We start from the raw sequence: 118,760 nt of genomic DNA, 5'->3' as shown, positions 1-118,760 counted from the left end.
TCCCTTTCATCCTGTGGTGATGCTCTTGTGAGAATCAAATGGATTGATTCAGAAACTTTAAAGCCCTATGTAAATATGAAGTCTTTCATAACAGGTTTAAAAAAAAATTTAACTGATTTTATTTTTAAGCAGTTTCAGGTTCATAGAAAAATTGAACAGAAAGTACAGAGTTCCCACAGAAGCCCTCAACTGCCTCTGCAGTTTCCACTTTTATAAATACTTGCATTCGTCTGTTACAATTGATAAGCCAACATTAGTACATTACTATGAGCTAAACCCATAGTTTAAGTTAGGGCTCACTCTTTGTACATTCCACAGGCTTTGACAAATGCTTAGTGACATTTATCCAGTGCTGCACAGAATGTTTCACTGCCCTACAAGTCCCCTGCGCACCCCCATTCATCTCCTATCTCCCCACAGCCCCAGCAACCACTGATCTTTCACTGTCTCTCTAGCTTTGCCTTTCCAGATGTCATAGAGTTGGACTCATATGGCGTGTAGCCTTTCAGATTGGCTTTTTTCACTTAGTATTGTATTTAAAGTTGCTCTACGTCTTTTCATTGATAGCTCTTTTTTATTGTTGAAAAATATTCCATTATAGATGTATTCCCAGCTGGCATTTTTTTAAAAATGAAAGCCCAAAGACTGCATTGTATGAGAGTTAATTAAATATCAAGAGCTCCAGGAAAGAGAGAAAGAAGGTGCAAAGGGCAGCTTGGTGTGGGGGTAGGGTGGGCAGAGAAGTGATACATCATCTCCTGGTTTCCATGCAGATGGCATGTGTTGGAGGAGGCAGGGATTTAAGGGCTGGATGTAAACATAAGAACCATGATATTTCCCTTCTTCTGCCTCCTGGAAACACAGCTCAACTGCTAGCAACTTGGTCCCCTAAGTGTAGGGCCTAAAGTGTAAGCCCAAGCACAGTACCTGGGCGTGGTGCTGATAGCAGACTAAGGGGAAAGAAAAGCTCAAGTCTTGTATCTCACACGCCACAGCACTCCTAGCTATACGGATGACACACAGGCGTTTGCAGTAAATGCTTGAAGGAACAGTAGAGGAAACACAGTTGATCCCAGACTTGGGAACCAGGGGAAAGTGCAAGGAAGAGGCAGAAAGATCCAGGCATTAATGATCTGTGATAAAGCTCTGGAAATACTACCGCCAAGCCCAAGATCCCCTTTACAAACTGCTGAGCACCGCAGAGCGACCGTGTGCATCAGCTTCAAGTCAAGACATCCCTAAGATCTCTGACAATAAAGAAAATAGCAGCCTCCTGCCAGCCAGTACACCCAGAGGAAAATAGTAACTTGTGTGCCTTGTGGAGCACCGATTCTCCTTCTACAGCCGGATCTTCAGCGCCACCTAGTGGTGGTCCGTTCAGGCTGGCTGCGCTACCAAAGCAACGGACTAGGGAAAACTTCATGCCCTGGCTTAAAACTGGAAGGATTAAAGCATCCTTCTTAAGGTTCAAGATAAGAGACTATGTGGAAATCATGCATAAATTGAGAGCTTTAGACTTAACGTCAGAGAATCTTAAGTCACAGAACTTAATCTCAGCAATTACATGCACAATTAGTAGCAGGGTTTTGGATTTGTGCTTATCTCCCTGCAGCTTGGGGTACTGAGCAATTTTGGACAGTGAGGCTGAGATCAAGAGTTAAAGTTGCGCAGAGAAGTACAGAACTGAGAAGTGGAAGAGAGGATCTGATCCAGCCCCTGCCCCCAGGCAGGGGAAGTGCTGTTTCCTTTTCCCACTCTAGCCACCCATCTTTTCTCTTACTCTTTTCCACCTTTTCCTTGTTTGTTCCCCAGCTTCATTTAGAAACAGCTGACTCATAGTCTGGTAGCCCATTTTAACCCATCCATCCTAGCGTACAGCGGGTTTCAAAGTTACCACTCACACCTATTCTGGTTTCCTCAGGGCTTATCAGTTTGATGTTAGCAAAACAATCAGATCAAATTAATATTCACTGTATTATCAGGGCTTCATGCTTCAGGAGCATTTGTAATTGGAATAAATAATTCTGTAACTGGAAAGTTTCAATTAGCTTTGAAGAGACTTGGAGAAAAGAGTTGATCAATCTAAGCTGAATATTTAAAAAATATATTTCTATATATTCTATATGTTAGAAATAAATAATTTGATATTGAAATTTAAAAAGTATCATTTACAAGAGTACTAAAAACATGAAAAAATAAAGATACATTTAACAAAATGTGTCCAAGACATGTATAGTATGGTATACAATTGCTGTTGTTCAGTTGCTAAGTCATGTCAGACTCTTTGTGACCCCATGGACTGCAGCACGCCAGGCTTCCCTGTCCTTCACTATCTCCCTGAGTTTGCTCAGACTCATGTCCATTGAGTCAGTTATGCCATCCAACCATCTCATCCTCTGTTGTCCCCTTCTCTTGCCCCCAATCTTTCCCAGCGTCAGGGTCTTTTCCAGTGAGTCGGCTCATCACATCAGGTGGTCAAAGTATTGTAGCTTCAACTTCAACATCAGTCCTTCCAATGAATATTCAGGATTGGTTTCCTTTAGGATTGACTGGTTAGATCTCTTTGCTGTTCAAGGGACTCTCAAGAGTCTTCTCTAGCACCAGAGTTCCAAAGTATCAATTCTTTGGTGCTCAGCCTTCTTTATGGTCCACCTCTCATATCTGTACATGACTACTGGAAAGACCATAGCTTTGACTATAGGAACCTTTTTTGGCAAAGTGATGCTTCTACTTTTTTAATACGCTGTCTAGGTTTGTCATAGCTTTTCTTCCAAAGAGCCATGTCTTTTAATTTCATGGCTGCAGTCACCGTCCACAGTGATTTTGCTGCCTAAAAGGACGGTATGGGTATTCTGTAGGAAAAATAGTAACATTGTCACTGTTCTCATAGAATTTAGAATATCAAGTGGGGGAGGAGCCTGGCACTAATACAATTGTAAAACACTCAAATTATGATGAATTCCTTGAAGGACAAAGGAGCTCTGGGTGAGTGTAACGGGAGGAACCTAATTTAAATGAATGACCCGGGAAGGTGTCTGCGGTGAAGTGACACTTAGTCAAGAGGAGGAAGATGAGTGAATCAGGTGATAATGTGCCAGCCTCAGTGAAGACCTTGAAGTTGGAAAGATCTTGGTACGTTCTGATAGAGAAAAATAATGATGAGTGAATATTTATTTATTTATTTTATTATGGGTGAATTTTAAAAGATTAATATAAATATGAAACCACAGAAAATTCCTGGGAAATAAATACAGGTCAATTTCTGGTTATTTGATAGAGGGTTCTCAAGACTATGACTGAGATTCAACTGTATGTCATACAAGGGGTTTTTTGTGGTTTGTTTGTTTATGTGTATTCATTTATTTGGCTGCATCCGGTCTTAGCTGTGGTGCTCGGGATCTTCTGTCTTCGTTGTGGCATGTGGGATCTTTAGCTGTGGCATGTAAAGTCTTGGTTGCTGCACATGAGATCTAGTTCCCTGACCCAGGATCGAACCAGGGCTCCCTGCATCAGGAGCTTGGAGTCTTAGTCACTGGACCACCAGGAACATCCCAAACTTCTTGTTGCAGAATATTTAGAATTGGGTTCCTCTGGGAAAACTGGGTTTTGCAAAACAGTATTGGAGGCCTTGCTTAAAGTAATCAGTGTGAACCCTATCTTCATCCCCTGCTGTGTGTGTGTATGTGTGTGTATTAGTTGCTCAGTCGTGTCCGCCTCTGCGACCCCATGGACTGTAGCCTGCCAGGCCCCTCTGTCCATGGGATTTTCCAGGCAAGAATACTGGAGTGAGTCGCCATTGCCTTTTCCCTGTTACTCCTATATTAAACAAGCAACTGGAAAGTGCCAGCCAGGGCCCAGATGTTGTCAGGAGGAGGACATGTCCGAGGACAAGGAGACGCATTCACAAGAGACGTCACATTCAGGAAAAGACAGGGCCTGTACAGATCATGGATGAGTATGGGCGTGGCAGAGGGCGCTGTAAAATCCATTTTAAATGTGGAATACAGTCTCTCTCCTAGGAACCTGCTGGTTTCTTGAAAGGCCTCATTTACATGTTTCCAATCTGTTAGTTACTACTAACAGTGGATATTAAAGGTCACAACAGAAGAGATTTTAAGCCTAAATACCAGGAGAACTCCACCTCATGCTTTCCTTAGAGGAAACAGAGTAGTCTAAAGAATCCGTGTGCCTAAAACACATACATAAACCCAAGCGAATGTTGAAAGAATCTGTACATAATTTTCTATAATAGAAATTCTGGCGGAGGAGCATCTATTCCCACAAGCAGATTCCATCTGAGAGGCTTCATATAAGACTATTCATGGTAATAAATTTTCTAACTTTTAACTCTACTTTCATATTAATGACTCTGTAGCCAATGAGTATGGCCCAGGTCCAGGAGAATGGTTAGAGAATGATTTGATTTTTTTAAAGTATTTGTTTAAATATTTTGGCTGTGCCAGGTCTTAGTTGCCACATGAGGGATCTTTAGTTGCAGCATTCAAACTCTTAGCTGTGGCATGTGGGATCTGGTTCCCTGACCAGGGATCGAACCCGGACCCCTTGCATTGGGAGTGTGGAGTTTTAGCCACTGAACAACCAGGTTAGGCCCCTGGAGAATGATTTTAGGAACAATAAAAGGTTAAACATACCAACTGATGTCAACTAGCTCCTTTCTCCCATCTATTTTCATCTGTTTTCCCCTTAAAATTTCAACATTATCTTTTTAGAAATGTCCTCACTGTGTCTGCTACTCACCGAGATCTGATGACTTGCACTTTATCAGGTCAGTGCTCTTGGCTTCAAGGAACAGAATACGCTGACTCTGACATAGACAATAACGGAATTTATTATTTCACATTATAGGATGTCCAAGTTTAAGCAAACTCCAGGCATAGTCCAACCATTTGCCTCAATGATGCCACCAAGCACCCAAGTTCTTTCCGTCTCTTCCTGCTCACCCTCTGTGAGCTGGCTTTGCCTGGGGCTGGCTCCCTTCATGGCCGAACAATAGTTGTAGCAACTTTAGGTATTATGTACACATATGACCCTGTCTGGGGTTTCCCAGGTGGTGCTGGTGGTAAAGAATCCGCCTGCCAATGCAGGAGACATAAGAGATGTGGGTTTGATCCCTGGGTTGGGAAGGTCCCCTCAAGGAGGGCATGGCAACCCACTCTAGTATTCTTGCCTGGAGAATCCCATGCACAGAGGAGCCTGGCAGGCTATGGCCCATAGGGTTGCAAAGAGTCAGACACGACTGACGAGACTAAGTGCACAGGCACATGCATGATCCTATCTATGGGGAAAAGTGGGACGAACCGTCCCTTTCATTTTTGTAAACAGCATTGCTGTGGTGTAATTCACACGTCATACCATTCTTTTATCTAAAGTTTATAGTATATTCATAAAATTGTGCAACTATCACCACAACCAATTCTAGAACAGTTCATCCCTACCCCCAAAAGACATCTCATACCCACTAACAGTCATTTTCTATTTCTCCCTAATCCTAATCCCATCTCCAACCCTAGCCTCAGTTCAGTTCAGTAGCTCAGTTGTGTCCGACTCTTTGCGACCCCATGAACCACAGCACAACAGGCCTCCCTGTCCATCACCAACTCCCAGAGTCCACCCAAACCCATGTCCATCAAGTCGAGGATGCCATCCAACCATCTCATCCTCTGTCGTCCCCTTCTCCTGCCCTCAATCTTTCCCAGCATCAGGGTCTTTTCCAATGAGTTAGCTCTTTGCATCAGGTGGCCAAAGTGTTGGAGTTTCAGCCTCAACATCAGTCCTTCCAATGAACACCCAGGACTGATCTCCTTTAGGATGGACTGGTTGGATCTCCTTGCAGTCCAAGGGACTCTCAAGAGTCTTCTCCAACACCACAGTTCAAAAGCATCAATGCTTCAGCGCTCAGCATTTTTTATAGTCCAACTCTCACATCCATACATGACCACTGGAAAAACCATACCCTTGACTAGACAGACCCTAGCCTCAGGCAAACTCTAATCCACTTTCTATCTCTATGTATTTGCCAATTCTGATTGTTTTATACAAGTAAAACCATACAATATGTGGTCTTCTGCCACTGGCTTATTTCACTTAGCATAATATTTTTAAGGGTCATCACCATGTCTTTCTTGAGTGTCTTCTTTTAAGGAGAATGAAGCCTTTCCTGAGATCTCTCAGCAGAGTCCTTAGACTCTCTGGTCTAAATTGAATTACACAATCGATTTCTAATCGAAGCACTAACAATGGAAGAGGAATTACGATGAGTATTTTGAAGTGATGTAAACCAACTCCCAGCCACAGGGATGGAGTTATATAGTTACCTGCAAAGTTGTCATAGGCTGGCAGGGACTGTGAATGTGAGAGGCGGATACCTGAGCAAAATTTGGTTCCTTTTAGGAAAGATGAATGGGGAAATGGATGACGGATAAAGAAAGTCTACAATGTGTTAGATAGTACAAAGTAATTCCAAATGGAGCCAAGGTCAGTGGTGAAAAAGGCCACACTTATCTTTGGTATATTTATTCTCATGGTCTTTTCTTCCTGGCTATTTGTTCTGCATCTGCAAGTTTCAGACTCTAGGACACCATGAACATCCTATTCCTGTAGGCTTGCCATGGCCACTGCCGCATGCCACTCCATACACCACCCCTGCCATACAGCCTACCGTCAGGTTTAGCTATGCTGACCAAGTACAGGGAAGTGGCAAAGGTGGGGAGAAGTAAGTGAGGTGCGGGCCACAGAGTACCCTCTCTAGGTCATCAACAGACAAAATTGCACATGTCAGCTTTGTTGTTCCAGCTTTATGTGGTTGATGTATATAACTAGGAAGGAGGTTGAAAGCATGAGAACGTGCTATATATGCACGTGTGTATATCTGTATATGTATATCTTGTCAGCGAGTAGTTAAAATGTGAAGCCACCTTAAACCTTGAGTCCTCCCCCTCGATTTAGTCTCATGTTTTCTCACTGTTTTCCACAGTAGGGAGCGATCCCACTGGGCACTTAAGCACTTCTTAAATCCCAGGGCATTTGTGAGTAAGCAAGGCTCTCCTGTTTCCTCTTACGCTACATCTAAAAGAGGTCCTTTCCCTCAAACATTCTTAATAACAGATTTTGTGCCAAGAGAAAGTCACCTCAGGATTGGTTTTGGACTAATGGGAAGCTAGTGGGTTTCTGGATGGTCTGTTGTGTTAGGAAAACAAGATTTTAAAAAAAAAATTGTATATTTTGTATTAAGGCGTAGTTGATTAACAATGTTGTTAGTTTCAAGTGTACAGCAAAGTGCTTCAGTTATACATATACTTGTAGCTATTCTTTTCCCACTTAGGTTGTTATAGAATATTGAGCAGAGTTCCTTGTGCTATATAGTAGGTTCTTGTTGGTCATCTATTTTAAACATGTACACACATGTACATGTTCAGGCAAAACTCCCTAACGATCTCTCCCCATGAACCCTTCCCCTTGATAACCATAACGTTGTTCTCTAAGTCTGTGTTTTGTAAATAAGTTCATTTGCATCGTTCTTTTAGATTCTGCATGTAAGAGATATTTATGTTTCTTTGTCTGACTTACTTAGTATGATGATCCCTAGCATCCATGTTGCTGCAAATGGCATTATTTCATTCTTTTTATGGCTGAGTAACATTCTATCATCTATGTGTATCACATCATCTTTATCCATTCCTCTGTCAGTGGACATTTAAATTGCTTCCATGTCTTGACTATTGTGAACAGTTCAGCCATGAACATTGGGGTGGATTATCCTTGGATTCCAATAAACTGTGGAAAATTCTGAAAGAGATTGGAATACCAGACCACCTGATCTGCCTCTTGAGAAATTTGCATGCAGGTCAGGAAGCAACAGTTAGAACTGGACATGGAACAACAGACTGGTTCCAAATAGGAAAAGGAGTACGTCAAGGCTGTATATTGTCACCCTGTTTATTTAACTTATATGCAGAGTACATCATGAGAAACGCTGGACTGGAAGAAACACAAGCTGGAATCAAGATTGCCGGGAGAAATATCAATAACCTCAGATATGCAGATGACACCACCCTTATGGTAGAAAGTGAAGAGGAACTAAAAAGCCTCTTGATGAAAGTGAAAGTGGAGAGTGAAAAAGTTGACTTAAAGCTCAACATTCAGAAAACGAAGATCATGGCATCGGGTCCCATCACTCCATGGGAAATAGATGGGGAAACAGTGGAAACAGTGTCAGACTTTATTTTTCTGGGCTCCAAAATCACTGCAGATGGTGACTGCAGCCATGAAATTAAAAGACGCTTACTCCTTGGAAGGAAAGTTATGACCAACCTAGATAGCATATTCAAAAGCAGAGACATTACTTTGCCAACAAAGGTTCATCTAGTCAAGGCTATGGTTTTTCCTGTGGTCATGTATGGATGTGAGAGTTGGACTGTGAAGAAGGCTGAGTGCCAAAGAATTGATGCTTTTGAACTGTGGTGTTGGAGAAGACTCTTGAGAGTCCCTTGGACTGCAAGGAGATCCAACCAGTCCATTCTGAAGGAGATCAGCCCTGGGATTTCTTTGGAAGGAATGATGCTAAAGCTGAAACTCCAGTACTTTGGCCACCTCATGGGAAGAGTTGACTCATTGGAAAAGACTCTGATGCTGGGAGGGATTGGGGGCAGGAGGAGAAGGGGACAACAGAGGATGAAATGACTGGATGGCATCACTGACTCAATGGACGTGAGTCTGAGTGAACTCCGGGAGTTGGTGATGGACAGGGAGGCCTGGCATGCTGCGATTCATGGGGTCGCAGAGAGTCAGACATGACTGAGCGACTGATCTGATCTGATCTGATCCTTTCAAACCGTGTTTTTCTCTGGATACATACCTGGGAGTGGGATTGCTAGATCATATGGTAGCTCTGTTTATAGTTTCTTAAATACTACAGACACTGAAACATGAGCAAGACTCTTCCAATACTAGACAGAAATATCAGACCACCTTACCTGCCCCCTGAGAAACCTGTAAACAGGTCAAGAAGCAACAGTTAGAACTGGACATGGAACATTGGACTGGCTCAAAATTGGGAAAGGAATACTTCAAGGCTGTATATTGTTATGCTGCTTATGTAACTTACATGCAGAGTGCAACATGTGAAATTCCCTGGCTGGATGAAGCACAAGCTGTAATCAAAATTGCTGGGAGAAATATCAACAACCTCAGATATGCAGGTGACACCACCCTAATGGCAGAAAGTGAAGAGGAACTGAAGAGCCTTTTGATGAATGTATAGGAGAAGAGTGAAAAAGCTGACTTAAAGTTGAAAAAACAAAGACTATGGCATCCAGTCCCATCACACCATGGCAGATAGATGGGGAAGAAATGGAAACAGTGACAGACTTTATATTTTCTTGGGCTCCAAAATCACTGTGGACAGTGACTGCAGCCATAAAATTAACAGATGCTTGCTTCTTGGAGTAAAAGCTATGAAAAACCTAGATGGTGTACTAAAAAGCAGAGACATCACTTTGCCAACAAAGGTCCGTATAGTCAAACTTACAGTTTTTGCATTAGTCGTGTATGGATGTGAGAGTTGGAACAGAAAGAAGGCTGAGTGCAGAAGAATTGATGCTTTCAAACTGTGGTGCTGGAGAAGACTCTTGAGAGTCCCTTGGACTGCAAGGAGGTCAGACAAGTCAATCCTAAAGGAAATCAACTGTGAATATTAATTGGAAGGACTGATGCTGAAGCTGAAACTCCAATACTTTGGCCACCAGATGCTAAGTGCTGACTCATTGGAAATCACCCTGATGATGGTTAAGTTTGAGGGCAGGAGGACAAAGGGGCAACAGAGGATAAGATGGTTGGATGGCATAATCAATTCAGTGGATGTGAGTTTGAGCAAACTCTGGGAGACAGTGAAGGATGGGGAAGCCTGGCGTGCTGCAGTCCAGGCAAAGAGTTGGACACAACTGAGCAAAAACGACGGCACATACTTCTAATGCTCTCAGGGAAACACAACTTCATTTTATAGGCAACTGAATTCACACTTTCAATGTGTAGTTAATTTCAATATGTTCGTGCGTGCTCAGTCATGTCTGACCCTTTGTGACCTCGGACTGTAGCTCCTGGCTCCTCCGTCCATGGGATTCTCCAGGCAAGAATACTGGAGTGGGTTGCCATTTCCTTCTCCAGGGGGTCTTCCCAACCCAGAGATCGAACTCATGTCTCCTATGTCTCCAGCATTGGCATGTGGATTCTTCACTGCTGAGTTTCCAGGGAAGCCCAGTTTCAATTTGTAACAAGTACCAAATATGGCAGCATGATGTGTGAAGGAGACACAAATCCCTATCTTTGACCATGCAGAATGTTCTCCAGGCACGAGTTGGAGGCCCAGGAAAACTCCACATGGCAACTGGGAATTGATTTTCTGCTCTTTGGGAACCTCACTCAACTGTTAGCAATCCTTAACAAAGAACGCAGCAGAAGAGTATAAGCCATGCCCTTGTCTCTGACTGTGCTCCTCCGCATAGTTCTTTGGCCTCACCTAAGGCATGAAAGTGCCGTCGAACCTCAGGGCTGGTGCCCAGCATCTAAGGGCTGTGGTAGCACACCTTTGTGTCCCTCTCTGTAACCTGAAATTCTCATCATGGCCCAGCAGAGATGTTCCAGGACTCTCCCTATGAGAGAGGACCAGTCTCCAGTCCTTGACTAATGGAATCAATACCTGCAAAAAAAAAAAAGTGGAGGGGGATGGGGCGGGGAGAAGGAAGCAGGATGAGGCAGAGGGAGTAGCTGAGCTGTGACACAGCCTGATCGCCTCAGCTGACCCTGTGAGGAGCTCTGAGGCTAGAATAACCAGTCAGTGGTCTCTTATTTGGGGTTGAATTTGACCAGAGATCAAATTGCCAACATCTGCTGGATCATCAAAAAAGCAAGAGAGTTCCAGAAAAACATCTAATTCTGCTTTATTGACTACGCCAAAGCCTTTGACTGTATGGATCACAAAAAAATGTGGAAAATTCTTCAAGAGATGGGAATACCAGACCACCTGACCTGCCTCCTGAGAAATCTGTATACAGGTCAAGAAGTAACAGTTAGAACCTGACATGGAACAGACTGGTTCCAAATCAGGGAAGGAGTACGTCAAGGCTGTATATTGTCACCCTGCTTATTTAACCTTTATGCAGAGTACATCATGAGAAGTGCTGGGCTGGATGAAGCACAAGCTAGAATCAAGATTGCCAGGAGAAATATTAATAACCTCAGATATGCAGATGACACCACCCTCAAGGCAGAAAATGAAGAAGAACTAAAGAGCTTCTTGATGAAAGTGAAAAAGGAGAGTGAAAAAGTTGGCTTAAAACTCAAATTCAGAAAAGATCATGGCATCCAGTCCCATCACTTTATGGCAAATAGATGGGGAAACAGTGGAAACAGTGACAGACTTTATTTTGGGGGCTCCAAAATCACTGCAAATGGTGAGTGCAGCCATGTAATTAAAAGACAATTGCTCCTTGGAAGAAAAGTTGTGACCAACCTAGACAGCATATTAAAAAGCAGAGACATTACTTTGTCAACAAAAGTCCATCTGGTCAAAGCTATGGTTTTTCCAGTAGTCATGTATGGATGTGAGAGTTGGACTATAAAGAAAGCCGAGCACTGAACTGTGGTTTGAACTGTGGTGTTGGAGAAGACTCTTAAGAGTCCCTTGGTCTGCAAAGAGATCCAACTAGTCCATCCTAAAGGAAATCAGTCCTGATATTTCATTGGAAGGACTGATGCTGAAGATGAACCTCCAATACTTTGGACCTGACGCGAAGAGCTGACTCATTGTAAAAGACCCTGATGCTGGGAAAGATTGAAGGCAGGAGAAGAAGGGGACAATAGAGGATGAGACGGTTGGATGGCATCACTGGCTAGATGGACAAGAGTTTGAGTAAGCTCTGGGAGTTGCTGAAGGACAGGGAAGCCTGGTGTGCTGCAGTCCATGGGGTCGCAGAGTCGGACATGACTGAGTGACTGAACTGAACTGACCAGGCTTTTCTGTTTTCTTCTAGATCATACTAAGTGCCCATCTGCAGCCTGGGCAGTGCCACACTCTCATCCAATTGTGGTGATAAGTCACAGATCACAGAGGGAGGACTCTTTTCACTGCCATGAAACTTGATACACCGTGTGCACAGATACACAGAGAGCTGACACAGCTGTCCTCCCCGGGCACTCACAGGCCAGCACACACACAAGCACATTTGACGTGGTCAGATCACACCCACTCGGGACAAGGGTGTCCCAGCCAGCCTGGATTCTGTTGGTCCTAATGACAGACATGAGTATAGAGCTCCCTGTGGATGTGTGATCCAAAACAAAGATGAAATCAGCTCTAGAACAACAGAAAAAGTGTATGTATAAAGAAAGTATACAAAGTATACATCTCCATATAGGGTATAGATATATACTTTAAGAAAAAGCTTTATTCTATATTTCTTCATTTTTTGATTGGAAACTTCTGGAAAAACTCATTTAGGCTGAACTTTTCTCACCGAGGGGAAACATTGTTCTGCTGAAGCCCTGAAGCTTAATCTGCCTGTTGGACCATGCAGCGTGAAGTTCCAAATTTTTCTAACCTGCAGGCAAGCGGTTCAGCAACTTATTTTCAAATGCAGATCTTTTAGACGGTTGGAAAAGACGAGTTGAAAATAACTGTCATACCTAAAATATCACAACATTTTACAGCTAGGCAAGATATTTTTTTAATGATGATCTAGTCTCCTAATTTACAGGTGGATGGTCTAGGAAGTTCACCCAACCCTTAATATGGCCCCTTGAGGATTAGAACTTGGCAAGTATGCTTTACTGCACCATAATCTCGTCGGCCTGTCTCATTTCTCTTAAACAGTTCATATAGGGGGGTGATAGGAAGGATGTGCGTCTTTATGCAGTAAATGGGGAAACTAGACTGCAAACTCTATGAGGGCAGGGACCATGGGGAGGGGTGATGTACAGGCGTGCAGCCCCTGTGCCTAGCGCATGCGCAACACTCTGCAACTGTTGGTTGACCAATAATGGATGGGAGAAGGAAAGAAAACATTCTTGATTGACTGGCATGGTCTCCACCCTACAGGTACTAGTCAGGGGAAGAGGTGGGAGGACAGAGAATTAGAACTGCCCTCTGGTGGTCTGCCAGTCCCCTGACGTCTCTGCCCTCTCTTACTTGCTAGGACCTATTCACTACATTGTGGATGCTTTGGAACTGTGGTGTTAGAGAAGACTCTTGAGAGTTCCTCGGGCTGCAAGGAGATCCAACCAGTCCATCCTAAAGGAAACCAGTCCTGAATATGCATTGGAAAGAGGACTGATGCTGAAACTGAAACTCCAATACCTTGGCCACCTGATATGAAGGACTGACTCATTTGGAAGAGATCCTGATGCTGGGAAAGATTGAAGGCAGGAGGAGAAGGGGATGACAGAGGATAAGATGATTGGATGGCATCACCGACTCAATGGATATCAGTCTGAGTAAGCTCCGCGTATTGGTGATGGACAGGGAGGCCTGGTGTGCCACAGTCCATGTGGTCGCAAAGAGTAGAACACGACTGAGAGACTGAACTGAACATTGTGGCCAGAGGTGTTCAAAATGCAAATTAGATCACGTCATTCCCTTGACCCTCCCGGTCTTCCCATCCTGGTGCCTATAACGTGCTCAGAGCTCCTTACTACCTTGGCCTGTCTTGCTCACCTCTCCCTCTTCACGCCTGTCACCCACTCCTTGGTTCTCTCTGCTTCACCCACACTGGTCCCTGACTTGGTAAACTGCCTCAGGCTTTACAGCTTTTGCCCTGATTGTTCCCTCCCTCAGAAAAGAAGACCTTGCTTGACCTGCTCCTTCTCGCCTTCGGGTCTCAGATTAATTGCCCCTTACTGGGAGAGGCCTAACTTAAAATGGTTCTCTCCACCCACTTTCTATCACCTGTTTTCATTTTCTTGCGTACATGTTGTTTAGTGGCTAAGTCGTGTCTCACTCTTCACGACCCCATGGACTGTATGAAGCCTGCCAGGCTCCTCTGCGCTCCACTGTCTCCCCGGGTTTGCTCAAATTCATGTCCATAATGAATGAGTGGTATATTATCACTGCCTAAAATTCTCTGATTTGGTGCCGGGCCCTAAAACAGTGTTCGCCTTTTAGGCTTCTCATAAAATATTGTTGAGCGACAGAGGGATAGGTGGTAAGGATGAATGTATGAATGAGTGAGTGAGTGAGTGAAGTAGCTCAGTGGTGTCCGACTCTGGGACCCCATGGACTGTAGCCCGCCAGGCTCCTCGGTTCCGCGGGATTCTCCAAGCAAGAATATAGGAGTGGGTTGTCATTTCTTTCTCCAGGAGATCTTCCCGACAGAAGGACTGAACCCAGGTCTCCCGCATTGTAGGCAGACGCTTTACCGTCTGAGCCACAAGGATGGAGATCAAATAAATGTTTGATCAAAACCCGAAGGCAGTCCCCTGGAGGCGGCGGCCCCTGCAGACCGCGCCCTCCCTGCGCGCCAGGAACCCGCTGCGGAACCTGAGGGCGGCGGTAGCTGTTTCCCTTCAAAGAGCGGGGGACTCTTAAGGGAGCACACAGGAAAGGCAGGGCGGCGAGCGGGACCAGCCGTGGTGAGTGCGGCGGTGCTGGCGCTGGGAGCAGGGAGCGGGTTTCGGGGACCGTGCAAGCGCTAGCGCGCTGGACTCGGGGGTGTGGGGCGGAGCCCCGGGGGCCGGGCCTAGGTGACCGCTGTCGGAACACCGCTGCGGGCGGAGGGTGTGGGAGCGAAGGCCGGGCGGAGCGGCACTGGGAGAGCTCCGAGCATTGGATGGCGGGGTTCCTGTTGCCCCTGCGGGAGGCACATCCCAGAGCTGTCGCTAACTTGTGTGACCCTTTCCTTTTCTTGGGGACGGGGGTAAGATGGGGGTGGGGGGGGGGGGGAGAAGAGAGCGATTCAGCTAACTTATTTGCAAAATAGGGCTAATGGTTTCTGGTCGGTTGATTCATTCATTCCGCCCTGCGTTACTAGGTTCTGTTTGTGAGAACCTGCTTTCTGAGGGTTCACAGTCTAAGGAAAGCCCCACCGTATGTGAGGGGCGGTGGAATACAATTGGAATTTGGGAGTTCTTAGGGGAAAAGCAAACATGCATTTCGGATGAGACGTGCAACCATTATTTCTCCAATGGTTATTATATGCCAACTTTTTTTTTTTTTAGTAAAAAAAATTTTTTTTTTTAACTGTGATTGGAGAATAAGAATTCTGTTGGGTAATTAGAAAGCATATACATTGGTAACTCATATGTTGCATATTGTGATGAGGACCTAAATAAGGAGACATTTACAAAGTCATCCACACCTGGTACAATGAATGGGAACTTTACAGCCAGATGAGTTGATCAGAGCAGGTGTATCCTCATTTTGGGGTCGCAAAGAGTCTGACACGACTGAGCCACTGAACTCAACTGATCCTCATTTTATTCGTAAAAACATAAGAGACAGGTTAAATGACTTACCCAGGCTCTCACTGCCAATAAGTGACAAGAGTAGGACTTGAATCTAAGCCGATGTTCTTTCCACTGCTCGGGGTTGCTTGCACGGTTCTGCACTAGTTTTATAACGCACAGACCCATTCATTTGTGACGCAAGGCAGTTCCAGTGGGTCATGGGTGGCCTTAAAACAGACTCTTACAACTCTTAAATTGTTCTCTAATTTCTGTCCTTGCCCTGGGTATTTTATCTGCACTCTATCTTGACCTCCTTCACACTGAGTCCCAAATCTATATCTTCTATCCAGTTTCTCCTGGCTTCTAACTGCTAAGTCCAGATACCCATTGATCATTTCCATTGGATTCCCCATGGGAATCTCAAACTCAGCATCTCCTACACCACATGTAACACCTTTCTTCATGAACCTACTCCCCAGATCCCATGATTGAAATCATTATTCAATAAATTGCCCAGGTACAAACCTGGCTTGGTGCCTCTTTTCTCACCATCTATAATCAATTGATCACGGGTGAATATGTTAGTTGCTCAGTTGTGTCCGACTCTTTTCGACCCCATGGACTGTAGCCCACCGGGGCTCCTCTGTCCATGGGATTTTTCCAGGCTAGAATACTGGAGTGGGTTTCCATTCCCTTCGCCAAGGAATCTTCCCGACCCAGGAATTGAACCCAGGTCTCCTGCACTGTAGGCAGATTCTTTACTGTGTGAGCTACCAGGGAAGCCCTAATTGATCACTCAGTGCTGCCAAATTCTATTTTCTAAAGATCTACCAAGTCCATCCCCCTTTGTTCTTTCTTTCATTTATGTTACTAGAGATTGTAATAACTTCCTGCCGCCTCTTTGTAGCTTTGAGCTCAGCTTCTTCCATCCCATTTTCCGTTTTGCTACAAAGTGATTTTTCTACAGTCCAAATGTGATCCTGCCCCTCACTTACTTTAATCCCTTCAGGGTTTTTTATTATTGTCAATATAATTTCCAAAATCTTTAGCATGGATTCAAGGTCCTGCCTGAAGTTTTTCAAACCTCCTGGACCTTCCCCATCCTTTATCTCCAAACTACTCTTTGTCAGAGTGTGGTGCTGACCTCCGTTAGAAGCAGGGGAGGACTGGTTAGTACTGAACATGATAATGCAGAAAATGGCCTTTGCGCGGGTACCCAATCGAATCTTGGAGGCAGAATTTTGGGTGAAGAAGAAAAGCATAGCGTTATTGCTTTGCCAGGCAAAGGGGGACACAGCAGGATCATGCCTTCAAAACCTGTGTGTCTCAACTCTGGGGGACTTGGTGAGGAGTTTTATAGGAATGGTTTACAGGCAGGATTGTTAATAAGGATCAGCTGTGCAGGGCCTGCGCCTCTTTAATCTGGCCTCAGGTGGGTTTCTGATGCGCTTCTATGATTCTCGAGTTTATCACACTGTGACCGTCTCTGGGATGAAGAATGCTTCCTCAAGTAATTAACATATTCTATCTGTTGGGGGTTCTAGTTCTGGGGTAGAGTGCCAAGAATCCTTCCGTTTATTGCTTGAGGCAGAACCAGGACTCTGCCCCCCAAGGCTGCACTTTTTTTTTTTTTAAATTTCTCCTCCCTTGTCTCTGTATCCCACTCCTTTCCCTGATTAGCAACTGTTTGAACCTGCCCTTTGGAACTTGGGGAAGGTCAAGAAATGGGGGGCACAGGCTTTTGTGCCCAGGAGCTCCCCAGGGTACTGGTCTGTTTCACTGACAGCCCAACTAAAATAAGTCAGAATCTCAGAGTCATGCCCAAGAATCCGCATTTTAAACAAGTTCTTTAAATTTTAACAAGATCTACACTAGAGTTTGAGAGGCCTTCTTCTCACCTTCCGTACTGACCCTGTTCCCTATCTACACCTGACGGCAGACGTGTGTTTCTCTGAACATACCTTGCTGTTATTGAGGCCTTTGTGGGCAGAAGTCTCCTTAGCTGCTGCTTTGGTGTTTCTCCTCATTGTTCAAGACCCAGGGTACATGTCATGCCTTCTGGGAAGACTTTCCCAATCATGGACCACCCTGTCACCTCCAGCCCCCATTAGGTCATTCTCGTGGCTTCTCACAGAGCCGTGACTTAGCCCTCAACAGCCTCCCCCCGTGTTACAACCATACTTTATGTAATTGTTTCGTACTTGTGGCTTTCACAGTTGCCAGCACTTGAGAATAGACTTGTGCTTCTCTGCCTAGCAGCCAGCCCAGAGCCTAGCACGTTGAATGAATGAGCGCTTTCGGGCCAGGTGGAGAGGCATCTAATTATCACATGTGCTTTCGGGTTCCTTTATGTGCCATCCTGCACTGCGGCCCTGATGGCACCGGTTTCACATGTGACTGGTGATAAGGATGTGTCTGGCCTTGAGAGGAGTTTTAACCAGTGGTGGCAGTAAAGAAAAATTAAGTAGTGACACTTGTTAAAGACTGGTAAGACAGACTTCCTCCAGGGTGGGGAGAGGCATCTGGGTGGATGTAGAAACCACTGCAGGCGGTATTGGACTGAGGGGAGGAGCTTGGACTCAACCCTGACTCCAATGAGGACAAATGGGTGTTCATAGCCAAGGAGCAGGGTGGCATCAGTGGATGGAAAATTGCTAAAGAAATGTCAGGGATAGAGGGGACTCTTACTAGGTGACCCAGTAGAATTCTTGCTGAAGGCAGACCAGGGTGATAAGATATCCAGGGTGGTCAGATTCCAATGGTGGGGATGGGAGATTTTCACTTAACTACCTTAGTAGGATTCTTGCTCAAACTGGATTCTACAAGGGCCGAGAGGGAAGCCCAAGGTAAGTCCTAGTCCAGCAGAACTCAGAGCCTGATTCAAGTTTCTGGTCAAGAAGAGAGTCCCTGTGGTTAAATGGAGTAATAAAAGAACTTGTGTGTGCTAAATCACTTCAGTCGTGTCCAACTTTTTGCAAACCCGTGAACTGTAGCCTGCCAGGCTCCTCTGCCCATGGCATTCTCCAGGCAGGAGATGCTGGAATGGGTTGCTATTCCCTCCTCCAGAGGATCTTCGTGACCCAGGGATCGAACCCACATGTTTTACGTCTGCTGCATTTGCAGGCAGGTTCGTTACCACTAGTCCTGCCAACTAGAATCAGCAAAAGCAGCTGTTCCCGAGCTGCCCCCAGCCCCATCAGCATTGGTCTATTTACCTCATGCACACATAGTTAAAAATGTTCTATCTAGAAAATAATTAAGAAAATTTAAAAAATACATTGCCATTTAAAACATAAATATCAGCCGTTATCTCACAAGAGGGAATTACTACCAAGTCTCATGTGTTTATTTCTGTGTTTTTTTTCATTTATATTTGTGTTTGAACGTAACTGGTAAATGCCAATTAAATAAGACTTAAATCCTGGCAGTTTTACTTAAAATTATATTTTTTAGTTTTTTCCACGTCAACAAAAATTCTTAGTGAAAAAAAATTTAATGTAGGTGGGGGAATAGTGTTCCTTGACCCTTGTAGGGTCCCTACCTGGGTCTGGAAATCGAATTGACAAAGACAGATTAACAGGAGCAAAGCATGCAAGTTATTTAATGAAAGTTTTACATGACATGAGAGCCTTCATAAGGAAATGGGACCCAAGGATTTGAGTAGACCATGGTGGAGGAGCGTGATAGGGTAAAGAGTATGAGGTATTGTAGCAGAGGAAAATCTTAGAGACCTGCATGTTAAAGAGTGTTTGTCGACAAAGCAAGTGCCTCTCACTGGAGGGTTTTATGATCTGTTTAAGAAACAGCAAGGTGGGGAGGTGGTCAGAGTGACTTTCCTGCTTCTGCTATTTTCCAAACCTTTTCTGAGTACGATATCCACCCTCACAACGTGCCATGTTTGGGGTAGCATGTCTTGAGCCCCATCTCATTCCACAGTTATTTATCAAATGGCTGTTAGGCACCAGATCTTATTTTGGACATGGGGATTCTGCAGTGGATCAGAGCAGTCAAAGTCCTTACTCATGGAGTTTACATTCCAGTGGGATAGTAAACTAACACATAAGGACCATCCACGTGATAAGTGCAGTGAAGAAAAACAGAAGTATATATGGTCACTTTTTTTTTTTTTTTTTGCACTTTTTTGTTTTTATTTATTTTTTTTAATTGGAGGCTACTTTACAATACTGTGGTGGTTTTTGCCATACATTGACATGACTTTGGTTTTGAGTGTGCATGCTCGGTGGCTCAGTCATGTCCGACTCCATGCATTGCAGCCCGCCAGGCTCCTCTGTCTGTGGAATTTCCCAGGCAGGCATACTGGAGTGGGTTGCCATAAGGTTATGCTAATTTACCTTCCTTATAGGAGTGTGTGAGTGTCTGTCTCATTTTATTTTGTCATCAGTGAATACGATCATTTTAGAATTTTGTTCATTTTATCGGTGAATGGTGATAGTTCTTTGTAATTTGCATGTCTTTGATTACCTTGGAAGTTGAGCATTTTTACAGTTATGTACATTTCCTCTTCATTGAGTTTTCTCTGAATGTTCTTTTATTAAGGGCCTGGTTGTTTTCTCCTATTTTGAATAATCCTTTTACATCACTAATTTGATTACCAATTTGATGATAATAAGCACTTTATATATAAAGGCTAAGCAGATACTTTTAAACAGGTATAGTGACTGTAAAAAGAAAGCAAAGACAGGACTTCTAGAATTCCTTTCCCCTTCTTTCTAAGAAAAAGTGATGAAAGAAGAAAAAGTATAGTTTGGGTGTAAAGAAGTGAAGAAAGCAAGGAAATGTAGGTGGGCAGGTAAGAGATGAAGTATCTAGGAAGGAAGAGGAGGAAGGAAAGAAGACGTGGAGAGGATGAAGGAAGGAAGATGATGAAAGCGTAGGGCCCACATGATTCCTTGGATAATTATATTTTTCTTTTCTGCCTCTACTAATCTAGCAAATCCCTAAGAGAAGATGACTGTGTTCTTTAAAACGCTTCGAAATCATTGGAAGAAAACGACAGCTGGGATCTGCCTGCTGACATGGGGAGGCCACTGGGTCTATGGCAAACACTGGTAAGCGTCTGACAGCCCCCACACCCCACCCCACCTCACGTGCAGCACAGAACAGTCCACGGGGGCCTGTGGTTAGCGTCCTGTTCAGCTGTGCTTGTCTCTAAAACGTTGTGGTATAAAAGGAAGGCAAATATTAAAACCTCAGAGACAATGGCTTCTTGTAACCAGTCCTGAGAGGTGGAAACTGTGGAACTGTTGAGACTTACACCTCAGTGGACTCAGAGTACTGCCGCCAGATCAGGACAGGGAGAGACTGAGCGCCGCCTCGAGAGAGGCAAGTGGCCGTCCAAGGAAGGGTAGAGGCTGGCGCTCACACGTCTCCTTGGGGTTTTAGTCCTCCTTTTCTCACTCTAGTCTCTCGATATGTGACGGTGGCCGTTGCCAGACACTGAGTCCGCTCCCTCCAATGTCTGGCTCGGGCTTTCCTCGTCTAACTCGTTAGCCTGGGTTCATTTAAATGAAACTAAGACTTTCCAACCTTTTGTTTGAGGAAGGGATTCCAGGGAGTCCTGGGTTTTATTACCCTTCAGGTCTGCAGGGAGAAGAAAGTGCCAAGCTTTTCTTCTGGTTTAACATGCTAATAAAATTTAAATAAACAGTTTTTAAAAATAAAAATTATACAGATTATTAAGAGACCCAGTCACACAGTAGTCTTTGGGGGATTCAGGGCTACATCTTAAATATATAGCAACCTTCTCTAAAATCCAGGTGTCCTAACTGATTGCTTTGTTAAATGGAACCCATTGAGCAGGCTTTACAATGGAAGTCTCCACATTGGAAAGCAGACTCACATTGGTCCTTTTGTGAACATCCTCAATTCACCCGTCAGAGATCATTTATGATAAACGTGGTATCTACTTTCTGCAAGTATGGAGAAGATGACCCGTTCCCACCTCCTCTTAAGTATTCTCAAGGCGGAGCATGTGAGCTCCATTAGCTAGCATATAAAGAACAGACCCAAGAATCTTAAAATTTTAATATATAAAAAGAAAGGCAGAGGAAAGGTTTTAACAAATTGTGTCTGGAGCACATAATTGGCTTTTCCTCCCTTTTCAAGCTACATTTGAGCCCTCGAGGGAAGGCTCCTTACAGCTCTAGCCTAGTTCCTACCTGGATTTCCTTTGGAGGAGCACCCAGTCCAGGCCTCAGCTGGCTCAGTGCAGGAGAATCTTCCCCTCACTGAGGGTTATGGCTGTTGCTCCTGTGGGGTGAAGGTCTGAGGAAACAACCACGTCCTCGGTTCAGGATGTCTTTAAGGTGCCATAGTTACTTCTCATACTATAGTCTTGAGACTTTTAAAAAGGCCCCATTAAGTCTCTAGCACTGAGTCAGAGGTCTTATTCTCAGTTGGATCTGAAATAGCTTGAACTGGAAGTGTAGCAGGAGCCTGAAGGCTTCATTTTGCTCTTTCTCTTCCCTTGACATTCAGGGTCACTGCTTAGAATGAGAACCTCCATTGTTCTGCATAGCTTGCTTTTCTCAAGTTCTCTCCTGCATGCTTTGGTGCTACTTAGCACCCCCGCCCCTTTAAAAATATTGTGATAAAAATCACTAGCAGAAAATTTACCACTGTGACCATTTTTAAGTGTACGCTCAGTAGCATGCAGTATGTTCATTTTGTCATACAACAAATCTCTAGAACGCTTTCATCTTGCAAAACTGAAACTCTGTGCCCATTGAACACTGTCTGTTTCCTCCTTCCAGCCCCTTGCAACCACCATTCCACTTTCTGTTTCTGTAAGTTTGACTGCTTTAGTTTATGGGGTCGCACAGAGTCGGACACAACTGAAGCGACTTAGCAGCAGCAGCAGCAGCAGCAGATACTTCATGTGAGTGGAATCATGAAGTACTTGTCTTTTGTGACTGGCTTATTTCACCTAGCATGGTGTCCTTAAGGTTCACTCATGTAGCATATGGCGGGATTCCTGTCTTTTTTAAGGCTGAATTGTATGTGTAGACCACATTTCTTATCCATTTATCTATTAATGGACATTTGGGTTGCTTCCACCTCTTGGCCGTTGTGCATAATGCTCGTACATTGGACTTGGGCATGCAGATATGGCTGCAATATCTTGTTTTCAGTTCTTTTGGATATATATCCAGAAGTGGGGTTGCTGGATTAATGGTATATCTATTTTTAATTTGTTGAGGAAGCTCCATACTGTTTTCTATAGTGGCTGTACCATTTTGCAGTCCCAGCTGCACAAGGGTCCTACTTCTCCACATCTTTATCAAGGCTTATTATTTTCTGTTTTCACGCCCCCCCCCCTCCTCCCCCATTATTGGCCATCCTAATGGGCGTGATATGGCCTTTTGTGGTTTTGATTTGCATTTCTCTAATGATCAGTGATGTTGAACATTTTTTCATGTTTGCTGGCCATTTGTTTATCTGTTTGTTTGTTTACTGGTAGTATATGAAAACATGACTGATTTTTGTATTCTGTAACTTTGCTGAATTTGTTTTCTACATATAAGATTATGTCATCTGCAAACATAATTTTATTTCTTCCTCTCCAGTTTGCATGCCTTTTATTTCTTTTTCTTGCCTAATTGCTTTGGCTAAGATTCCCAGTACTAGATGCAGTAGAAGTGGCAAGAACAGGCATCCTTGCCTTTTTCCTGATCTTTAAGGAAAAGTTTGGATCTTCACTGTCGAACATGATGTCAGCTGTGGGCTTTTAATACATGTTCTTTATTGTATTGAGGTAGTTTCCTTCTATTGTCTTTTTTAAAAAAAATCTATATATCCCCCAACTTTTCACATAACAGTCCTAACACAATTTTTTATACTAATCTAGTTTTTTTCCCTGAGAAAATCTTCCCCTGAACTCTCTTGAGTAGAAGCTACTCTTGCCTTCAAATGTGTTGGCATTCTCCTAGCTTCTCAGTACCTATTCCAAACCATTACTCTTTCATCATCATATAAAAAAATCTCTTCTCCTTTGAGGTTCATAATATCTGACTATATCATAAAACCATAAAAACCAAAACCCTCCCAGATTTCTGGGGTCTCATCTGTTGCATTAGACTCAGGCTTCAATGCCTGGCTTATCAATATCCTTTTCTCTTTAAGTCTTGTTATCTTTCTGAACGCCCTGAGTGTTTATGTGAATGACCCATCTAATAGCACCTCATCTTCCCTTTCCCTGACTTTATCTGTTCCTGTCACATTAAATCTTTGCCTCTTTCAACTCCACCCATTCTCATTGGTTGAATGCTAAACCTAATTATCACTTGTCCCTGTTCCTCTGTTGAAATATGGAACTTCAGCATCTGAATCTTTCATATCAGCCTTCTGTTATCCTGGTTTTCTTCCTTTACTCCCCTTTTTCAGTGTTATCAACCTCTTGTCCTTTGGGCCCTCCATTTCTTCCCGGTCTATCACTCATCCCTGCCTTCTTCACGTTCTTCTGTCCTTGGTTCCTCTATCCAACATATTAGACAACTTCTCAATACCAGTTTTCATATATCCTCCCTGGCTTGTTCACAATCTCACTTTCTCTCCTTCTAAGTTAAACTTTTTGAATAGATTCTGCCTCCCTATCTCCTGCCCATGCTACATCCTGTTTGGTCTTCATTAGAATTAGTCTTGCCAGTTTTATTCCTTATTCTTTTTGACTGTGCAGCTTTAGACACAGTTGATTCTTCCTGAAACTTTTTTTTCCCTTGACTTCTGACTGCCAGAGTCCTGTTTTCCTCCTACTCCTCTAGCTGCTTATTCTCAGTTTTCACTTTTCCCTTCTATTCAGACATTAGAGAAGTATTAATAGTTCTCTAGGACTCTGTCCTAAGGGCTTCCCTGGTGGCTCAGATGGTAAAGAATCTTGCCTGGAATGGAAGAGATCCGGGTTTAATCCCTGGGTTGGCAAGATGCCCTGGAGAAGGGAATGGCAACCCACTCAGTATTCTTGCTTGGAGGATTCCATGGACAGAGGGACATGGCGGGCCACAGTCCATAGAGTTGCAAAGAGTTGACCACTACTGAGTAACTTTCACACACGCACACAGGACTCTGCCCCAGGTCCTCTGCTCACTTTATACCCTCTCCTTATACAGTCTCATCTGCTTGCAGTGGCGTCACTGTCAGCTGTAGACAGACAAACCCCAGGTTCATATTTCCATAAAGACCTCCTCTTCTGAGCTCCAGACCTTTGCATGTATTCAGCTGCTTACAACTTGTCTCCTTGGATAATTCCCAGGTGCCTCCCAACTCAACAGACTAAAAGTAAAATCAAAAGCTTTCCTGGCAAGCCTGTTCTTCTCAGTGATGGGTACCACTCACCATCCATGTAGTTTCCCAAACTAAAAATTTGAACATCATTCTCCATTCATCCTTCCGCCTTATTTCCCACATTCAGGTTATGGCATTCTGAGTGATTTTGCTTCTTTTATATCGACTTTGTGCAGTTTCTTCTGTCCTTCCTCCCTGTTACCACCTTTGTCTTTACTACCATCATCTCGGGCTGGATTCTTACTAAATGCCTTCTGGCTGTTCTTGCATCTGATCTTGACTGCTTCTAATCTGTTTTGTGCTGCCAGTACCATACTGTCTTAATTACTGTAGCTTTGTAATATATTTTGAAATTAGTGTTAGCCCTTTAACTTTCCTCTTCTTTTTCAGAATTCTCTTGGCTATTCAGGGCCCCTTGAGATTCTATATGCATTTTAGGAAGTTACTGAGAGACTCAAACTTTTTGGCCAGCCCAGTTCAGGTCTTTCAGACTGCAATGTCCTATTTTTTTTTAGGGTCCCTTGGAGAGCCTCCAGGAGTGTTCCCTCCTAGAACACTCTTCCCTTCTCTTCTTCCCTAGCCAACTACTATTTCCCCAGGTCTCAAATGTTACTTCTTCCCTTTCCCCTTCAGACTAGGCAGTCTTCCTGTATTCTCTCCATAGTACTACGAACTACTGTGTAATTGTTGTTCAGTCGCTCAGTTGTCTCTCTGCAACCCCATGAACTACAACATGCCAGGACTCCCTGTCCTTCACTCTCTCCCAGAGTTTGTTCAGATTTATGTCCATTGAGTTGCTGATACTATCTAACCATCTCATCCTCTGCTGCCTTCTTCTTCTTTTGCCTTTGATCGTTCCCAGCATCAGGGTCTTTTCCAATGAGTCAGCTGTTTGCATCAAGTGGCCAAAGTATTGGTGCTTCAGCTTTATCGTCAGTACTTCAGTGAATATTCAGGGTTGATTTCCTTTAGGATTGCTTGTTGGAACTCCTTGCAGTCCAAGGGACTCTCAAGAGTGTTCTCCAGCACCACGATTCAGAAGCATCAACTCTTGGGTGCTCAGCCTTCCTGATGGTCCAGCTGTATGTATATTCACTACTACTGTCGTTTTTTGTTCTGTTCGCTTCTTCCGTCATAAGACTCTGCAGGCAGGGGCCCTGTTTGTCTTTCTCAATGTCATCCCCCCCAAGGCCAGCACATAGAAAGTACTTTACATATATTTTATTTATCGAGGAAGGAACAAGCAAAAGAAAGAAGGTCTGAGTTCTCAGAGAGCAAAATCTCAACCGTTTTGATTGGCTACTTCTGAATTCACAAGCCCAGGCTTTTGAATATCCTCCTGAAGAAAATGATACACTAAAGCCATGGTTAGGTTACTCTTCCATCTTCACCAATTTTGTTTGAAATGGTCATGAATTTCCTCAGTTTCCTGCTTTACCGTCTTTATCCTCGTTCTTAGACAACCTTAACTCCTTTTCAAAGAGAAAGAACATCAGCAGTTACCTCTGTATGCACATTTCTGTTCTTTTTGTCTCATTGTATGAAGCTGTATCCTGCCCAGGACTAGCCTCTCCAACCCTCATATGGATCCAGTTCTTCCTCCTTTGTTGGTTATCCTTTTCCTTGCTTGTACCTTTTTTTAAAAAACTAATTTGTATCGGAGTATAGTTGCTTGACAATGTTGTGTTAGTTTCTGCTGTACAGCAAAGTGAATCAGCCACAGGTATACATATATCCCCTGCTTTGTAGATTTCCTTCCCATTTAGGTCACCACAGAGCACTGAGTCAAGTTCCCTTTGCTATGCAGTAGATTCCCATTAGTTATTTTATACATAGTATCAGTAGCCCTCACGTGTCTTGAACCCCATCCTTCCTGCTTCTTGCCCCCCGTTTGTCAAACTGTTCAGAGCTGAGATGTGTCGTTTCAGCCGTGTGTTCCCATTTATTTACCACCTGCGTTCTCCCTTTTACACCGTTCTTGACAGCTTGCCTCACACTTGCATAGCTCTCCCTCTTTTTAGAATAAGCTTAGTAAAACTCGGTTTTCTATCCCATCATTTGATTGACCCTGTTCTTGACGAGGTCATTAATGCTTGTTAAATAAAGTAGATACTTTTCAGTTCGCATCTGCCACGTTTGATTCTCCTCAGTTACCTTTAGGGCATCTTTTTTTTTTCTCCCATTGTTTGATATGCCATGTGGCATGCTGGATATTAGTTCTTTCAGTTCCCATACCAGGGATTGAACCTGTGCCCCCTTGCAGTTGAACCACAGAGCCCTAACCACTGGACCGCCAGGGAGTTCCCACCTGTAGGGTGTCTTTTTGCTCTGCTTGTCCATAGATGCCGGTGTCCTATCCTCATCCCATAGACTTCTTAGGTGATCGTAACCACAGTAGAGTTTTCAGGTGGGATACTTAGATCTTGGAGTCATAGTATTTTCTAGTCCATGTCTTACTTCCCTTGACATCCTGCGTGAGGCGTGTCCCTGGAGTTGTACCAGGCAGTCGACAAGCAGAATATTCTTTCTGAAAGAGAACTCGGATCATGTCACTGTGGTACTGACAACCTGGAAATAGCTCTCCATTGCTTGGAACAAAAAGACCCAACCCCTTAGCATGACATAAAAGAGCCTTCATGATCCAGCCCTGTTGTCCTCTCCAGCTTTCTTCTGATTCCTTTTCATCCCCCGTCCATCGCACTTGCACTCAACCTCTGTGTTCTGGAAGTCTCTAGAAAAAGCCCTGTGTCTCACTCTCCCTTTGCTTGTGTTCTCCCCTCTGCCTGGAACACTTCTGCTCTTCTTCACTTTGCCAACAGCTCAAAAAATGTGTTGCCAAGCTGTGTAAAGCAGTGGTGGCATTACTGAATAAGAATAAAAGAAAGCAATGTGTGTTAAGTACCCCATGCCTGCTGGGCTGCCGGTGCTGGGCTTGTTGTTTCCATGTACTTACATGGTCTCGTGCAATCCTCAAACCAGACCTGTGGGAGAGAGAATGTTACTTCCATATATAAATTAAGATGTTGAGGCTCAGAGAAATTAATAATTTGTCTAAAATGGTCTCTCGGCCTACTGGTGAAATTGAGATTTGAACCCAAGTTAATCATGTTCTGTAATACATTCCACATGCTTTCTTTGCTGCTGACCACTTTTGAACAGCGATGCTCACTTCAGTATATAAATTCTGCTGCACTGATTAAATGACATTACCTTTTAAATGCCTTTTTTATGCAGCTTTACTAGAGTTGTTCTATTATGTTCCCGTTTCATTTTTCGTTGCTCACATGGAATCCAGCTCCTTTATTAAATAGACAGAATGCATTTATTTGCGTTTAGTAGAGATGAGGTGCAAACTGGACACGTAGCCCAGGGAACGCGGCCCTCATTTCAGAACCTTCTGGACTCTCTTGGTTGGTCCTTCATGCTCTCAGTGGTTTTCTGTGGGCCTCTGTTCATATTCTGGTCTGACTCCCCTTCTCTTGGCCTTTCACTTTTTCTCCGTGTCTCCCCCACTTTTATAAAAGTTTTATTTATTTATTACGGCTGCTCAGGGTCTTTGTTGCTTTCTGTAGTTGCTGCGAGTGGGGGCTACTTTTCATTGTGGTGTGTGGGCCTCTCATTGTGGTGGCTTCCTTGCTGCAGAGCACGGGCTCGAGGCACACAGGCTCATGGTTGCGCTGCAGCATGTGGGATCTTCCTGGACCAGGGACTGAACCCACGTTCCCTCCCTTAGCAGGCAGCTTCTTAACCACTGCATCAGGGAAGTCAGTCCCGTGCCCTGCCCCTTTAAGCTTCCTTACCTGTGTGTAATTTATAGATGAGTACATTTCTTTTTCTTCCATTTTGTGAAAATCTTTAAACGTACAGCAAACTTGAAAGCATTTTACAGTAAACATCTGCCTACCTACTTCTTGGATTCCAGACTTCACTGTATTTGCCTTGTCACGTCCCTATCCATCTGTCCATCGTCTCGATCTTTCTTTCTGAAGCATTTCCAAGTAATTTGTCAACATTGATGTACTTCTACCTGAAAACCCAACCATGTGGGTCAGTAATTAGAGTTTAGCACTTGCTTATACTGTGTTTTTCCTTTACAATGAAATTTACATACAATGAAATATACAGATTTAAGCCTGCTTTCGCTGAGTTTTGTCAGATGCAGACACCTGTGTACCCCAGACTCCTGGTAAGACAGAGTGCTGTCATCCGTCCAGGTGCTTCCCTTGTGCTCCTTCACCATCACTCCCTGTCCCCCAAACCCTGAGGCAGTCATTATTCTACTTTCTTTTTCCCACCATAGACTAATCTTTTTTTTATTTCTAGAACTTTGTATGAGAGAAATCGTATAATATAAACCGTATTCTTTTTTTGTTAAGCTTCTGCCTCTTAGCATAATATCTTTGAATTCATTCATATTGTTCATTTCTTTCCTTTTTTTTTTTTTGGCTGAGTAGTATTCTAGAAGATAAGCATTAAATATTTTATAGTTATAGAATTTTAAGTTTTTTGTTCCATAATATTTTGCATTCCTCATTTTAAAAAGCAAGCAAATCGTTATATGTGTTTGACTTTCTTTCCTTTGGAAGGAAACTGGTGTCTCCTGATATAGGATTCACATACCAGTAAGAATAATTGACTGTGTTTCATTGTTGACTTTTTGATTAAATAACGACCCTGGTTTGATAGGTGGGCTTTGCTGGTGGCTCAGCTGGTAAAGAATCCACCTGCAATGTGGGAGACCTGGGTTCAATCCCTGGGTTGGGAAGATCCCCTGGAGAAGGGAAAGGCTACCCACTCCAGTATTCTGGCCTGGAGACTTCCATGGACTGTTAATAGTCCATGGGGTTGCAAAGAGTCGACACAACTGAGCGACTTTCACTTTCATTTTTAAGGAAAAGTGTGTGTGTGTGTGTATGATAGCTTTGGAAAAAATGACATATGTTATTTTTATCCATCCGATTTTGGACTGCTGTCTTTGTCTTTGGGCACAGGTATTATTTATTTGCGGGTGTTATTTCATGTTGCTGTATTTATAGTTTTTTTATTCTCCTGTGGGAATTTCTCTCCTTTTTTTCCTCCCTTCCCCTCAGTTTCAAGGGAAAAAAAAACAAAACAAAACACCTATGATCTTCTCGTCTGCATCCTTCCCTCCAGAGCAAGTTGCAGTAGTTGACAGGAGCAGCAGAGGCTGCTTTCAGGACTCTGGAAAGAGCAATTGAAGAGGAGGAAATGACCCTCTTTGCTGGAAGTAAAGAGAATTTAAGTATTGCTCATTCCTCTTCAACTGCTCTCCCCAAGCTTTCTGGGTTCCCTAGGGGAGATTGTATTCCGGGTTGTTCAGTTCATCATGTCAGCAGTTACCTGCAATGGTCTTTCTCTCATTCGGAGCCCTTTCAGTGGCGAGGAGCCTGCTAACAGACGAGCATGAGAAAGGAGGCACCTCTAACAGTCTGACCTTGGGCTCTCTGAGCCTCAGGTTCATCTGTAAAGTGGGGATAATAACAGTGCCTCATTGGATCATTGAAGGCTTGACGTAGCTGAAAAGCTCTTAGCATAGTGCCTGATTGATATCAAGGTCCAGTACATGCTAGTAACTGACTTAATTTGATGTAATAGGTACTCACTCACTTTGGGAGTTAAAACGAATTACTGCTGGTAACTGGGCAGTGAGTGATTCGAGAGCCAGTCAGTGGGGAAGGAAGATGAGGATCGGCCAGATGGTGTAATGAGATCTCAGCCTTTTATTTATTTCACCTTTCATGTGTAACAAGACAGCTTGGAAAAGTGTAATTTCAAGAGTGACAGAACATAACCACAAAAGAGGCAGGGCATAAGTAGTTAAAAAGCCGTGAGCCGTGTCTGAACCCTTGTCCATCTGATTTGAGCTTAGATCCTTTCATCTTTGGGGACCTTGCTCATCCTGCCTCTGGTCTCTCTCTCCTCGAGATCCTGGCTGGCGAGGCTTGCCACAGCTTATCGACTCGTCCTCGTGGCTCGGCAGGTGACAGAAGCCCTGTTCTTGCTTAGTTCTGGCTCCTGGTTCTCAGCTTTGGCTCTGTGCTTCTGGCACCAGTTCGGCCACCCACCTTGGCCTGTGACCCGGGACTTCCTCCCGTTTATTTCTGGAGCATAAAGCCACTCAGCCAGACATCCTGGTATCTTCTTGGAACATTTTCAATACTATGAACACTATGCATCCCTCCACATGAGACTTGCAAAGCAGACGTGATACTGTAGCACTGGTCCTGGGCCATGTGTCCTGAAGTTTTTATTAATACTGGAATTTTTTCCATCTGAACATAGGAATGTTGATCTTGATTACGATACATTAATCTTGATTACTATAAGCATTGATAAGAGCCCACCTTTCAATTCTGTGGTCAAAACAATTGCTTAGAAGTAAAACTAAATGATGAGTTGGCCCAAGGGGTGTGTTCAGTGTCGTTCAGCTTTATTGAGAACGTAGTAGTATTAATCATGAGGATCACTAATACTTCATCAGAGCTTGTCACGTGTCAGACACTGTTCTAAGCACTTCACATTTATTAGCTCATTTTATCTTCCTAACAACTTTATGAGATGGTTGTTAATCTCAGGCTAGTGTGAGATTAATAGCCCTAGACAGATGAAGAAGCTGAGGGATAGCAAGATGAAGTAATTTGTCCAGGGTCACACAGCTAGTAAAGGCTTCCCTGGTGGCTCAGATGGTGAAGAATCCTCCTGCAATGCAGGAGGCCTGGGTTCGATCCTTGGGTTGGGAAGATCCCCTGGAGGAGGGCATGGCAACCCACTCCAGTATTCTTGCCTGGAGAATCCCCATGGGCAGAGGAGCCTGGCAGGCTACAGTCCTTAGGGTCGCAAAGAGTTGGACACAACTGAGTGACTGAGCACAACTAGTAAGTGTCAGGACCCTGATGCAAAACCAGGGCCTCCTCGTCACCCCTCACGATGGCCCCTGTGTCTTAGGTGACAACTGCAAACAGATTGTCCCAGGCCCACGCCCCACATGGCCTAAGATGATGATAGAATGTCATGCTTCAAATCGAGCTTCCCTCTGAGTCAGCTGGGTTTAGGTTCGAGCCCTTGCCTTTGTCACTTCCTGATGTGTGACTTTGGGCAAATTCTTCAGGCTTGCTAAACTTCACTTTTCCGTATCCTCATAGTATCTCACAACATTATTATGACCTTAAATGAGATCATCGCAGTTTCTGGCTCACATCAAAAAGAGCAGCACCTTTTTATTTTGGAAGAATAAGGTACTGTGTGCTGCATCTTGTTCGAGTGCTACAAAGTCAGTGTTAGGGGTGCCTAAGGGAAAAAAGGATTACGTGAACATTTTTTTTATTATGGAAATTTAAAACATATAAAAATACAAATAGTATGATGAATCTCCATATATCAGCATTCAGCTTCAACAAATATCAGCATTTTATTCATCTCATTTCCTTTGTCTCTTCCTGTTTTTTTTTTTTTTTTTTCCTGGAATATTTTTAAGTAAATTCCAGATATATCTTGTAACTATACCCATAAATACATTAGTCTGTTATTTTTAATAATTAAAGAATTTTAAAAAATCACAACACCATTAACATGGGCCTAACAAAATTAAGTACATCATGAGAAACGCTGGGCTGGAAGAAGCACAAGCTGGAATCAAGATTGCCGGGAGAAATATCAGTAACCTCAGATACGCAGATGACATCCCCTTATGGCAGAAAATGAAGAGGAGCTAAAAAGCCTCTTGATGAAAGTGAAGGAGGAGAGTAAAAAAGTTGGCTTAAAGCTCAACATTTAGAAAACCAAGATCATGGCATCTGGTCCCATCACTTCATGGCAAATAGATGGGGAAACAGTGTCAGACTTTATTTTTGGGGGCTCCAAAATCACTGCAGATGGTGACTGCAGCCATGAAATTAAAAGATGCTTACTCCTTGGAAGGAAAGTTATGACCAACCTAGATAGCATATTCAAAAGCAGAAACATTACTTTGCCAACAAAGGTCCGTCTAGTCAAGGCTATGGTTTTCCAGTGGTCATGTATGGATGTGAGAGTTGGACTGTGAAGAAAACTGAGCGCCGAAGAATTGATGCTTTTGAACTGTGGTGTTGGAGAAGACTCTTGAGAGTCCCTTGAACTGCAAGGAGATCCAACGAGTCCATCCTAAAGGAGATCAGACCTGGGTGTTCATTGGAAGGACTGATGTTGAAGCTGAAACTCCAGTACTTTGGCCACCTCATGCGAAGAGTTGACTCGTTGGAAAAGACCCTAATGCTGGGAGGGATTGGAGGCCGGAGGAGAAGGTGATGACAGAGGAGGAGATGGCTGGATGGCATCACCGACTCGATGGACAAGGGTTTGGGTAGACTTCGGGAATTGATGATGGACAGGGAAGCCTGGCATGCTGCGATTCATGGGGTCACAGAGTCGAACACAACTGAGTGAACTGAACTGAACAAAATTAAGAACTCTCTACTGTTGCTTCTGTTTAATCACTAAGTTGTGTCTGACTCTCTGTGACCCCACAGCCTGTAGCCTGCCAGGCTCCCCTGTCCATGGGATTTCCCAGGGAAGAACACTGGAGTGGGCTGCTATACCCTCGTCCAGGGGATCGTCCCAACCCAGGGATCGAACCCATGTCTCCCACATTGGCAGGCAGTTTCTTTACCACTGAGCTCCCATGGGCGGCCCCCCGACCCCGCCCCAAATCCTTTATGTCATCTAATATTCAGTCTGTGTTTACATTTTGCCTGTTGATGCCAATTTCTGCTTTATGGTTTTGTTCAATATCAAAACAAGTTCCACACAGTGCACTTGATGTCTTATCTTTTAAGCCTCATAAACTCTCACTCCCTCCTCCTCTCATAGCATTTATTTGTTTTAGAAACCAGGCCTGTCTGCATTTGCCCTGTAGAATTTTTCATCCTCTAGATTTGACAGTTGACTTACATGGTTCAGTGGTGGGCAGAGTCATATTGGAGCCTGAGGCAAAAAGAAGAATCAGTAATACGGAGTCTGTATTTAAAACTCTGATATTGTGTTCATCATGGATCTTTTAGGCTCATTTTGATTTTTTAAGCATGATGTATTAAAGTGTTTATCTCCATTCCTGTGTTTTGTGGTGTTCCCTTAAATTTTGCACCTGAGCCAAGTGGTTCCTCCCTCCCTTTGTTCCAGGCCCAGCTCTTGTTCCTCTGTCTCGCCTGTGTCTTGTACACTGGTGATTAGTTCCCTGCTGCTGCTTTTTTTTTTTTTTTTTTAAGTCTTTATTGAATTTGTCACCATATTACTTCTCTTTTTTTGTTTTGGTTTTGTGGCTGCAAGGTATGTGGGATGTTAGCTCCCCAACCAGGGGTCGAACCTGCGCCCCCTGCTTTGGAAAGCGACATCTTAACCACGAGACTGCCAGGGAAGTCCCCAGTTCCGACTTCTAGATCTTTGCTCTTCAAAGCATGAGCTGCGGTCCAGTGGAACGAGTCGCTCCTGGGAGCTTTTACAAATGCAGAATGCCAGGGTCCAGCCCAGACCTGCTGAGTCAGAACCCGCATTTTTAGCCAGATCCCCAGGGGCCCTGCCTGCGCAGTGAAGTCTGAGGAGCGCTGTTCGGAGGGTGTGATTCCAGTCAGGGTTAGTTGTTGTGGCGAGAGCGCTTCACAGACGTGTTCTGGATCTTAGTGTATCACATCAGGAAGTACGTGGTGTCTGATTGTCCTGCTTTGGGCGATGTTAAATTGATCAGTGGGTTCAGATGTGATCAGGCTGACCCATCCGTTAGAAGGCTGAGAAATCTCTTCTGAGCGTTCCTTGGAGTAACATGGTGAAGAGCGGGGCAGCTGGATGGATCTGAATGTTGGCTTACACTTACCCATCGGTGACCCTGGATAAGGTACCTCATTTCTTTGGCCTGTAAGCAAAGATGGATCATGGTTGATCCATCTCACTGGGCGTCACACAGGTTTTCTTAGGCTTGGCACAAAGCAGGCTCTCCATCAGAGGCATTGCTACTCTTCTTTCCTCATCAGAGACAGTGTTGTAGCAAAGATGTCTCAAGTGGGGCCTTGCAGAATGGATGGAATGATGTTCTGGGTGAGATTCATGACCTGAGCACAGGCAGGAAACGAAAGTGTGTGGTGTGTTCTTGGAGACTGGCAAAGAATTTGACTTCACTATAGAGTTTTTTTTTTTTTTTTTCTGTAGAACAAGGGGAAAGCCAGATGGTGGAAGGCTTTGACTCTAGGCAGTGTATAGTATTTGGAGCTCAAGGAGAGGAAGATGTCTGGAACAAAGAGGCGTTTAGGAAGTTGAATTCTGGTGCCTAGGAGGGAGAGAAACGTGTAGACTGTGGAGGTGGCGGGGCGGGGGCAGTGTTTCAGTACTTCACATAGAAGAGAGCAGAGGCCAGAGTGCTCGTGTCAGGAGGGGAACATAAAAGGGCAAATACGAAGTTGTGGCACTGTGAGCAATGACTGAGTGTGGGTGTGGGTGCCATGCCAGCAGACTTCTGTTTGGTCTGGGTTTCGCTTCTTACTGGTCACGTCAAGTTGCTTAACTTCTGAGCCTCCTTTTCTTTATTGGTGAATGGGGACAGTGAGGTCTGTTTAGCAGGTTCCCTGCAAGGATTCAATGAAATGGTGCAGAGATTTTGGCAGTCCAGTGGTTAAGACTCCGCCCTTCCAACGCAGGGGATGTGGGTTCGATCCCTGGTTAGGGAATCAAGATCGCAAATGCCCCGTGGCACGGCCAAAAGGAATTAAAAAAAAAAAGAAAAAAATGGTGTGATGCATGTCACGTGCTGCACTTTGATAAATGCTAACTAATAATTACTAGATGGTTGGTTGTTTGGTTAAAGGAGAGGAAGTTAGGAGAAATCTTTTTCAGCTTCAAGCCTAGAATAATTGACATGAGTTTGCGCAAGCTCCAGGAGATTGTAAAGGACAGGGAAGCCTGGTGTGCCGCAATCCATGGGGTCGCAAAGAGTCAGGCACAGCTGAGAGACTGAACCACAACTAGGATAACTGGTGATACAGAAAGAGGAAGGTCGCCTGGGAGAATTGGTTTAAGGAGGCTGTGTTATATATTTATATTCCTTTTTAGATGTATTGAGTTTGAGACCTTGACGGGATGTCCAGGAAGGAATGTCAGATTCCAGGGGGAAATGATGCAGGAGCCACACTTGGCTAGACCCATGCTATTTCTTTTGGTACAGATTATGGGTCCAATAATGCCTTGTGCTTTATTTCTCAGTGATTTCTGACAAAGCAGAGGTTTTACTTGGACATCCATTCAGATTAGCCTCTGACTTTGCAGTCAGTGGTCCAGAGCCTGGCTGGTTGAGCAGCAGTAGAAGGTAACGAGGCTCTTCTCCCTCATGACTTTTCCTCATTCCAGATTTTGTTGCAGTTTGAAGGAAGCAGTTTGTTTTGCTTTTTAGCCATTTGAAAGTTCCTCTCTCTCTCCCTTTCTCTGAGCACAATCTGATGCTGAAATTTGAGGTATCAGTAGGTGCTGTTTAAAGAAGTTCATTTATGGGCGATTAAATAACATGCCTTTCGGCCTATATTTGATAGAGAACAGGGAGACTTTTTTTTTTTTCAGTGCAATGAAGTTTAATTATTTCCCCGTTCCTTTTAACTCTTGTCATATTATTTAGGAAACAGGTCTCTTAAAAAAAAAGTCTATGTTGTTTATTTTACCTCCTTTCCATGTATTTTCTGTATGTTTACTGGTAGAAGGTGGAGTGGGATGGGGTGGGGGTACTGAGCTGGAATGGCAGAGATATATATTTATGTTATATTTGGTTTTAATTTTACATAATTTTTAGGGATATTTATATCAGTGGTTTCAGCTGCTCCAAGCACTGCAGAGAGAATAATCATCAGTTCAGTTCAGTCGCTCAGTCGTGTCCGACTCTTTGCAACCCCATGAATCGCAGCACGCCAGGCCTTCCTGTCCATCACCAACTCCCGGAGTTCACTCAAACTCACGTCCATCGAGTCAGTGATGCCATCCAACCATCTCATCCTCTGTCGTCCCCTTCTCCTCCTGCCCCCAATCCCTCCCAGCATCAGAGTCTTTTCCAATGAGTCAACTCTTCACATGAGGTGGCCAAAGTACTGGAGTTTCAGCTTCAGCATCATTCCTTCCAAAGAAATCCCAGGGCTGGTCTCCTTCAGAATGGACTGGTTGGATCTCCTTGCAGTCCAAGGGACTCTCAAGAGTCTTCTCCAACACCACAGTTCAAAAGCATCAATTCTTCGGCGCTCAGCCTTCTTCACAGTCCAACTCTCACATCCATACATGACCACAGGAAAAACCATAGCCTTGACTAGACGGACCTTTGTTGGCAAAGTAATGTCTCTGCTTTTGAATATGCTATCTAGGTTGGTCATAACTTTCCTTCTAAGGAGTAAGCGTCTTTTAATTTCATGGCTGCAGTCACCATCTGCAGTGATTTTGGAGCCCAAAAAAATAAAGTCTGACACTGTTTCCACTGTTTCCCCATCTATTTCCCATGAAGTGATGGGACCGGATGCCATGATCTTAGTATAGGTGATGCTAAAATGGACCCCTCTCCAGGTGGTCACTGGCAGCTCAAATACTGCCTGTCGTGGAGCAGCACAAATACTGACGACAGTAGCTGTGAGGTTGTGTGTTTACAGGTCAGAAATTTTCCAGATCTGTCCTGAATCCTGGAGCCCAAAGTAAATAACCACTTTCTGTGTGCGACTTACATAGTATACGTCATTGAGGGAAGTGAGGGAGATAGAAAGGAATTCTTCCTTCCTGTGCTTTCTTCCTAAATGTTGTTGTTTAGTCGCTACGTCGTATCCGACTCTTTGTGACCCCATGGACTGTAGCCTGCCCAGCTCCTTTGTCCACGGGATTTCCCGAGCAAGCATACTGGAGTGGGTTGCCATTTCCTCCTCCAGGGGATCTTCCCAGTCTAGAGATCGAACCCATGTTTCCTGTATTGGCAGGTGGACTCTTGACCACTGAGCCACCAGGAAAGGCCTTCTCCCTGAATACCTGTCATAATTTCCATGTCATCCGTTTTCTGTGTTTTCTCTTTCTGTGCAGATAGGTGAGAGTACCTTGTACATAGCTGACACTCCACGTGTGTGTGTGTTTGTAATTATATCCATAAATATGTAATGGTTGATAGAACAGAAAAAACTAGTATTTTGGTTGCCAACTAAAGTTAATATTATACGTGTGTGAAGGAGACTCTGTGGCACAGAATGTTTAAGTTGGCATGTTGGGTGGAAGCGGATGAATGGAAAAAGAACAGAAAGCAAAAGAAGTAAATGAACCACAAGAGAAAGTCAGAGTATTTGTGAGAATTAGGTAGGGGTAGAAATCATCCAAAAAGAGTGACTAAAGGTAGCAGCTCAAAGAATCCCTTTAGTGGCAGCCAAAGTCCACACTTGAGTGTAACCTAGCAGCCAGCTGGAGGTGGTCCTCAGACCTCAGCCTCTGTGAATGTTTGGACAGCGAAGTTGGAACAGTTGGTATTTTATGGAAAGCCGAGGCTCAAATAAGAGGGTGAAAATAGAATACTTTCATGTTCTAAGATGAGAAAAGAAGATTTAGGCTTCCTCCATGTCCATTGCTCTTGGTCAGTAGAATGAAGGAATAACCTGCAGAACACATTTCTATCTCTCTGGTCAATGGAAATTTCTACAGAACAGACCCAAATGATTCATTTATTATGTGAGCGGAGCCCTCAGGGGATGCTGTTTTTCATTAAGTCATTTCCCATCCTGAATTAGAGAGGAAATGTTCTATAGAGTAAACCTGAGAAATAAGCTACTTGAAATATTACAAGAGGTTCACCTAAGTACACAATGAAAGTGCAAGTCGCTCAGCTGTCTCCAACTCTTGGCAACCCGTGGGCTGTAGCCCACCAGGCTTCTCTGTTCATGGAATTCTCTAGGCAAGAATACTGGACTGGGTAGCCATTCCCTTCTCTGGGGGATCTTCCCAACCCAGGGATCGCACTCAGATCTCCCACATTGCAGAAAGATTCTTTACCATGTGAGCCACCAGGGAAGCCCAAGAACACTGGAATGGGTAGCCTATCCCTTCTCCAGGGGATCTTCCCAGCCCAGGAATTGAACCTGGGTCTCCTGCATTGCAGGTGGATTCTTAACCAGCTGAGCCACCAGGGAAGTACACATGAGTATAGACTGAAACGACCAGGAATGAGTAAGCTTGGAGGAAGTTGGCTTTGGAGTTCTGTATTTCAGAGAGTAAGAAAGAATAAGCCCTAGTTTACCCAGAGCTTCATGTGGCCGCTGGCCATCACTATAGACAGGGCCTTCCCACTGAGCAGAGAGATTGGGTCTTTTTCTGACTGATAAGTGTTCTTGACTTAATGAATAAAGAGTGGGGTTAGGTTTAGTTGGGCTTTTTCCTAAGCCAATTTGCAGGACATAAAGTAATCACTCTAGCAATGCATTGTGAATTGAGGTGACCATAGTGGTAGCATAGACCTGTGTGTAGTTAGACAGTGGATGGAGCTGTATTGACGGCTTTTTGTGTTATTTGGGCTTGGCCTTAGAGAACAGAGCAGAAGCAGAGTGTCAAGAGAAGAATCACCATTGTTGAGAATGAGAAGGCTTAAGTTCTAGTACTACGTTTTTGAGTAACTTCTGTCTGACAGTGGGCAGATCCCCAGACCAGAAGTTTCTCAGACTAGATGAGTTGGTTATTTTTCAGGAGCTCGAAGGAGATGGCACTGTTGAAGGAGTCCCTGTTGAAGTGAACCTTCAGAATCTCGTGGGGTTTAGGGATTGGAATTATATATGTTGTGTGTGTGTGTGTGTGTGTGTGTGTGTGTGTGTGTGTGTCTGTGCACGCGGTGTGGTATGTGTGTGTCTCTTTTCCCAGAAGAGGATCACTGCTGTAGTAAACTTGGTTACTAATGGAATGCCATGTCATTTGATTGACAGGGATCAGGCTGTGTTGGGAGAGGTTGAAAAGTATTGGACTAGATAATTTCTAAGGACTCGCCCGACCTTAAAAATGTCAGTTGTCAGGAAATGGAATTTGGGCTTGGATGACAAGGGTTCAATCCATGGGTTGGGAAGATCCTCTAGAGCAGGAAACAGCAACCCACTGCAGTATTCTTTCCTGGAAAATTTCATGGACAGAGGAGCCTGGCGGACTATAGTCCATGGGGTCACAGAGTAGGGGCTTGAACTTGAAATCAGTTTTGTGTAAAGCAGAAACTCTGTTTGCATGCCTCAAGGGGAAAGCTGGTGGTAGAAACTGCTGTACAGTTTGCCTCTAGACTATAGTGGGAAGTATTTTGAAGGGGGGGAGTAGGATGAATCAATGTAATTTTTCTCTCCATGTAGAGTTGTTAGTGAAGTAACAGCTTATCTTATTTTGCAGTCCTAAAGTAATAAATAAAACATTTATGGCTCAGAATAAATTGAGAGCATCCCATTTCCTGCAGTAGCAGGCATGTTCAAATTCTTTTAAAGCCTCAGGCAGGGTGACATCAGCAGATTTTTTTCTTCATTTTCTAATCCAGAAGCTTCTAATTTCTTTCTGTATAAGAACCCACATTTTAGTACTGAGCAGATCTTCAGGGACCCTTTTTGATATGACTACATTTTGCAGCACCTCTTTTAAATTGTGTTAAACTTCAGTGCTCTCAGGGGCATGCTGTAGTGGATGGAGTGTGGGCTTGCAATTTATATGCAGTATTTGGTTTTTTCCTGTTAGCTATGTCTTTGGTTCACATTCAGATACTTGACCCATTAGCATTCTGGAATTTCTGAGTTCCTGACTTAGCCTTTCTAGAGGGCTCTCGCTCTATGACCCTCTCCCACAAACACACACACGCCACACACCCACCCCCGTGGGTCTTCTTGATCCAGTCAAGTCTACCCACTCCAGTATTCTTGAACTTCCTTGGTAGCTCAGCTGGTAAAGAATCCACCTGCAATGTGGGAGACCTGGGTTCCATCCCTGGGTTGGGAAGAGCCCCTCGAGCAGGGAACAGCTACTCACTCCAGTATTCTGCCCTGGAGAATTCCATGGACTGTGTAATCCAGTTCAGTTGCTTCGTTGTGTCTGACTCTTTGTGACCCTATGGACTGCAGCACGGCAGGATTCCCTGTCCGTCACCAGCTCCCGGAGTTCACGCAGACTCACGTCCATCGAGTCGGTGATGCCATCCAACCATCTCATCCTCTATTGTCCCTTCTCCTCCCACCTTCAATCTTCCCCAGCATCAGGGTCTTTTCAGAAGAGTCAGTTCTTCGAGTCAGGTGACCAGAGTATTGAAGTTTCAACTTCAGCATCAGCATCAGTCCTTCCAACGAATGTTCATGACTGATTTCCTTTAGGATGGACTGGTTGGATCTCTTTGCAGTCCAAGGGACTCTCAACAGTCTTTTCCAACACCACAGTTCAAAAGCATCAACTCTTTGGCACTCAGCTTTCTTTATAGTCCAACTGTCACATCCATACATGACTACTGGAAACACCATAGCTTTGACTAGACGGACCTTTGTTGGCAAAGTAATGTCTCTACTTTTTAATATGCTGTCTGCTGCTGCTATGGAGAAGGCAATGGCACCCCACTCCAGTACTCTTGCCTGGAAAATCCCATGGACGGAGGAGCCTGGTAGGCTGCAGTCCATGGGGTCGCTAAGAGTTGACATGACTGAGCGACTTCACTTTCACTTTTCACTTTCACGCATTGGAGAAGGAAATGGCAACCCACTCCAGTGTTCTTGCCTGGAGAGTCCCAGGGGCGGGGGAGCCTGGTGGGCTGCCGTCTATGGGGTCGTGACTTCAGTCGTGTCCGACTCTGTGCGACCCCATAGACGGCAGCTCTCCAGGCTCCCCCATCCCTGTGGATTCTCCAGGCAAGAACACTGGAGTGGGTTGCCATTTCCTTCTCCAATGCGTGAAAGTGAAGTTGCTCAGTCGTGTCCGACTCTTAGCAACCCCATGGACTGCAGCCTACCAGACTCCTCCACCCATGGAATTTTCCAGGCAAGAGTACTGGAGTGGGGTGCCATTGCCTTTTCTGAATATGCTGTCTAGGTTGGTCATAACTTTTCTTCCAAGGAGCAAGTGTCTTTTAATTTCATGGCTGCAGTCACCATCTGCAGTGATTTTGGAGCCCCAAAAAATAAACTCAGCCAGTGTTTCCATTGTTTTCCCATCTATTTGCCGTGAAGTGATGGGACCGGATGCCATGATCTTAGTTTTCTGGATGCTGAGTTTTAAGCCAACTTTTTCACTCTTCTCTTTCACTTTCATTAAGAGACTCTGTAGTTCTTCTTCACTTTCTGCCGTAAAGGTGGTGTCATCTGCATATTTGAGGTTATTGATATTTCTCCTGGCAATCTTGTTTCCAGCATGTGCTTTATCTAGCCCAGCATTTCTCATGATGTACTTTGCATGTAAGTTAAATAAGCAGGGTGACAATATACAGCCTTGACGTACTCCTTTCCTGATTTGGAACCAGTCTGTCGTTCCGTGTTTGGTTCCAACTGTTGCTTCCTGACCTGCATACAGGTTTCTCAGGAGGCAGGTCAGGTGGTCTGGTATTCCCATCTCTTGAAAAATTTTCCACAGTTTGTTGTTATCCACACAGTCAAAGGCTTTGGCATAGTCAATAAAGCAGAAATAGATGTTTTTCTGGAACTCTTGCTTTTTCTATGATCCAACGGATGTTGGCAATTTGATCTCTGGTTCCTCTGCCTTTTCTAAATCCAGCTTGAACATCTGGAAGTTCATGGTTCACGTACTGTTGAAGCCTGGCTTGGAGAATTTTGAGCATTACTTTTCCAGCTTGTGAAATGAGTACAATTGTGTGGTAGTTTGAGCACACTTTGGCATTGCCTTTCTTTGGGATTGGAATGAAAACTGACCTTTTCCAGCCCTGTGGCCACTGCTGAGTTTTCCAAATTTACTGGCATGTTGAGCGCAGTATGTCTGTATTGACTGTATATGACTGTATAGTCCATGGGATCGAAGAGAGTTGGACACGACTGAGCGACTTTGACTTCATTTTTTTCACTCTTATGACTGGAGTTTCCCCTTCTCTCCTGTCCTGCCCCACAGTGAGCCCTCCTCTTGCCATTTGGTGAGCATGACCCTGAAAGAGCATCCCCTTCAAGAACACCAGATTCTCCTACAGAAAATAACTTTCAGTGTCTCCTCCAGAACAAAGTCTGCCTGAGCACAATGAGTCAATCTCTGCTGTTCAAACATTTGCCACTTATTTATTAAACAGTTATTTATTGAGTATCTTAGATTGTGTGTAAAAGTCTGTGCTCTATGCTGTGGGAAAGAAAATGGTGAATTATCCATGACTTCAGGACCACTATCATCAAAGAAGAAAGATAAGACAAGCTGCTTTGTGTGTGGTAGGGTAAGGACTTGGGTGGTGGTGTTTGGTCTTCAATTTTTTTTTTTTTCCTAAAGGGAGAGGAAAGGAAATGATCACATCCCTGGAGGGGAAAAGTGAAGTTCTAAGTTCTTGGTGTCTTTTAGGAATAACAAAGCATGCTGTTTGCCAAGAGTAGGGGCAACATTGAGAGCATGGTGGGGATATGCGCCCTATCCACCACGTTTTTCTTTTGGCTTTGAGATGAGGTACGGTGTCCGCTTCCCTGGGTCACTTGCTGTTCTCTGTCCGGGGTCCTGACGTGCAGGCACTCTCTTCCTGCTTCTGCTTTCACCTGCTCATAGGGATGAACTTCTCCCCTCTCATCCCTCCTGTTACCATGTGTGTATCTTTTTTTGGGGGGAGGAGGTCTTTGTTACTGTTCACAGTCTTCTCTAGCTGCGGGAGCAGGGGCTGCTCTCTAGTTGCCATGCGAGGGCTTCTTGTTACAGTGGCTTCAATTGTTGTGCAGCACAGACTCTAGGGCGCACAGGCTCAGTAAGTGTGGCACATGGGCTTGTCACAGCATGTGGGATCTTCCCAGACCAGGGATTGAACCCACCCCCCCTGCATTGGCAGGCAGATTCTTAATCACTAGACCCTCAGGGTGGAGAAGGAAATGGCAACCCACTCCAGTATTCTTGCCTAGAGAATCCTGTGGATGGAAGAGCCTGGTGGGCTGCTGTCCATGGGGTCACACAGAGTCGGACATGACTGAAGCGACTTAGCGTGCATGCATACATTGGAGAAGGAAATGGCAACCCACTCCAGTGTTCTTACCTGGAGAATCCCAGGGACAGGGGAGCCTGGTGGGCTGCTGTCTCTGGGGTTGCACAGAGTCGGACACAACTGAAGTGATTTAGCAGCAGCAGCAGAGCCCCAGGGATGTCCAGCCGTGTTCATCTTTAGTCAAGAACTCTGTCTGGAATTCCAGATGTGTATTTCTAGCTGTCCTCTGGATCCTCCCACCTGGTCTCTCACCGTTGTCCCAGATCGACCTATCCAGACCAGGCGTAGCTTCCTCTCTCCTCAACTAGTCCTCCGTGTTGCCTTCCATCTCTGTGAATGTGACACCTTCCACTGGAAGGTAAAGGGGTCTTTGACCCTCCCTACCCATGAACCAGCACTTAAGTTCACTCCTCAACCTCTGCTGAACCTGTGTTCTCTCCATCCCCACTACCACCTACCCAGTTCTAGTCCTTTTCCTCGATGACCTGTGTTCTTGAAGAATCCTCCCTGGTCTCCCTGGATTCAGGCTTATCTTTGACCCTTGCCCTCTTGACACTGCAGCCAGAATGATCCTTCCACCCTGTCAACCTGGTCATGTCAGTTCCCTTGTTAAAACCCTGCAGTGGCTTCTTATGGCCCTTAGGGTGAAGCCCACATTCCTTAAATAGGTTAGAAAAGGCTCTTGGAGGCCCCTGTCCTGGCCCTCCTGGTGCGCGGCTGCAGCTGTCCTGAGCTGCTTCCAGTCCGGGCCTCGGCTGGGACCTGGCACTTGCAGGCTTTCCCCATGCTCTTTCCTTTGCCCGCATTCTCCTCCCCGTTTTTGCCTGGCTACTTTCTGTTTCTCTCCTAGATCTCAACTTCACTATCCATGTAAAAGTCTTCTCTAATTCCCTCAAGACAAGGTTAGATACCTCTACTAGACACTCCTTTTATGGAGTAAAAATATAAGTCATATCATTTTATGGAGTAAATGATATAAGTCATATCATTTGATGATTGCCTAACAAATTGTCTTTCTTCCCTCCTCAAACTGTAGACTTCACGAGGATGGGGACTGTTGTTATTCACCTGTATATCATGCCTGGCATGTTATCTATCAAGAAACATATCTTTTACTATATCACTGATATTTACCAAGTGCTGTTCTTTGCTCCTGGATCCCAAGCTTCTTCAGGTCAGGACCAGGTCTTGTTCATGGTGCTGTACCTGGCGCTTTGTGTTAAATCAGTTTCACCAGTTCCTTTTGGGAGCTTTATTGCACTTGAATTTATATCTATTAAAAAAAACTGTATGAATATAAATTCTAAGAGTTATGTTAGCTGGGACTAGGAAGTGATGTGATAGCTTAATAAATGTGCTGTAAAGTATGAATCCAAAGAAGTACTGCCCATTCAGTATGGTCTGGAATTAAGAAGTAGCAGCATTAAGGCATTTGAAAGCCCGCTCTCCCACTTAGCAACACGTGCTCTTGGGCAAGTCAGTTCCTTTCTTTGAGCCTGGGCTTCCTCATCTGTAAGATGGGAATATGCCACCTGCCTTGCAAGGTGGTTGTGTGCTTGTCCCTCAGTTGTGTCTGACTCTTTGCCACCCCGTGGAGTGCAGCCTGTCAGGCTCCTCTGTCCTTGGGGATTCTCCAGGTCAGAATACTGGATATGAGTTGCCATGCCCTCCTCCAGGGGATCTTCCCAACCCCGGGATCGAATCCAGGTCTCCTGCATTGCAGGTGGATTCTTCACCGACTGAGCCCCTCAGGGAAGCCCTGCAAGGTTGTTACAAAGACTAAAGGTTTATGAAAACAACAGCCATATAGTATCTGGTGCACAGTAGTTGTTGTGTGGATTTTAAGTTATTTTCTTTTTTATTGCAGCGATGCTGCCATTATGGAGAACATACTTGAAATTTCTTTTTTGAAATAGTTTTCAAAACTTGCTGTAGACCTTCAGAATATGTCAATAGGAGACATATCTTTTCTTTTGAGGATAAGTTTGAGTTTTAGATACAGCTTGGTTCAGAGAACGTGATCAAGATAGTTGATACCGTTTTTTGATATTTAAAAACCTAGGTGTGATTATAATGAGGATTTCTTTTGTAATGTCTAAATTGGTACATATTCTGTCTTTCTCACAGGTGGCATTGGCAGCGTGCATATTCCATTTAACATCCAGGATGTTAACTATCTAAATATCTTTTGACTTTCAATAGCATGCTGATACATCAAGTAGTTATTAGTAAGCTCAAGAGAGCTGAGATCTTTAATAATACACTTCATCACAAGTTAACCATCAGAATTTTACTTCTAGCAAAAAAAAAAAAAAAGAAATGGAGAAAAAATGATCCAAGATGCTACCCATATTCCTGTATCTGTTTGGGGGTCTTCCCTTTTCAGCTGGGTCCACAGGCATCAGCCTGGCTGAAATGCAGTAAGGGAGGTGGTGTCTGCTAATGACCCAGAGGGGCCTGGTGCCTTCAGAGGCCTGTCCCTCGTAGGAGGAGGAGCTGGCTGGGGGAGACGGACAGATATATAGAGATAGGCACTCAGCTTTTACAGAAGCATGTGTTTGTACGGAGTAATCCACAGGATGTCTCTGTAGGATAAGACGAGGCACAGGTCATTCTGTCTACTAGGAGAAACACATTGAGGCAAGGAAGAGGAGGAAGCCAGTCCCCTGAGACTGGCAGCAGAAACTTGGGCAGTCTGGAAACTAGACTGAGGGTTAAATCCGCTGAGAATGCTCAGGTGACTACAAGGAACCGTTTTATTTTATGATCCAACGGATACAGAGGGCCTGTATTTTGCCTCATCATTGTACAGAAGGGCATGAGTCTGAAGGGTTATTACAAAAGGTTATTGACACTTAACTATTTTTAAATATTTTACTAGATTGTACTCTGAATCTGCCTCATCTTGCATGCATGTTCTGTTGACTTTAGAATAATTCACTGAGAGCAGTTGATGGAGAGGCTTGGAAAGAGCCAAGCATTTTTGACTCTTGGGTGGGGGAGATGAGCTTGGACTCCCTTTGCCACGGGCTGGTCGGGAGCAGTATCGCTCGAGCAAGAGGGCTGAGCCTGGCTGTAACGGCGCCTCGTGGGGTTTGTTGTAGAACCGGATGCGCTTTTCAGGTACTGAAAGTGAAAGTCACTCAGTCGTGTCCGACTCTTTGTGACCCCATGGACTATACAGTCCATGGAATTCTCCAGGCCAGAATACTGGAGTGGGTAGCCTTTCCCTTCTCCAGGGGCTCTTCCCAACCCAGGGGCAGAACCGGGGTCTCCTGCATTGCAGGTGGCTTCTTACCAACTGAGCCATCCGGGTTTGAGCTACTAGTGTCATTCTAATGGGACACTGTCGCTGCCCTTAGGTTTCAGGTGGGCAGCAGAGATACTTCCTCTTAGGGAGTGCTTTCTCCTGGAAGCTGATGGCTCTGTGAAATTGGGCTTGTCCTGCAGCCTGGCTATGGAAGAAAATGCCATAGCCTTTGACTGCAACTATAGCGAAAAGCAAAAGTTTAATTTTAATTAGTATGTGTTATTTGTGTGAAAAGTATTATAATTCTATTACAGTGCAGTGCTATATAGTCGATTGTGTTAGTTGGGTACCTAGGTTGGTTGGACTTATGGACAAACTGGACTTAGGAATGCACCCTCAAAACGGAACTTGTTTGCATGTAGGGGACTTACTGTACTGTAAAGATGCAAAATTCAAGGTCTTTGATGTTATGAAAAAGGTCTAGACAGGAAATTTAAGTAAAATAACCCTTTCGAAATCATTTTAATTCTTCCCTCTAAATTGTTTACTGCTCATGTTTTCTGGGTATTCATTTTCTTAACTGTTGTTAGCCAGGTTGAAGTTACTATATGAATGCCAGCAACCCGTGTTAGAATGGACTCTTACAAGGAGAAGATTCTGGAACATGGTAGGCAGTCAGCCATTTAAAGTGGTCTTAAGGTATAAGTGGCCCAAACACATATTAGAAAGCTTAATGCTGAATAGATGAACATATTCTGATAGAACGTTTTGTTTTTGCAAGCCAAAATTTTGCCTCACGCCAGAATTTTCCATTTATGATATAATTGTGTATCTGACTGTGATATAAAAAATAAGCGATTTAGAGAAAACACTAGCAGAAGCAACTATATATCAAATTTATTTCTGGCAAATGACCTGAATAATTTTACTGAATAAGAAAAACGCAGGGTATGTGCATTCGTTTTTCTGTTGCTGCCCTAACAAATTTCCACAAACTTAGAGATTTAACACAACACAAATTTATTATCTTACAGTTTTGTGGCTTCCCAGGTAGCTCTGTGGTAGAGAATCTGCCTGCCAGTGCAGGAGATGCAGGAGATAGGGGTGTGATCCCTGGGTTGGGAAGATCCCCTGGAGAAGGGAATGGCAACCCACTCCAATAATCTTGCCTGGAGAATCCTATGGACAGAGGAGCCTGGCGGGCTGCAGTCCATGGGGTCGCAAAGAGTAGACGCGACTGAGCACACAGCACTGTTGTTCGTGGAGTAGAGATCCAACACAGGGCTCCCTTAACATCAAGGTGTCAGCAAGGACAGCGTTCCTCCTGGAGGCTCCGGAGAGAACCCCTCTCCTTCCTGGGTACCCACACTCCTTGACTTAAAGCCACCTTCCATCTCCAAAGCCAGCGAGGCTGCACCTTTGCGACCATCCTTTCCTGGTCACATTTGCTGCTGAAGTTTCTCTGCTTTTGAGGACCCCTGCGATTCCATTGGGCCCACCTACATCATCCGGAATTCTCTCCCATCTCCAGACCCTAACTTAATCATGTCTGTAGAAACCCTGTTGCCACATAAGGTAACCTTTTCAGGTTCTGGGAATTAGGATGTGAGCATCTTAAAGGGAGTGGGGATTTTTCTGCCTGCTGTTGTGTGGGAACTCCTAACACGGATTTCATTCGGAGAAAGTACCTTTCAGATGTGCCCGTGATTTGTTACAGGTCTTAAGGAACGTTCACTTGACTACTTTAAAGAGTTATATTTACTTTAAAAAATGATGATTTGGACCTGAACCTACTTATTAAAGCTAACGTTCCTTCTCTTTTGTTTACTTTGATAGTGATAACCTACTAAGGAGAGCAGCCTGTCAAGAAGCTCAGGTAATGCCGTTTAATATGAAACAATTAAAACCCGCCTTATCTCCACCGTGCAGAAGTCTTGGGCTGTTCCAGGGGACTTGCCCAGCACCTTGCATCAGTGCAGCTTGGCTATTTTTTCCCTCACTATCGGGATGAATCAGGCTGCCAGCCAACTCTGAATAGAACTCGAGGAAGTTAACCATCTGGTGAAAAGCAGTTCCAACGCCCACCCCTTCAGACTTGTTTACTTCTGGATTAGTCCAAAGAACACAGAACCGGACTGGTTGGCGTTCTGGGAATTTGTTCATGTCTGCAGGTGGCCTGGAAGCTCTGGCTAAAGCCAGATTCATGCCTAAGCCGAATAAGCCCCAAGGATATCAGTTCAGAGCAGTCGTTACCTCTCAAAGTCAAATCTTCTTAAAACTGTTGATTCGTACTTTAAAGCCTGTCTCTTTAGCCCAGCTGAGTCATACCCTGTGCATTGTTATTCCCCGTCTCAGGTATTGCACTTAAATATTCATCTCTCTAGGTAGAGTTGAATTGTTCATCCTTTCAAATTTAAGATCACATTTCTTTTCTTCCCTCCCCTCCAAATATGCACAGTATAACTTGCAGATGAATTTGCATGGTTAGGTTGCTTTTTTGTTATGTCACTTAAACTTATGATGTCAGAAATACCAAAAAGAAACGTGAAATTAAAAAGTGACAAAGGCATGATACATTTAGTAGAAGTAGGGGGCAGAAAACATTCTGAAATGTTGTCACGGATGCCAATGACAATAGACACTATGAACGAATTTCTCTCTTTCGGGATTCCCTAACTGTTCTAAATCCATGTTTTAGGAGTTTGATTGCTTTGTTGTTTCATCTCATGGCTCTGAGTTGTTCAAATAAACTTTAGTATTAAATTTGAGGTGATCTTCACCCCAAGCTAATTTTGCATTAGCAACTAGAAAATCATGCACAGGGAAGCCTTTTGCTCTTGAACAAAGAGTGGATATGGGCACTCACTCCCTTTCTTGTGCGAAGTATTAATACCTTCACCTCTGCTCTGAATTCCCTCTCCTCCTACTTTTTCATGACCCTGTTCCTTCCGTTGTTTCTTCCCTTGCATGTTTCCCTCTTCCCATTGTTCTAATTCTCCACTTCCCAACACCCATTTAGCTCCTCTCATCTGAAAAAAGGAAGTGAATTCATCCTTACAGTCTACTCATTCTAGTTGCTTTTCCTGTGTCTGTCCCCTTTCAGTCTAAATTCTTGAATAAAATACGATATTTTTTTTAAAGCTCACATAAACTCACCTCATTATAGTTTCATGTAAACTCCTTCAGTTCAGTTTAGTTCAGTCGCTCAGTCGTGTCCGACTGTTTGCGACCCCATGAATCGCAGCATGCCAGGCCTCCCTGTCCATCACTAACTCCCGGAGTTCATTCAAACTCATGTCCATCGAGTCGGTGATGCCATCCAGCCATCTCATCCTCTGTTGTCCCCTTTTCCTCCTGCCCCCAATCCCTCCCAGCATCAGAGTCTTTTACAATGAGTCAGCTCTTTGCATGAGGTGGCCAAAGTACTGGAGTTTCAGCTTTAGCATCATTCCTTCCAAACACCCAGGGCTGATCTCCTTTAGAATAAACTGGTTGGATCTCCTTGCAGTCCAAGGGACTCTCAAGAGTCTTCTGCAACACCACGGTTCAAAAGCATCAATTCTTCGGCACTCAGCTTTCTTCACAGTCCAACTCTCACATCCATACATGACCACTGGAAAAACCATAGCCTTGACCAGACGGACCTTTGTTGGCAAAGTAATGTAAAGTAATAGCTTTTGAATATGCTATCTAGGTTGGTCATAACTTTCCTTCCAAGGAGTAAGCATCTTTTAATTTCATGGCTGCAGTCACCATCTGCAGTGATTTTGGACTCCTTAACCTACTATAAACCCGAGTCTTGAGTCGCAAGTAGCTAAGGCTTCTAGAGGCTAAAAACCCAGGACCAAGAGGAATAATCTAGAACTATAGATCTGGAATCTGGCTGGTTAATTCATTCCTGGCCAAATTCCAAAAATAGTATGGATAGAAGAAGAACAAATTACAATATTATATTAAGGTCTAACTCAGAGTGAAAACAGTAGAAATTATGAAGTACTAGAAACTTTTTACAAAGAAACAGTATATCCTTCTGAAGTATTCAGCAATAAAGGTTTATTTTTGTCTTTAGAGCAAGTAATAGACAATAATGAGAAAGGATCTCCAGTGGGCTGTCAGGGAGGTGGTAGAGTCAGAACCAGTTACTTAGTAAGATACCTGGTATAACTTTCATTTTTCTTCTTTGCTTTGTACTTCTGTACTTGAATTCTACCTTGGCCCAGACCTGCTTCCCACCAGTTAAGACTTGAAATTTTGCCGTCTTAGGGATTTCCCTATTCTGCTTCTTTTTATTGACTATCTTCTCCCATCCTGATGGAGCAGTGGCAGCTGTGATTAGTCCCCATTGTAACCCCTTGCATCTTATCTGTGAGTCTGAACTCTGTCTCACCCATTGTCTTCTCTTTAGAACTGATAGAGTGGAAGCTTGGGTTTTGAAGTTAGATGGATATAAATTCTGAACTTGTAATTTATTAACACTTTGACTTAATTTTTCTGAATCTTGGCTTTCTCATCTATAGACATGGGAATATTTAATTCCTACTTAGTTTCTGAGAACTAAGAACAATATGTGTGGAAGTGGCAAATATTAGGCACTTAGTAAACATTAATTATGTTTCTTTTCTTGTACCAGTTGATGCTACTGAGTTATCATTCAGGGTTGCAAAGAAAGGAAGCAGCTAGAGTATGAGATTTATTTTTTATGTGTATAGAGATATGAAGGTTAATTGGTAACACAAAGATTTTTCATTAATAAGCTTTAGATGGTTGGGAAGAACCCCTGGAGAAGGGAAAGGCTACCCAATCCAGTATTCTCACCTGGAGAATTCCATGGATTGAATCGTCCATGGGGTCCCAGAGAGTTGGACACGACTGAGTGACTTTCATTTCACTTAAAAGGAAAAATGATTATATTCTGAAAACTAAAGACAAACTTCCTTTGTGACAGACTGCATCCTTTTTGGTTGCAATAAACCTAGCCATATCTTATAGAGAAAAGAAAAGTTACTTACCTGTAGTAAGTGAATGAAGTGGGTGTTTTATTATAATTTAGCTTACTTTTATTAAGTAACGGTCCACTTTTTTTAAACTTTTTATTTTGTATTGTAGTATAGTTGATTAAAAATGTGATAGTTTCAGGTAAACAGCAGAGGGACTCAGCCCTATATATATACATGTTTCTATTCTCCCCCAAAATGTGGAAAATTCTTAAAGAGATGGGAATACCAGACCACCTGACCTGTCTCCTGAGAAATCTTTATGCAGGTCAAGAAGCAGCAGTTAGAACTGGACATAGAACAACAGACTGGTTCCAAATCAGGAAAGGAGTACGTCAAGGCTGTATATTGTCACCCTGCTTATTTAACTTATATGCAGAGTGCATCATGTGAAATACCGGGCTAGATGAAGCACAAGCTGGAATCAAGATTGCTGGGAGAAATATCAATAACCTCAGATACACAGATGGCACCACACTTATGGCAGAAAGTGAAGAAGAACTAAAGAGCCTTGATGAAAATGAAAGAGGAGAGTGAAAAAGTTAGCTTAAAACTCAATGTTCAGAAAACTAAGATCATGGCATGCAGTCCCATCACTTCATGGCAAATAGATGGGGAAACAATGGAAACAGTGACAGACTTTATTTTTGGGGGGCTCCAAAATCACTGCAGATGGTGAGTGCAGCCATGAAATTAAAAGATGCTTACTCCTTGGAAGAAAAACTGTGACCAATCTAGACAGCATATTAAAAAGCAGAGACATTACTTTGCCAACAAAGGTCTGTCTAGTCAAAGCTATGGTTTTTCCAGTTGTCATGTATGGATGTGAGCGTTGAACTATAAAGAAAGCTGAGCACTGGAGAATCAATGCTTTTGAACATCGATTCAAAGGTGGTATTGAAGAAGACTCTTGAGAGTCCCTTGGACTGCAGGGAGATCCAACTAGTCCATCCTAAAGGAAATCAGTCCTGAATATTCATTGGAAGGACTGATGCTGAAGCTGAAACTCCCAATATTTGGCCACTTGATATGAAGAGCTGACTCATTGGAGAAGACCCTGATTCTGGGAATGATTGAAGGCAGGAAGAGAAGGGGACAACAGAGGATGAGATGGTTGGATGGCTTCACCAACTCAGTGGACATGAGTTTGGGCAAGCTCCGGCAGTTGGTGATGGACAGGGAAGCCTGGTGTGCTGCAGTCCATGGGGTCGCAAAGAGCTGGACACGACTGAGTGACCGAACTGAATCTCCTCCAAACCCATCTCCCATTTAGGCTGGCACATAACATTGAGCAGAGTTCCCTGTGCTGTTACAGTAGGTCTTTGTTGCTTATCCATTTTAATTGTAACAATGAGTACATGTCGATCCCAAATTCCCTAACTATCCCTTCCCCCATTCCTCCCCTGTGGCAACCTTAAGTTTCTTCTCTGAGTCTGTGAATCTGTTTCTGTTTTATAAGTAAATTCGTTGGTGTCATTCTTTTTAGATTCATGCAGCTTTATTGTTGTTTACGGTGGGGTTGCTGCGATTCATGGGGTCGCAAAGAGTCAGACACAACCGAGCACCTGAACTGAGCTGATGGTGGGGTTGTCAATACGAAATCTTGGAAGAACCTTGGCTTCCTCAGGGTAGACACCGGAAGTAAATTCTTTTGGAATGAAAGAATATATGTGTTCACTAACTCAATAGAAGGACACTTACTGAAAACTTTTCTTTGTTCCTTTTTAGGTGTTTGGCAATCAACTTATTCCTCCCAATGCGCAAGTGAAGAAGGCAACTGTGTTTCTCAACCCTGCAGCTTGCAAAGGGTAGTTCAGTCTGTGCTTTGTTACAAATTCAGTTTTTCCAGGGGCAAAGAGTCACGGTGTCAGGCAGCTGGTTGGAGTCTGTGAAACTGGAAGCACTGGGTTCATTGCTCTTGTAGCCATAAGATTCAATTGTATTGTAGAAATCACGGTTTAAGGGGATATAACTGTAAAGCTCACTGATGCTTAGCCAACTTGTCTAATTGAATTTTAATAATTATTGCAGAATTAGCTCACTCAAATCAGTCTTATCTGCTTGGTCCTAGTCACCTTGGGAATAGCTTCTGCTGCCGTGATATGAGATGTTCAGAGATGGCCAAGAATATTGTGGCCTTGTGAGGTCAGAAACATTCTTCCGCCAAGCAGTGAATGTAGAGTTAGGTCTTGGAGGTCAGCCGGGAGGACGCTCAGTCTTCCCGACTAAGGAAATGACGCGTGGCGGTGGGGGACTGTGGTTAGAGATAGGAGGGCGGACTTAGGCCCCTTGCTATGTCACTGTTCTAACAGTCCTGGAGGGGTCATGTGAGGCAGTTGTGAGAATTAACATGTGAGGATTAGCTGGGACCTTGGTTGATAGTCATGTGTTCATTTATTGTAACAAATGTACGATATTGGTGCAGAATGTTGAAAGGGAGGGAGACTGTGTGTTGTGGGATAGGGGGGCAGATCAGGGAGGGGGTTATGTGAGAACTCTGTATTGTCTACTCTTTTTTACTGTGAACTTGGGCTTCCCTGGTGGCTCAGAGGATAAAGCGTCTGCCTGCAATGTGGAAGACCTGGGTTTGATCCCTGGGTTGGGAAGATCGTCTAGAGAAGGAAATGGCATCCCACTCCAGTACTCTTGCCTGGAAAATACCATGGACAGAGGAGCCTGGCAGGCTACAGTCTTAATTTTTTAAAAAGTACCGTAAGCAAAATAAAAAACTTTTTCTTTAATACTATTAGTTGGGAACAACTCATTCAGTTGAAAAGGATTTTTGATAGTTTCTAGAAGAAATCATTTAAAATTTAAAATTACGATTGTTTTTTGTTTATTTACGGCTTTGCTGGGTCTTTGCTGCTGTGCACGGAGGCTTTCTCTAGTTGCAGTGAGCAGGGGCTACTCATTGTTGCAGTGCTTGGGCTTGTCATTGTGGTGGCTTCTCTTGTTGCAGAGCACAGGCTCAAGGGTGTATGGGCTTCAGCAGTTGCGACACTCAGGCCCAGTAGCTGTGGTGCATGGCCTTAGCTGCTCAGCAGCGTGTGGAGTCTTCCTGGACCAGGGATCGAACCCGTGTCCCCTGCATCAGCAGGCAGATTCCCATCGCACTCTACCACCAGGGAAGTCCTAAAATTATTATTTTTTAAATAGTAAGAATTGGTGGGGGAGGGGGAGAGTGATACCTTTTATTCTTTCTGAGCCCTGATTGAGAATCAGAAAATTAATTAATATGTATTAGATTGGATTCTGTAAGGTCAAAGTCAAATGGCATTAAGATAATGAGAACAAGAAAAAGCATAGTTGGGAGCGGCTCTTAAGTGGTACGTTAGACGTTGTCTGGAAGGAAAAGCAGGAGTTCTGAAATAAGTTTCTCTCATCTTTTCTAGGGAGGTGGTGAGTGTGGGTTCACAGATGTGAGGACTAGCCCTGCCTTATTTCTTTTGAATTTAGCAGTTTGAGATACTTACTATGGACTGCCTAAATCGACTTCATTGCTCTACCTAATTGAATCATATTTGCCCACCTTTGTTGCAGCCACTTCCTGCTGCCCTAAACATACTTAGCATAAGCCCTTATGACCGTTCTTGTGTAATATTTACTTATATATATTTATTTGCTTGGCTGCATAGGGTCTTAGTTGTGGCATGTGGGATCTTAGTTCCCCAACCAGGGATTGAACCTGCGTCCCCAGCATTACTTCAGTATTCTGGGCTGGAGAATTCCATGGGCTGTGTCGTCCATGGGGTCGCAAAGAGTCGGACACAACTGAGCGACTTTCACTTTCACTTTCCCCGGCACTGCAAGGTGGATTCTTATCCACTGGACCACCAGGGACTTCCCTCATTCTTGTTTAAACCAGCACTAAACAAAAATACCAACAACGGTTCTAACAGAACACAATCAAAATACCCAAGATAGCTAAATAGTCACTGTTGGCTTTTGGGAGAAGCCGGCAGGGAACTGGGTGTGAGTTTGAGTCTGGAGGATCAGGTCTGTTTCCTCTCTTCTGCTCTGTGATGCTGTGGGTGTTGCTTTTTAGCTTCTTAACTCCTCAATTTATACACATCTGTAAAATGGTAAAATAATGGCACATACCTTATAAAAATTACCATGTAATCCTTCAGGATTAAATGAGATAACGCCTCTAAAGTCTTTTGCATTCCTTCCATTTCATAGTTACCATTCGATTAAAGAAATATAAGCTGCTGTCCTTGTTGTTACGGACCTGTAGTGTTAGTCACTCTGTCGTGTCCAACTCTTTGCAACCCCATGGACTGTAGCCCACCAGGATCCTCTGTCCATGGGATTTTTCAGGTGTGGATACTGGACTGGGTTGCCATTTCCTCCTACAGGGATCTTCCCGACCCAGGGATCGAACTCAAGTCTCCTGCGTCTTCTACACTGGCAGGGTTTGATCCCTGGGTTGATCCCTGCATCTTCTACATTGGCAGACGGGTTCTTTACCCACTGAGCCACCGGGGAAGCCCTTACTGACCTGTAGGCTGAGTTCAAAAGGTTCTTTACTTGACTCTCCACCCTTGGACCTCTCCTTCTGTCCGAACTAATGTAACTGTTCCAGGTCCTATTCCTCTAGAGACCTAGTAAGTTAGTAACTTGCCAATTCTGATGATCTATATGGCAATTGTTTAAGCTATAATCAGTCATTTTGAATTTTTACATCTAAGAGATATTTGCATTTTTAAACAATGACACTTCTTTTAAAAGCAGTTTTAGGTTCTGCTTACACTTTTACATGGAAATGTATTTGTGATTTTAAAGGTGAAGTTCTTGTTGAAAAATATGATACCTTTATCTGCAGACGAGAGTAAGGAAAATCTTTCTAAAGTCATGGTCCGCTTTGACAAGGTGAATCCTGCATGCTTCTAGGAAGCAGTCACTCTGAAATCGCTTTTGCTACTTAATTGTACTATTTTTGTCATCTTGGCTTTGCCCTGACACATAATTTATAATTTATCATGTAGCTATTTCATTATGTAGTACTGGTTTAAAACTACATTAGAGCTTTAGGAAATAAGATAACTGTGTTTAGCATTAATACATAATACATTAAGGAGTAATTATTTTTTGTGTGTGCAGGAACCTGGAAATTGCTGTAGTATAGAAAGTTTTTATTTGACTCTGGTGCTATCTCACCCTTAATTATATAATAAATAATACATTTCGTACTGGTAACACTTGTTTTTCAATCTTTTATATGGAACATTAGAAGGAAAAAAAATGTCTTCACTTTCATCTTCGAGATTGTCTGTACCTGTGGCATCACATAAATATGTGAATAAAGGCCCAAATGTTCAGATATTTTTTTCTTTTTTTTAAATTATAGTTGAGTTACAGTATTGTGTTAGGTTCAGATGTACAGCAGAATGATTCAGTTATATATACATATATATTTTTTCAGATCCTTTTCCATTATTGATTATTATAATACATTGAATATAGTTCCTTGTGCTATACAGTAAATCTTTGTTGGGACTTCCTTGGCCGTCCAGTGATTAAGATGCCATACTTCCAATGCAGGAGGCTCGGTTTCAATCCCTGGTCAGGGAACTAAGATCCCACGTGCTGCTTGGCAAAAAAAAAAAAAAAACAATTAACTGGTAAATCTTCTTTGTTTATCTAATTTATATATAATAGTGTGTGTATCTGTTAATCCCATACTCCTAATTTATCCCTCCCCACTTTGGTAGCCATAAGTTTATTTTCTATGTTTGTGAGTTTATTTCTGTTTTTAAAATAATTTTTTTTTACATGCCACATGTAAGTAATATTATATAAAATTTTTCTCGTTCTTTCTGACTTATTTCACTTAGTGTGATGATCTCTAGGTCCATCCATGTTGTTGCAGATGACAACATTTCATTCTTTTTTATGGCTGAGTAATATTCCACTGTGTGTGTGTGTGTGTGTGTGTGTGTGTGTCTGTGTGTGTCTGTGTGTGTCTGTGTGTGTCTGTGTGTGTCTGTGTGTGTCTGTGTGTGCCTGTGTGTGCCTGCATATGTGTGTGTGTACACACCACATCTTTATCCATTCATCTATCGATGGACACTTTGGTTGCTTCCAGGTTTTAGCTATTGTAAATTGTGCTGCTGTGAACATTAGGGTGCATGTATGTATCCTTTCAAATTAGAGTTTGCATCTTTTTCGAATATATGTTATGCCCAGGTGTGGGATTACTGTATCATATGGTAGCTCTGTTTTCAGTTTTTTAAGGAACCTCCATACTGTTCTCCATGGTGGCTGAACCAATTTGCATCCCCACCAACAGTGTAAGAGGGTTCCCTTCTCTCCACACACTCTCCAGAATTTATTGTTTGTAGATTTTTTTGATGATGCCATTTGACTGTGTGTGAGGTGATACCTCATTGTACTTTTGCAAATGTTATTTCCTAAGCTAGCTCAGAGGAGCCCACAGGTGTGTTATAAGTGATTAATACAGCCACTTGAGACTTCGCCAGAGTCCTGCCTCCCAGAGACAGATCTGATCCACTTCCACCTGACCTTTCTTACTAGCCTGTTAATGAAAGCAGTCCTGCAAGAAGGAGTGTTTACAGTATCACCAGCTCAGCCTTTTATTGTTGGTCTAAGCCCCAGAAATGGTGATTTGGGAAGGAGGAGTTTCCATTTAGCCTTTCCCATTCATTCTAATAAGCATTCGGAGCCGTAGAAGTGGAGCCGTAGAAGTGGGAGGATCGGTTTGTTTCATTTGCTTATTACCTGCCTAGGTGGGCCCTTGGCTCAAGCTATTCTTTTGTCTGTTGTGAAAATTTGCTCAAGTTTCTCAATTTCTGTTTTCGTTCATAATCAGAAACGTTTTATGTTTTGTATTCCATGTGGTAGTTACTTCTTTTTAAAGAACGTTGAATTTGGTCTGTGCATAACTTTGCATGTTCCTCATTCACTACTTTTGCATCTCTTTCTAGTATAAAATATTCTTAAGAAATTCAAAGCATGCCTCACTGATAAGAAAAATAATCTTTTTGATAGAGGACTGGGTAAGTGTGAAAGTAAAAGATGTTTGGTGTTGATTGTTTTGAAAGTAATAGTTTTTGTTTCTGTTTTGTGATACGATAGTTGAAAATATTTGAGTAAAAGACGTCAGCTGATTGGTATGTTTAACATTTATTCAACCTTGAGACTCTGTGATTGGGAACTTTCTGCAGCTTCTGTATCCCTTGATTTCTAGGCTCTTGTTTTTGAATCTTGACCTGAATTGGACAAGGGTCACTACTAGAATGATGTGTATGATACTTTTAAAACACACAAACTCTCCTAAGAGAGTTTTATTTCTGTTGTTATCGGATACCACAATTGTCTCATTTCCTTTTCCTCACAATATACCTGTCTACATTTGGAATGGATTATTCATTCATTCATAAGTGCATTAATGTACCAGGTGCTTACTGAATAACCTTCTAAGTATACCACTCATAATGCTAAAGGCCATAGGACTCAAGGACTAATAAGGTTAGGTGTGTGTTTTTGCAAGGCTTCCAGTCTAGTCCTGAAGACTGTCTTGGGAACCACTATTCATCATAGAAGGTAAAAGTCCCTGTGAGAGGTGTGGACCATGTGCCAGGGCTACCCTGAGAAGCACATGACTGGGAGTTTTAGAAAGTGACAGTGAGAGTCTCTCCGTTGTGACCGGCTCTTTGCTACCCCATGAACTATACAGTCCAGGGAATTCTCCAGGCCAGAATACTGGAGTGGATAGCCTTTCCCTTCTCCAGGAGATCTTCCCAACCCAGGGATGGAACCCAGGTCTCCTGCATTGCAGGTAGATTCTGTACCAGCTGAGCCACCAGGGAGGCCCCTTGGAGTTTTAGACAAGCTACCAAATATCCCATAGTAAGATTAGGTAATTTAGAACTTCTCCCTTTCCCAGCAGAAATTCTGCCTCCATGGAAAAGAATTTTGCTCTTTCTCCAGGGATTTCACTACAGGGGTAAAACTCAAGAAATGGAGATACTCCTAGTATTTGAAATTGTTAAAAATGATGTCTCTTTCCTTCAAAGGTTGTGTTCACTGAGTCAGAATTAAGCAATACTCTCTTTGGTTCAATCTGTTCTCTCAGACCACATGAAAAATGTTAAATACATTCTCAGTCCACCAGTGGACTATAAGAAGTCCCTTGAGGGCTTGTTACATTTTACCTGAATCACACGTTTGTTTGTCTGCCTTGTCCTCTTGTTTGTCCCGCTCCTATGTGTCTAGCACACAGTAGAAGGTCGGTAGTGCTTGTTGACTGAATCAGACGTTGTTGCTAGACTGGAGCCATATCTAGTGTACACTTTCCCCTGGGGGAGCTAGAATGTGAACTGTAAGCATCCCATATGGATACGGGCAAGCTCCTGGGGGCTCTAGAGTGAGAGAGTTTGTGTTTCTACCCAGAGAAACCCATTCATTACTCATCATTAGCTTCCTGGGTTGAACAAATAGAGGAAGCCTTTGTGCGCTAGGCTGTTCCTCGTCCTATTCTAGAGAAGATAGTTGGGCTTTTTATTTTCCCTCCTGAGCACTCCTGTTAAAATATTTGTATTTTTTCCTTTGTTTACAGCAAAGCCAGGACTCTATTTGAAAAAAATGCTGCCCCGATTTTACACTTATCTGGCATGGATGTTACTATCGTTAAGGTGAGAATTGCTCTAGAGTGTTAATTTTATCCAAGCCACCCCTCCTTATATCCTGTTCTCTTTACTTCTTAGCAGAAATCGTTTATCACGTAAGGAGGTAAGAACAGAATAATCAACGTTGTGTTCTTCTTCTGATAATTAATACAATTATATTGTTTTTCCCAACCACTCTCAGCTTTTCATTTTCAGAATAGGATTAAATGGAGCCATGAACCTGGTTCCTTTCCTCTGAAAGATAGGACTTGGAACTCTTGTCTCTTAGAAGATGAAAAGTTGTTATAGCTGTAAGAATTCTTCTGACTCTTTAAAAAAACAAAAAACTTCAAGTTTGAGTAATTAATTTCTTGGCAGACAGGTAAACATTTTCTTTCTGATAAGGAATTACCTCTGGTGAGGAATTTTAAGTGGTAAAGCTTTAGAATTTTCAAGATTTGGATATGAAGAAAGGGGGTCAGAAATAAATGAGAGGGAATGTGTACTTCAGAAGATGCCTCAAGGCCCCACTTTGTTGACTTTAAGTGCTTTGTGTATGGTGTGTATATAGGTGTATGTATTTGGTAAAAATCACTGTGTCACCTGTTTTTAAGTCTGTGGTTTACTGATTTTTAATATTAGACACTTTCATTGAATCTTAGAGGTTGGATGGGCATTTAGTCCAATTGACCATGCAGTGCTGAATCGCACCTTGTCTGAGACAGGGTCTTCCAGTTGTCTGCCTCCAGGGGTGGGAGAGAGGGGAACACTGGCGCTTATTTTAGCACCTGTAATGTATACTGCAGACTCTAGTATAAGAGAGCTGAGAATGGTCATTTAAGACTGATACTATTTATCCCTGGAATGTTTGGTTGAACTCAAAAGTAGAACCACCTGGGCCTGACTGGAGCTTTCTTTGAAGGGAAATTTTTTTGTATGTGTGTATTAAGTTTCTTTAGTGCCTGTAGAAGTACATCAAGATGTTCCATTAGTATTAGTAAGGTTAAAAATTTTAAAGGAATTTCTGCATTTCGTCTTAAGTTTTCAAATTAATAGGCATCACGTTGTTCATAAAATCTTCTTTTAAATTTCTGTACCATATGAAATAAATCATTGGCATGCTCAATATTGTTTTATTGTTTATCCATACCATCTTTTTTTTGCCTCCCAGTCATGTGAGGGCTGTGTCAATTTAATCTTGCCAAGAACCATTTTTTGGCCTGTTGATCCCTTTATTTGTTTGTTTCACTGTTTCCTTCATTCTCCTTTCTTTGGATTTTTTTTTTTCTGCTTCTGCTGTTCTGACATTTTAACTTGAATATTCATTTCATTAATTTTCACCCTTCTTTCCTAGTGTTTGGTGCTTCAGCTACATCCTAGAAGTTTTGATATATTTTCATTATCATTCAGTTCTAAATATTTTCTAATTTTCATCATGATTTTTATTTGACCTGTGAGTTAGTCATGTTTTAAAATTTTCAAATCTAAAACTTTTCCCCATCTTTCTGTTAATGATTTCTGATTTAATTGTGCTATAGTCAAAGAATGTAGTGTATATAATTCCAGTATTTTAAGGTTGGTTGAAATTTGTTTTATGGCCTCGCCATGTGGTTTGTTTTCATAAATGTTTTATGTATGCCTGAAAAGAACGTGTATCAGTTATTGGGTACCATGTTCTATATATGCCCAGTAAGTCAAGTCTGTTAATTGTGTAGTTCAAAACTTATAATGTCCTTACTGTTTTCTTCTGTTTTAACTATAGATTATTCAGAAAGAGGTGTTAGAAATATCCCACTGGATAGATTTGTCTATTTCTCAATGTAGTTTTATCCACTTTTGCTCTTTTATATTTTAAGACTATGTCAGTAGATGATTCACATTTCAAATTATTTCAATTTTCTTGCATTTTGAACCCGTCATAATGCATAACCCTTTAGCATTAATGCTGCCTTTTAGTGTGGTCTATTTTATTTAGGGTTATTAGTTAACCATACTAGCTTACTTTGGTTAGTTTTTGCCGGGTATAATTTTTACTTATCTTTTTAATTTTAAGAAAGTCCAACTTACCAATTTTTTCTTTTAGGGTTGCTTTTGATGATTTATTTAAAGACTCATCACCAAACCCAGGATCATCTAGATCCTCAACTATGTTATTTTCTAGCGATTTTATAGTTTTTTATTTGCATTTAGATCTGTGATCCATTTTGAGTTAATTTTTATGAAAGGTATAAAATTTGAGTTTTTTGCATCCTTAGGCCACTCTTTCTCCTTTCTCTTTGGTGCATTTAGAATTTTCCTCTTAAGGTTAGAGCCTCAAATATATCATCCGTATTAATGTACTCTTTTAAATTATGGTCTGTTAAATATGTCAGTGTCTTTTGAAATTTTGGTTCTTTCATTCCTGTACTCATTCCTATTTTTCACTTTTTCTTGCAAATATTTGAGTACCCCAGGTGGCCCAGTGGTAAAGAATCCACGTGCCAACTCATCAGATGTGGGTTTGATCCGTGGGTCGGGAAGATCCCCTGGAAAAGAGAATGGCAACCCACTCCAGTATTCTTGCCTGGGAGATCCCATGGACAGAAGAACCTCGTGGGCTGCAGTCCATGGGGTCACAAAGAGTCAGACACTACTTAGCAACTAAACAACCACAGCACCTCCTATAAAGTAAACTCTGTTCTAGGTATTGAGGATACAGTCTGAACAAAACATTTTCCCTGTCTGCCCTCAGAGAAATTCTAAAGTGGGAAAAGAAGGGATGCACATGATAAACGTATATAAAAAAACTTAAGATTTGTCAGGTGGTGGTGAGTGCCAAGAGGAAAAGTCAAGAAGGATAAGAAAAGTAATGGGGGTGTTAGTTTAGTCCAGGAAGCCAAAGAAGGCTGGTCTTATAAGATGCCCTTTGAAAGAGACCTGGAGGAAATGTGAGTCATGCAGGTGGGCGAGGGAGAGGATCCAGGGCCAGCATGCTGCACGTTCAGAGGCTCTTCAGAGTATTTGTGGGTGTTTGAGGAAGAGTTAGAAGGCCAGTGTAGTTAGAGGAGGATGAGCAAGGAGAGACAGGCAGAGAGGATGAGGTTGGAGAAGTCAGGAAGGGCAAAATTGTCAGGTTTGTGTCACTTATATATTCAGTAAATGACCTTTCCTCTCCTTGTTGATCAAGTGTTATGCAGGAAAAGGCTGAATGGAGAGCCCTAAAAAAATGTCATCAGGAATCTGCCTACAATTTGATGTTCCTCCCCTGGGGGCATGTTACTTAGAGCATAGATGTTCACTTGGTAATCAGTTCACCCATTTGTATCCCAGAGTATTGTTCCCATTTATCTCCACCTTGTTCCCAAGGATATTATCAAATAGCTTGCCAGGTGCCTTGCTGAGGACCAGATAGAATGTCTGTTTGGATTCCCATATCTTCTTATCTAGTAATCTGTCAAAGATGAGAATAGTCTGAGAGCCTTGTTCTTGGAGAACCCTTGCAGATTACCAGTGGTCACCTATTTCGGGATGTTTACAAAGCCTCCTTTTAAATTAGGATCAACATATATTCTTTTTTTTTTTAATGAAATATTTGGATTGATTGAGCTCAACCACTAGAGGGCAACAATTTAATCAACCATGGGTATGTAATGAAACCAACATAAAAATCCGAAGGGACAGGGTTCAGAGAGCTTCAGGGCTGGTGAACCTGTGGAGATCTGAGAAGTGGTGTACCAGAGGGCATGGGATGCCCCTCTCCACACAGTTTGCCCCGGGTACCTCTTCATTTGTTCATCTAAATCCTTTCTAATAAGCTGTTAAGTGTGAAAAAAGATGTGTTTGCAAATGTATAACTACAAAGCCAGTCTTTGAGTTTTTCAGGATAGAAGTAGAACCGTACTTCATGAGATGAGAGGATGTTAGTGTAGGGACTTCATTTTCTTTTCTGTGTTGACTATGGCTGGGTGCTTTAGCCCATCTGAAACCTCAAGTCTCTTAATTTTTGCCTATTAGTTTGGCTAGTAAAATGTCCACAGGAGATATTGTTTCCTTATTATTAATTGCATTACCTTTACATCTATTAAAATCCAGTATTTGGTTTTAGTCACTCTGTCGTGTCCAACTCTATGCAACCCCATGGACTGTAGCCCACCAGGCTCCTCTATCCATGGAATTTTCCAGGCAGGAATACTGGAGCAGATTGCCATTTCCTTCTTCAGGAGATCCTCCCGACCCAGAGATTGAATCTGCGTCTGTTGCGTTGGCAGGCGGGTTCTTTACCAGCTGAGCCACTGGGGAAGCCGTTATTTACACAGTACCAGTTAAGAACAGGTACCTTACTGTTTGCTTTGCACGAGAAATCTCTTACCCTTTCTTCTAGTACACATGATTTCATTGATAAGGAAATTAAGATCTGGAGGGTTTAAAGCCACTCAGCTAAAAATAGAGTTGGGGTTTAATCTGGGTCTCTTGGGCTCTCAAATCTGTGCTCTTTTCATTATATCTGTTTCTCCTTATTTGCGTATACATTTGACTTCTTGCTTTCAGATGAAAGTCATTGGATAAATGAATAGTAAAATCTGCACTGGACTGAAAATGAGTCCCCTGATTGGCTAACTGTAACTGAGACACATCAGTTTGAGTGTGAATTTTATTTTTAAAGCAAGGAGCTGACTAGATGGTTTCTGAGGTCCCTTCCAGCTCTAAACATATAAAACTATAAAAACCATAACTAGTTGCTTTAGCAGATATTTAGTTTTTCATATGCATCAATTATGAATTTAAGAAAAGATTCAGTGTAAAACTGTAAAGAAACTTCTACATGTTTAGACCTTTGGCCTTGCAGCTCTAGGGATGATACATTTACCAAAGGCTTTCTTTGTATTGCAGACAGATTATGAGGGCCAGGCCAAGAAACTCCTGGAACTGATGGAAAACACAGATGTGATCATTGTTGCTGGAGGTGACGGGACTTTGCAAGAGGTATGGCCACTTTTCTGTCTGGAGCCATTTTGAAAATGAGGAAAATAGAAGTGAGATCTTAGAGCGGGGGCATAAAGTGATTATCGTTTAAGGAAATGATTTCTTGGTAATCCATTCTTTCTAGGATTGTTTTCTCTGTGAAGCAAGCATAGCATTACATTTTTCCTTTTATTTCATTGTTTTGTATAAATTCTGAACCCAGCACATAGAAAGGTTTTTGTTCTATCAAATTGAAGGTAGATAAAGTGGAATAAAACGGTACAGAATGGTGCTGGGTGTGAAATGCTTTTTACATTTTAACGACTCTTCTGCAGTAGCCCTATTTATTATGGAATTGTAGTTTCAATTATGGGAAGGTTTCTTGTAAAACTTAAATAGTGATTCCCTTTTTAAAAGAAGGCCTGTGTCCATTCTCACATCATTTCCATCCTAGGCAGTGTTACCTCCCAATGGTGCCTTTAGAGGCAGAGGTTCCATGTTCCAGTGTGTGTCCTGCCTTTGTTCTGCAGTCCCTTTTCCATATTGCTTGCCTGGGACAGTAAGCATATTGCCCTGGGAGTGCTCTTCTCTTCCAGGGCAGTAGACCAGGCCCTTCATTGTGTGTTGGAAGCCCCTGAAGAGCCCCGTGCAGGGCCCCTCCCTCCCAGTCGCCCGGCCTGTGTAGACGCTGCCTCCGGACCTCATTTCTTGCCTTTTGCCTCTGCCTCTGGTTTCCTGGTGTTTGTGGGTCAAGAGCTCCCAGCAGGCAGGGCATTGTCCTGTGTTTAATTTAGCAACCATGTGAGCCTTAGTAAGCTGCTTCTTTAAAAAGGCTGTGCTAATGATCTTGTAATTGTTTTTATGGCTTTTTAATGAAGTGTGAAGAAAACAGATAGCATGCCAGCAAAGAATGAAGTGGGCCACAGCAGAGCCCCATTTCATCCCAAAGTTCAGGGCGGCAGGAGATGGCGGAGAAGATTGGCGTCGGCCTTGACTTCACAAAATGTTTTTAAGAAAGATAACCAAATTGTGTATCTGGTATAATCTAGTCATAAAACTATGCCCTGATTAAAAAAAAAAGGAATTGGAGAGAAATGTAACAGAATGTAAACAACTCACTAATGATGTCTGGTGGGTTAATGAGGAAGTATTTTTTCTTCAGGTATTTTTTACAGTTTTTACAAGACTTGTGCATTATAGTTTATAAGTGAAAAGTAAATTATATAAAAATTAAAATTAAAAATGTCTTTTTATAGAGGGAACACAATTCCCCTTGTCTTTGTATTCATCGATAAGAAACTTTTATTGAGAGCAGGCTTCTGAGTGACCCATCTTATCGAACTTAAAACATAATTTTGCTAATATAATGTGGAGGTTTCATAATTATTTTATCTTAGTCTTTATAGTCCTATTGATCCCAGGTGAAGAATAAAACCTAATTTAGCTCTGATCTTATTGGAGAATGGTTTGTGTTTTAAGAACCAATACATCTTTTGACATAGTTTCTAGGAAGAAAACAGGAACAAGTTTGTGGTCCATGAAAATTGAATCCAATTATTTTATGATAAAGGAACTACAAGGTGTTTATAATAATTTTTTTTAAACATTTTTAGGTTATTACTGGAGTTCTTCGAAGAGAAGATGAGGTGAGCTTTAAAATAAGAATAATTGCATTTTGACTTTTACTTTACTCCTCTTTCTTTATTCCTCCCTTCCTCACTCCCTCCCTACTTTCCTCCCTATTTCATGTTTTAAGGTGGGAACAAGTTTTGCTTCCTTGGATTTTAGAAAGTAAAATCTGCCTGTCATAGAACACTTTTATTAACCCGTGGCGGACTTTTCCTGCTTTGGGAATCTAGAATATCCAATGTTGTTTTTTTTTTTTTTAACCAAGAGTTGTTTAAACTATAAAATTTCCTTATAAAATCTTTTTCTCAAAGGATTCTTTCATTAATAAACCGTGATATATTCATATGTTGGAAGCCACACAACAGTTAAAATGAATGAACTAGACTTACAAACATCTACGTGGTAAATCTAAAAAATATTCAATAAAAAAGTCAGGTTGCCAAAGCATGTTATGCATTTCTCCAAAGTTTTAAAATTCAGAGAACAAAGATACTGTTGATGGAAGCATCAACTGTGTAGTCAAAGGATAATAACGTGGATGGAAAGGAATTGTACCAAGTCTATGATGATGGATGGCTGGTTTCCTTTGGGGGAAGGGAAAGAGGAAGAGGGTGAGAAGGGAGTTGAACTGCATCTGCATCAAGTTCTCTCTTAAAACTCTGAAGTAAATATGGCAAAATGTAATATTTGCCAAATCTGAGTCTTAGTTACATGGGTGTTGTGAGATTATTTTATCCACTTTTCTACAATAACTTAAAGTATTTTAAATAAGAAATACAACAAGAAAAAAGAAAGTAACCACAAGGAAGAAGATCCTTCACAGTCCCTGAGTAATAATAGATTGAGCTCAAAATAGTCTTTAGAACCTTACAGTATCTATTAGTATTTGTAGCATTTAATTAAGTCCTCTGCGATGCCATTCTTCTGCTATTTGACCTTGCATTTTCTCTTAGCCTTGGTTATACTTGCAATAGTTTACAAGGCAGTTTCACCTGTCCTCAGTCACTATACCAATGTTAGACTTTTTAAATTGAATTTTATCTGCAACTTTGTCAAATAGTGTGGCAACGTAATATACTCTGTCACAGTCATGCAGTTACGTAATATCCAAGACACTCATTTTCTTAACCAAATTTCTTTCAACCCATTGGTATTAGTGAATATTCAAGTATTTCTTCCAAATTTGAAGTTTTGTTGTTTTCATGAACTGCCTTGTTCTAGAAACTGCTTCCTCAGTATTGCATGATGGCTGGTCTAGGGCCGTGGGAAGGAAGACAGGGAGGCAGGGCCAGGGTCACTTACTTTGTTTTATGGACACGTCTGTGCCTCTTTGTTCAATCTCATTTTCTGACCATAACAATAAAACTTCCCTCTCATTTTCTTCCCGCCAGGCTACCTTCAGTAAGATTCCCATCGGATTCATCCCACTGGGCCAGACCAGTAGTTTGAGTCAGACACTCTTTGCCGAAAGTGGAAACAAAGTCCAGTAGGTTGTCAGTGTGGGATGGTAGCATTTGTGGGTGAGAGAGCCTGGGAATGGCAGATCCGCATGTGTGATACAGTTTTCTTTTTGAGTTTTGCTAGCCTGAAACTTCAGATCATTAAGAGGAGGAGATCAGAGTTCAAGCATTCGGTTGATTGGGAAGTTTCTCTGTTGGGTGGTGGGACCCTGGTGATCTAATATTAAGTCCCCAGGTGAGGTATGGCAATGAATACTGATGTCCTTTTTTTCTTATGAAGTTAGCTTTGCTGATCCAGGCGTACTGTTTGTGTGCCTTTGTGCTGTAAGATCCTCTGGTGAAGACAGATTCGCAGTGCTCATTTGTTTGCGTTAAGTATGCATGATGACAAATAGCAAATCCCCCGTGGAGACCGAGCCAGCAGCCTTGGCTCCATTACCTTGATAATATAAGGAGCTAAAACAACCAAATATAGTTACCTCCTTTAGTGAACGCCTAAAGTAGAAGGCAGTACAGAGAGAGTAGACAGAAAGCAGTGCAGCCCTGACATCTAAATTAAATTGCTGTGAGTCTACCACTGTCTTCAGGAGTCAGGCAAATTGTTACCATTGCACTTTTCTTTTGAAAGCATTATGTAAACAAAAATTGAGTCTTTCAAGAAGATGGGAATCTTGAATTTGAGTTGTGACTTTGATTAGAAATAGAATCTTGGACACATCCTTATCAGGTTCTTATTGTCAGTTGCCTGATCTTTGTTTATTTTTTAAACTTTTTGTTTTGTATTAGGATATAGCCAATTAACAATGTTGTTAATAATTTCAGGTGAACAGTGAGGGGACTTAGCCATGCATATACATGTATCTCTTCTCCTCCAAACTACCCCCTGTCCAGGCTGTCACATAACATTGCTCAGAGTTCCCTGTGCTATTCAGTAGGTCCTTGTTGGTTATCCTTTTTAAATGCCTGATCATTAAGGCTTTGTGACACATTGGAGAGGTCAATAAATAGTGTTTGTTGAATGAATGAACTGAAATATTCTCAAGGCATTTCTGTTTATAACCTTCCGAATCAATGACAATAACAATATGCAAGTGATTTTCTGTTTTGGATTATTTTTTTGTTTCTGCTTTGGGATTTTTCTTTTAAAGTGTAATGGACATACAACAATATATTCGTCTCAGATGTACCACACAATGATTCAATATGTGTATATCACCACAGTAAGTGTAGTTGACATCTGCCACCCGACAGTAGTTACAGAATTTTTTCCCTTACAAGGGGAGCTTTTAAGATATGCTCTCTTTAAAACTTTCAGACATACAGCGCAGTATTAGCATTAGTTGCCACGCTATACCTTCCGTCCCCACAACTTACTTATTTTGTAACTTTTGACCCCCTTCACCTGTTTTGCCCGCCTCTCTCACCCCACCTCTGACAAACACCAATCTGTTCCGTGTCATTAGATGCCACCCACATGTAAGTGAGATCATATAGTATTTGTCTTTCTCTGTCTGACTTAACTTCACTTAGCGTAGCACCCTCCAGTTCATCCATGCTGTTGCAAATGGCATAATTTCATTCTTTTTTATTGCTGAATACTGTGTGTGTGCACGAACATATACATGTATCACATATTCTCTATCCATTCACCTGTCAGTGGACACTTGGCTTGTTTCCATATCTTAGCTATTGTAAATAATGCTGCAACAAATATGGTGCATATATCTTGAGAGTTAGTGCTTTTGTTTTCTTTGGATAAATAGCTAGAAGTGGCCTTGCTGAATTGTATCGTAGTTCTATTTTTAACTCTTTGAGGAATCTCCATACTGTTTTCCACAGTGGCTGTATCAATTTAACATTCCCACCAACAGTGAACAAGGGTTCCCTTTTCTCCACATCCTCCATAACACTTGTTATTTCTTATCTTTTTGATAATAGCCGTTCTCACGGGTATGAGGGGATATCTCTATGTGTTTCAATTTGCTTTTCCCTGAAGTTTCATGCTTCCGGGCCATCTTTTCATGTACATGTGGCCATCTGTATGTCTTCTTTGGAAAAATGTCTGCTCCAATCATCTGGTCATTTTTCAAGTGCATTTTTTTTTTCCTCTGTTGTATGAGATATTTATATGTTTTGGATATTAACCACTTAGCAAATATATGACTTGCAAATATTTCCTCCCATTCCTCAGGTTGCCTTTTCATTTTGTTGCTGGTTTCCTTTGCTCTCCAGAAGGTTTTTAGTATGATGTAGTCCCACTTTTTTATTTTTGCTTTTGTTGCTTTTGGTTTCAGATTCAGAAATCATCACCAAGTCTTACGTCAAGAAGCTTACCCTCTTTTCTTTTAGGAGTTTTATGGTTTCAGGTCTTACTACATTCAGGTCTTTAAACCATTTTGAGTTTATCTTTGCGTCTGGTGTAAGCTAGTGGTGCAGTTTCATTCTTCTGCGTGTGGCTGTCCAGTTCTGCTTGCGGATTTTGAATCGACTGGTTTTATGGATTTATTACTGCTGTTTAATTTTAGGAGTCATCCTATATCTTTTAACAATTCAGTTCTTTGTTTTAGATAAAAGCCTTGGTCCATATATCACAGATTAGGCATAAATGTAGACATACACTAATATCAGGTCTTTATTAAAATGTCCCTCATGCCTCAAGTCTTCATCTATCCAGTCCTTTACCAGTCTTCCTGCAGCCGAACGTGGCATTTCATTTTGCTGTATATTTTCCCCTGGTTTAGAATTTCGGAGGGACAATAAATATGACACCCAGTGAGTTAAACGTTTTTGCTTGTCAGAGACAAATCCTGTCTGGTTCGGGTCTTGATCACTTGTGATAGCTGTTCTTTCCGCCTGTCAGTGTAGATTATTCGAACTGCTTGCCAGCGTTACCGAATATGTCAGCAATGCAGAGGCAGACGGCATTCCTGGGAGAATCCCTCACCTATCCAAAGCCAGGGTCTGTGCTGGGCGCCCGCCCTCAAGTCCTTAGATAGCCCTCAGTGTCTTGAGAGCTGATTTTCCCTGTAGTTAAACTAATGTTGTTGCTGCTTCTATTTATAATTTGAAGATTTTTAAAACTTAATTTATAAGCATGCCTCAGGGCTCTTAGGTAATTAAGTCGGTCTGCCCTGGGTTCAGAATTTTGTAGACCCTCTTAACATGGCAGGTGCCTGAGGCTATTTAAAAGAACAAGGCTTTACTTTTTGCATTGCTGTCAAGATTTGTTGTACCATAATTACTACAGAAGAAAAAGGAATTTTGAATTCGGAATGTTGCCGATAAATAAGCCTAAAAAATAGCTGTTCCATGCTACAGGGCAGCTTTATTTAGAACTTTCAATTATTGCCAGAGGATGACAAATTTAAGGTTGCATGTTAACCATCTTCTGCCAAGCAATTTTGAAAAAAATTAATATGGAAAGGCATTTTTCAGTCAGAACATTTTTTAAAGGTCAGCCTCTCAAAAGCACTTCTTAAACCTCTTAATGTGCTAGGTACCACTCAGAGCAAGCACGGAACTTTAGGATTCTTTCTGATAACTTCCTTTGAAATTAATATATTTATATCGAATTAATCTGAACCGGTGATCATGCATCTTGCTTTCTCCTAAATTGAATCTCATTTTCTAGACTTCTACCTGCTTCCCACATAGCATCTGTCTTGGAGGCGAAAATGGGATAAAGAGAAATTTGAGAAAGTAAATGAGGTTGTTTATTAAGTTTCAGCTTGCTTACTAGGGAACCCAGAAAGTTATCCAAGCACTAATGTGTATATTTTGAGGAAGTATTATATTTTTCTAAAATAACTTCAACGAATCTTGGCCTTTATTATTTTTTTCTTTTTTTGAATGTAATCCCCACACCAGAGATACGTAGTTGCTTTTTTTTCTTTTTTAAAATAATGTTATTGTTTATTTTTATTTATGGCTGTGCTGGGTCTCTGTTGCTATGTGGACTTCTCTCTAATTGGGGCAAGTAGGGGCTGCTCTCTAGTTGCGGTATGTGGACTTCTCATCGTGGTGACTTCTCTTGTGCAGCACGGGCTCCAGGGCACACGGGCTCCAGGGCACACCGGCTGTAGTACTTGCGGCACTCGAGCTCAGCAGTTGCGGCTCCCTGGCTCTAGAGCACAGGCTTGGTATTTGGGGCACATGGGCTTAGTTGCTCTGCAGCATTTGGAATCTTCCTGAATCAGGGGATCGAATTCATGTCTCCTGCGCTGGCAGGCGGATTCATTACCACTGAGCCAACCAGGGAGGCCCAGTCCTGTCCTTTAGTTATCCTTCAGATTATTAGAGTAAAAAGCTGTATGGTTTTTGAAGTGCTTGACTTTGTTACAATGAATGAAAGATGTTATTTATTTATCATAATTTCCAATGATAAGAGTTGGACACAATGCAGACCCTCAGTAAGTGTGAAGTAAATAAATGATCAGTGCTTCCTATAAACTTCTCTTTGCTGAAGCCTTCTTTTTGAGTCTGTATCAGAGCCTTCCACTCTATGTGTATCAGCAATTCTTTTATACTCCTTCATTCTGTTTTCTTGGGGGTATTTCGAAGGGATATGTCTTTTTCCTGATTCATCTGTTGGTACTCTGGGCAGGAATGGTTTTGGGGGTGGTGAGTGTGTGTATACGTGGGTGTGTGTGTCTTGGGGGTACTGCTGCTTATTCTTCACAACGTAATAATTTCCTTCTTGTTACCTTTTAGACATATTACAGATGCTACACTTGCCATTGTGAAAGGAGAGACGGTTCCACTTGATGTCTTACAGATAAAGGTAAGGAGGTCTTCTCATCAGAGTTAGAAAAAATGACAAGCTAATACATATTTAAAAAAATAAAATGTAATAGTTCAAATAATGTTAGAATGAAACCAATTCCTCATCTTACCCTTTCCTATCTGAAGTATAACTCCACATAGAAAATAATTTTACCTGGTTATTCTAGCTGTTACCACTAATTAGTATACCTATGATGCTACTTTTTAAAATTGCAGTTTAAAAACCCCCCACAAAACTTGAAATTTGCATCATAACCATTTTCCCGTGAAATTGGTGTAGGAGGCGTCCCGGGTGGTGCGGTGGTAAAGAACCTGCCTGCCGATCCAGAGACACGGGTTCAATCCCTATGCTGGCAAGATCCCCTGGAGAAGGAAATGGCAACCCACTCCAGTATTCTTGCCTGCAAAAATTGATGGACAGAGAAGCCCGGTGGGCTATGGTCCACAGGATCACGAAGAGTCAGACACGGTAGAGCGACTGAGCATGCACACACAGTTCAGTTTATCAGTTTTAGGCCTTATCTCTTGGCCTCTCTTACGTATCAGAAGTCCTCTATATTGCCTCTCAATATAGTTGTATCATGATTTTTAGTTCCTCTGTTGATTATGTTTGACCCACAAGTAATTTTTTTATCTTATACAGTTGTTTTGAGTACCAGAAGAGCGAATAAAAGCATGTGGGACAGCACCTGGTTTCATCGTTGGTGTTTCTATAGTGGCTGCCTCTTAATCTCATGTTCTGCCATGGGCAGAACCCTTCTCATGGCCTGTCTCTCCTCTGGAGGGCCTTCTGTTGGGAATTTAGGTTATTTTGTTTTCTTGTATTCTCAGCTCTCTGAAGAGCTTAAGAAAAATTATGATTCTGTAGATTATCAGGCTTTTTCTCAGCTTTAGGGTGGGAACAATGTTCTCTGTTGCTTCCTATGTCTTCTTTTGGGTGGCCTAACATTTTCTTAGTGATTTGTAGGTAAACTCATGAATTATTCTAGAAATACATTTGCTGGCTCTGCCCACTGAAGGGGCTTGAGACAGTGACAACAAGCAGCAGTGAGCATACCTGGCGCCCAGATTTTGGTCTCTTAAGTGCATGCCCTAATAAAACTTAGCAGCACTCTGTGCAGAGATGTCTTTCAGTGGCAGGGCAAGAACAAGGCAAAGAACTGCTCAAAAAAGAATGGGGACAACACTGAAATGACACGGGAGCCAGCCTGATGCTGTCCTTCATTGTTGTTCAGTCACTCAGTCGTGTCCGACTCTTTGCAAACCCCTGGACTGCCGAACGCTAGGCTTCCCGGTCCTTCACTATGTCCCAGAGCTTGCTCAAACTCACGTCCATTGAGTTGGTGATGCCACCCAACCAGTTTGTCCACTGTCGTCCCCTTCTCCTCCTGCCTTCAATCTTTCTCAGCATCAGGGTCTTTTCCAATGAGTTGGCTCATCATGAAAGGCAATGCCAAAGAATGCTCAAACTACTGCACAATTTCACTCATCTCACACTCTAGTAAAGTAATGCTCAAAATTCTCCAAGCCAGGCTTCAGCAATATGTGAACCGTGAACTTCCTGATGTTCAAGCTGGTTTTAGAAAAGGCAGAGGAACCAGAGATCAAATTGCCAACATCTGCTGGATCATGGAAAAAGCAAGAGAGTTCCAGAAAAACATCTATTTCTGCTTTATTGACTATGCCAAAGCCTTTGACTGTGTGGATCACAATAAACTGTGGAAAATTCTGAAAGAGATGGGAATACCAGACCACCTGATCTGCCTCTTGAGAAATTTGTATGCAGGTCAGGAAGCAACAGTGAGAACTGGACATGGAACAACAGACTGGTTCCAAATAGGAAAAGGAGTACGTCAAGGCTGTATATTGTCACCCTGTTTATTTAACTTATATGCAGAGTACATCATGAGAAACGCTGGATTGGAAGAAACACAAACTGGAATCAAGATTGCTGGGAGAAATATCAATAACCTCAGATATGCAGATGACACCACCCTTATGGCAGAAAGTGAAGAGGAACTAAAAAGCCTCTTGATGAAAGTGAAAGAGGAGAGTGAAAAAGTTGGCTTAAAGCTCAACATTCAGAAAACGAAGATCATGGCATCTGGTCCCATCACTTCATGGCAAATAGATGGGGAAACAGTGGAAACAGTGGCTGACTTCATTTTTCTGGGCTCCATAATCACTGCAGATGGTGATTGCAGCCATGAAATTAAAAGATGCTTACTTCTTGGAAGGAAAGTTATGGTTTTTCCTGTGGTTATATACAGATGTGAAAGTTGGACTGTGAAGAAGGCTGAGCGCTGAAGAATTGATGCTTTTGAACTGTGGTGTTGGAGAAGACTCTTGAGAGTCCCTTGGACTGCAAGGAGATCTAACCAGTCCATTCTGAAGGAGATCAGCCCTGGGATTTCTTTGGAAGGAATGATGCTAAAGCTGAAACTCCAGTACTTTGGCCACCTCATGGGAAGAGTTGACTCATTGGAAAAGACTCTGATGCTGGGAGGGATTGGGGGCAGGAGAAGGGGACGACAGAGGATGAGATGGCTGGATGGCATCACTGACTTGATGGATGTGAGTCTGAGTGAATTCTGGGAGTTGGTGATGGACAGCGAGGCCTGGCGTGCTGCAATTCATGGGGTTGCAAAGAGTCGGACACGACTGAGCGACTGATCTGATCTGATCAGGTGGCCAAAGTATTGGAGCTTCAGCATCAGTCCTTTCAATGAGTATATAGGAATGATTTCCTTTAGGACTGACTGGTTTGATCTTGCATTTTAAGGGTCTTGAGAGTTCAAGACTCTCAAGAGTCTTCTCCAGCACCACAGTTCAAAAGTGTCAATTCTTCTGTGCTCAGCCTTCATTATGGTCCAAATCTTGCATCCATATATAACTACTGGAAAAATCACAGCTTTGACTGTATGGACCTTTGTCGGCAAAGGTAATATGTAATATCTGTATTACATATTAATAATTGTAATATCTCTGCTTTTTAATATGCTGCCGAGGTTTGTCAAAGTTTTCTTCCAAGGAGCAAGTGTATTTTAATTTCATGGCTGCAGACACCATCTGCAGTGATTTTTGAGCCCAAGAAAATAAACTCTGTCACTGTTTCCATTGTTGCCCTATCTATTGGCCATGAAGTGATGGGACTGGATGCCATGATCTTTGTTTTTTGAATGTTGAGATTTAAGCCAGCTTTTTCACTCTCTTTCACTTTCATCAAGAGGCTCTTTAGCTCCTCTTCACTTTCTGCCATAAGGGTGGTGTCATCTGTATATCTGAGGTTCTTGATATTTCTCCCAGCAATCTTGATTCCAGCTTGTGCTTCATCCAACCCGGCATTACTCTGCATCTACATTAAATAAGCAGGGTGACAGTATACAGCCTTGACGTACTCCTTCCTCAATTCAGAACCAGTCTGCTGTTCCATGTTTAGTTCTAATTGTTGCTTCTTGACCTGCATGCAGGATTCCCAGGTAAGATGGTCTGATATTCCCATCTCTTTAAGAATTTTCCACAGTTTGTTGTGATTCACACAGTCAAAGGCTTTAGCATAGTCAGTGAAGCAGAAATAGATGTTTTTCTGGAATTCTCTTTGCTTTTTCTGTGATTCAGTGGATATTGGCAATTTGATCTCTGGTTCCTCTACCTTTTCTAAATCCAGCTTGAACCTCTTGAAGTTCTTGGTTCATGTACAGTTGAAGCCTAGCTTGGAGAATTTTTAGCATTACTTTGCTAGTGTGTGAGATGAGTGCAGTTGTGTGGTAATTTGAACATTCTTTGGTATTGCCTTTCTTTTGGATTGGAATGAAAACTGACCTTTTCCTGTGGCCACTGCTGTGGCCAAATTTGGAAAACAGCAGTGGCTTTGCTGGCATATTGAGTGTAGTACTTTAACAGCATCATCTTTTAGGATTTGGAATAGCTCAGCTGGAATTCCATCACCTCCACTAGCTTTGTTTGTAGTGATGTTTCCTAAGGCCCAGTTGACTTCATACTCTAGGATGTCTGACTCTAGGTGAGTGATCACACCATCGTGATTATCTGGGTCGTGAAGATCTTTTTTGTACAGTTCTTCTGTGTATTCTTGCCACCTCTTCTTAATATCTTCTGCTTCTGTTAGGTCCATACCATTTCTGTCCTTTATTGTGCCCATCTTTGCATGAAATGTTCCCTTGGTATCTCTGATTTTCTTGAAGAGATCTCTAGTCTTTCTCATTTTATTGTTTTCCTCTTATTTCTTTGCGTTGATCGCTGAGGAAGGCTTTCTTACCACTCCTTGGCTGTTCTTTGGAACTCTGCATTCAGATGGGTGTGTCTTGCCTTCTTTCTTTTGCCTTTTGTTTCTCTCCTTTTATCAGCTATTTCGATGGTATCCTACTAACCACTTTTGGGGCAGTTTGAACATCAAAAAGAGTAATGCTAGTGGATTATAATACATTAAATAAAAATGATCAATCCTGAAGCTACAGTCATATTACAGAAGAATCACCAAATTGTGTAAGTTATGACAGAGTTAGAGAATTACCGTTTGGCAGTCACTAACGAAGTAATTCAAGCAGAGATCATCAGTGGATGCTGCACACATTGAATAGAAGGTTGTTGAGAAACAAATATTATGCCAGATTACTGTACTTAATCATTACAAAGGGAAAAAACACCTTTATCATAGAGAGATCTAGCATACACCACCTTATCCAAGTGATCAAACAGCATCACCAGTAATGGGACAGATGAACATCATCTGCCTCCTGATATGATACATTGAGAAGGACACAGCATCACCTATGTAGTGTCTTGCCTAAAACATTAATCTTAATGTAACTGACTCTAATCTTGAGAAAACAATCAAATCCAAGTTGTAGGACATTCTAGAAGCAACCACTGATTTGGCTTCTTCAAAAATATCAGTGTCATGAAATCTTCTTTTAGAAGATTTAATCTTGAGCAGTTAAGGAAAACTAAAGAAATATCATAATTAAGATATGAGATCTTGGATTAGAAAAAGAAAAAATAGTGTCAGGTATAAAAGATACCAGCGATATTTTAATATGGATGATATATGGTGCCATGGTGTTATGGTTATGTCTGGGTACATCCTTTTTCTTAGGAGACACATGCTGAAATTTTTTGAGTGAAATGTCATGAAGTCTGCAGTTTCTTGTACACAGATAAAGCTAATACAAGGAAATGTTGGCATGGTGAAGCTGAGTGTGAGGTAAAAATGGTGTTCATTGCACATACAAAAAGTTTTTTGGTTTGACATCTTACCAAAGGTGAAAGTTTGGAGGGAAGAAGCCCCAACAGCTATTGTAGGTTCTTGATCAGAATCTTCTAAAAAGGGTTCAATTCCTGGAAATTGAAAAGATACTCTCGCTTGATAGCAGTTAAGTATCTGTTCCTTTGTCATCTGTATTTCTCCCCATCCCCCCACCCCCCGCCAAATAATCCTGTAAACAGTGAATCCCTCATACTTTACTCAGATTTGGCCTTAAAAATGTACCAGCTACATTCAGGTTGTCCTCTAAAGGTTATGCACATTTTATATTCATGCAGGTTTCCAAGTCTCTGTGGAAGGCTCCACGCTGTGTCACGATTCCAAGCTTCAGCCCTAAAAGGCACTCTTGTTCTATAGCGTTTGTTATGTGCTTGTTACAGTTGATGAGCCCGTGAGGTTGCAGTCTGTTTTCCTTTTATTTTCCTTGTTCTTTATGCAGTGACATCTGCACTCTCCACTGTGACCTTGCTGGTCAGGGTAAGAGTGATTTAAGTTGCAATTGATTCTTCAGCATCTAATAAAGCTTAATTGTTTTCACAAAAGGTACTGAGAGAAATGTTAGGCTAGAAAAGGAAACTACAGATCAGCATCTATGAAGATATTATTCTAAAATATTGTTACTATCAAAGGAATGCATCAGGGTAGATCTCTTAATAACTGAGTGAGTTACTGCTTCTCTTTTATGTGGGAGAAGTTGTACATTCTAAAATAATTAGGATTTAACTGGAAATTCTTGACTGTGCTTGCATTTCAATATCTCGTCTCCTTTATCTTTTTCTTTCAAATATACCAATTCTGTGAATTGATAAAACCAGAGTCAAATTTACCACAGCCTCTTTATATTGGTAACACACCCCGGGAAGCAGAAAACTTTTAAAATCAATTCCTAGAAAACAAAGTACAGTAGCCCCTACTGTGGTTTCTGAGGCACCCAGCTAGGCGGAATTTGTCTTTTTCTTTTTTCTTTATTTCTGGAAATTGCTTTCAAAATATGCTGGAAAGCATTATAGATGAAGCCTGATACCAGATTCCTCTTCTTTTAAAAAACAAACTGAAACACAGTTAAACATATAATGGAAGATTCTCCAAAGATTAAAAAATGGCCCTTAGAAGCTCTAACAGTGCTTTATATTTTCATTGTGGAGTGTGAGTTCGCATCTCCTTAGGTCCTCTAACTCAGTGAGAGAGGCAAGACGTGTATTAGTGTCTTCATGGGACAGATTAAGGAATAAAGGGTTATCTGATCATAGACTAGCTGTGCTGGAGACAAAATAAGGATTCTCTGTCTTATGGGCCATTGCTTTTTCCTTCAGTGCTTTGTCCAGGGGGGATCACTGTTTTCCTGTCCCACATAGATATCTACAGTGCCTTGAACTTGACTTTAAAGTAACTACGGGAAAGATTTATGAAATTCTTTCTGGTTCTTTATTTTTGGTCTTTCGGTTTCACTCAGACTCTGCCAACCCAGAACCAAATGAGGAGGGTGGGGCAGGCAGTGAGAAGCTCCCCACCCTTCCCCACTCTGTCATTCCTGGCTCATCACATGGCTCCTTTCTGTGAAAGCCCCAGTGCAGATCCTTCTCATATGATGATGCTTAGGACTGCTTTAGAGCTCCTTCTACCCTGGGCTTCCCTGATAGCTCAGTTGGTAAAAAAAAAAAAAAATCCACCTGCAATGCAAGAGAGCCCCAGTTTGATCCCTGGATAGGGAAGATCTGCTGGAGAACGGATAGGCTACCTACTCCAGTATTCTTGGGCTTCCCTTACGGTTCAGCTGGTAAAGAATCCGCCTGCAATGCGGGAGACCTAGGTTTGATCCCTGGGTTGTGGGAAGATCCCCTGGAGAAGGAGACCCTGGGTCCGATCCCTGGGTTGGGAAATATTCTGGCCTGGAGAATTCCATGGACTGTGTAGTCGGACATGACTGAGCCACTTTCATTTTCTTTGCCTTGCTTCTTTTTCTTCATCTAAAATCCCTAAGATTCCTATATTGGGCAGCTGTCTGGTTGACCAGGATTGTTTTCTTTTCACTGTTCTGTTCCAGCCGGCTCTCCCAGTTAGTTACTTTCCTCTGCAGAGCACAAGGCCATTCCATGCAGGGAGTCACTCTGTCCAGGGGAGCCTCTGACTTGGTGCAGCATGTCTCCTCTGCTGCTAAGATCTGGCTCTGCACCATCTTTCTGTATCCATTCTTGTTTTGTGACCTCTCTATTTCATAACCTGTCAGCCAGACCTTCACTGACCTAAGATACAGTGATGCTTTGTCTGTTGGCTTCCACTCTGTCCATTTGACCTTGCTTGTTTTTGCCGAACTCATGTGTTCTCTAACTGGGACCAGTCTCTTCGCTACTGCGCCTCAGACCTCTTCTAATCCTGAAGGCTCTGTACCCATCTGCTTCTCTAGACTCTTCACACTCCTTTCCTATTGTCCAGAGCCCTTTATACCACTTGCTAGAACAGCACCTCAGGTCTGTGGAACCTTAAGGTTACAAGGCTTTTCAGTTAGTCTTAACAGAATAGTCCCCAAATTCTTCCCCCACATGAAGAAAGGGAAAGTGGTTTTAGAGCACCAGTCAGGAAATCTTGAGTACTTATCTCAGAACTTCTTGCCTCTACTACATTTCCCCAAGGAATATATTATACTTATGCAGGATGTCTTTCCAGAGAGGGCTGCACAAATGATTCAGGAAAACTGTGTATTGTATTTCTCCTTCTGGAAATTTATAATGTACGTTAACATATGAAAGACTCTAAGAAGAACTGCGGTCAACATAACTTGTTTCAAGCCAAATATGTTTGCTATTTCCCAACCTATTTCAGCATGGAATCTTCTGACATCAGAATCATCATCATCATATGTAACACTTAAGATCTTAAAAGACATTTGGGAAATGTCCCCGTGGATACAGCGTACTATTCACGTAGTGCTGTTTCTCTCCCTTAGGCTAGAGCACTCTTTCTCCTCTTGTTTCTTTCCTTTCTCTCTCCTCTCCTCTCCAACCTCCCTAATCCAGGTTCTTTTTTTTTTTTTTTTTTCATTCCTTTTAGGAGAAGGACTGGTGAAATCACTGTGGTATGCACTTGTTGTATTGTAATCTAGTATTCTTCCTCAGTTGAGGGACCTGGTTTGTTTCTCTCTTTTTAATTAGCATGCATCTTCCCTAGTCCCAATACTGTATGATTCAGCCTTGTTCATTCTCTTTGAATCCTATATAGTGCTTAGGTCACTGTTGAGAACCTCCTATGTATTTCTGCAAAAATTATAATGAATAGATAAAATAATCCAGGCTTCATATAGATATAGATGTATATACAGATATACATATGTATATATGCTGAATCAAAAAAGATAGTTATATTGCATTAAAAAAAACTTCCCACCCACTACTTCCTACCTGTGTGAACCATGAGTCTGGTTTCTGTATCATCTAGGAGCTTGTTTTTTTTTTGTAGTTGTTAGGTTTGTTTGTTTTTTTAATGATTCTACATGTAAGAGAGATCATACAGTATTTTTCTTCCTCTGACTTACTGCATTTAGCCTAATGCCCTCAAGGTCCATCCATGTTATCCCAAATGGCAAGATTTCATTCCTTATTTTATGACTGAATAATAAACATTGAGCATGTCTGCATGTGTGTGTGTGCATGTGCCACAGTTGATCCATTCATCTGTCAGTGGACACTTAAGTTGTTTGTGTACCTTGGCTATTGTTAATGATGATGCAGTGAGCATGGGGTGTGTATATCTTTTGAGTGAGTGTTTTGTTTTTGGATAAATACCTAGAAGTGGATTTGCTTGGGCACATGATAGTTCTATTTTTAATCCTTTGAGGAACTTCCCTACTGTTTTCCATAAAGTGAAAGTGAAGTCGCTCAGTGGTGTCCGACTCTTTGCAACCCCATGGACTATAGCCTACCAGGCTCCTCAGTCCATGGAATCTTCCAAGCAAGAGTACTGGAGTGGGTCACCATTTGCTTCTCCAGGGGATCTTCCCATCCCAGGGATCGAACCCGGGTCTCCCGCACTACAGGCAGATGCTTTACCGTCTGAGCCACCAGGGAAGGGGCTTCACTGTTTTCCATAGTGAATGCACAAATTTACATTCCCACCAGCATTCACAAAGGTTCCCTTTCCTTTGCATTCTTAACAGCATTTGTTTTCTTATCTTTTTGATAATAGCCTTTCCAATAGATGTGAGGTGTTATCTCACTGTGTTTGATTTGCCTTTTCTGATTAATGATGCTGGGCTTCCTATTGGCCATCAGTATGTCTGTTCCTATGCTTTGCCCATTTTTCAATTCGATTGCTTCTTTTTTTCTATTGAGTTGTATGAGTTCTTTTTTTTTATTTTTTTTTATTTTTAAACTTTACAATATTGTATTAGTTTTGCCAAATATCGAAATGAATCCGCCACAGGTATACCCACGTTCCCCATCCTGAACCCTCCTCCCTCCTCCCTCCCCTATCCTCCCTCTGGGTCGTCCCAGTGCACCAGCCCCAAGCATCCAATACCGTGCATCGAACCTGGACTGGCAACTCATTTCATACATGATATTATACATGTTTCAATGCTATTCTCCCAAATCTCCCCACCCTCTCCCTCTCCCATAGAGTCCATAAGACTGATCTATACATTGGTGTCTCTTTTGCTGTCTCGTACACAGGGTTATTGTTACCATCTTTCTAAATTCCATATATATGCGTTAGTATACTGTATTGGTGTTTTTCTTTCTGGCTTACTTCACTCTGTATAATAGGTTCCAGTTTCATCCATCTCATTAGAACTGATTCAAATGTATTCTTTTTAATGGCTGAGTAATACTCCATTGTGTATATGTACCACAGCTTTCTTATCCATTCATCTGCTGATGGACATCTAGGTTGCTTCCATGTCCTGGCTATTATAAACAGTGCTGCGATGAACATTGGGGTACACGTGTCTCTTTCCCTTCTGGTTTCCTCAGTGTGTATGCCCAGCAGTGGGATTGCTGGATCATAAGGCAGTTCTATTTCCAGTTTTTAAAGGAATCTCCACACTGTTCTCCATAGTGGCTGTACTAGTCTGCATTCCCACCAACAGTGTAAGTGAGTTCCCTTTTCTCCACACCCTCTCCAGCATTTATTGCTTGTAGACTTATGGATCGCAGCCATTCTGACTGGCGTGAAATGGTACCTCATAGTGGTTTTGATTTGCATTTCTCTGATAATGAGTGATGTTGAGCATCTTTTCATGTGTTTGTTAGCCATCTGTATGTCTTCTTTAGAGAAATGTCTATTTAGTTCTTTGGCCCATTTTATGATTGGGTCATTTATTTTTCTGGAGTTGAGCTGTAGGAGTTGCTTGTATATTTTTGAGATTAGTTGTTTGTCAGTTGCTTCATTTGCTATTATTTTCTCCCATTCTGAAGGCTGTCTTTTCACCTTGCTAATAGTTTCCTTAGTTGTGCAGAAGCTTTTAAGTTTAATTAGGTCCCATTTGTTTATTTTTGCTTTTATTTCCAATATTCTGGGAGGTGGGTCATAGGGGATCCTGCTGTGATGTATGTCGGAGAGTGTTTTGCCTATGTTCTTCTCTAGGAGTTTTATAGTTTCTGGTCTTACGTTGAGATCTTTAATCCATTTTGAGTTTATTTTTGTGTATGGTGTTAGAAAGTGTTCTAGTTTCATTCTTTTACAAGTGGTTGACCAGTTTTCCCAGCACCACTTGTTAAAGAGATTGTCTTTAATCCATTGTATATTCTTGCCTCCTTTGTCAAAGATAAGGTGTCCATATGTGTGTGGATTTATCTCTGGGCTTTCTATTTTGTTCCATTGATCTATATTTCTGTCTTTGTGCCAGTACCATACTGTCTTGATAACTGTGGCTTTGTAATAGAGCCTGAAGTCAGGTAGAGGTTGACTTCCTCCAGTTCCATTCTTCTTTCTCAAGATAGCTTTGGCTATTCGAGGTTTTTTGTATTTCCATACAAATTGTGAAATTATTTGTTCTAGCTCTGTGAAGAATAGCGTTGGTAGCTTGATAGGGATTGCATTGAATCTATAAATTGCTTTGGGTAGTATACTCATTTTCACTATATTGATTCTTCCAATCCATGAACATGGTATATTTCTCCATCTATTAGTGTCCTCTTTGATTTCTTTCACCAGTGTTTTATAGTTTTCTATATATAGGTCTTTAGTTTCTTTAGGTAGATATATTCCTAAGTATTTTATTCTCTTCGTTGCAATGGTGAATGGAATTGTTTCCTTAATTTCTCTTCCTGTTTTCTCATTATTAGTGTATAGGAATGCAAGGGATTTCTGTGTGTTGATTTTATATCCTGCAACTTTACTATAATCATTGATTAGTTCTAGTAATTTTCTGGTGGAGTCTTTAGGGTTTTCAATGTAAAGGATCATGTCATCTGCAAACAGTGAGAGTTTCACTTCTTCTTTTCCAGTTTGGATTCCTTTTATTTCTTGTTCTGCTCTGATTGCTGTGGCCAAAACTTCTAAAACTATATTGAATAGTAATGGTGAAAGTGGGCACCCTTGTCTTGTTCCTGACTTTAGAGGAAATGCTTTCAATTTTTCACCATTGAGGATAATGTTTGCTGTGGGTTTGTCATATAGCGCTTTTATTATGTTGAGGTATGTTCCTTCTATTCCTGCTTTCTGGAGAGTTCTTATCATAAATGGATGTTGAATTTTGTCAAAGGCTTTCTCTGCATCTATTGAGATAATAATATGGTTTTTGTTTTTCAATTTGTTAACGTGTATAACATTGATTGATTTGCGGATATTGAAGAATCCTTGCATTCCTGGGATAAAGCCCACTTGGTCATGGTGTATGATCTTTTTAATGTGTTGTTGGATTCTGATTGCTAGAATTTTGTTAAGGATTTTTGCATCTATGTTCATCAGTGATATTGGCCTGTAGTTTTCTTTTTTTGTGGCATCTTTGTCAGGTTTTGGGATTAGGGTGATGGTGGCCTCATAGAATGAATTTGGAAGTTTACCTTCCTCTGCAATTTTCTGGAAGAGTTTGAGCAGGATAGGTGTTAGTTCTTCTCTAAATTTTTGGTAGAATTCAGCTGTGAAGCCGTCTGGACCTGGGCTTTTGTTTGCTGGAAGATTTTTGATTACAGTTTCAATTTCCGTGCTTGTGATGAGTCTGTTAAGATTTTCTATTTCTTCCTGGTCCAGTTTTGGAAAGTTGTACTTTTCTAAGAATTTGTCCATTTCTTCCACGTTGTCCATTTTATTGGCATATAATTGTTGATAGTAGTCTCTTATGATCCTTTGTATTTCTGTGTTGTCTGTTGTGATCTCTCCATTTTCATTTCTAATTTTATGGATTTGATTTTTCTCCCTTTGTTTCTTGATGAGTCTGGCTAATGGTTTGTCAATTTTATTTATCCTTTCAAAGAACCAGCTTTTAGGCTTTGTTGATTTTTGCTATGGTCTCTTTTGTTTCTTTTGCATTTATTTCTGCCTTTATTTTTAAGATTTCTTTCCTTCTACTAACCCTGGGGTTCTTCATTTCTTCCTTTTCTAGTTGCTTTAGGTGTAGGGTTAGGTTATTTATTTGACTTTTTTCTTGTTTCTTGAGGTATGCCTGTATTGCTATGAACTTTCCCCTTAGGACTGCTTTTACAGTGTCCCACAGGTTTTGGGTTGTTGTGTTTTCATTTTCATTAGTTTCTATGCAAATTTTGATTTCTTTTTTGATTTCATCTGTGATTTGTTGGTTATTCAGCAGCATGTTGTTCAGCCTCCATATGTTGGAATTTTTAATAGTTTTTCTCCTGTAATTGAGATCTAATCTTACTGCATTGTGGTCAGAAAAGATGCTTGGAATGATTTCTATTTTTTTGAATTTACCAAGGCTAGATTTATGGCCCAGGATGTGATCTATCCTGGAGAAGGTTCCATGTGCGCTTGAGAAAAAGGTGAAATTCATTGTTTTGGGATGAAATGTCCTATAGATATCAATTAGTTCTAACTGGTCTATTGTATCGTTTAACATTTGTGTTTCCTTGTTAATTTTCTGTTTAGTTGATCTATCCATAGGTGTGAGTGGGGTATTAAAGTCTCCCACTATTATTGTGTTATTGTTAATTTCTCCTTTCATACTTGTTAGCATTTGTCTTACATATTGCAGTGCTCCCGTGTTGGGTGCATATATATTTATAATTGTTATATCTTCTTCTTGGATTGATCCTTTGATCATTATGTAGTGACCATCTTTGTCTCTTTTCACAGCCTTTGTTTTAAAGTCTGTTTTATCTGATATAAGTACTGCTATTCCTGCTTTCTTTTGGTCCCTATTTGCATGGAAAATCTTTTTCCAGCCCTTCACTTTCAGTCTGTATGTGTCCCCTGTTTTGAGGTGGGTCTCTTGTAGACAACATATGTAGGGGTCTTGTTTTTGTATCCATTCAGCCAGTCTTTGTCTTTTGGTTGGGGCATTCAACCCATTTACATTTAAGGTAATTACTGATAAGTATGATCCTGTTGCCATTTACTTTATTGTTTTGGGTTCGAGTTTATACACTGTTTTTGTGTTTCCTGTCTAGAGAATATCCTTTAGTATTTGTTGGAGAGCTGGTTTGGTGGTGCTGAATTCTCTCAGCTTTTGCTTGTCTGTAAAGCTTTTGATTTCTCCTTCATATTTGAATGAGATCCTTGCTGGGTACAATAATCTGGGCTGTAGGTTATTTTCTTTCATCACTTTAAGTATGTCTTGCCATTCCCTCCTGGCTTGAAGAGTTTCTATTGAAAGATCAGCTGTTATCCTAATGGGAATTCCCTTGTGTGTTATTTGTTGTTTTTCCCTTGCTGCTTTTAATATTTGTTCTTTGTTAAGTTGATTAATATGTGTCTTGGGGTGTTTCGCCTTGGGTTTATCCTGTTTGGGATTCTCTGGGTTTCTTGGACTTGGGTGATTATTTCCTTCCCCATTTTAGGGAAGTTTTCAACTATTATCTCTTCAAGTATTTTCTCATGGTCTTTCTTTTTGTCTTCTTCTTCTGGGACCCCTATGATTCGAATGTTGTAGCGATTAATATTGTCCTGGAGGTCTCTGAGATTGTCCTCATTTCTTTTAATTCGTTTTTCTTTTATCCTCTCTGATTCATTTATTTCTACCATTCTATCTTCTAATTCACTAATCCTATCTTCTGCCTCTGGTATTCTACTATTTGTTGCCTCCAGAGTGTTTTTAATTTCATTTATTGCATTATTCATTTTATGTTGACTCTCTTTTATTTCTTCTAGGTCCTTGTTAAAACCTTTCTTGCATCTTCTCAATCTTTGTCTCCAAGCTATTTATCTGTGATTCCATTTTGATTTCAAAATTTTGGATCAATTTCACTATCATTCGGAATTCTTTATCAGGTAGATTCCCTATTTCTTCCTCTTTTGTTTGGTTTGGTGGGCATTTATCCTGTTCCTTTATCTGCTGGGTATTCCTCTGTCTCTTCATCTTGTTTAAATTGCTGAGTTTGGGGTGTCCTTTCTGTATTCTGGCAGTTTGTGGAGTTCTCTTTATTGTGGCGTTTCCTTGCTCTGTGTGGGTTTGTACAGGTGGCTTGTCAAGGTTTCTTGGTTAGGGAAGCTTGTGTTGGTGTTCTGGTGGGTGGAGCTGTATTTCTTCTCTCTTCTTTCAAAGACTTGGGTTGCTTTTCTGGGTGCCTGATGTCCTCTGCCGGCATTCAGAAGTTGTTTTGTGGAATTTACTCGGCGTTTAAATGTTCTTTTGATGAATTTGTGGGGGAGAAAGTGTTCTCCCCATCCTACTCCTCTGCCATCTTAGCTCCTCCCCATATTGAGTTGTATGAGTTCTTTATATTTTGTATATTAACCCCTTATCAGATATGTGATTTGCAAACATTTTCTCCCAATCATTTGGTTACCTTCTCATTTTGTTGATGATTTCCTTTGCTATACAGATGCTTTTTAGTATGATGTAGCCCCACTTATGGAGAAGGCAATGGCACCCGACTCCAGTACTCTTGCCTGGAAAATCCCATGGATGGAGGAGCCTGGTGGGCTGCAGTCCATGGGGTTGCGAAGAGTCGGACACGACTGAGCGACTTCACTTTCACTTTTCACTTTCATGCATTGGAGAAGGAAATGGCAACCCATTCCAGTACTCTTGCCTGGAGAATCCGAGGGATGGGGGAGCCTGGTGGGCTGCCGTCTATGGGGTCGCACAGAGTTGGACACGACTGAAGCGACTTAGCAGCAGCAGCAGCCCCACTTATTTATTTTTGCTTTTGTTGCTTTTGCTTTTGGTATCAGATTCAGAAATCATTGCCAAGATTTATGTCAAGAAGCTTACCCTCTACATTCTCTTACAGGAATTTATTGTTTCAGGTCTTCTATTTCAGGTGTTTAATCCATTTTGAGTTAATCTTTGTATATGGTATAAGCTAATGGTCCAGTTTCATTCTTCTGCACATGACTGCCAATTTCCCTAGCATCATTTACTGAAGACATTGTCCTTTCCTCATTGTATATTTTTGGCTCCTTTATCACAAGTTAATTGACTGTATATATGTGGGTTTATTTCTGGGCTTTTAAAGTCTGTTCTCCTGATTTTTGTGTCTGGTTTTATGCAAATGCCATGCGGTTTTAATCATTACCACTTTTGTAATATTGTTTGAAACTGGGAATTGTAATGCCTTCAGCTTTGTTCTTCTTTCTCAGGATTGCTTTGGCTATTTGCATTTATGTGTGTGTGTGTGTGGTTCCATGAAAATTTTAGGATTATTCTGTTTCTTTGAAAATGTCATTGGAATTTTGATAGGGATTACATTGAATCTATAGATTGCTTTGGGTAGTGTGGACATTTGAACATCAATGATTTTTTCAGTCCAGGATCACAGAGGATCTTCTTATTTGTTTGTGTCACTTTCAGCATCTTTCATTAATGCCACGTAGTTTTCAAATTTCACCTCCTTGGTTAAATTTATTCCTGGGTACTTTATTCTTTTTCATGCAGTTGTAAATAGGATTGTTTTCTTTATTTCTCTTTCTGATGATTTGTTATTAGTGCATATAAATGTTACAGGTTTTTGTGTATTGACTTTGTATCCTGCATCTTTACTGAATTTGTTTATTACGTCTCTCATGTCATATGTAAATAGTGATAGTTTTTCATCTTCCTTTCCAATTTGGATGTCTTTATTTCTTGTTCTTGCCTAATTCCTCTGGCTAAGACTTCCAATACTATATCGAATAAAAGTGGTGAGGGTAGACATCTTTGTCTTTCTTGTTCAAGATCTTAGACAAAAGGGTTTCAGTTTTTTACTGTTGAATAGGATGTTAGCTGTGGTCTTGTCATATATGGCCTCTATTATGTTGAAGTGTGTTCCCTTTATACCCACTTTATTGAGTTTTTTTTTAATCATAAATCATTGTTGAATTTTATCCCATACTTAAGTGCGTTCCCTTTATAGCCACTTTATTGAGAGGTTTGTTTTCTTTTTATCATAAATTAGTGTTGAATTTTATCACATACTTTTTCTACATCTAGTGAGGTGAACGTATGATTTTCACCCTTTGTGTTAATGTGTCAAATCACACTGACTGATTTGAAGATGTTGAGCCATCCTTGCATCCATGGAATAAATCTTAACTTCATCATGGTCTTATCCCTTTAATGTATGGTTGAATTTGGTTTGCTAATATTTTGTTTAGGGTTTTTACATCTGTATTTGTCAGGAATATTGGCTTTTAATTTTCTTGCGTTGTCCTTGTCTGATTTTGGTATCAGGGTAATGCTGGCCTCATACCGTCAGTCTGGAAGAAATCCCTCCTGTTTTTTGGGAGAGTATGAGAAGGATTTGTGTTAATTCTCCTTTGAGTGTTTAATGAAATTTACCAGTGAAACTGTCTGGTTCTGGATTTTTGTTTGGTGAGAGGTTTCTACTGATTCAGCCTTCTAGCTAGTCATCAGGCTGTTCAGATTTTACCTTATTCTTTAAAATGCCTGGTTGTCTTAGAACTTACGTCATGCTTCCCTGACCATCTGTCTGCTCTGTTCTCTCACTCATACAGTGGCACCCACCCTGTACTTTGATAACACTCGGTACATATCTTTATTCTTTGGACCTACTGCATGTTCTTATTGTCTGTGTCTGTCTATCCCCCCATTATACCTTGAGCTTTTTGAGGACAGACATTTTTTATTGCTAGTTCCTAATATACTATAAATATCCTTAATGATTCATGGAAAAAATGATTAAATGAATGATTAATAGCGTGAGAAAGACTCAGGCCCTGCTATCTTCCACAGCATGCACTTGGTACCCAGGAGACTAATACATCCTTGCCTTGCCCGTCATGACGTAATCTTAACATCACCTCTTTGCTCTACTGTTTTTCTCTTCCCTCTACTGTTTCTTCTCTTGCTCAAGCAGGTACAGAGAGCAGAAAAGCAAATCTGCTTCAATCGATAGACAGCCAAGGAGTGAGAGGCCAGTGTCTTTTCCTTGTAGGCTGGCCCTGTTTATGTGTGGTTCTCCTAGAAGAGCCTTGCTTGTTTCAGCATAGTGGGAACAGGAGTGAAAATGGGACAGATGTCCTCTCCTAAGAAGACTTAAGACACTTTCTCTCGGCCAGCAACTTAGAGTGCCAAGAGTCTCCTCCAGTTCCTACTCTGCTTACACTGGTTCTGATGATGGCACAGTGGAAACTGACCTGGTTCTGTGCACGGTTAGCAAATTCTGTGGAGTTGTGTCTAGCAGTTGGCAGCTCTCTTTAGAATGTGGGGGAACCTTTGGGCTTTTGCTGCAATTCTGAGGTATAGGGAATGTCCCTTTCAAAATTCAGATGTGTATATTTTCTTCTAGAAAAAAGCCCAGCATGGAGTATAGACTCTTAGAGGCAGTGGCATTGTTAATGTTTATTTTCTAAAATAGGTATTGCTAAACTCACTGATTTATTAGAATTTGGTGATTATAATATGCAGTATTTGGCCATAAAGCACTGAATTAAACCCGAATCACTTTGCATCCTGATTTGTTATGACAAATACCTGGCTGTATCTTCAGAGACTCAGGTGAAACATTCTGGAGTACATACCAGAACTCTGATGATCTTGCTTGACCACTCTTGGCCCTCCATAGAGAACACAGATTTAAATTACCTCGGACAAGTACATGTGAGAGAAGAAGTTCTGGCTGACCCGATTAATTGGTCCAAGAATCAGCATAGTGATTACAGTCTGAAGTATGATAGCATGTTTTCTTGCCAACCGATTCACGAGGCCTAATACACGAATGTTAGTTTCATTTTATTTCAGTACTTTTACTGAGCACTCAAAAGAGTTCATTTCTTAAATTTGGAACATCCCTTTTGGAATTTTATTTTGACGAAACATAGGCCGTGAACGTTTGCTGGCTACTTACCTGTAGAGAGTTCCAGGTTATTGTCATTAATTTAAGTGAAATGTATTTAACTTCCAGGGTGAAAAGGAACAGCCTGTGTTTGCACTCACCGGCCTTCGATGGGGATCCTTCCGAGATGCTGGCGTCTCAGTTAGCAGGTAGAAGGGCACTGGGTTAACCAGTGGTGGTTTTTAAACACCTTCTTACTCTGTCCCCGTCTTTGAGGTTTCAGTATACAGTGATCTTGGAATACATGTGGTGGGCCCAGCGGTTGAATTGTGTATGAATAACAGAAGTGGAGTTTACATTCTGTGTGCACAGAGGCTGGGGGAAGTCCCAGTTTCCTCCACGCTGGCTGAGTGGTAGCTCAGGATGAGCAGTGTCCACCTCTCTTTCTAGACATCGTAATTGACCGGGGGTGGGGCTCAGCTGGACCAGAGGGGACACTGGATGTCGTCTCCTCCCACCGCCTGCTTAGCTGGGTGCCAAGTGCAAGGCACCACTGGGGCTGCAGCCTCCTGGAGCTTTGACAGCCCTGGTCGGAAGACCCCTTTTCCCCCAAGAGGTGTTCTTTCTGAAGGCCTGGTGGATTCACCGACCCCAGGCCGCCTCCTTCAGAGGAGGGAGAAAGGCAGAGACCTGGGAATGCCAGAAGGTGGAAGAAACAGGCCTGCGGAGGAGGCCATGAGAGGGCTGCTGGTGGCTTTTCATGGCAACCTGCTTATTTTTGGTGAATTCATTGTGTAGCATATAACTGCCAGCTCAGAAAGAGGGTGTGCCCTGTGCTGTGTGCCATGGAGAGGCCACGTGGGCAAGGCTTCCTGAGGTGGGGCTGGAGGAGACAGGGCATGAAGTTCAGTCCTAGCTGGCGGGCGTTATTTTCTTTCTTTACCTCTTCTTGACAACATGCTTACAATTTGAGTGTAGTGTAAATGAACGATGATTGAGCTCACACACAGCTCTTATCAAGAAAGCTCTCTTTACTTTGTAGGCATTCTCGCCACATTTTCTTTACAGAAATTCCTCTCATTTGTTCCACATGGTTATTCCTGCTAATGAGGTTCCTGACAGTGGACTGTCAAAGGAGAGAGACCACTGAGTTACATCACACACTGCGTTCTTTTGTTTCCAAGTATGCATGGTTATCTTCATTCTGCAAGTCATCTTGTATCTGATCTGTAATCTCACGTGACAGCGGTTTACCATGAGGAATTGCTTAGTTTCCCCTGAGAAAGTCTGATGAGAGTAAATTGCTCTTTCTTTTTTTTTTTTTGGCCACACGACGTGCTATGTGGGATCTTCCCTGACCATGTGGGGTTCCTTGACCAGGGATGGACCCCATGCCCCCTACAGTAGAAGTGCAGAGTCCTAACCATCAGACTGCTGGGGAAGTCCTACATTGCTTTCTAAGTGTGTTCAGCACAAGCATAGGTCAGCCCTTGAGGAATATCACACACAGGCCCATATTCTGTTTGATTTCTGAACATGGAATTTTAAAATGCTGGCTGTTATTGTACCTGGACTAGAACCATCTGCTGAGTTGCTCTGTGTGTTACGGGAGAAACAGTGGGGGTGCAACAAGCCATTTCCTAGGTGGCCTCGCAGAGTATCAGTTCAGAATAAAGTTATTTATTTCTAAATCAGTTTAGAAATAAACTGCCTTGGCTGGGATGTGTTTCTGTCTGGCTACCCTGGAAAAGAAGCAAAGCATCGAGTAAGCTTTCAAACAAAGTAACAGAAACCAAAACATTAGATGATCAAAGCGGTTGTTAATAGCCTTGTGGTGCTTACTGGGATAATAGTTAGAATGGTTCTGCTCTGCTCCTTGGATGGCTAAACTCCATACTCTGGTGTTCCAGACCAACTTACTCCGTCACCATCCCTAACTACCGAGTTCTATGTCTTTGTTTAAAGCTTACTCCGTCGTCGTCCCTAACTACCGAGTTCTGTGTCTTTGTTTAGAGCTTTTGCTCTGGCAACTACTCTAAGCGCTTCCCGTGCTGCTGCCCCTGTCCTGCCTAGAATGATGTCCTTGCCGCCTCCCTGTGTCTGCGTCCAGCCCAGCTTTCTAGGTCTCACGGCCTCACTTTGTTCTTGGGTCATTGGTTGTGCAGGTGTGGCTGCTCCAGTGATTTCAGGCCCATAATGATTTCTTGCGCCTTCTTGACTCTCCTCACCAGTAAATAGTGATCCGTTCATACCATGTCATAGAAATATGTTTGTTTGTCGTCGTCTATTCTATTTGGGGGCCTTGTTTTCTCAGAAGCCCGCAAAGGCAAGAATTTTGTACTGATGATATTGCTTCTGTTTCCTCCATATACATCGTCAGTGCTAAATGAGTGCATATTGGTTTGAATTGAATAGGGAGCAGTTAAGATGGGCTGGTAGGTGAAAGAGACATTTTAAGAGAGAAGTCTACTTTATGCTACTTTTCTAAATCCAACCAGGCGTCTTTTTCTCTTCAGTAGCTTTTAGGAATTTAGCAATATGAAGTAGACCCTCTTTACTCCCAGATTTCCATTTCCCATGTTGAAGCTGCATAACATGAGTTATGCGGAATGATGCTGATTTACAGATTTTAATTGTATGTTTGTGCGTTGAGAGAGAACGCGGTGTACAGCATGCAGCCATTCAGCTCACGAGTAATACATTAGCACCCACACCCGCATCTCTTCGTGGCTTTATCACTCTCCACTCATTCAGAATGTGAACTTAACTGTGTTCCACGGTGCAAAGTACATATTACAGTGATACCTGTGAATTTAGAGATTCAAGAAGACTCTGATTATATATCTCATAAATTGCAAGGATTTAGCTGATGTATAACTAATTATGTTCTGTTTGACGTGGTATTCAAATGCAGATTAAAAACTTACTGTAATACTTTTTTATGCTAAACCACAATCTCCAAACCTCCAGAGCAGACACTTCTGGTAGAGGTGTAATTCTAATGTATTATCTGTCCTGAATGGTATCTAGCACATTGACAGTTTTCTTAATAGTCTAATCAGATTTTTATCTTGCTCTTTTTTAGGTACTGGTATCTTGGGCCTCTAAAAACCAAAGCAGCCCACTTTTTCAGCACTCTTAAGGTAAATGCAGGCTACAGTATTGACATTTGACCTCTGGTATTTTGTTATTCCTTTGTGATGTGTGTATTTGGAATTTTTAAAAGTTTCTTGCTATAGATGTATATGGCATGCTCCTAAAATGGGGCCTATTTACTTACACACAAATCCAGAAAGCATTCCTGTTCTGATATTTCTCATCTGCCAACTTATTCTCTATTACCAAGCCCATATTTAATTTCATTTTAGTATTTCACTTCCCTTTGTTCATTCACTCTTAACCAAACAAACCTTGAACACAGTGACCTATATCTCATTAATTACTTGCAAATGTGTCTATATTAGTATCGAGAAGCTAACTGAAGATTTGTATCTGAATACGCCATGAAATTAAAAGACACTTACTCCTTGGAAAAAAAGTTATGACCAACCTAGACAGCATATTGAAAAGCAGAGATATAACTTTGCCAATAAAGGTCCATCTAGCCAAGGCTATGGTTTTTCCAGTGGTCATGTATGGATGTGAGAGTTGGACTGTGAAGAAAGCTGAGCGCCGAAGAATTGATGCTTTTGAACTGTGGTGTTGGAGAAGACTCTTGAGAGTCCCTTGGACTGCAAGGAGATCCAACCAGTCCATTCTAAAGGAGATCAGCCCTGGGTGTTCTTTGGAAGGAATGATGCTAAAGCTGAAACTCCAGTACTTTGGCCACCTCATGTGAAGAGTTGACTCATTGGAAAAGACTCTGATGCTGGGAGGGATTGGGGGCAGGAGAAGAAGGGGATGACAGAGGATAAGATAGCTGGATGGCATCACTGACTCAATGGACGTCAGTTTGAGTGAACTCCGGGAGATGGTGATGGACAGGGAGGCCTGGCGTGCTGCGATTCATGGGATCGCAAAGAGTCGGACACGACTGAGTGACTGAACTGAAATATAGTAGGCTTCAAACAATGCTTTGTGCTTCAAACCATGCTTAACTAGCCAAATATGTGTAGAGGTTGCTGCATTGGACAGTACAAGTATGAGACCATTGCCATCATAAGAGAAAGGTCTATCAGGCTATGCTGTTATAGGCTATACAATGAAGAATATTGGCATAGAGAAAAACTCAACAGTGTATGTTAATGAAAATGCTAATAGAAGAGGCACAGTTACCTTGTACTACGTACCATGTTGAGCTTTTATGCACATGAAAGTAGTATATTTACAGTTTGAATCTGAAAATTGGCAGATGAAGTTTCAATGTAGTAAAGAGTTTGGTTCTATGTAATGTTAACATTCAGAGTATCGAATGGGTTTGAAATTAAAGAAGTATTGTATGTCCATTGCAAAACGTTTATAAAATATAGCTCCCTTTACCTGGAGCTATCCAGTTATTCATTAACAAAGCCATTAAAGTACTAGGGGTAACCAATCTATGTGATTACTAAAATGAACTTGGAGTGCTGGGGAGCAAGGACTTTCTATGCTTAAGGCGAACTGTGTGAGTAAAATGCACGACTGCTGTTGCTTGGAGGAATAATTTCATTGGTGAAATATTCAGGAAGAAATAGAGTAGCTCCGTATTTAAGTTTAGAATCTGGGACCATATAAACTGTTTCTATCATTTCAACAGCAGACAGTGATTGCGTACCTATTGGGTGGCAAGCCCTGCTGTATAATTGGACTACTGGGTCAAATAAGACAGGTCTCGTGCCCTCAAGAAGTGTTCACGTGCCAGGAGTGAGGGCCTGGTAAATCAGCAGTTTGGCAAGTGCTAGGAGAGAAGCAGGAAAGAATAAGATGGAAGCACAGAGGAGGAGCATTTACCTCTGACTGAAGGTCAGTAGAGTCAGCCCAGAGAAGGTGACACTTCAGCCAAATTTTGAAAAATATACTAAAGGGCATTCCAAGTGCAGGGGTCAGGATGTGTGGAGGCAGAGAGGTGTCACATGGTCTTTAATTATGGCCAGTGTGGAGTGGCTTGCGGGCTGACTGCAGGTTTTGACGTGGGATCTGACCTTTATCATGAAAGCACTGGAGGGTCACTGGATCTTAAGCAGGGGAATGACAGGAGCAGGCTTTCACTTTGGCAAGGAATTGTTTGGCAGCAGAATGGACGAGAGATTGGACATTGGTAGTAACAGGCAAAGGCATCAGATAGAAGATTGCTAACACGATCCAGGTGAGGAGAGATGAGGTCTCGCCAAGGTGGTAGTAGTGAACCTTGACCCCAGAGCATTGACTCAAGAGGCACAATCCTCGACAGTCAGCAGGAGCAGGGCGTAGTCCCAGGTCTCTGGCTCGAGGGGCTAGAGTTTGGTAACTAGAGTTTTCCGTGAATGCTGATAATATCAGAGTTGGATCACATTCGTGAAGAAAGGTGAAATTCTCAGTTTGGCGCGTATCGAGTTTAACATTACCGGTGGTACAGACCAGTGAAGTCATACAATTATGACTTAGATCTGGAATTCAGAGATATCTGGGCTGAAGAAATAGATTTAAATGTCGTAAGTGTATGAGTGGCATTGAGCTATGGGTTTGTTGAAGTTACTGTTGAGAATAGGTGGGCAGGAGTAACCCATCATTTTAAAGAGCCCGAAACGATGCCCAGAAAATCCAGAGAGAGACTCTGGGAGGAAGTACTGACATAGAAGCCAATGAAAGAGAGAACTTCCAGAAGAGAGCGAGGTTTTAAGAAGCAGCATCAAAGAGCAAAATAAAGAGAGGAAAGTAAGGATCCATTGACTCTGGCAACCCCTGCAGGTTTGGTAACGTGTTAGGTGGAGGGGCCGAAGCCAAATTGAAGAAAGTTCAGGAGTAAACCGGAGGTAAGGTAAAAACTGGAGGCAGCAGAGCCACTCCTTTAAGAAACTTGACTTTGAAGGAGAGGAGATTAAAAACAGCAGAAGGTACTGAGAAATACAGGTCAGTGGAGCACTCTGGGTTCTTTGTTTTGTTTTTTTAATTAGAGAGCTGTTCATGTGTTTTCTCCCTGAAGCAAAAGTAAAAGCGAATGGGAGGAGAGGAAAGGGCACCAAAAACATGACTGATTCGGCCAAGTCCGTGAGCAAGAGAAAGGGAGTGGATCAGAGCCCTGGACTAGCCTCGGACAGGGGCAGGGACACCTTTTTCCTTGAGACAGGGGAGCAATAAAACAGAGGTCCAGATGAAAACACATTTATAAAGAGGTGAGGCAGTTCTCTCTGATGTCCTTGTATTCTTTCTGAATGGTAGGAAGCAAGGTGATCTTTTGACAGCGAGGTGGGTGGGGAGTTTGGAAGAAGGATGAAAATAGGAAGGTTTAGAAAGATTATCAAGTGACGTAAAAGACCTTAGACCAAGAGCTTATGGTGACCTGGGTATGCTCACTTGGGCGGTGTTTTCCCTGTGTCAGTACTCAGCAGGAGGCCTCATCTCCCCCTCTGATAATACTGAGCCACGATGTAGAAGTACAGACACCAAGTGACAGATTGATCGAGAACTGAGGCTTTTCAGGGTACATGTTAGAGAAGGAAGACACGAGGGCCGAAAGCCATAGAAGAATGATGTAAAATCCACTGTTCACCTGGTTGGTGCTGAGGACAGCTGGAGAGGCCAGGAGCTGGGACTCTCTGAGAGCCCGGTGTGGTTAGAGTCTTCAGGGGCCCCCAGTTCATAGCCCTCTCTTCCTCCTCTGACTTTGAACCAAGTTATGAAAACAAAATGCAGAAACAAAGCAGATGGAAATTGACATACCGGCTTTATCAACGTCAGCAGGCGTGAAGGACACAGTGTAGATACGTGGTCACAATCTGATTTCCTCATGGTCCAAATTGAATTTCTCCGCTTAAAAGACCTCCATCAGGACAGAGGCTGCTAAGTAAGCCCACTGCATGAGGAATCAATGGATGTGTGATTCCGCAGGACTCTGATCACTTACAGAGAAGGAAGAGAAGAGGTTGGGTCTTTCTGGACTTGGGAGGAGTAAGAGATGGAGTGAGAGAAGTCAGAGTTAATTGTTACTGTTTTGTAATTCACCATGTGGAAACTTGAGAACAGGGGAGTGGTTCACCCTGAGAGCACTGAGCACAAAAATATCAACTGGAAGAATAAGGGTAGTGATTAGATAATGGGATACCAGGGCTTTAGACTTCTAAGATGGAGTAGTTCTGGGTACTGATAAGGACAAGGATGTGGCCATGGAAGTGGGTTGCTATGTAGGTTGGAGGCAATGTCAAGGGCTGAGAGGTTAGGGTATTATTTTAGTAATCCTTGAGGACACTGATGAGACCCAAGATGGTACTGGACTCGGGATGCCAGGAAGACGACAGATCTGGAGTGTGAGAATGATGGCCTTTGAAGCAGGAACAAGAAGCCTTGGGCTGGATTTCGAGGCCAGACCAGTGTGGCCTCTGAGTGGAACATGCTTCCCGAAGTAAAGGAAGTATGTGATGCAACTAGATTTCATCAGTCTCATGTGTGTGTCACCATCTCTAAATGAATGATAAATTTCTTATGGTGTGATTCTATGCTGGTTCATATTGAGAAGCTCCAAGAGTTTGTAATTGTGTTGCATGATAAACATTTTTTTCCCTTCATTGAAAGGAGTGGCCTCAGACTCATCAAGCCTCGATCTCGTACACGGGACCTACAGAGAGACCTCCCAGTGGAGAAGAAGAGACCCCGCCCCGGCCCTCCTTGTATAGGAGAATATTACGGAGGCTCGCGTCCTACTGGGCACAACCGCAGGGAGGTGAGGAGCCTGGGGACTGGAGGTTGGAAAGTCCTGGGCAGCTCAGGACTGCCTGAGGCAGACCCCACACCAGTGTCAGACCCTCCCAGAGTTGGGGAAGCCTGAACTCAGCCCTCGATGTGCACAGCGCAGGCCCAGACCAGCAGCAGCAAGGTCCCAAGAATGGGAACAACAGCCTGTGTCATTCCTGACTCCCAGCGACTCCCTCTTTCTCTTGCCAGCCTTTATGTCACTGTAGCTGCTTTTGTTGGGTTGTCTCAGGCCTAGAGATTCCATTTTGAACTTGGCTCTTTATCCCATGTATAAAAAGTATGAGATAAAGAAAATTAAGCCTGGGATTCCACAGATGGCCTTGGGAGGCCATCTGAGCTGCTGGCAGCTGGCCGCGGGTGGCAGTGCTGAAATGTTCGTGGGAGATAACTGACTTGTATTGGATGCATTCACACAGCCCTGCAAGAGGTGAACCCAGAGGTCTGGAAGGAAGTGCAGTTGTCCACCCTTGAACTGTCCATCACAACCCGGAACAGTCAGCTTGACCTGGCAGTAAGTGTGCTTTTTTTTTTTTTTTTTAATTAGAAAAGCATTTCGGAAAAGTGACAAAGGCTACAAAGGCTGCACACTCTTCTAGTAACTTGGTGTTTTTATTTTTACCCTGTGGGGGGAGAGAGGGGTCAGGAACAAGAGGATGTGGGATCCCTTTGAGGAATAACAGCATGAGAAGAAACAGCTGAGTGCAGTGCCTAAAAGCTCATGGGGCTCTGGTCAAGCATCTGTCACCAAGCTTTGTGCCTGGAGAGAACTGAGGGCAAAGGGCCTTTAGCAGTGGAGTTAGTCTACTCCTGTTTGTTATAGGAATCACAAGTTGCAGAACTTTTACTTGAGTAAACATCTATTATTTTTGTGACTGTATTAAATATATAGATTTAGATCTCCAGGGAAGAAAACTATATATATATATACACATACACACACACAAATATCTGTATTTACATATTTTGAGTCCAATCTATTGACATGGATTGTCCAATATAATAGCCACTAGTCACAGGTAGCTGTTTAAATTAATTACAAAATAAAATTTAAAACTCATTTCTCCTGCTATGTGTCACGTGCCATATGTGGCTAGTAGCTACCATATTGAAAAGCACAAATATAAAATATTTCTACGGTGCAGAGAGTTCTCCTGGAGAGTGCTGATACGGACAACAATGCTAAAAAATATTCTGAAATAAATCAGAGGTTAGCAAACTGGTCTGCTACCTGTTTTACTACAGCCTGCAAGCCAGGAATTGATTTTAAGTTTTTAAATGGTTGGAATAAAGTCAAAAAAGGAATTATATTTTGTGATAGGTGAAAAGTTATACGAATTCAAGTTTCAACATCCATAAGTAAAGTTTTACTGGAACAGAGCTGTGTTCATCCATATCCGTGTTGTCTGTGGCCATTCTTGTGCTGCAATGGCAGAGCTGAGTCATTGTGACAGAGACTGAATGGCCCAAAAGCCTAAAACATTTACTCTCTGACCATCCACAGTCAAGGTTTACTGACCCCTGGTCTAGAGGAAACCTTAGTAGTTTATGTTAATGAAGATGCCGGCAGGAAGGTTATTCTTAACCATGGACCAATACTATGTTTAGCTTTTAAGTAAATCAAAGTAGTATGTTCACAATTGACCTGGTCAATCTGAAAACTGGCACATGGAATTGAATGTATGGATGTAGTATGGTGAGTAAGGGAGAGAGGTGCAGTGGGAAGCTTGATTCCAGTATTAATATTCAGAGTGTAAAACTAATGCATGTCTGTTGTATAACATTTGGACCACATAGCTCTTTTCACTTTCTAAATTGATTCCAGTTGGATTAAAAGGTTAAATGTAAAAAAAATCAAAATTATGAAAGTACTAGAGTGAAGTCTTAAGTGATTATCAATATAAACTTGGGAGGACAAGACTAAACTGCCACCTGAGGCAAAAGTCATATTGACACATTTGTGTACTTCTAATAAAAAATAAACAAAAATTTTTGTGAAAATTGGAAAAAATATTAGGATATGATAGACCCAGAATTCATAGCTTTCCTTTATACTAAACTGTTATACTAATCAATAAGAGATGGACAAAGGATTCATATAAACAACAGGCAGAGGACAAAAATAGAAATTCACAGAGGAAGTAAACATAAAAAATCACTGGTATTTACTACATGAGAAGCACTGTGTAAAAGAGAATTGTACATAGTGTCAGCGCATGTACTCATCATAACTGCACTATCAGGTGGATATAATGTCTATCTTAATTTCACAAGTAAAGAAAAAAATGCTTAATGTCAAAGAAATACAAATTAAAATCATAAATATTGAATGGCCGTAAATTAAAAATCATGCTAGTTTCCAGTGTGGGCGGGGAAATGGGCTATCAGGTATTACTGGAGGGAAGAGGGCTCAGAACACCCTTTCTCCACGGCATTGTGGCAGTATATATGAAGCAGCTGAAATACAAGCACACCACTGGCCCTGTTAGCATATTTCTAAAAATGTATCCATCAAAAATAATCAGATGATGTATAAAGACAAGACAATCCCTTATTTCTTACATAATGGGATTCTGGAAATGTTGGTGGCAGTGAATGTATTAAGGTTAAAAAATACTCGGTTAAAAAGAAAGATAAGATTTCTAATTATGCATTTCCTTTATTCCCAGTCTCTGATGATATGTATTTCCAGTGTTTTGTTCATGTTCTTTAACCTTGTTCTTTGCTCTGATGATTGAATACCAGTGAATGGATCGAGTTCAGCAAGCAGGTGATTGTGGCTAGAGATTAGCTGCATTCAGAATGCCGAAAGCTTTTTATCTTTGTGCCAATTATAAAAGTATATGATCCTGTGCTGCTTATCACTGGCAGCAGTGCATTCATTTTCTTTTATTCCAAAACCTTTTTGTCAAAATAAAAGCTAATGCAATAAAATATTCAAAGACAATAAAGCTGCCATGTAGTAGCTCAAAATGTTCATTTATCATTTAAAAAGAAAAAGTCCATTCAGAGTCTGAAAGAAGCTTTAGGGGTGTAGAATGTTTGAAAATTAGGATCTTTTGCAGAGCTATGTTCACTGTATTTATCATTGCAAAATACATGAAACAAAACTAATCAGGCAACTGATTAAATAGATTTTGATGCGTTTAGTTGCTCAGTCATGTCCAACTCTGTGCAACCCCATGGATTATAGCCCCCAGGCTCCTCTGTCCATGGAATTTGAATACTGGAGTGGGTTACTACTTGCTACTCCAATAGATTTTGGTACATGTATTTAAATGTATTTAAAAGTTTCTCTACCAGCATGGAAGATGTTCGTTGTATATTTAAATGAAAAACCAGGTAATATGATTTGCATCAAATGATTCCATATATATGTTAAAAAGAAATACTTCCACTTCTAATTGAATTTTGTGAATGATAGAGTTCAGTTCAGTTCAGTTGCTCAGTCGTGTCTGAATCTCTGCGACCCCATGAACCATAGCACGCCAGGCCTCCCTGTCCATCACCAACTCCTGGAGTCCACCCAAACCCATGTCCATCGAGTCGGTGATGCCATCCAACCATCTCATCCTCTGTCGTCTCCTTCTCCTCCTGCCCTCAATCACTCCCAGCATCAGAGTCTTTTCAAATGAGTCAGCTCTTCACATCAGGTGGCCAAAGTATTGGAGTTTCAGCTTCAACATCAGTCTTTCCAATGAACACCTAGGACTGATCTCCTTTAGGATGGAGTGGTTGGATCTCCTTGCAGTTCAAGGGACTCTCAAGAGTCTTCTCCAACGCCTCAGTTCAAAAGCATCAATTCTTCGGTGCTCAGCTTTCTTTATAGTCCAGCTCTCACATCCATACATGACCACTTGACTAGAGGGACCTTTCTTAGCAAAGTAATGTCTCTGCTTTTTAATATGCTGTCTACGTTGGTCATAACTTTCCTTCCAAGAAGTAAGCATCTTTTAATTTCATGGCTGCAGTCACCATCTGCAGTGATTTTGGAGCCCAGAAAAATGAAGTCAGCCACTGTTTCTACTGTTTCCCCATCTATTTGCATGAAGTGATGGGACCAGATGCCATGATCTTAGTTTTCTGAATGTTGAGCTTTAAGCCAACTTTTTCACTCTCCTCTTTCACTTTCATCAAGAGGCTTTTTAGTTCCTCTTCACTTTCTGCCATAAGGTGGTGTCATCTGCATATCTGAGGTTATTGATATTTCTCCCGGCAATCTTGATTCCAGCTTGTGCTTCTTCCAGCCCAGCGTTTCTCATGATGTACTCTGCATAGAAGTTAAATAAACAGGGTGACAATATACAGCCTTGACGAACTCCTTTTCCTATTTGGAACCAGTCTGTTGTTCATGTCCAGTTCTCACTGTTGCTTCCTGACCTGCATACAGGTTTCTCAAGAGGCAGGTCAGGTGATCTGGTATTCCCATCTCTGTCAGAGTTTTCCACAGTTTATTGTGATCCACATAGTCAAAGGCTTTAGCATAGTCAATAAAGCAGAAATAGATGTTTTTCTGGAACTCTCTTGCTTTTTCGATGATCCATTGGATGTTGGCAATTTGATCTCTGGTTCCTCTGCCTTGTCTAAATCCAGCATGAACATCAGGAAGTTCATGGTTCACATATTGCTGAAGCCTGGCTTGGAGAATTTTGAGCATTACTTTACTAGTGTGTGAGATGAGTTCAATTGTGTGGTAGTTTGAGCATTCTTTGGCATTGCCTTTCTTCTGGATTGGAATGAAAACTGACCTTTTCCAGTCCTGTGGCCACTGCTGAGTTTTCCAAATTTGCTGGCATTTTGAGCGCAGCACTTGCACAGTGTCATCTTTCAGTATTTGAAATAGCTCAACCGGAATTCCATCACCTCCACTAGCTTTGTTTGTAGTGATGCTTCCTAAGGTCCACTTGACTTCACATTCCAGGATGTCTGGCTCTAGGTGAGTGATCACACCATCGTGATTATCTGGGTCGTGAAGATCTTTTTGGTACAGTTCTTCTGTGTATTCTTGCCACCTCTTCTTAATATCTTCTGCTTCTGTTAGGTCCATCCCATTTCTGTCCTTTATCGAGCCCATCTTTGCAGGAAATGTTCCCTTGGTATCTCTAATTTTCTTGAAGAGATCTCTAGTCTTTCTCATTCTGTTGTTTTCCTCTGTTTCTTTGCATTGGTCTCTGAGGAAGGCTTTCTTTTTTCTCCTTGCTATTCTGTGGAACTCTGCATTCAAATGGCTATATCTTTGCTTTTCTCCTTTGCTTTTCACTTCCTTTCTTTTCACAGGTATTTGTAAGGCCTCCTCAGACAGCTGTTTTGCTTTTTTGCATTTCTTTTTCTTGGGGATGGTCTTGATTCCTGTCTCCTGTACAATGTCACAAACCTCTGTCCATAGTTCATCAGGCACTCTGTCTATCAGATCTAGTCCCTTAAATCTATTTCTCACTTCCACTGTATAGTCATACAGTGGTTTAGTCGTCTGGTGGTTTTCTCCACTTTCTTCAATTTCAGTCTGAATTTGGCAATAAGGAGTTCATGATCTGAGCCACAGTCAGCTCCCGGTCTTGTTTTTGCTGACTGTATAGAGCTTCTCCATCTTTGGCTGCAAAGAATATAATCAGTCTAATTTCAGTGTCGACCATCTGGTGATGTCCATGTGTAGAGTCTTCTCTTATGTTGTTGGAAGAGGGTATTTGCTATGACTAGTGCGTTCTCTGGAGAAGGCAGTGGCACCCCACTCCAGTACTCTTGCCTGGAAAATCCCATGGATGGAGGAGCCTGGTAGGCTGCAGTCCATGGGGTCGCTAAGAGTCGGGCACGACTGAGCGACTTCACCTTCACTTTTCACTTTCATGCATTGTAGAAGGAAATGGCAACCCACTCCTGTATTCTTGCCTGGAGAATCCCAGGGATGGGGGAGCCCGGTGGGCTGCCATCTATGGGGTCACACAGAGTCGGGCACGACTGAAGTGACTTAGCAGCAGTGTGTTCTCTTGGCAGAACTCTATTAGCCTTTGCCCTGCTTCATTCTGTACTCCAAGGCCAAATTTGCCTGTTACTCCAGGTGTTTCTTGACTTCCTACTTTTGCATTCCAGTCCCCTATAATGAAAAGGACATCTTTTTTGGGTGTTCGCTCTAGAAGATCTTATAGGTCTTCATAGAACTGTTCAACTTCAGCTTCTTCAGCGTTACTGGTTGGGGCATAGACTTGGATTACCGTGATATTGAATGGTTTGCCTTGGAAATGAACATCAGAGGTAAGGAGCAGCAGCTGCGCTTTGCTGGGGCAGCCATGAAGAGAGACCCCAGGTCCAAGGTAAGAGAAACCCAAGTAAGACGGTAGACACTGAGAGAGGGAATCAGAAGGCAGACAGACTGAAACTACAATCACAGACACCTAGCCAATCTGATCACACGGACCACAGCCTTGTCTAACTCATGAAACTAAGCCATGCCATGTGGGGCCACCCAAGACGGCGGGTCACAGTGGAGAGGTCTGACAGAATGTGGCCCACTGGAGAAGGGAATGGCAAACCACTTCAGTATTCTTGCCTTGAGAACCCCATGAACAGTATGAAAAGGCAAAAAGATAAGACACTGAAAGATGTACTCCCCAGGTCGGTAGGTGCCCAATATGCTACTGGAGATCAGTGGAGAAATAACTCCAGAAAGAATGAAGGGATGGAGCCAAAGCAAAAACAACACCCAGTTGTGAATGACCTGGTAATGGAAGCAGGGTTCAATGCTGTAAAGAGCAATATTGCATAGGAACCTGGAATGTTAGGTCCATGAATCAAGGCAAATTGGAAGTGGTCAAACAGGAGATGACAAGAGTGAACATCAACATTCTAGGAATCAGTGAACAAAGATGGACTGGAATGGGTGAGTTTAACTCAGATAACCATTATATCTACTCCTGTGGGCAGGAATCCCTTAGAAGAAATGGAGTAGCCATCATAGTCAACAAAAGAGTCCAAAATGCAGTACTTGGATGCAGTCTCAAAAACGACAGAATGATCTCTGTTCGTTTTCAAGGCAAACCATTCAATGTCACAGTAATGATAGAGGGTGAAGCTCTAATTTTATTTTCCTTCCATATAGAAAGCCAGTTGTCCAAGCATCATTTATTGAAATGTGCCCCACCCCTCCCCCCTCCCACTGATCTGCAGTAAACCTGTCATACATCAAGAATTTGTATACATGGAGGTGTTCCTAAGTCTACTCTGTTGCTTTATTTTTCTGTATTTGTACTAGTACTATGCTTGTCTTAATTACTAGTTTTAGAGTAAGTCCCTCTGTTTTTCTTCTTAAAGGGTTTCTTGGCTATTCTTGGCTCTTTGACTTCAATAAATCTCTTAGAATGTTTAAGTTCTACATAAATATCTGTTATAAAATCGATCAGGATTCCATTGAACCTGTAGATCAGTTCGAGGAGAAATGACATTTTTTACAACATTGACTCTTCTGTCATATAAACATGGCATATCTCTTCATTTATTTAGGCTTTTAATGTCTTTCAGTGAAGTTTTATGATTTTCTTTAACATTTTGTCTTGCTGAGTAGATTCCTGGTTATCTTAATTTTTGACATTGTTGTAAATAGTGTCTTTTAAAATGTCATTTTTTAACTGATTTAGTAGACGGTCATGTAATTGATTTTTTTATATTGATGCTGTACCAGCAACCTACAGTTCTTATCATGTTTATGGATTCCTTTAGATTTTCAATAGGTTCAGTCATGCCAACTGCAAATGGTGCAGTTGATATGATTTTTTTCCTTTCAAATACTTAACCTTATAACCTTTTGCCTTGTCACGTTGGCTAGGACCTCAGTACTGGGTTGAACAGAAGCAGTATTGGCAGGAGTCCTTGTCTCATTCCTAATTTAGAGAAAAAGGCTTTACTGCTTCATTCTTGAATTTGATGGTTTTTTTTAAAAATAGATAGCCTTTATCAGATTAAGGAAGTTCCCTTCCATTCCTATCTTAGTTTGCCAAGAGTTTTTATCATGAGTGGTTATATAATTTTATCAAGTACCTTTTCAGCCACTACTGAGATAAGGCTTTCTCACTGAATCTGTTGTATTACAATACATTGATTTCTACACTTGCACGCTTTACAAAAGTCAAATCCTAGACTCGTATATATATCCACTTACCCCTTTTGATGTCTCATATACATTTCAGTCTTGGCATGTCCTGAGCTCCTCAGCTTCCCTCCCACCCCCTGAAAACCGCCTTATTCTCACTCTTCCTCCAGCGCAGCTGATTGTCACTCCATTCTTCTAGTTGTTCAGGCCAAACATCTTGGATACTCCTTGTCCACACCTGAAACCTCTGGGGAAATCCTAGTGACCGCGCCTTCTGTTAATGAATATTGCCAGCACGTCACAGTCTCCCCTGCCAACTGTTCCAAGCCAGGGTTGTATTTTAGCCCAATTATTACAATAGGTCCCTAAGTGGTCTCCCTTCCCCTTTCACTCTTCTCTAGACACAGTATCCAGAGATATCCTTAAAAAAACAAAAAGCACATCACATTTCTCTGCTTAAGACCTTCCAGTGGCTTTTTGCTGCGCTCAGCCTAATGGCCAGCTTCCTTGCAGGGCTGTCCAGTGTCTGTCCTCTCTGATTTCTCCTCCTCTTGTCTCCTTTTCCCACTCTGCTCCGGCCGTGCCGGCTCCATGCTGTTGTTTCCCACGTCACACCTGCTCCCACCGAAGGCCCCTGCCCTGCCAGTATCCGTTGTGTGGACTGCGCGTCCCTAGACCAGTGGTTCTCAAAGTGTGGGCCTTAGATCAGCAGCAGGAGCATCGCTTGGGACCTTTTAACAAAGAAGGTTCTCGGGACCAACCCCAGATTATTGAACTGTAAGCTCTGAGAATGGGGCCGAGTCTGAATTTAACAGCCACCCTGGTGACAGAAAGCTTGCCCTGGGTTTCCACAGTTGCTGCACCTTCCTCAGGTGTCTGCTTAGAGGTTACCTCGTCATATTTCTAATATACTCTATACCACTTATGCTAATGCACATACTCTCCAGCTTACTATTTTTATACTAGCATACTCTAGCATACTTCTAATATTTGTGATCACTTATTACTTTATTATGGTTGTGTTTTGTTCATCCCTTCACTGCCTCCGGTAGAATGTAGGTTCCTTGTAGGCAGAAATGTTCGTGTTTCTGGTTCGTTGAGGGGACCCTAGCACTTAGAAAAGTTCATGGTACAAAGATGACAATAAGTCGTTTAGTAAGAGGTGACCTTAGAGCAGAGTTATCCCTCTGTGTTTTGTAATTCCTGGTTGAGATGTTAAAGTTGTGCTTTGGTTGAGCCCTTTAATCTTGGGCAAAGGCTGACAGCTTGCAGAGGCCTGGGGATGACCCTGGGGCTATGAATTTTGAACCTTTCCAAAAAGAACAAAATTCTATTTGAAGCAGACCCAGAACGATTGGGATTGATTTATAGAGGGCCAGATTGTATTGCTCACTACCAACTGGTAGTAAATTTCGGGGGTGGCCAAAGAACCAAGTCTGTTTTTTTATAGCCACTTCCTTGTAGCTTAGTTCTTCCAGAACATTCTGTGGTTGGGAATGCAGTGTTTTAAAAACATTTGTTGTTGTTTAGTCACTGAGTCACATCCCACTCTTCTTGTGACCCCTTGGACTGTAGCCTGCCAGGTTCCTCTGTCCATGGGATTTCCCAGGCAAGAATACTGGAGAGGGTTGCCATTTGCTCCTTCAAGGGATCTTCCCAACCCAGGGATCACACCCACAACTCCTCCATTAAAAACACTTCCATTCCATGGCATAAATGGATTGCTGCTCTTCAACTCTGGCCACTCACTAAGTTTGCATGTAGAGAGTTAAAAAAAAAATCCAGATACTTCTCCACACTAAGAAGCCGATCAAGCTGGTATGGTGTGATGCTGACATACAGTGAGGGTGGAGGCTTGCTGGGAGAGAGGCTTGCCAGGGAGGGGACCCTTGAGACTGTAACAACTGTTATTATCAGCAAGCAACAGAACTTGACCAACCTCCAAACCTGAGTTTTTACCTAGCTTATGTATATAGTCAAAAAAAAAAAAAAAAGCAAGCAACGGAGATGAATTTTATGGTATGTAAATTATGCTTCAATAAAGGTCTTAATGAAAAAGGAAAGAAGGACTGAAAATATACTCAGGATTAAGTCATTCAAAGTCAAGTCCCTTCTGTAATACACAGCTCCAACCACGACCCTCCAAGGCTAAGAGGGCAACAGGGTCCATAGGCCAAAATTCAGAGCATTAACATTAATTTTCCTAACTTTTCAGAGCAAAGAAGACTTTATGAACATCTGCATGGAACCCAACACCGTCAGCAAAGGAGACTTCATCACTATAGGGTAAGCGGACTGGGGTTTGTAGGCAGTGAGGCTTTAAGTGGTTTGTGTTTTCAGACTTTACCAATCCGAGCGCCCAGAAAGTCCAAGCAGAGATCTCACTGAAGACTTGCGTGGTTTGGGAACTGTAGCACCCTTTTGTTTTTGGGGTTGGCATGCGTAGTGCATGTCTCCTAGTTTGGCCTTCCCCTTGCATTTTGGGAAGATCAGAGTTTGGGAACTGTCTTAGTCTTTTGACTGAAATGACAGGAGTCAGTGTAACATGGTATCCTGGCCAGAATTTTGGCCTCAGGGTCTGAACTACTGGATACAAATCTTGACTTTGCCACTCACTGGCCTCATGATCCTTTACCTTCCCTGAATCCTGGAGTGGAATAACATAATTGCTTCTCTCTCTCAGGGTTGTTTTTGAGTCTCATATGAGGGACTGTGTGGGCAAAGTCTTTTATCAGCGTGAAGTACCATCAGTTACCATTCATGTCAGCTCACCTTGCCTCTTCCCAGGGCATTAATGAAAAGGTATTGAGTACCTTGGACATTTTCCAGACTTTTTTTTCCCTTTTCCACTACAAAATACCCTCCCAAGTCCTGTCTGATTTGTTAAGCCGTACCTCTGCCAGAGTTTTATTGGTTAAGGATGCTCTCAGCCTTCCGCCAGACTTCAGAGCGACTGAGAAGGCTGTGTGTTACCATGCCAACTGGAATCTGCTCCATTTTTTCCTGAACTCTGTCTCAGAGCTCCCTCTTGTGCCCACGTAAGGGTTAGACATTGCTGCTGCAGCGGCCGGGTCTCCATGGCTACCTCAGTCTCTGTGCCAGCACTGGCAGCACAGTGTCTTTGCTCAGTTTGGGTGGTTCTCGCCTTGGGTACCAGTTCTTCAGATGCTGAATAGCTGCTTCTGCAGCCTTTGATTTACTTGCTGTAACTATAGTAAAAGGGAGGAAGGGAAAAGTCTCTTCTCCTAGGAAGGGTCCAGAAGCTACACAGTGTCCCACAAGCCTGTGGGACCAGCTATATTCGAATCTCCTTCATAATGCTGACACCCAAAACCAGAAGGAAACACTGATATTGCTTAAATTAGACGAAGTTATTATGGTGCACATGGTTGCTGTCATCATCTGCAGCAGCAGCAATAACATAGTTTCCTTTTGGTCTCTACGGGAAGTGAAATCAAGTCAGCTTCCTCTGAGTATCTGATTAGAACACTGTAAAGTTGCTTTAGAAAACCGATGATGTTTAATTGAAAGAATTACTATTGTTAGTTAATGATAAAGTGAAGTGGAAGTCGCTCAGTCATGTCTGACTCTTTGCAACCCCATGGACTATACAGTCCATGGAATTACTATACAGTCCATGGAATTCTCCAGGCCAGAATACTGGAGTGGGTAGCCTTTCCCTTCTCCAGGGGACCTTCCCAACCTAGGGTTTGAACCCAGGTCTCCTTCATTGCACGTGGATTCTTTACCAGCTGAGCCACCAGGGAAGCCCAAGAATATTGGAGTGGGTAGCCTATTCCTTCTCCAGCAATTAGTGATAAAGATGGACTAATTTTCTTAGATTTAGCTTTTACCCATTTCCCACTGACTCTGACTAGCTGCAGGGTGTATATACATGAGGGTGAGTGTGTATAGAGAGGCTAATAGTTTTATTTCAAAGCCATGTAGTCAAGGTCAAGATGCAGTATTCTAAGTAGACTGTTTATATCAATACGGAGAATCATACAAAAGCTGCTAAGGTTGGTTGTTCATATAAATCCATCCAGTTTAAATTAGAATAAAAATTTTTCTCTTTCAAGTAATAGACTCACAAGAAGTACCAAATATCAAAAGTTTAGTACTTTTTTATAAAGTATTTCATTTCATTCCAGTTTTTAAACTTGGGATTTTTAAATAGCCCAAGAATTAGGTATACATGGAACTACTTAAAATCAGTTGAGAGAAAAATCAGTCTTCATGCCCAGTTCTCTGCAATAAATAAACCTTCTCAATCTAGAATGTATCTCAATACTAAGCAAGAAGCACTGGGGGAAGAATTATTCACAGAACCCCATGGTTCAAGACACCATGAGTCCATGTATTTGACTTTACCCAAAGACGTGCAGAACTCGCTTTGTCCTGGCAGTCGAATGCAGTTGCCAGCACTGGTTTCCAAGGTTGCTTTTTCCTTTACCGACAGAAGTAAAAAGGTGAGAGATCCCAAGCTGCATGTTGAGGGCACCGAGTGTCTCCAAGCCAGCCGCTGCACTCTGCTGCTTCCAGAGGTGAGCAGGGGTGAGCGGCCCTACAGCTTCGGGTCTTTTCCTCTTTGGTCTTCCTTTCTGTTTTTTCTCCCTCCTTCCTATTAACAGACCCTTCCTTAGGTACCTCATACCTGCTGTGTGCTGTGCCAGGCTCTGGGTTATATTAAGGGAGGCCTGAAAAGATGGCAGAAAAGCCCCTTCGGAGTCACAAGTTTAGAGTTTGGCTCCTGAAGACTTCCAGTGTTGTCAAGCCAAGGTTCTATAAAGTGATCCTTCAGTTTCCTGAGCTTTTATTTTTCTGAATGTAAATTATGCGAATGGTTACTATAACAACCCACAGAATTCTCCAGTGTGCAAATGATCATGGTGAATTCTAGCTTCACATTTTTAAAAAACGATCTGGAAGCGTTTTCAGGATGGCAGTAAATTTTTCTGTACTGGGAAATGCCAAGCTATGTGGAATAACCTATAAGTGGGGAAAAAAAGTTACTACAGATGGCCTCTGAAGACTTGCATGTTAAACTAAGGTGGTCAAAAAGGACTGTAGGTAAAACAGAAGGTGTCCCCACAGTGGCTGGTACCATAGTTTCAACACAGCAAATGTTGAATTAAACGCATGAGTTATGGAAGGGTTTTCTAGAATTTGTAATATTAATGGTGCTATACCTTAGGTGTAAAGGTAAGCAAGTCCTAAAGAACTTGATTATTATGAAAATAATCAAGTGGCTGTAACGGCTTTCCTAAGAGAACTGGCTGTGTTGCTCACTTTTCATTTGGGCAAGATTAGGGCCGAGAAGGACATACAAATCTTATATGAATTCCTTAAAGATATGACAGGACCCCGTCTTTCAATAAGCATTTAAAAACGATAACCTTGTTTCACAAATCCCAAAATACTCTGGGAGGAGGCAGAGGCCACTTAAACCTTTTTCATGGTGGTGAAGTAAGCTGAAAGTCGCTCAGTCGTGTCTGACTCTTTGCAACCCCATGGACTATACAGTCTATGGAATTACTATACAGTCCATGGAATCCTTTCGGCCAGAATACTGGAGTGGGTAGCCTTTCCCTTCTCCAGGGGATCTTCCCAACCCAGGGATTGAGTCCACGTCTCCAACATTGCAGGCGGATTCTTTACCAACCGAGCTATGAGGGAAGCCCCCCTATTTCCAGAACCAGCCCTGTGTCTGACACAGGCACTGAAATCTCTTTAAAGAACAGGCTAAATCCTCAGAGAGGATGCGGTTTTCCCTAACAACCTGCCCAGATGCTCAGAGTGATGACGAATCCCAGCCAGCTGTGGGCACAGCTGTTCTGAGAGTCCTCTTCCCCCACCCTTCCACCCCTCCTCCACACAGGGCACAGGGGGCGCCTTCAGCATCGACAGTGAGGAGTACGAAGCGATGCCCGTGGAGGTGAAGCTGCTCCCCCGGAAACTGCAGTTCTTCTGTGACCCTCGCAAGAGGGAGCAGCTGCTGCAGAGCCCGGCCCAGTGAGCGGGCGGCACGTGGGCGCCCGAGACTGCACTTTAGGCCACCCCGGGACCAAAAGGGAACCAAGGCCTCCTCTGTCCCCCGCAGTGTTGTCAGAGGACCCCCAAGGGCCGGTTCACGGCAAGTAGCACCCCTCCCACCCGCTAACCCCCGTCCCCCTCTCAGTGCTTTCCAGCTTTGCAGCCAGCTTCCCAGCAGCTTATGCTCGACTCCGCTGTGTTGGCCCGGTCCCTCCTGAAGACCGCTTTTCCTAAGACTAGTTCCAGGAAATCCCCACCCGCAGTGGCCAGAGAAGGGCTCGACCTCGACAGCGCCCCCTGGTGGGGAGCAGGATCCTCCTTTGCGCTGGTCCTGCGGTCACCTTGGGGCTCCCAGGGAAGCAAGCCACCTGCTTTCCCGCCACTCTGCCTGTTCGCAGGCCCTTCCACGGGTGCTGCGACTTGGTGAGCTGCGACTCCGCTTCTTTCAGTTTACTCTGCCCAAGCAAAAAACATAGGGGGAGGTGTGTCCCTCTTCAGCCATGGCTGAAATACTGTCAAATACTCTTCTCTCCCACCTCCCCGCCTCCGCCCCGCAGTCCTGCTTCTGAAATGTTGGTTTGCCTGAGAACCACGTAGGGTGCATGTTGAAAACTGACTTAGTCGGGGCCCATCCCGAATCTAGTAACTCGGTTTGGAGGGCGGAGCCCAGGAATCGGCACTTTTTAAAAGGCAGGCCACCCTCCCCAGGTGGTTCTACTAGGAGAGGTACCCCGAACTGAATGGGGCGGTCTTGTAAAGCAGCGGTCCACACACACTGTACGTCCTAAAAGTATTTTGAAAAATCATGTAACCCTTCGCAGTTTTAAGTTGACAGCTAAAATTTTTCATGGGAAGTTAGTTGCAAAAGTACATACTTTCTAGTGTCATGTAAATATTGATATTTTAAACTAAAACTGTTACATCACTCTTTTAAACATTTTCAGTGTAATTGAGATACATAGCAATTTGACACTCATCATCCATTTACAAAAATAAACTAGTAAGTTGTTTAGTCATTGAAAAATGCTGCTTTTTCTTATATGTGTATTTCCATACCACTTTTTGCAAAGAATGCTATCATAATGTAATGTTTTTGTGCTTGAATTTTTTTTAATTGGAATTGTCTTCTTGCCAACAAAAAATATAAATGGAAATAACATTTTTTAGTTCGTGTCAATTAACTCAAGAGAATAAATGTTATAAATTATTGAAATACGATATTATAAATTTTTGAAAATTAAAAGTTAACATTTTATTAGAATGCTCTTTATCCTGAGTTGATTTATTGAAAAACACTTTTTTTTTTGTTTAACTCGTTTTTGTTTTTTTATTTTACATAGTAGTAGTGTTGATTACAGTGTTGTTCCAGGTATACAGCAAAGTGATTCAGTTATGCAGATATGTGTATCTATTTTTTTCAATTCTGTTTCCATTAGGTTATTACAGAGTGTTGAGCAGAGTTCCCAACCAACATTAGGTCCTTGTTGGTTTTCTGTTTTAAATATAGCAGTGTGTACATGTTGAGCCCAAACTCCTAATCTATCCTCCCCACCCACCTTGCTGGTAACAGTAAGTACGTTCTTTGGGTCTGTGTTTTGTAAATTAGTTCATTTGTATTTTCTTATTTCATATGATATTTGTCTTTGAGTTATTTCACTTAGTATGATAATCTCCAGGTCCATCCATGTTGCTGCAAACGGTATTACTTTATTCTTTTAAACGGGTAATAGTTCTCCTGTATGTACCACATCTTCTTTTACCTATTCATCTGTCCACAGACACTTAGGTTGCTTCCATGTCTTGGCTGTGGTAAATAGCACTGCAGTGAACACTTGGCTGCATGTATCCTTTCCAGCCACGTTTTTCTCCAGATATACGGCCAAGAAAGGGATTGTAGAATCATGTGATAACTCTAGTTTCTTAAGGAACCTCCATACTGTTCTCAACAGTGGCTATACCAGTTTATATTCCCACTGACAGTATAGGAGGGCTCCCTTTTCTCCACACACTCTTCAGCATTTATTATTTGTAGACTTTTTGATGATGGCCATTCTCAGTGGTGTGAGGTGATGTCTCATGACAGTTTTGATTTGCATTTCTATGGACATGGAACAACAGACTGGTTCCAAATAGGAAAAGGAGTTCGTCAAGGCTGTATATTGTCACCCTGTTTATTTAACTTATATGCAGAGTACATCATGAGAAACGCTGGACTAGAAGAAACACAAGCTGGAATCAAGATTACCGGGAGAAATATCAATAACCTCAGATATGCAGATGACACCACCCTTATGGCAGAAAGTGAAGAGGAACTCAAAAGCCTCTTGATGAAAGTGAAAGTGGAGAGTGAAAAAGTTGGCTTAAAGTTCAACATTCAGAAAACGAAGATCATGGCATCCAGTCCCACCACTTCATGGGAAATAGATGGGGAAACAGTGGAAACAGTGGCTGACTTTATTTTTCTGGGCTCCAAAATCACTACAGATGGTGACTGCAGCCATGAAATTAAAAGACACTTACTCCTTGGAAGGAAAGTTATGACCAACCTAGATAGCATTTTCAAAAGCAAAGACATTACTTTGCCAACAAAGGTTCGTCTAGTCAAGGCTATGGTTTTTCCTGTGGTCATGTATGGATGTGAGAGTTGGACTGTGAAGAAGGCTGAGCACCGAAGAACTGATGCTTTTGAACTGTGGTGTTGGAGAGGACTCTTGGGAGTCCCTTGGACTGCAAGGAGATCCAACCAGTCCATTCTGAAGGAGATCAGCCCTGGGATTTCTTTGGAAGGAATGATGCTAAAGCTGAAACTCCAGTACTTTGGCCACCTCATGGAAAGAGCTGACTCACTGGAAAAGACTCTGATGCTGGGAGGGATTGGGGGCAGGAGGAGAAGGGGACGACAGAGGATGAGATGGCTGGATGGCATCACTGACTTGATGGACATGAGTCTGGGTGAACTCCCGGAGTTGGTGATGGACAGGGAGGCCTGGTGTGCTGCGATTCATGGGGTCGCAAAGAGTCGGACACGACTGAGTGACTGATCTGATCTGATAGTGATGTTAAGCATCTTGGTCATCTGCGTGTCATCTTTTAGGTCTTCTGCCCATTTTTTTGTGGAGAAGGAAATGGCAATCCACTCCAGTGTTCTTGCCTGGAGAATCCCATGGACAGAGGAGCCTGGTGGGCTACAGTCCACAGGGTCACAAAGAGTCAGACATGACTGAGCGATGGAGTCACATGAGCTGTTTATAAATTTTGAAGATTAATCCCTTGTAGTTCAGCTTATTTGCAAATATTTTCTTCTATTTCCATGGGTAGTCTTTGCACTTTGTTTATGGCTTCCCTTCCTCTTCTGTTCTCTTGTGATTTGATGACTAACTTTAGTATTGTGTTTGGTATCTATTGTAGGTTTTCTTTTTGCTGTTACCATGAGGTTTTGATACAGCAGTCTATGTATAAATATGATTGTTTTAAGTTGGTAGTCTTAATTTCTAATGCATTTCCAATATCCTGCATTTGTGCTCTCCTCATGATTTCTGGTTTTGATATATTTGGAATATTTGAATCATTTACAGATGATTTCCTACCTTTACTGTGTGTTTGCCTTGACTGGTAAGCTTTTCCATTTGTAATTTTCTTGTTTCTAGTTGTGGCCTTTTCTGCCTAGAGAAGTTCCTTTGGCGTTTGTTGCAAAGCTGGTTTGGTGGTGCTGAATTCTCTTAGCTTTTGCTCGTCTGTAAGGCTTTTGATTTCTCTGTCAAATCTGAATAAAGAGTCTTGGTGGGTAGAGTATTCCTGGTTGTAGGTTCCCTCTCATTACTGTATATATACTGTGCCATTCCCTTGGCCTGAAGAGTTTCTGCTGAGAAATCGGCTGCTAACCTTATGGGAATTCCCTTGTATGTTGTTACATTTCCCTTGTTGATTTTAATGTTTTTCTGTCTTTAATTTTTGTCAATTTGATTACTATGTGTCTTGGCATGTTCATTCTTGGGTTTATCCTGCCTGGGACTCTGTGCTTCCTGGACTTGAGTGACTGTTTCCTTTCCCATGTTAGGGAAGTTTTCAGTTATTGTCTCTTTAAATATTTTCTTAGGTCCTTTCTCTTCTCCTATGGGACCCCTATAAGGCGAATGTTGTTGCATTTAATGTTCCCAAGATCTCTTATATTGTCCTCATTTTTGCTCATTCTTTTCTTCATTATTCTGATCCATGGCAGTGATTTCCACCATTCTGTTTTCCAGCTCATTTATTCTTCTGCCTCATATATTCTGCCACTGATTCCTTCTAGTGTATTTTTCATCTCAGTTATTGTATTGTTCATCTTTGTTCTTTAAATCTTCAAGGTCTTTGTTAGATATTTCTTGTATCTTCCTGATCTGTGCCTCCATTCCTCTTCTGAGATCTTGGCTCATCTTTACTATCATTACTCTGAATTCTCTTTGAGGTAGATTGCCAGTCTCTACTTCACCTAATTGTTCTTCTGGGGTATCTCCTTTTGTCTGACTTTCTGACAGTTCTTCAGGCTGTAGGGTAGTAGTTCTTGCTTCTGCTCTCTGCCCCTGGCAGGTGCAGCTATCTAAGAGGCTTATGCAGGC

General features: G+C 42.2%; 1 protein-coding gene and 1 long non-coding RNA gene across 2 annotated transcripts; one reads left to right on the top strand and one right to left on the bottom strand.

Annotated features, from left to right (window-relative positions):
• Positions 1-14,535: 14,535 nt before the first annotated feature.
• On the top strand, positions 14,536-115,423 carry AGK (acylglycerol kinase). The gene is made up of 16 exons (XM_027538814.1): positions 14,536-14,640; positions 20,405-20,522; positions 48,981-49,020; positions 53,867-53,946; positions 60,720-60,795; positions 65,638-65,730; positions 67,323-67,355; positions 68,730-68,824; positions 73,509-73,578; positions 92,316-92,395; positions 95,272-95,329; positions 99,873-100,020; positions 100,469-100,563; positions 110,345-110,415; positions 112,589-112,673; positions 114,008-115,423. The coding sequence occupies exons 2-16, from the start codon at positions 20,422-20,424 to the stop codon at positions 114,143-114,145; spliced, it is 1,263 nt and encodes a 420-aa protein (XP_027394615.1). The 5' UTR covers positions 14,536-14,640; positions 20,405-20,421; the 3' UTR covers positions 114,146-115,423.
• Positions 94,800-99,863, bottom strand: LOC113891123. Its single transcript, XR_003510668.1, has 2 exons — positions 99,024-99,863; positions 94,800-94,991 (listed from the first exon to the last, which is right to left on the bottom strand). It is a non-coding gene; the product is annotated as an uncharacterized LOC113891123 (long non-coding RNA).
• Positions 115,424-118,760: the final 3,337 nt, after the last annotated feature.

Source organism: Bos indicus x Bos taurus, chromosome 4 (assembly GCF_003369695.1).
Source record: "Bos indicus x Bos taurus breed Angus x Brahman F1 hybrid chromosome 4, Bos_hybrid_MaternalHap_v2.0, whole genome shotgun sequence".
Taxonomy (NCBI): domain Eukaryota; kingdom Metazoa; phylum Chordata; class Mammalia; order Artiodactyla; family Bovidae; genus Bos; species Bos indicus x Bos taurus.
This window is presented reverse-complemented; position numbering and strand designations above follow the sequence as displayed.

Coding starts and splice junctions, on each gene's coding strand:
- AGK (XM_027538814.1), top strand. CDS start 20,422: ATGACTGTGTTCTTTAAAACGCTTCGAAATCATTGGAAGAAAACGACA. Junction 67,356..68,729: donor TTCTTCGAAGAGAAGATGAG/GTGAGCTTTAAA, acceptor TCTTCCCGCCAG/GCTACCTTCAGTAAGATTCC. Junction 92,396..95,271: donor GCTGGCGTCTCAGTTAGCAG/GTAGAAGGGCAC, acceptor GCTCTTTTTTAG/GTACTGGTATCTTGGGCCTC.